Raw genomic sequence first — 144179 nt, 5'->3', positions numbered from 1 at the left:
TCTAAACCTCCCCTGGCGCAGCTTGAGCCCATTTCCTCTCGTCCCTTCGCTAACTACTTGGGAGAAGAGACCAACACCCACTTTACTACACCCTCCTGTCAGGGAGTTGTAGAGAGCGATAAGGTCTCCCCTCAGCCTCCTCTTCTCCAGACTAAACAACCCCAGTTCCCTCAGATGATCCTCATAAGACCTGTGCTCCAGACCCTTCACCAGCTTCCTTGCTCTTCTTTGGACACGCTATCCAAATGTCATTATATACAATGTGCATTGCATATAGTAAGTGTCCACATACAAGGCATAGCACAGTAACATGAAAAGCTTTTCCAAGATGGGGAAGTGATAATCACTAGTGATTCCTTGCATCATTTGTGCTCAGTGAAGGTCCTGTTCTGTATCTTCCCCTAACCAAAACATGCTGATAGGATGCTAATGAGCTCATGCTGATGGATTTTATTTCTTTAATATTTCCAAAGACGGGTATCGCTAATGCAGAACTGACTTATTTATTCAGAGACACATTTTTACTTGGCTTGTTCACATATTTAGAAGAAGAAATTTTGATAAATGTAAATAACTGTCCTTTCAGATGTAACAAGCAATAGGGAGTTAGCATTCTCAGTATTATGAATACTTACAGACATATCTACTGTCATTATCTACATCTCAGGATTATCAGTTACTGTCTCCAACTCAGAATGATTTCATTATCCATCTCATCCAAAGAGTATATTCAAGGCAAAAATATTATTCCAAACTGATCACTTACTGTTAAGAAAAAGAAAGTGGTACATATGGCTTTGGCAGTAACAGACTCAGGAAACTGACCCCAATAGTTAAGAGCAGAAAGAGAATGGATGCCTGAAGTAGTTACTCTACTGCAGTAATAGAATATACAAAAATACAGAGTTTCTTTTTATTGGAAGCCATTAATAGCAATCATTTTGGGGTTTGAATCCTTAATTCTCCCTGGCTTTATTTTATATATACATATTTGAAAATATGGTATTTGAAAGGCATTTTAGAAGTCCAGCAACCATAAATAACATCAATGTATTTTCAGAAGCAAAAAATCTCAAGGCCATGCCCAAAATAGCATTTACGAATCCCTATAGTGATATGAGAACAAGAATCAGTGCCACAAAACCACAACTCTGTTCCTCATTGCCATTTTACTACAGAATTTTAAACTATTACTTTCTGTTAAATATATGTTTAATATACTAAGAACAAGCATGTCAGTATGACAGTGGGAGTATGCATGTACAGACCTACAGAAGTAATCTTTCGAGTGGTGCAGAATATAACAGATTTTAGATTAGATACATAGATTTCTCCTCTGTAAAGTCAGAGGTAGAAAACTGATTGTTTAGTGCAATGTAGGGGCATACCAGAGACCCAAAAGCTCAATATATGTTGGGTTCTGTTGATTCTACACTGGACCACCCATTCCAAAGAATTTACTACTGTCCTGGTTTCGGCTGGGATAGAGTTAATTTTCTTCCTAGCAGCAGGCATAGTGCTGTGGTTTGGATTTAGGATGAGAAGAATGTTGATAACACACTGATGTTTTTAGTTGTTGCTCAGTACTGCTCATGCCAGTCAAGGACTTTTTCAGCTTCCCATGCTCTGCCAGGCGCACAAGAAACTGGGAGGGGGCACAGCCAGAATAGTTGATCCAAACTGCCCCAAGGGCTATTCCATACCATATGACGTCATGCTCAGTATATAAACTGGGGGGGGTTGGCCAGGGAGCAGCAATCGCTGCTCGGGAACTGGCTGGGTATCGGTCGGCGGGTGGTGAGCAATTGCATTGTGCATCACTTGCTTCGTGTATCATTATTATTATTATCATTATTATACTGTTACTATTAGCATTACTATTTTACTTTATTTCAATTATTAAACTGTTCTTATCTCACCCCAGGAGTGTTTCTCACTCTTACTCCTCCAATTCTCTCCCCCATCCCATTGGGGTAGGGGGAGTGAGCGAGCGGCTGCGTGGTGCTTAGTTGCTGGCTGGGGCTAAACCACGACACTGTTACACTGTCTTTATCTCAACCCATGAGTTTTCTCGCTTTTACCTTCCAATTCTCTCCCCCATCCCACTGGAGGGGGAGTGAGTGAGCGGCTGCGTGGTGCTTAGTTGCCGGCTGGAGTTAAACCATGACAAGTTTCTACAAGGTACAATATTTCTGAAATAAACAAATGAAGGGACAAATATTGAATCCACTAAAAGCATTACACTGGGACAAATTACTAAATAAATAAGATTAAACAAAGCACTCCAGCATCTTAACAACCCTAAGAGTCAGTGGAATTCAGGCATGTACTGTAAGTCAAGCACTGATTCATGTGGGGAAACTCCCATGTCTTTGTGAAACTAAAATTGCCAGTAGGATCACATCACTAGAGCAAGGTATTAAAACACAATCACCCCAGTCTTCAGAAGTGCTCAGTAACCTGCAGCTCCCACAGATATCAGCATAGCATCTTCAGCTCTTCCAGAAAAAAAGCATCCATCAGATTCTCTGTTGTTTTGACTTCAGGTAATCATACAGAAGAGTAATATTTGTTGGATGAAAGCCAGAGAAAGGCCAAAATGATACAACTGCATGAAATCTATCATTTCATGCTGTGTTGAACTCCCTGGCTACTCTTACTGCGCTTCTCTTTCTTAAAAAATATTTACTAGTGAATGTGGATTATTTTTTGTTGGATTGCAAGGGCATTTAGCATTGTTGTGGTTTAGCCCCAGCCAGCAACTAAGCACCACACAGCCGCTCGCTCACTCCCCCTACCCCGATGGGATGGGGGAGAGAATCGGAGGAGTAAGAGTGAGAAACACTCCTGGGCTGAGATAAGAACAGTTTAATAATTGAAATAAAGGAAAATACTAATGATAATAGTAACAATATAATAATGATAATAACAATAATAATATACAAAGCAAGTGATGCACAATGCATTTGCTCACCACCCGTCAACCGATACCCAGCCAGTTCCCAGCAGCGATCGCTGCTCGCCAGCCAACCCCCCCAGTTTCTATACTGCCCATGACGTCATATGGTATGGAATAGCCCTTGGGGCAGTTGGGATCAACTGTTCTGGCTGTGCCCCCTCCCAGCTTCTTGTGCCCCTGGCAGAGCATGGGAAGCTGAAAAAGTCCTTGACTGGCATAAGCAGTACTTAGCAACAACTAAAAACATCAGCGTGTTATCAGCATTCTTCTCATCCTAAATCCAAACCACAGCACTATGCCTGCTACTAGGAAGAAAATTAACTCTATCCCAGCCGAAACCAGGACAAGCATTTACAGAAAACATACAAAGTAGAATAAAAAGAAATAAAGGAGCTGATAAGCACCAAATAGACATCTTATTTTATAGAATTTATTTGATTATTTAAGAGATAGTATCAATAGTTTCTTTACAAACATTTAACTTAATGCCAGAAGTAGCAAGTTATTCACCAAATGAACAACGCAGTGTTATATGAACATTATCAGTGACTGACCTGAAATCAGTATTAAAACACTGAAGCACAGTGTGATGATTATTCAGTGAAAATACATTAAGACATTTCCATCAAAACAGCATTGTATACATATATTTTTTCTTAAATCAGTTTAAAACACTTCAACATTGTAGTTAATTTGCTCTCTATCCCTAATTAAAATATGCAGAGGTAGTTCTGATGTGTAGTAAACTTTTAGATTACATCCTGAACACTCCAAATTCTGCCTTCTTAATAGGTGCATTTAGCCCTGTGCTGAGACTGAGGCCCAAAATCAGTCTTGTGTCAGCTGGATCAATAATTCCATCATCCCATAATCTAGAAAAAAATAATCAAACAATAATAATTAAAGGAAATTAATGTATACAGTTTACAGCAGATAGGTTTTCAAGAACTCAGAAGGAACAAGCAAGGAAGGAGAGGCAGGGGGGTTGCCCTTTATGTAAAAAAAAAAAGGATTGACTGCACAGTGCTGTCTTTGAAAAACAGCGATGAACAGGTTGAGAGCTTATGGGTGAAAATTAGGGGTCAAGCCAACAAGGGAAACTTCATGATTGGTGTTTACTACAGGCTGCCCAATCAAGGGGAGCCTGTTGACGTAGCATGCTTCAACTACAGAAAGCATCATGCTCGTAAGCTCCGATCCTGCTGGGGGGACTTCAATCACCCTGACATCTGCTAGAAAAGTGGCACAGAAAGCTGTAAGCAGTCCAGGACACTCTTGGAGTGTGTTGAGGATAACTTCCTGTGGTGGTGCATCCCCCCCCCCCCCCCCTTCCTCTTTCTCTTCAACGGCTTTAGGATCTCAGGAATTCCAGGCCACCACTTCCTAATCCAGGTGATAGACAGCCCGACCAGGTGAAAAGTGTTACTAGACCTGTTGCTTACCAACATGTATGAACTAATTAGAGAGGTCAAGATTGGTGGCAGCCTGGGCTGCAGTGATCATGCCCTGGTGGAATTCACAATCTTGAGGGATATGGGCCAGGTGAAAAGTAAAGTCAGGACCCTGAATTTTAGGAGAGCGAAGTTTCAGTTGTTTAAGGAATTAGTGGGTGGGAACCCCTGGGAAACTGCCCTCAGGGATAAAGGAGCAGAACAGAGCTGGCAGATCATTAAGGACATTTTTCTTAGAGTGCAAGAGCTCTCAGTTCCCACATGTAAGAAACTGGGCAAGGAAGGCAGGAGACCAGCATGGCTGAGTAAGGACCTCCTGGTCAAACTAAAGTGTAAGAAGGAAATGCATAGGCAGCGGAAGCAAGGACACACATCCTGGGAAGAATAGAGGGGTGCTGCCTGGATGTGTAGGGATGGGCTCAGGAAAGTTAAGGCACAGCTGGAGCTGAATTTGGCAAGGAATGTGAAGAATAATAATAAGGGCTTCTACAGGTACGTTGGTCATAAAAGGAAGATTAAAGAAGATGTACCCCCCACGATAAATAAGACTGGAGAACTAGAGGACAACTGAAATGGAGAAGGCTGAGGTACTCAACAACTTATTTTGCCTCAGTCTTCACTGGCAATCACTGTTCCCACATCTCTCAGGTCCCTGAATCTCAAGGCAGGGACTGGAGGAATGAAGTCCCTCCCATCACAGAAGAAGATCAAGTTCAAGACCATTTAAGGCACCTGAACATACAGAAGTCCATGGGACCCAGTGAGATACATCCCAGGGCCCTGACGGAATTTGATGATGTAGTTGCCAAGCCACTCTCCACCATATTTGAAAAGTCATGGCAGTCAGGTGAAGTATCCAGTGACTGGAGAAAAGAAAACACCATACCTGTTTTTAAAAAAGGGTAAAAAGGAGGACCCTGGGAACTACCAACCAGTCATCCTCACCTCTGTGCCTGGTAAGATCATGGAACAGATCCTCCTGGAAGTTCTGTCAAAGCATATGGAAGTCAGGGAGGTGATGAGAGACAGCCAACATTGGTTAACCAAGTGCAAATCGTGCCTGACTAATGTAGTGGCCTTCTATGATGAAGTGACTGCATCAGTGGACAAGGGAAGAGCTAAGGATGTCATCTACCTGGAATTCTGTAAGGCCTTTGACATGGTCCCCCACAAGATTCTCGCCTCTAAATTGGAGAGATATGGATTTGATGGGTGGACTGTTCAGTGGATAAGGAATTGGCTGGATGGCTGCGTCCAAAGACTTACAATCAATGGCTCAATGTCCAAGTGGAAGCCAGTAACGAGTGGTGTCCCTCAAGGGTCCATACTGGGAACAACATTATTTAATATCTTCATCAGTGACATAGACAGTGGTGTCGAGTGCACCCTCAGCAAGTTTGCAGACGACACCAAGCTGAGTGGTGCGGTTGACACACCAGAAGGAGGAGATGTCATCCAAAGGGACCTGGACAACCTGGAGAGGTGGGCCTGTGTGCACCTCATGAGGTTCAACAAGGCCAAGGGCAAGGTCCTGCACCTGGGATGGGGCAACCCCCGATACCAGTACAGGCTGGGGGGATGAAGAGATTGAGAGCAGCCCTGCGGAGAAGGACTTGGGGGTACTGGTGGATGAAAAGCTGGACATGAGCTGGCAATGTGCACTTGCAGCCCAGAAAGCCAACCGTATCCTGGGCCCTGTAAAAAGAAGGTTGTTCAGCCTGGAGAAGAGAAGACTCCAGGGAGACCTTATTGCAGCCTTTCAATACTTAAAGGGGGCTTATAAGAAAGGCAGAGAGAGACTTTTTACCAAGGCCTGTAGTGACAGGACAAGGGACAATGGTTTTAAGCTGAAAGAGGGTAGATTCAGATTGGACATAAGGAAGAAATTTTTTATGATGAGGGTGGTGAGACACTGGAATAGATTGTCCAGTGAAGTTGTGGATGCCCCATCATTGGAAGCGTTCAAGGTCAGGTTGCACCAGGCTCTGAGCAACATGATCTAGTTGAAGATGTCCCTGCCCATGTGTGGAGTAATTGCTGGAGGTGACTTAGACATTAGACTTAGATTTATGATTTCAAGAAAGGCACAGCATTGAAGAAGCTTTCCGGGTGGAATGCAGCTGGATGCAAGGAATCTATCCCACAGGGAGTTCCTTAAGCCTGCAACCTTGGATGTCGGCAACATCAGGGGAGCCTGGTGCACTGGCTCTAAGGGGAGTTGCCCAGAGGGAGGAGTGGTGTGGAGACATCACGGCCAAGCTCTGTGATAAGGGACTCAGAAGAGCACCACGGCACTGATAAGCTGCATAATTGATGCCCTGAGTCAACAGTCATGATTTTGACAAAATGCTGTCCTTTTGGTAAACTTTGCTCATTATAATATCATTATAATACCAAAACACACCTCCATCCCAAAACCTACCTGCCTCTAAGGTGAGACCACTCCTCACTGAGCCTGCGCTCTGAATTTTTCTGAGCCTGTACCTTTAAAACAAAGCGAGAAAGTTTTACACCAATCGTAACAAATGTATGTATGACTAGAGTCCCTCAAGCTCCACCTGAAAGGTAAAAGTACTATAAATTAGCCTAAGAGAGAGGGGATGTTAGGGAAGATACCATCGTGTACTACTCTGACCTCTGGGATCAGTCGACGGGCTGAGCCTCTCTTCCCCCCCATCGGGACGCCTTTGGGTAAGAATCTAACACTTGGTTATACCAAGTGCCTCCCCGGGAAACTTAGAAACCTCTATAGAGTCGCTTTTATGTCTTTTGATGCATCTGTGTTATCCAAAGCTTTGGTGTTTGCATGTGCCTTGCAGTCAGTGAATTTATCGCCGGTAATCCAAAGAACCTGTGTGTCTGTTGCTTTAACAAATTGCTTTGATTTATTGGTCTAGCGTGATAGTGGTCATTGAACGCGAGCAGACGCTTTAAGTGTGGCCGTGGTAGTTCATGCAGCACGACTAGACGAAAGGTGCCTACGTTATTTGTGAATCCGTAATCGTGATAGTTCAGTGTACTGAACGCGACTGGACTTATAACGATAAATTGGGGACCTTCCAAAGCCTCTCTTGACGCAACACCATGGCAGGGGGGTTGGATAAGATGACCTTTAAAGGTCCCTTCCAACCCAAACCATTCTATGATTCACACAAAACTAAAAAAAGTTATACTAGAGAGGACTGAAGAGCTAAATTATGCCCGAAGCCATGGAATGAATTCACTGTAACATCAATGCAATAGATTGGTGTATATTATTTTGTGTAATTTCTCTTCTAGAACAAAGTATAAATTCTGGATAAATGGGCTATGTCCAATCTATAGACATTAAATGAGATTCTCATTCTTCTTTTTAGTATGAAGTCATCATCTTAGAGAAAACAGAACTTGTTTCTTTTTTAATATTCAAGTGGAAAATGACCTTTTGTCAAGGAACTATCTTCTTGTTTTAAGAATGCTGGTATTTTAAGGACTAAGTCTTATCATTATTTATGTTATTCAAGTTAGTTTAATTGCCAAATGAGGATGTGTGAAGTGTTTTTGCTTTCATCATTGAAGAGCTAGAGTAAATTTTATGTATTGCCAATATTTATTGTATTTATTTTTTCTGAAGTCCATTTCTAAACAAATATAAGCTAATACCTTCCTTTAGTACAGCCCTGAAGGCAATTAAGTCATGAAGGTGCACCATGTCAAAAACTCTGAGCAAATACCAAATTCACAAGTTCCCAAACCCACAGTCACTTATAAACAGTTTCTTCCACATGATCCAAAGATTAAATTTCTTCTGGTGGCAGTTCATAACAGCTCTATCCTACTCAAAATAAAATCCATGTCAAAACTCCCAGCAGGCCACAAAACTGTAAATATTGTACATCTATTACCTCCCCAGCAAGACATTTAAACAAGACACTACACTGCTTGCTGCTACTTAAGTCCTGATTAAACAAGCATGCATTTTAAACAGGGTCTGCAAAACAAAGATGCTATCTATATGTTAGAGCCTCAGTGGTTAACAGCAAAGCCTACAATGTAGTGATACTTTGTAATCCTGAGCTTACTCACCTGTATTATTTTGCAAAAACACACTGGGAATATTTCTTTAACAACACAACTGGATAAAATGTGTGCCCTTGGGGGAAAAAAAAAAGCTATCAAATATTGTATCAGTGAAGCTATCACTACCAGCACTCTGAACTCTGTGACAGACGCCTTGTGCTCCAGACCCTTCACCAGCCTTGTTGCTCTTCTTTGGACACGCTCCAGCACCTCAATGTCCTTCTTGTACTGAGGGGCCCAAAACTGGACACAATATTCCAGGTTTGGCCTCACCAGTGTGGAGTACAGGGGAACAATCACCTTCCTGCTCCTGCTGGCCACACTATTCCTGACACAAGCCAGGATGCTGTTGGCCTTCTTGGCCACCTGGGCACACTGCTGGCTCATGTTCAGCCGCTGTCGACCAACACCCCTAGGTCCTTTTCCGCCAGGCAGCTTTGCAGCCATTCTTCCCCAAGCCTGGAGTGCTGCATGGGGTTGTTGTGACCCAAGTGCAGGACCCGGCACTTATCCTTGCTGAATCATTTAAAAATATATCTTAATATTTGGCCCTTATAAGCCACTTTGTACTGGTTTTGGCTGGGATAGAGTTAATTTTCTTCACAATTGCTAGTATGGGGCCACATTTTGGATTTGTGCTGGAAACAGTGTTCATATGATAACACAGGGATGCTTTAGCTGTTGCTGAGCAGGGCTTACACAGCATCGAGGCCTTTTCTGCTTCTCACCCCACCCCACCAGCGAGCAGGCTGGGGGGCACAAGAAGCTGGGTGGGGACACAGCTGGGACAGCTGACCCCAACTGACCCAAGGGATGTCCCACACCATATGATGTCATGCTCAGCATATAAAGCTGGGGGAAGAAGGAGGAAGGGGGGACGTTCAGAGTGATGGTGTTTGTCTTCCTGTCCTGGTTTCGGCTGGGATAGAGTTAATTTTCTTCCTAGTAGCTGGCACAGTGCTGTGGTTTGGATTTAGTAGGAGAAGAATGTTGATAACACGCTGATGGTTTAGTTGTTGCTCAGTACTGCTTATGCCAGTCAAGGACTTTTCAGCTTCCCATGCTCTGCCAGGGGCACAAGAAACTGGGAGGGGGCACAGCCAGAATAGTTGATCCAAACTGCTCAAAGGGCTATTCCATACCATACGGTGTCATGCTCGGTATAGAAACTGGGGGGGGGGGGGGGGGGTGGTTGCCGGGGGGCAGCAGTCGCTGCTGTCTGGGTATCGGTTGACGGGTGGTGAGCAATTGCATTGTGCATCACTTGTTTTGCATATTATTATTATCATCATTATTATATTGTCATTATTATCATTACTATTTTACTTTATTTCAATTATTAAACTGTTCTTATCTCACCCCAGGAGTGTTTCTCACTCTTACTCCTCCGATTCTCTCCCCCATCCCATCGGGGTAGGGGGAGTGAGCGAGCGGCTGCGTGGTGCTGAGCTGCTGGCTGGGGCTAAACCACGGCAGAAATGATATCTATGTATAATAGCAAAGGCACACTTAGGCCTTAACCTCATATACTTTCTCTCTTCTAATAGAAAATGTTACAGCAAATCCCTTCCTATGCAACACTTTCCTTATCCCTGCAGAAAAGCAGTGCAAAGGTAATTGAGTCTATGTTTATCATCCGTACTGGTGAGGTATGCAAGGAGCTGTGCAGCTGCCTCTACCAAGGTAATATTCACATTGAGCCTACAGGGGGCTTGCTGTGAATAGGAATGGGGAGCTCCGCTGCCCCCAGACTTGGCTCAGTGCCTGCTGGACAGAGGTGCAAGGAACAGGGGTCTTAGCCCACAACACCTACCATTGGATAGATGTCCTTACCCTGTGCTGTGTCTCAGCATGCAACCTTTGATTTATGTTATTTGACACATGTTCTGGTGCCTCACATGCTGGTGCTGTCCACTTGTCCCAGAGGAGTTCACCATCTTTTCCCGGAAGTCCTTTAGCAGCATGACTCCAGGGATCTGCCACACTGGGCTGTTTTGAAGCTTTGCAGCTGGTGAGGAAGATGTTCACAGCAGAGCCTGTAGCTGTTTGTCTTTCAGAGGTTCCCACTGTGAGCCTGGCAGTTTCCTGATCAGATAGTTAAGAGAAAACGTAGTCTTTGGATTTCCCTCATTTTTGAAGCCTCAATGTATTTTATTAGCTGTCTGAGTCACTGCAGATCGATAAAATGTCAGCAATTGGTTTCAGGGGCCACAGTGTGCATTTGGCTCCCACGTCCTGTCTTTGGATCAATTGTTCCAATGTCAGGAAAGCCAGATGGTTGCCTTGAAGAGTTAAGCTTTTAGCAGGGATGTAATGCATGCTGCAGTGTTTCACTGTAAATAATTCATAAAATGTCAGCTGCTTCAATAATGGAAAGCTTTTGAACACAGCTGAGATGATCAACCATGTATTTGTTTCCAAAGCAAGGCTGGAATTATGCAGGAACAATGCAAGGTACGTTAAATATGCAAACCTTATAAACTGCTCATTCTCAGATGTAAAATTGAAGAACACTGCCCTTCTTCTTCCTTTTTCCTTCAAGCAAATCCTCTGGCAGAACTTCCTGCTTTGGTATCACACACTGTTTGCAAAATGTTGGTGCTGTAAAAATCTGATAGTGCAGAAAAAAAAATCAAATGCCATAAAAACACATAAAAGTGACTGTTTAAACCTTTCCAACTAGTTTTCAGAGCAATACTGCCAAGCACCCGCCTCCCACCTCCACCTTTCACCCATGTGAAAAATTCCTTTTTTTTTTTTAACCTGGGAGAAGAAATTAGCTTCCTTGTCACAGGCCTGTGCTTTCTCTCTTGGATGTCATGTAGCTGGGTGCTCCAGATGACTTGGGGCTGCAGCAGCAACAGGGCAGTGCGTCTTCCTACAGCCAGGGCTCAGTTGCCAAAAAACATGGGAATGTTTTTTGGCAACTGCAGAACTGATCTGTTTTGTAATATTGCCACTTAGACTTTCAGCATATTTTACCAACTGTGTCCACACCAATTACTAATTCTTAAGCTTCATCTTCCCTGTGCTTCTCTGCCCCTGAAAACTGTCAGCACTCCAAATGGCTGGTACTGTAGGGGCTGTGCAGCAGATTTCATTCTGCCTTTTGATATCCTTTAGATGCCAAAGTAAAAGTACATTTAAAAAATATATATTATTTTCTCCCTTTCAATATCAGGGGACAGTGGCAACCCTGTGAAGCAAGGGCCATAATGTAAGGGAATGTTGAAATACTGGAGAAAGGAGTAGTTTTAGTGAAGCCCCAGCAGTCCTAATGCAGAAGTGAGTTTTGTCAGATCTTTATTATGTGTCTGCCACCTGGTCTGATAGCCTGCTGCTGTACATTATTTATGCATTTAATTTCTGGGAATTCTTCAAAAGGCTTTCCTATAACCGGAGCCATGTGCTTATTGCCCAGAAGGGCAAAACTTGAACCTACTTGGGGGCTGAGTGCTGCCTCTGCTTCTGCAGTGCACTCTGTGCCAGCCACTGCAAGACCAGCCCGAGGCTGTGCCAGGCTTTGCCCCCAGTCCCCCAGTGACTGCCTTCACCCAGGAAGAGGGAGACTGCCATTGCCCTTCTCCCCTCAAAGGACAGGCATGCAGGGGCTCCATGGCTGGGTAGAGCAGCTTTGAGAGCCTATGCCCCACCTTGGCCCTTGTATCGTAAATAAATATTCGTAAATGAGCTGCTTGGGAGGAAAGAGGATAACTGACTTACTGACCTGGTCATACAGTGTTAGCAAACGCTTGCCATATGGATGTTGCATAGAGTGTTGCTTTGTGGTGAGAAAATGGGCCAATTCTGCTTGTCTGAAAAACAGAAAATACATTTGATGAAAGATTCCTCTATCTAAGCTCTGTTGTTAGCAGTCAGGAAGCTCTTGCAGCTTAGAGAGGCTATGTTTCCCTAGTCCTAACAGGCTGGAGATGGTGCAGGAAGGATCCACAAGGGGGGGAGGGCAGACCTGCAGCTTTTCCCAGGGGCCCTGGGGCAAACAGAGAGCAACCAAGGCAGAAACAAAACTCTTCTGATGGTTTCTAATGTGACTGGAAAGGTGCTATTTCTCAGGAGGAGGTGATTCCCAATATTCCTTGGAAGACATGTAACACCCTTCTTGTGCTGAGAGAGGGCAAGGATGGTGGCACTGGCAGCCTCAGGAGAAGTCAAGAGGTCAAAAAGGATATCTAGGGCTTGGAGTATTGCTGCCCTACCCCAGGCAGGGAGCAGGAGACACGCCATCCCCACATGCCCTCACAGCTTTTTAAGAAAGCGTTGTCTGGTGTGAGAGTGTGTGTGCTGCATCTGCAGCAGTAGCTGCAGGGCTAATTGAGTTATTGTACCAGAAGATGTTGCTCAACAATACACAGCATTATTTATAGGGTCTTTTTGTAAGGCCCAATACTACTCTGATCAATGGGTATCAAGCAAAATTGCAGAAACTCCTTCAGGGAAAAAAGAAGGATCTGCATAGAAGCATATAGGTGAGAACAATGGAGCTGGCAGTAATTTCAGTAGAGTTTCTGAGAAACTAAATTTTATTGAATTAAACTCATCCCAATTAATGTCTGGTAGGAACTGCCAGAGCCAAAGCTGATTTCAGAAGACAGTCGAAATGATAAAGGCATGTATGGATTTAATAGTAAAGAAAGAGTAGGGAGACAGTTTTTTATTATGCCTTTTGCTTCTAGTTATCAGAAAGTGTAGGGCGCAAGAAGACTTTGTCACAGTAACCCAGGATAGTTCACTTGCCCCCCCATCTGCACCTACTTTTGCACAGGCGCCAATGTGACAGCCAGCTGCAGATCTCAGAATTCGGACAACAGGACCTGCATTACATCAGCGAGTTTGCTAATGAGCAAAACAGGACATTGCATATATATGATATGTTAATGAGCGCACGTTTTATTATCCACCCCTGCGGTGCTTTCCCTTGAGCTTCACGCCCAAGCAGGGTTCCACTGCGTTGGGTCCCCATTTCATTAGTGTCGGTGTCCTGGGGCTCCCACCATGGTAACGCTATGCTTTCAGTAAAGCCAAAGACTTCACTTGGTGAGTGTTGTGCCTCGTCCCTGAGGGATCCGCACCTGCTTTTTGCGCATAACAAAAAGGCACCAAATCCCTAAGAGCTACAGTCTTTCTAAAATCAGTTGTGCTTCTGTATGTGTGTGATACATAACTGCCCATCTGGAAGAAAAATTACCTGCTACATAGGCACTGTCAAGGTAACTGAACAAAAATTAGACATGTAATTGTGTATTTTTTTGCAAATGACCCTTTGATTTCACTTGAAAATTTGGCTCATTATGTTGTCCTGGTTTCTGCTGGGATAGAGTTAATTTTCTTCCTAGTAGCAGGCACAGTGCTGTGGTTTGGATTTAGGATGAGAATAACGCTGATAACACACTGATGTTTTAGTTGTTGCTCAGTACTGCTTATGCCAGTCAAGGACTTTTTCAGCTTCCCATGCTCTGCCAGGTACACAAGAAGCTGGGAGGGGGCACAGCCAGAATAGTTGATCCAAACTGCCCCAAGGGCTATTCCATACCATATGACATCATGGGCAGTATAGAAACTGGGGGGGTTGGCCGGGGAGCAGCGATCGCTGCTCGGGAACTGGCTGGGTATCGGTCAGCGGGTGGTGAGCAATTGCATTGTGCATCACTTGCTTTGGATATTATTATTACTAGTATTATTATATTGTTATTATTATCATTACTATTTTACTTTATTTCAATTATTAAACTGTTCTTATCTCACCCCAGGAGTGTTTCTCACTCTTACTCCTCCAATTCTCTCCCCCATCCCATCGGGGCAGGGGGAGTGAGCGAGCGGCTGCGTGGTGCTTTAGTTGCTGGCTGGGGCTAAACCACGACATAATGCTGCTTTATTTCACAGCAGTATTCAATATACATGTCCACTGTATGCTGGTGTCAGTGGTGAGTTTTCCTGCTATTACATATGTCAGTGTTTGCTTTCAGAAGGCAAACAAAAAAATGCTGACAGTCCAATATGGGTCTGCTATCCTCTTTATTGGTGTGAATCCTGACTTCATGTAGTCCCTTACAGTTGGCAGTCAGAAAAAAGGGAAAGATGTGATAAATGGTTGAAGAATAAAAGACTATATTCTTTCTTTTAAAGCAGAAAACTGCATTGCCTGCTTTTCCCTGTAAATAACAAGATAATTACATGGAGATAGATAATAACTGTCTTATTACTAGGACCTCATAGAATCATAGAATCATAGAATCATAGAATCGTTTAGGTTGGAAAAGACCTTTAAGATCATCCAGGCCAACCATTAACCTACACTACCAAGTCTACTCTAAGCCAATCAAGGGTAGACCAGACTAAACCATGTCCCCAAGTGCCACCTCTGCCTGTTTTTTTGAACCCCCCCAGGGATGGGGACTCCCCCACCTCTCTGGGCAGCCTGTTCCAATGCTTGACTACCCTTTCCGTAAAGAAATTTTTCCTAATTTCCAACCTAACCTCCATTTCCAACCTCACATTGTGCCCTAGATGTTTTGATGGCAGGAGCCTCCCCTCAGGATCAGCTGCTGCTCCTTTGTCTTCACCCCCATGCAGCCTCGGCTCCTGCCAAGCAGCTGACGTCCCAGAGTGCAGTGGGGCCTGGGCTGCTCCCCACCTGACATCCCTGCTGAGCATCTGGGTGCCTTGGCCCACGGCCTAGCAGCAGTGCCGGCATGCAGCCGCTAGAGGAAAATTTCCAGATCTTCAAAGAGCAGATGAGGCATGATTCCGTTGCCCACTCCTCAGCTACCCCTTCCAGGCTGGGATGCGCCGGTGAACCAGGAGCACAACAGGTGACGGGAGTGCGCTGGAAGTGACTACATCCTTTCCCTTTTGTCCATTGCATGACAGGAACCTTTGGTAGCAGTAGTAAATCTCAGCAGAGCTTTGTTTTTGGCTTTGGGGTCTTTTATTTTTATATTTGCTCTGACATGTTTGGTATCTGAGCCAACTACCAGTCATTTTTGCCTCTGAAGGCTTGTAATGATTGAATTACATTAGATCTTCGAAAATCCCTGCAAAGGTATTCTCATTATTGTAGTAACTATAATTGTAGTAGTAACTATAATTGTAGTAGTAACTAGTTCATGCCCCAGTGGACAACAATACTGCATTTGCCAACTAATCAATCATCTGTTTTTTTTTACTCTGGTTACTACAGGATCTGTAATACAGTATCAATATTCGATGCTACAATGTCCTTGCTATTTGGTCTGTAAGTTTCTAATATGTAGTTAACTTTATCTGCAGCATCACTGTGATGTTTTATCTTTGAGTTGCCAATATGTACTTAAAGCCTACATGCAAACAAAGATAAGGTTATCTGTAGAAATAATTGCAAAGTAGGGAAAGGGAGGAAGAAGGACATAGTACTTGCAGAAGGAATTGATCTAAGAATGGTAAAATACTCGACTCATCTCTTAGGTCTATAGAAGATGCGTAGTTGTTGTTGCACTGCTAGTAGAATAGCCATCCCTGGCAAGAATATTGCATTACTGAAGACCCACTGTTACAAAAATTAAATTCAGTTTGTGTTTATTGCAGTTTTTCATTCCTATGATGGTCTATTTGTCTCCTATTAAAGCTCCAAACTGAAGCACTTAATGTAAACAGTCTCATCTGATGTCATCCATGCTCCAGACTTTCTTGCTTTATATCTTAAACTGACAACTTCTAGTGTGACAGTGGAAATCAGTTCTTCAGTAGTTTTGTATCTTTTGGGAGTTGTGCCAATCTTCTACGTGAAAGAAATCGAAGTAGAGTAAATAAAAGACTACAGAGATTCAGCAATGCAGTGGTTACACCGATTAATATTTGAGCAAATAAATGAAGAAATCCAAGGAACATTGTTAGGAGGTTAAGGCATTAAGGTACCAGTGGTACCCGTGTGTAAATGCCAGCCTGCTGGAACTGTAAAAGCTTCTGAAAACTGCCTTCTGCAAAGGTGAACACAGGAAACACTGTCTAGGAATGATCACACTTCTGCCCACATCTCTTGTTTCTAAACACTTTGATGCAGACATTCTGGGAGCAAATGAGTGAAGTTGAGCCTGGGAAGAAGGGAGGGGTGGGGGGAAGGTGTTTTTAGATTTGTTCTTATTTATCATTATCCTACTCTGATTTGATTGGCAATAAATTAAATTAATTTCCCTGAGTCGAGTCTGTTTTGCCCATGACGATTGATAATTGGTAAGTGATTGCCCTGTCCTTATCTTGATCCATGAGCTTTTCATATTTTTTCCCACTGTCCAGTTGAGGAGGGGGAGTGAGAGAGTGGCTTGGTGGGCACCTGGAGGCCAGCCAAGGTCAACCCACCACACAGGCAGCATCTCTCTTCTGCAGCACAAGATGTTATAGCTACTGCAGGGTAAGGTGAGTGATGGAAAACAGTTTTCAGAAGACCTCAAATTGTATGACAGCCAAAAAAAAAGATGTAACTGTTTTGCTGAACTACAATGTGTGTACTCACACTCTTATCATGGGAGTGCTGCGTACCCATGTGATTAACAGCAGAGTGTTACAGCTATCATGTAGATCACATACATCCCTTCTGTATTGCCATGTAAAAAGCAGTGACAGGCCTTTGGCACTGGCTTTGACCTGCTGCCTTGACAGCTGCTGAGTCTGACAGTCCTGAGTCATGCCTGGTTGTGCCCAGCCAGCAATACTGTGGTGTGCACAGCAGAGCTGCTGCGTCTTCTGGGGAGGCCAATGGCGTATCATTGCCATGTCACAGCACTGAATGTTTTGCCCCAGGCTGTATACATATATGTAAATATCTTGAGAACATCGTTTCAAAGATTACTACCTGCAGCAGCTCTTGCTCTGTCTGTTCTGGCACTGAGACTGAAAACTTGTCCATTAGAGAAAATGTGCAGTGACTTAGCATCTTGAATTGGTGAGGATTCCCTGTAGCTTGTTGTTGGCTGCTGGTACACATAACCGATCTGCCTATGTGTCAGAGTACATGGCTTTCAGTGCATGTAACACAATAGTGTGGTATTCCTGCTTATAACATATCACGCATTGTTCCTTATGCACCTTACACCCCGTGCTAGGGATTGTTGTATTTACCTGCACTCAACCTAGTTAGAGAATAGCCCTTTACTTTTAATGGTCTGAAAAATGAGTGTGGTGGGTTGACCTTGGCTGGATGCCAGGTGCCACCAAGCCGCTCTATCACTCCCCTCCTCAGCAGGACAGGTGGGGAGAAAATGAGATGGGAAAAAACCTCATGGGTCAAGATAAAGGCAGTTTAATAAAAAGCAAAAGCAAAGGCCACGCGCAGAAGCAAAAGGAAAACAAAGATTTTATTCTCTACTTCCCATCAGCAGGCAATGTCCAGCCACTTGCCGGGAAGCAGCACTTCAGTACGCGTAGCAGTTGCTCCAGAAGACAAATGTAAATAATGAATGCCCCCACTTCCTCCTCCTTTCTCTTAGCTTTTATTGCTGAGCCAATGTCTTATAGTATGGAAAATCCCTTTGGTCACTTTGGGTCAGCTGTCCTGGATGTGTCCCCTCCCAACCTCTTGCCCACCCCCAGCCTACTGGCATTTGGGGGTAAGGGGGGGAATGTTGGCAAGACAGCATTGATGCTGTGGGAGCACTGCTCAGCAGCAGCCCAAACACTGGTGCGTTATCAACACCTTTCCAGCTACCAATGCAAAGCACAGCACTATGAGGGCTGCTATGGGGAGAGTTAACTCCATCCCAGCCAGGCCCAATACAATGAGGAACTTAATTTAAGATACAGGAGCTCAATTCCGAGTGAGACTGCAAAGAGCTTGCATGTCATAGAATCCTAGAATAGAATCATAGAATTATTTAGGTTGGAAAAGACCCTTAAGATCATCGTGTCCAACCATAAACCTAACACTGCCAAGTCCACCACTAAACCATGTCCCTAAGCACCACATCTACACATCTTTTAAATACCTCCAGGAATGGTGACTCAACCAGTTCCCTGAGTAGCCTGTTCCAGTGCTTGACAACCCTTTCCGTGAAGAAATTGTTCCTAATATCCAATCTAAACCATGCCTGGCACAACCTGAGGCAGTTTCCTCTTGCCCTATCACTTGCTACTGTCCTGGTTTCAGCTGGGATAGAGTTAATTTTCTCCCTAGGAGCTGGCACAGTGCTGTGGTTTGGATTTAGGATGAGAAGAATGCTGATAACACACTGATGGTTTAGTTGTTGCTGAGTACTGCTTATGCTAGTCAAGGACTTTTCAGCTTCCCATGCTCTGCCAGGGGCACAAGAAGCTGGGAGGGGGCACAGCCAGAACAGTTGATCCAAACTGCCCCAAGGGCTATTCCACACCATATGACGTCATGCTCAGTATAGAAACTGGGGGGGGGGTTTGCCGGGGGGGGGGCCAGCGATCACTGTTCAGGGACTGGTTGGGCGTGGTGAGCAGTTGCAACACTTGTTTTTTTTTTTCTGGGTTTTGTTTCTCCCTCTCTCTCGTTGTTCTCCTTTTCACTAAATTTTTACTATTATTATTAATATTATTGTTGTTGTTGTAATTGTTGTTATTATTGTTATTGTTATTACTTTATTTCAATTATTGAACTGTTCTTATCTCAACCCACAAGTTTTCTTACTTTTGCCCTTCCAATTTTCTCCCCTTCCCTCCGGGAGGGGGGAAGGGTGAGCTAGTGGCTGTGTGGTGTTTGATTGCTGACAGGGGCTAAACCACGACAGCTACTTGGGAGAAGAGACCAACACCCACCTCACTACAACCTCCTTTCAGGCAGTTGTAGAGAGCGATAAGGTCTCCCCTCAGCCTCCTCTTCTCCAGGCTAAACACCCCCAGTTCCCTCAGCCGCTCCCCATCAGCCCTGTGCTCCAGACCCTTCCCCAGCTCCGTTGCCCTTCTCTGAACACGTTCCAGCACCCCAATGTCCTTCTTGTATTGAGGGGCCCAAAACTGGACACAGTATTTGAGGTGTGGCCTCACCAGTGCTGAGTACAGGGGGACAATCACCTCCCTGCTCCTGCTGGCCACACTATTCCTGACACAAGCCAGGATGCTGTTGGCCTTCTTGGCCACCTGGGCACACTGCTGGCTCATGTTCAGCCAGCTGTCTACCAACACCCCCAGGTCCTTTTCCGCCAGGCAGCTTCCCAGCCACTCTTCCCCAAGCCTGGAGCGCTGCATGGGGTTGTTGTGACCCAAGTGCAGGACCCGGCACTTGGCCTTGTTGAACCTCATACAGTTGGCCTCGGCCCATTGATCCAGCCTGTCCAGATCCCTCTGCAGGGCCAATCCAGATCGTTGATAAAGATATTAAACAAGACTGGCACCAAAACCGAGCCCTGGGGAACACCACTTGGACCGGCCACCAACTGGATTTAACTCCATTCACCACAACTCTTTGGGCCCAGTTTTTTACCCAGTGAAGAGTACGCCCGTCCAAGCCATGAGCCACCAGCTTCCTTAGGAGAATGCTGTGGGAGACGGTGTCAAAGGCTTTACTGAAGTCCAGGTAGACAACACCCACAGCCTTTCCCTCGTCCACTAAGTGGGTCACCTTGTCATAGAAGGAGATCAGGTTGGTCAAGCAGGACCTGCCTTTCATGAACCCATGCTGGCTGGGCTGTACAGGGTGTCCTGTACATGCCGCATGATGGCACTCAAGATGGGCTGCTCCATAGTCTTTCTTGGCACCAAGGTCAGGCTGACAGGCCTGTAGTTCCCCGCATCCTCCTTCTGGCCCTTCTTGTAGATGGGCGTCACATTTGCTAACCTCCAGTCATCAGGGACCTCCCCGGTCAGCCAGGACTGCTGATAAAGGATTGAAAGTGGCTTGGTGATCCCTTCCACCAGCTCCCTCAATACCCTTGGGTGGATCCCATCTGGCCCCATAGACTTGTGAGTGTCCAGGTGACATAGCAGGTCGCTAACCATTTCCCCTTGGATTATGGGGGCTTCATTCTGCTCCCCGTCCCTGTCTTCCAGCTCAGGGTGCTGGGTACCCTAAGAACAACTGTTCGTGCTATTAAAGGATGAGGCAAAGAAGGCATTAAGTACCTCAGCCTTTTCCTCATCCTTTGTCACTATATTTCCCCCCGCATCCAACAAAGGATGGAGATTCTGCTTGGCTCTCTTTTTGTTGTTAATGTATTTATAGAAACATGTTTGACTGTGTTTTACTGCAGTAGCCAGATTAAGTTCTAGTTGGGCTTTGGCCCTTCTAATTTTCTCCCTGCACAGCCTCACAACATCCTTGTAGTCCTCCTGAGTTGCCTGCCCCTTCTTCCAAAGGTCATAAACTCTCTTTTTTTTCCTGAGTTCCAGCCAAAGCTCTCTGTTCAGCCAGGCTTCTTCCCCACCAGCTTGTCTTTCGGCACGCGGGGACAGCCCACTCCTGCGCCTTTATGATTTCCTTCTTGAAGAAGGCCCAGCCTTCCTGGGCTCCTTTGCCCTTCAGGACTGCCTCCCAAGGGACTCTGTCAGCCAGGCTCCTAGACAGGTCAAAGTCTGCCCTCTGGAAATCCAAGGTAACAGTTCTGCTCACCCCCCCTCCTTACTTCTCTAGAAATCAAAAACTCTATCATGTCATGATCGCTGTGCCCAAGATGGCCTCCAACCACCACATCTCCCACCAGTCCTTCTCTGTTTGTGAACAGCAGGTCAAGCGAGGCACCTCCCCGGTAGGCTCGCTTACCAGCTGTGTCAGGAAGTTATCTTCCACACGCTCCAGGTACCTCCTAGACTGTGTCCTCTCTGCTGTATTGTATTTCCAGCAGACATCTGGTAAGTTGAAGTCCCCCATGAGAACAAGGGCTAGCGATCGTGAGACTTCTCCCAGCTGCTTATAGAATATTTCATCTGCCTCTTCATCCTGGTTAGGTGGTCTATAACAGACTCCCACCATGATATCTGCCTTGTTGGCCTTTCCCCTCGGGAGAGAGTCTCGCTCTCCTTTACTTCAGGGCTCTGTTTGCAAAGTGATGCCTAATATATTTCTATGCTCCAAGAGGGTTGTGAGGACGCAAGTGAGGTGCTTGGAAGCTATTGCCTTGGGAACCAGATAAAGAAATCTTCCAGCAGCGCACTTGAGACCCAAATGTGATGAATCTTGTCGCACAAAGATGTAGGATACATTAAGGGTGCAAGGAGTTCCTGGTGGGATCAGACTGGCAGCCCCCCTGCCCTGCAGCCTCTCTCCTGCCACAGCAGTGGGAGAGGTTTTTGGGGCGCAAATGTAAGCCCTAGCCCTCCCTGGGACCTCTTTTCCTCCTATGACTCTTCAGCCACAGCTCTTGCGTTAGATATGTTGGAGAATACATCTCTGAGCAGTCTTTCCAGATACATTTATAGACCTGTTTTCTATTACTTCATGTAAACCATTTCTGACCATGCTGATACCATCTGCCCCAGCCCCCTGTGGCAGCAAATTACAGAAGTTACTACTTGCTGGGTAAAGGAGGATTGTATTTTATCTGATTTAGGCTTATCTCCTACTGATTTAATTGCATGGCCCTTAATTGTTCAGCTGCAGGATTTAGTGAGCAGCAGTTCCCCATTCAGCGTATCCCCTTCACTATTTTGGAAACAGAGATCATATTCCCCTTCAGCATTCTCCTTGAAGGATTGCAGCTTTCCTGGTCTCCCCTCAGTAGACAGCTGCACTATCCCCTTACTCGCTGTATTGCCCCTTCTCTCTATTTCCCCCAACTGCAGTACCTCCTTGAGATGCAGAAAACAGAGCTGTGCAGAGCTGTCAAGTAGTGGGTGAACAAGCATTTCATATAGCAGCAAAACTGCACTTTCTCTCTGCATCTCAAGACACTTACTGTCATGGTTTAGCCCCAGCCAGCAACTCAGCACCACGCAGCCGCTCGCTCGCTCCCCCTACCCCAATGGGATGGGGGAGAGAATCGGAGGAGTAAGAGTGAGAAACACTCCTGGGGTGAGATAAGAACAGTTTAATAATTGAAATAAAGGAAAATAGTAATGCTAATAGTAACAGTATATTAATGATAATAATAATAATGACCTACGAGGCAAGTGATGCACAATGCAATTGCTCACCACCCACCGACCGATACCCAGCCAGTTCCCGAGCAGCGATCGCTGCTCCCCAGCCAACCCCCCCCAGTTTCTATATTGCCCATGACGTCATATGGTATGGAATAGCCCTTGGGGCAGTTGGGGTCAGCTCTCCTGGCTGTGCCCCCTCCCAGTTTCTTGTGCCCCTGGCAGAGCATGGGAAGCTGAAAAGTCCTTGACTGGCATAAGCAGTACTGAGCAACAACTAAACCATCAGTGTGTTATCAGCATTCTTCTCCTACTAAATCCAAACCACAGCACTGTGCCTGCTACTAGGGAGAAAATTAACTCTGTCCCAGCCGAAACCAGGACACTTACCTATGATGCCCAGCATTTGTTGACTCTTTTAGCTCCCCCTGAACACTGAGCCAAAGATTTCAAAGAGCTAACCATGGCGATTCCAGGACCTCTTGCCTAAATAGTAACTGCCAGTCCTAGGTTCAGTATCATGGTTCGGATCTACTACCTTACATTTATCCACGTCAGTGCCCATCTGCCCATGCATTCATTTGTCTGAAGTCATTCTGGAGCATCTCACCATCGGCACAGCTGGTGACTCACTGAAGGAGCTCAGCTGCCATCTGCAAACTTAAGTATTTCCCTGTTCAACCCATTCTGTAGGGCACTGACGAAGGCGTTGAATAAAAATTATTCCAGTGCCTACCTCCATGGGTTCCCACCACTGACTCTTCTCCATCCTGAGGTCTGACATTAGGCCCTGCTCTTTGTTTCTTATCCTTTAACCGGCTTTTAATCCTTAGAAGGACATTTCGTCCCATCCATGGCAACACAGCTTTTTTAATAACCTTTGCTGTGGAATCCTGTCAAAGGCTCCCATCTGCAGCAAGACGCTGTGCAGGCAGCCTGCCTGGCGCAAAGGCTGTTTGTAGGGAAAGGTCACGCTGCGGTGGGACCTGCACACCGTGAAACCTGGGGCCAGAAAGCAAGCACCTCCCAGCCAAACTGGCCTCTCTAGCAGCTCGAGCCGGGTTGAGGTCAAGCTGTGGACAAATCCTCTCTGCCCCCAATGCAGGTGGCCCCAGGCATCTTATAGGAGGGATGGAAGCTGTCTGGTCTTCTTGGTACTGCTCAGATGGTGTTTCTCAATGTGCTGGTTTTGGCTGAGACAGAGTTAATTTTCTTCCCAGTAGCTAGTATGGGGCCACATTTTGGATTTGTGCTGGAAGGGATGTTTTAGCTATTGCTGAGCAGGGCTTACACAGAGTCAAGGCCTTTTCTGCTCCTCACCCCACCCCACCAGCGAGCAGGCTGGGGGGCACAAGGAGTTGGGAGGGGACACAGCCGGGACAGCTGACCCCAACTGACCCAAGGGATATCCCACACCATATGACGTCATGCTCAGCACATAGAGCTGGGGGAAGAAGGAGGAAGGGGGGACATTCAGAGTGATGGCGTTTGTCTTCCCAAGTCACCGTTACGCGTGATGGAGCCTTGCTTTACCTATCAAACTGTCTTTACTCACAAGATTTCTCACTTTTACCCTTCTGATTCTCTCCCCCATCCCACTGGAGGGGGAGTGAGTGAGCAGCTGTATGGTGCTTAGTTGCTGGCCGTGGTTAAAGCACAACACTGCAAAAACACACGGGCTTCTCCTGAAGATGCCTATGCAAGCAGAAAGTGCAGGGTGGTGTTTCCCATGGGCATGTCAGTTGGGTTTTCTCATATCTGACTTGGAGGAACTGAGGTGGTTGGCGAGCACTCTGTGATTGAGACCCAGCCAGGAAATCCTGGTCAATGCTTTTGGTTTCAGACTTTTGCTTTGTCTGTCTTGCTACTTCACCCAGTATCTGTGGGCACTCCAATTCTTCTTTTTTTTCCCAGCAACTCATACTAATTGAAACAAGTAATGGAAGGGCTTTACAAGACTTTCTAGCCCGCTCATTCAGCATTTTAGCACAAGAAACACTGTTTCCTTAAAGCTCCAGAACATCCTTTGGGCGTAGGCCAAAGCTGTCTAAGGTGTCTGGGATGCTTTTCCTAGAAAGTTTTTTCTCTCTGACTCATGACATCTCGTTCATTTCTGAAAACACATCTCCTCTCCTAATCAAACCATTTTTCTAGTCACTAGTCTCCCCAATCAGGTAATTCTCTTTGTCAGGTGATCTGATCCTTACTTACTGCCTCCGGGGATTTGGAGTGGGGAAACTGCTTTGCACATCAATACCACAACAACCTGGAAGCCCACAACACTCAGCATGATGTAGTCATGAACGGTGGAGCAGGTCTGAAATTTGAAGAGGACAGCGTCTGTGCTCCCAGTGCTCAGCTAGGAGGTAGGCTAAGAATCATAGACTCATAGAATCATAGAATGCTTTGGGTTGGAAGGGACCTTTAGAGCCCATCCAGCCCAACCCCCCTGCAGTGAGCAGGGACAGCTTTAACCAGAGCAGGGTGCTCAGAGCCCCATCCAATCTGACCTGGAATGTTGGCAGGGATGGGGCCTCCACCACCTCTCTGGGCAACCTGTGCCAGTGCTTCACCACCCTCAGTGTAAAACATTTCTTTCTTATATCCAGTCTAAATCTATTCTTCTTTACTTTAAATCCATTATTCCTTGTCCTGTCACAACAGGCCTTGCTAAAAAGATTGCCCCCATCTTTCCTATAGGCCCCCTTTAAGTACTGGAAGGCCGCAATAAGGTCTCCCCGCAGCCTTCTCTTCTCCAGGCTGAACAACCCCAACTCTCTCAGCCTGTCCCCGTAGGAGAGGTGCTCCAGCCCTCGGATCATTTTTGTGGCCTCCTCTGGACCCGCTCCAGCAGGTCCATGTCCTCCTTGTGCTGAGGGCCCCAGAGCTGGACGCAGGGCTCCAGGTGAGGTCTCACCAGAGCAGAGTAGAGGGGCAGAATCACCTCCCTCGACCTGCTGGCTACGCTTCTTTTGATGCAGCCCAGGATACGGTTGGCTTTCTGGGCTGCAAGTGCACATTGCCGGCTCATGTCCAGCTTTTCATCCACCAGTATCCCCAAGTCCTTCTCCGCAGGGCTGCTCTCAATCCCTTCATCCCCCAGCCTGTGTTGATATCAGGGGTTGCCCCGGCCCAGGTGCAAGACCTTACCCTTGGCCTTGTTGAACCTCATGAGGTTCACACAGGCCCACCTCTCCAGCTTGTCCAGGTCCCTTTGGATGACATCTCCTCCTCCTGGTGTGTCAACCGCACCACTCAGCTTGTCATTGATGAAGATGTTAAATAGCACCGGTCCCAGTACGGACCCCTGAGGGACTCCACTTGTCACCGGTCTCCATGTGGACATCAAGCCACTGACCATGACCCTCTGGATGCGACCATCCAGCCAATTCCTTATCTACCGAACAGTCCACCCTTCAAATCCATATCTCCCCTATTTAGAGAGAAGGATGTTGTGGGGGACTGTGTTGAACGCTTTACAGAAATCCAAGTAGATGACATCCATTGCTTTTCCCTTGTCCACTGATGCAGTCACTCCTTCATAGAAAGCCACTAGGTTGGTCAGGCAGGACTTGCCCTTGGTGAAGCCGTGCTGGCTGTCTCAAATCACCTCCCTGTCCTCCATGTGCTTGAGCACAGCTTCTAGGAGGATCTGTTCCATGATCTTCCCAGGCACAGAGGTGAGGCTGACAGGTCGGTTGTTCCCAGGATCCTCCTTTCTTCTCTTTTTAAAAATGGGCACAACATTCCCCTTCTTCCAGTCAGCAGGGACTTCACCTGACTGCCATGACTTTTCAAATATCATGGAGAGTGGCTTGGCAGCTACATCAGCCAATTCCCTCAGGACTCTGGGGTGCATCTCATCAGGTCCCATAGACTTGTGTACATTGAGGTTCTTCAGGTGGTCTCGAACCTGATCTTCCCTTACAGTGGGAGGGGCTTTACCCCCCTGCTCCCCATCTTGCAGTCCATCGACTCTGGAGGGGTGAGGAGAGATGTCCAGTGGACCCTGAAAACTCTGCCTGCTCCTTGTAGAAGTGTGATTGCACCAGCAGCACCCAGTTCACATATTAATAGAAAGCAGAGTGCAGAAATCTTATCCCAAGAAGGCTATGGTTATTTTCAGCAGGTTAAGAAATGCACATGTGCATAATTGAAGGGCAATCTCTAGCTGGTTTAAAACATACTGAAATGCAATAGTTTTGTGAAAGGCCTGATACAAAGCAGATGAATGAGGCAGTCATAGTAGACAAGGAATGAATGAAACCACAGACAGCAGCAGCACCAGGGCTTTTGCAAAAAGCTGCAGTAGTTTCTTTAAAACAGTCTTCACTGGACTATAAGCAGAGAAATAACCCTAAAAATATATGGATATAAAAGTTGCAAGGAAATTTTCAACAAGCCATTGAATAACTGTACCATGTTGCAAATAGGTTGTTCACTTATGTTCAGACTGGTAGCTCTCCCACACAATCCTGAAGGTTACTGGGTGCCCAATGGGAGATGCCCCCGCACCCCTGTGTCTTGCTGGCAGGCAAATGGCAAAGGCCAGGGAAGGGTGTTGACTGCCAGGGTTACTCCTGGAGGCTGCCAGCATCTGATGCCACTTAGAGCAACTATTTGGGGGCTCTTGGTCATGGCCACGTCTGCACTGATGCACAGCAGGGCACATAGAGATGGCAGATGTGCCTTTGCCTCTGTCACCTCTGAACTTCAGCAAGCTGTAACCTTTCTACTCCAGCTCAGAAGCAGGTCCCATATCATAACACCTCCATCTGGGGTGATGTGGGAATAAACCAAGTTGGGACATCTGATTTCTGTCTATGTGGAGGGCATTGATACTGTGCCTGGGCTATAGACACAGACCTCTCAGCTTTAAAACCTGGTGACTGCCCATTCTTTCCCTTCAGAAATTTAAATAATAAAGAGTAATTCAAGACTGAATCCATAGATGACAAGTGAGATTTGGAAAATTAAAACTGTTTTTCATCAGCCTAAAAATTAGATCTGAGCCAGGACAAAAAGTATTCAAATAATGGAAAAAGATGTCCCCAAAGTCTTTTGGCAGATAAGAATGACAATTTGGCTCAACTGCTTCGTGTATGGTTACAATAAGCACAGTATGCTGTGATGCTGTATTCATGAGCACATCTGAAGAACTGAGAAATTTTACAAGCGACATCCATTTGACAATTCATACCCAAATGTTCCCTTTTTCCAGTTCCAGACTCATGATTAGTTAATAATCTGTTCTAAAGTTTACTGTTCAGGCAGGGGAAGGAAGCCAGACCCTGGCACCACAGTGATCAATCACATCCTGGGAAATGAACAGCTTGACATAGACTGACCTTGCACCACCAAATCAGAGCTGAATTTGCCTAGAGCCCTCAGAGACACAGAGCGTGATAGTCTCCCTCCCTTCACCCCAAATATGGACACCGTGCAGGCTGCAGGGGGTCACGCTCAGCATGGGTGGAAATGCCTCCTGAAATCAAACGGAAAGGAAGCTAGGGAAATGGATGAAGGAGATTTGCTGTTAAACAAGAGATGGGCACCCACTATGCTCCCCAACTAATGACTGTGCTGAAGGAAAACACATCCTGAGTTGCCAGAAGCTCAACTTGCAACTTGCTAGGAAGGTCTCAGCCAGCAAGAAGGTTTGCAATACAGCTCGCAGTACAGAAGCAGACCTTAAAAAGGAAACACTGCCCTACCTTTAATGAGAGGATTTGCAGTTGCAGGTTTGGCAGTATTATCACAGCATGCATCTGCTTTGACCTAATTTTATATATATGTTGCCTGTATATGTATAAAATCTGTAATATATAATTTCTTGCAGATTTGGGCAAGCCTTTACAGAGAGAGGGGAAGAATGAAAGGAGCTTTCCTTTTCTTCCTCTCTCTTGTGCAAAAGCTGCCTCAGGGGTGTGAACTGCTCACATCACTGCTGGAAGCATGGTTAAAAAGGAGCAGGCAGCATGAACGTAGGTGTGGATATGGACCCAGTCTCTGCACTGGTCTGCAGAGTTATCTCACCTTTGGGGTTACTGCTGAAGGAACAGTTTGCACTGCGAGCAGGTGGTGACTACAGGACCTCAGATTTTACTTCCTGGAAGAGGTGCAAAAATTGTGTGAAGACCAGAGCACTCTTTGTTCTACTAGCAGTTTTGCTTTGCATATGAAGATAATGAAAATAATTCCTTCTACACTAAAGTAGTCTCATTCCTGGGAAATTTCCACTCACAACAATTATAGTGGCCATCCTGGATGTTCCTAAATGGGTAGCCAACTAACTTACAGAGGGTCACCGTTTCACTCTCTTTTCTCTTTTCATCCTCCATCTTTCTTACCACAGCCAAGATATCTGATGGTGAGTCACTCTGTGTTACAACAGAGGTCCCTCTGATGCACCCGTTGCTTGAAACTTTGACCTGTGCTGTAGAATTGTAACTTTTTTTCCTCTGTTTTTTTTCTTTAAAACAAAAAACTAACAAAGAAAAAAACCCCAAACAAACAAAAACACTGGTCCTTGCAACAGTGAAGCCAAGCCGCAGCCAGACCTTCAGTCCCATGTTTGGTCTCAGGCCCCATCCCAGGCTTAGCCAAACACTGGGGAAATATGAATCTAGGAAGTGAACCTGTGGCCTGCGTACTCAGAGAACTGGGATTTAGTGGTGGTCAGGGGCCAGCCGTTCCTGCAGGACTGCAGAGCATTAGTGACCTTCACTGGTGCATCAGGGACAGAGCACAGGAAACAGACCTTTAGGCTGCTCTTTCCTTTAGAAACAGTGTCTAAGTCCTTCTCATTTCTAGCACTCACATCGTGGAATTTCCTGTGCTGGCATTAAAAGCTGTTCAGGAAATTTTGGACTAAATGCTTTTCATTGAAACTGATTTTTTTTTTTTTCTTTTCCTGGTGGGGAAGTGTTATTTTCACCCAGTACTTTTCTTTGGAATCTTCAAGTGAAAAAGAATATATGTTCTTTTTGTTTTGAAACATATTCTCGTTTGTACAGCAATGCTACTTGCAGTAAAAAAGGTAAAACATACAGAATGTCTGAAATACAAATGGAAAAGATGTTCAGTGATTGAAACAGAAAATGTTTCAGTTGACCTAGATCAAAATTGCTTCTGGCGTTCCACCTTCTGGAAATTTATGAGATTTTAATTTTTGGCTTGGAAAACTCTTCAGCATTGCAAAAGGTTTATGAGACTGGAGCAACTATTCCCTGTCCTGCTGACCTAGCATCTCATCCACCTAAGAGCAGATTTGATGCTGGAACCACATGGTGTGACATGTCTAGAGATTCCTCCTCCAGTGAACAGGATAGAGAAGCAGTGCAGCTTGCCCTGCAAGCATTCCCCTGTCACCCGACACTATGGGGACAGGTTCTTTTAGGGATTCTTGGCAGAATGATGACAACACTAAATCATAGTTACAATTAAAGCTTTATTTTCTTAACAGGATATTATGATTAGCATAGCACAGAATTTATGATTAGAATAGCACAGGATAAGCAGAATCAGTGTAGTACAATTTTATAAGTAGCATAGTACAGAATTTTATAGCACCGCTTAGCTTATGGTTTCTAATCACCTGGACCCTCTGCAGATTGGGTCAAATCTTAATACATGGTGTCGTGGTTTAGCCCCAGCCAGCAACTCAGCACCACGCAGCCGCTCGCTCACTCCCCCTACCCTGATGGGATGGGGGAGAGAATTGGAGGAGTAAGAGTGAGAAACACTCCTGCATTGAGATAAGAACAGTTTAATGATTGAAATAAAGTAAAATAGTAATGATAATAATTCTATTATTCTATGATAATAACAATATAATAATACTAGTAATAATAATATACAAAGCAAGTGATGCACAATGCAACTGCTCACCACCCACCGACCGATACCCAGCCAGTTCCCGAGCAGCGATCGCTGCCCCCCGGCCAACCCCCCCAGTTTCTATACTGCCCATGACGTCACATGGTATGGAATAGCCCTTGGGGCAGTTGGGATCAACTGTTCTGGCTGTGCCCCCTCCCAGCTTCTTGTGCCCCTGGCAGAGCATGGGAAGCTGAAAAGTCCTTGACTGGCATAAGCAGTACTGAGCAACAACTAAACCATCAGTGTGTTATCAGCATTCTTCTCATCCTAAATCCAAACCACAGCACTGTGCCTGCTACTAGGAAGAAAATTAACTCCACCCCAGCCAAAACCAGGACACATGGTTTGCTGTATCAACATAACAATCATAATCTAGACTCAAAATCATATAAAAGGATACATGTCACTCACTCAGTCCTTGGAGGAAGCAGACAATGGTGGAGGCATCCCTCACCATGGAGGGTCACAGGTCTCACTGTCCAGCAGCAGTTCCAGTCCAAGTTCCCCCTTTAGGACTTGTAACTGCTTGATTTGACAGACGGTGCTCTGGGTGCTGCTACACTTCCCTGTTCTGTGATGGTGTCATCAACAACACCTGGTTGGCCAGGTGCCTGGGACCTTCAAGGCCGGCAAAGGAAGGGAGTAATCAGCCTGGCACCCAGGAATCTTGAGGCCAGTAGGGAGGGGAAGAACGAATCTGTTTGGTTTTGTCTACTTGGTTCACAGGACCTTCAGGGCCTGAGAATGAGGGGAAAGGGAACAAATACGTGACCTGCTCGGTCACAGAGAATGGCTGCTTGCCTTATAAAATGGCGTTAGTTATGCTAACCACATTGTGAGGGGTCAGGAGTAGGGGGTACCGGTCACACCCCCTCATTTCTGGGGTGATCTGTTCAGTAACAATGCCAGCTTGCAGCCAGGGAAGAGAGTGTGTTGTCCTTACCTGTTCCCACAACACCTCAGAGCAAAATGTAACTAAGTAATATGAATCCTTCTCCCATTTTGATATATATAAAACTATATTTGATAGGAAGTAGACCCATGACTACCCTTTACAGGAGAGAAGATAAAGTGATTGCGATTCTGCCTTTTTCTTTCTGGTTTACCACAGCTGGCAAGATTTCACAGGACACCAGCCTGAATTATATTGCTCCTGATGGTTATATCAGAATGAGCAAATGCTGAGGTTGTCTAAAAGAAATGCTGCCAGCATGTTACAGCAGTCTTCAGTTTGTAGACCGATGCTTTCCCTGTCTTAAGAAAAAAACCTAAAGACAGCAGCCTTTCAGCTGCACGGTTTGATTTCATAAGCCTTTGCCTCTGGCTGCAAACAGGCAGGGCTCCCTGGACATGTGCCTGGGTGTGGGGCTGCCTCCTCCAGGCACCGGTGAAGGAGCCAGCTGCCTGTGGGGACAAGTGGCTGGGATGGGGGCAGCACACAGCCCCTGGCAAGGCTGTCCACAGCCCCGCTGCCTGCACTGCCTCTCCCTGAGCAGCCAAGCTCAGTCTGTGCCTTGGCCCTGGCACACTGCTGCAGCACTGTCTTTGCCAGCTGAGGCTGTGCTCATCCCAGGCTTTCCTCCTGATAGCTGTTGATTTCTTATGCCTGCAGGAATCTGACTCACAGTGACCTGCTTTGTTATTTTCTATATTTCCCACATATTCAGTTCTCCTGAATTTTAAAGAAATACCTGTTTGAATCATTCTGTTACATTAGGTCCAGCTCTGTAGCAGCCACTGATAAATGTAGTTTGCCATGTGGGACAGACCTTGGTGACTTCAAAATCTCCTCTCCACAGCACTGTACTCCATAAGGCACAACTGGTGGCAAATGACGAATGGAGAGAGAAGGATCGGTCATCCTTGTGGAAAGTAGATGGTAAACACTGCTGGCAGCTGCTAACTGCAGTGAAAATGCTCAGCATCTCCAATTGTCTTGCTTTGCATGTCTCAGATTACATGCCTCAAAACCTGGGGCATGGAAATTTCAACTGCCGACTCCAGTGAACCCAGTTATACTGTTTCAAATATTTTTTCAGAGGGTTTTTTTTTTATACTGGAGTGATCTTGTCCGCCTCCTATACTTCTTGGCTTTCCAGCCTCTCCAGCATTTCCCTGCTGCTTCCATAGTACTAGGGCCAAATTAATCCTTATTGCATCTAATATGAAGCTGGTCCCTGAGCATCCCTGTGTCTCTCCCTACTTCTGCTGCACAGTCCTGGGTAACAGCAGGGCGCTGCTATTTGCTGTAGAAGAAAGTTAAAGGCTTTGCCCTCCCTGGTGAGTCTAGCACTGCCTGCTATGAGTTTGAGACCTACCTAGGGATGCTCTGAAGGCAGAACTCCTCACATATGGCATTTACAAGTAATAAAAAAAAGCCTTTAGAGAAAATAATTGCAAAAATTCATAGAAGAAACCAGAGTGGATGCAATTCTAAGTTTGTGTGTAGTGCTATCAGAGGTGTGAGAGCAACACAGGTTTAGGGACCAAAGCCTGCTCTGGCCTGGTGAGATTGGGCATCTATAGCAGCAAAAGAGGAGCAGCACCTAGCTGAGGACAGGCTGTCTGCAGGACTTGACTCTGCAGTTGAGAAAGGGTTTTGCTACCCGCACTGAGCAGCACAGTGCTGTGACCACTCTGATAAAGACACAGTCTAAGCCGGTTGTGTGTGTGTCTACATGGGAGCAATCAATGTGCAGTGCTGGGACTTGCTTTTTCCGGAGCTGTAAACTGCTCTGCCACCAGTCGTCCCGTCTGCCAGAAGCCACTCACTGCCTTCATCCTCAGTTGGACTAACAGGCACAGGGATGGTAATATTCTGTTTTATATGGGGATTTTTTTTTTTTTTTGCTGCCTTTGACAAGACAATGTCACTACAGTATTGAATAACCTCTCTAAATTTAGTACAAGGACCTGGAGTACTAGTGCATTACAGCTCTTTGAACTGAGACCAGTCATGTAATAGCAATTTGTCATGTAATAGCAACTGAAGCTACTGTTGAGATAGAATTGAATGTAATAAATATACTGGAGAAGTCAAAGCCACTGTCTTCCATTCTTCATGTTAGAGGTAAATGCAGAAATTCAGAGAGAAACATGCTGGCCATGCATAGCTGATGTGCTGTGGAACTGTTTTGTATACTGTTTTGAATTTGTGAATGTAGAAGCATGTCTATGAGACTGGAGATAAACTCTATTTTTTTTTTCCTGTTCATAAGATACACCCTGCAGCTGTTTGTTCCTCAAAGCATAGGTCACCTGTGACCTTCAGCCAAGGTCAAGCTCTCTGTTTGCTACCTGCTGTACAAACACATAATAAGTAACAGTGTCTGTTCTGATAAATTTGCACTGTAAGTAAACAAGGTCAGTAAAGGATTTAGAATGAGAGCATAATTATATGGCGAGGGATCTGAGGCACAGAGGAATTAAGTTACTTGCCCAAGGTCACATCAGAAGTCATCTGGAAAGCAAGGACTAGCTGCAGCTCTCACAGGTACACATCCAGATTCTTTGGGGAGCTTCCCAAAGAGGGCAATTGGCTCGTTTTGCCACACCTGCAGTCCCTACTGCATTTTGTGATTGTATGTGTTTATCAAACACACCATTTTATAAGTGCTGTGAACCATATAGGTTGGCTTCGTTTTTTTGCAATTGCATTCTAAACTGTAGTGTTTGACTTGCTTTTGGTTTTCAAGCCCAGAGACCATTAGCAATGTAAAGTCAGATTTTATTTCTGTAGGTAACTGTGCCAAGTTAGTGCTGACTCTCAAGAACTCCCTACAGTGTTGGTGTTCACTGTTACCAGCCCACAACCAGGGCCTTGCAGGTTAGTAGAGGACTGACCTGTAGAGCCACTGCATTGCCTAAACCTGCAAAGTGTGCACAGCACTTCACAAGCCATCCAGCGCTTGCTGACACATTTGCCACCCTCTTCGAGTGGAGCAGTCTGTGTTCACTTGCTTGGGGATGAATGAAAGAGAGAAAAAAAGACTAAGTTTGCTGCTTTCTGCCAAGAAGGGTCAAAAAGTATGCTGGCAATCACAGAAACAGGTATCAAAACAGAGCACTTCCTTAGCATTATACTTACCAAGAAGGGTCTAAGGGTCTTCCCCGCTGCCCCATCTACAGGCAGCTCCTAGGAAATCGGGGGGGTGGGGGGGGGGTGGGGGGGGTGTGTGTCTAAATGTCTTTAGGTTTACACCTAAATGTCTTTAGGTTTGCTTAATGAACACATCTATTGCTTTGCTTATATCTCTTATTCCTCCCTGGCCTCTCCTAGCACTATCATCTGATGATGGAGATCTCATTTGTACATTTAATAATTTCTTTTATAAACTGTAGGATTCATTCTTATATAAATTTCACATAAAGATGTAATGTGAAATAACTGATGGTGATTTGGGGTAGCTGCTTCATGCATAGTGCTCATCTTACGGGGGGGCTTCTTCTGGGGCCCTGTCCCAGCACATTGGTTATACATGGTAGCAAACTTTTTCTGGAAACAATTTCTGTTCAGTATGGAAGATTATTTCTGAAGTATCTCAAAAGCACCCTGACTACAAACTGTACCACGTGTGAGGCTAATATTCCCCCCCCCCCCCCCAATCAAGCCTGCAGACCTGCCACCATAAATGGGCCTGTGCAGCAAAGTTTGGACTGATGATGGCACACTTTGGTAATCTTTTCCAAATTGGCATAAACTCAAAGCCAATGCTATCATAGAATCACAGAATGCTTTGGGTTGGAAGGGACCTTCAGAGCCCATCCAGCCCAATCCCCCTGCAGTGAGCAGGGACAGCTTTAACCAGAGCAGGGTGCTCAGAGCCCCATCCAATCTGACCTGGAATGTTGCCAGGGATGGGGCCTCTACCACCTCTCTGGGCAACCTGTTCCAGTGCTTCACCACCCTCAGTGTAAAACATTTCTTTCTTATGTCTAGTCTAAATCTATTCTTCTTTAGTTTAAATCCATTATTCCTTGTCTTGTCACAACAGGCCTTGCTAAAAAGATTCTCCCCATCTTTCCTGTAGGCCCCCTTTAAGTACTGGAAGGCCGCAATAAGGTCTCCTCGCAGCCTTCTCCTCCAGGCTGAACAACCCCAACTCTCTCAGCCTGTCCTCGTAGGAGAGGTGCTCCAGCCCTCGGATCATTTTGGTGGCCCTCTTCTGGACCTGCTCCAGCAGGTCCATGTCCTCCTTGTGCTGAGGGCCCCAGAGCTGGACGCAGTACTCCAGTTGGGGTCTCACCAGAGCAGAGTAGAGGGGCAGAATCACCTCCCTCGACCTGCTGGCCACGCTTCTTTTGATGCAGCCCAGGATACACTTGGCTTTCTGGGCTGCAAGCGCACGTTGCCGGCTCATGTCCAGCTTTTCATCCACCAGTACCCCCAAGTCCTTCTCCGCAGGGCTGCTCTCAATGCCTTCATCCCCCAGCCTGTGTTGATATCGGGGGTTGCCCCGTCCCAGGTGCAAGGCCTTGCACTTGGCCTTGTTGAACCTCATGAGGTTCACAGAGGCCCACCTCTCCAGCTTGTCCAGGTCCCTCTGGATGACATCTCCTCCTTCTGGTGTGTCAACTGCACCACTCAGCTTGGTGTTGTCTGCAAACTTGCTGAGGGTGCACTCGATCCCACTGTCTATGTCACTGATGAAGATGTTAAACAGCACCAGTCCCAGTACGGACCCCTGAGGGACTCCACTTGTCACCGGTCTCCATGTGGACATCGAGCCATTGACCACGACCCTCTGGATGCGACCATCCAGCCAATTCCTTATCCACCGAACAGTCCACCCATCAAATCCATATCTCCCCTATTTAGAGAGAAGGATGTTGTGGGGGACTGTGTTGAATGCTTTACAGAAATCCAAGTAGATGACATCCATTGCTTTTCCCTTGTCCACTGATGCAGTCACTCCTTCATAGAAAGCCACTGGGTTGGTCAGGCAGGACTTGCCCTTGGTGAAGCCATGCTGGCTGTCTCAAATCACCTCCCTGTCCTCCATGTGCTTGAGCACAGCTTCTAGGAGGATCTGTTCCATGATCTTCCCAGGCACAGAGGTGAGGCTGACAGGTCAGTAGTTCCCAGGGTCCTCCTTTCTTCCCTTTTCAAATATGGGCACAACATTCCCCTTCTTCCAGTCAGCAGGGACTTCACCTGACTGCCATGACTTTTCAAGTATCATGGAGAGTGGCTTGGCAGCTACATCAGCCAATTCCCTCAGGACTCTGGGGTGCATCTCATCAGGTCCCATAGACTTGTGTACATTGAGGTTCTTCAGGTGGTCTCGAACCTGATCTTCCCTTACAGTGGGAGGGGCTTTACCGCCCTGGTCCCTATCCTGCAGTCCATAGATTCGGGAGGGGTGAGGAGAGAGGTTGCCGGTGAAGACTGAGGCAAAGAAGTTGTTGAGTACCTCAGCCTTCTCCTCATCTGTTGATACAAGTTCGCCTTTCTTGTCCATCAGGGGGGTACGCTTTCTTTAACCTTCCTTTTCTGGCTGATATACCTGTAGAAGCCCTTCTTGTTATTCTTTACATCCCTTGCCAAGTTCAGATCCAGGCATGCCTTGGCCTTCCTGACCTCCTCCCTACACAACCGGGCCATTTCCCTGTATTCCCCCCAGGACACCTGTCCCTGCTTCCACTGCCTGTGCAGTTCCCTCTTACTCTTTAGTTTGACCAGCAGGTCTCGACTCAGCCATGCTGGTCTCTTCCCTTCCTTGCCTGATTTTTTACACTTGGGGACTGAGAGCTCTTGTGCTGTATGGAAGGTGTCCTTAAAGATCTGCCAGCTCTGTTCCGTTCCCCTGTCCCTGAGGACCGTCTCCCAGGGGGTCCTTCTGACTAACTCCTTGAAGAGCTGGAAGTTTGCTTTCCTAAAATTTAGGGTCCTGACTGTAGTCCTCACTTTTCCCATGTCCCTCAGGAGTGTGAACTCTACCAATGCGTGATCACTGCAGCCCAAGCTGCCTCCAGTCTTGACATCACCGATGAGCTCACTTGCATTGGTGACCATCAGATCCAGTATCGCGTCCCCTTGGGTAGGGGTGTCTATTACCTGGCTTAGGAAGTTGTCGTCTATGCATTCCAGGAATCTCCTGGATTGCCTACAGCTCGTCATGTTGCTTTTCCAGCAAATGTTGGGGCGGTTGAAGTCCCCCAGCAGGACAAGAGTCTGCAAGCGCGAAGCCTCCCGGAGCTGGAGGAAGAAGGCTTCGCCAGCAGGCTCCCCTTGATCAGGCGGCCTGTAGTAGACACCAACCACAAGGTTCCCTTTGTTGCCTCTGTCTCTGCTTCTTACCCATAAGCTTTCAACCTGTTCGTGGCTATTCTTCAGGGACAGCTCTTCACACTGTATTGATTTCTTTACGTAGAGGGCAATGCCTCCGCCCCTCCTTCCTCACCTGTCCCTTCTGAACAGCCTGTAGCCATCAGTAGCCGCATTCCAGTCGTGGGATTCGTCCCACCAGGTTTCGGTTATGGCAATCAGGTCATAGCTGTCTAGTAGCACAGCAGCTTCCAGCTCCTCCTGTTTGTTGCCCATGCTGTGTGCGTTCATGTAGAGGCATTTCATCTGGGCTGTTGGCCGTGTCGCCTTCTTAGTGGAAGATCCCTTGTTTCCCTCGGGGTGTTCCACAAAGGTTTCCTCGTGAGCTCTAACTATCTCAGGAGCCCCCGGCTCATCTCTGCAAGACTTCAACTGTGCTGCAGTGTCCCCATCATGCCTCTTGGCAACACATTGAGGGCTCACAGTAGCACCCCGTCCCTCTAACCATTGCGTACCATCCCACAGCTTGTCACAGGCAAGCCTGATATGTTCCCCCTCCCCCTTCACATCTAGTTTAAAGCCCTGTCAAGGAGCCCCGCAAGCTCCTGTGCAAAGACCCTCTTTCCCCTTTGAGAAAGGTGGCTCCCATTTGTTGCCAGGAAGCCTGGTGCCATGTAGGTCGTCCCATTGTTGAAGAACCCAAAGTTGTGACGGTGGCACCAGCCTCGGAGCCATGTGTTAAGAGATTGGATGTGCTTGTTCCTACCAATGTCACCTCCCACAACTGGAAGGAGGGAGGAAAAGATGACCTGTGCCCCCGATTCCCTCACTAAGCGTCCCAAGGCCCTGAAGTCTCTTTTAATCACCCTTGGGCTGTGCACTGCAACTTCGTCACCACCCACGTGGAAGAGCAGTACGGGGTAGTAGTCCGAGGGCCGTACCAGGCTGGGAAGTCTCCTGGTGATATCTCTGACCCGGGCTCCTGGCAGGGAGCAGACTTCCCTATGAGGAGGGTCCACCCGGCATATTGGACCCTCCGTTCCCCTCAGGAGGGAGTCTCCTACGACTAGGACCCGTCTTTTCTTCCTTGTTGAGGTGGTAGTAATATGGGGGGTAGGTCTTTGTGGTCTTGGCAACTCTTCTGGTGTAGATGGATCGACGCCCACATTGTCCACTGACTGGTCCTCCAGATCTAGAGCCTCATACCTATTGTGCAGAGGCACCTGGGGGGGGTCACGGTGGGCAAGGAAAGGGTTCGCTTGCCGCCCCGATTGTGGACTTGTTTCCACTCGCTGCTTCCCTCTAAGACCCTGCCTACATCCTGGTGGGGGAGGATACTGGCTCCCTTTGGTCACAGGCTTTCTCTGGAGGCTGTCCCTGGTCAGGTTTCCAGGAGCTCAGAGCGTGATTCCACCAGTCTCTCTCTTGCTCAGACTCCCTGATGCTCCACAGCCTGTCTACCTCCTCCCTTAGCTCTGCCACCAGGCCGAGTAGATAGTGTACTTGGTCACAGCGCACACAGCTGTTTGCTCCGCTGCCATCTGTTCCCAGAGCAAGCTGGTGGCACTCCCTGCAGCCGGAGACCTGGATGGCTGTGTGTTTCCCTGGGAGCTCAGTCTGGGTGGATACAGCCTTTCTGGGTAATGCAGAGGGTACAGCCTCCCACCGGGTGGGTACCATGGCCGTGCCTAGGCTCCCTCTCACCAGCTGAACTTACCGAACCTACCTCTTGAGCTAGGAGGGGGGGCACTCGGCCTTCCCCGCACGCCCTGGCCGCATGAACTGCCGCGCCACACCCTGTTTGCCCACCCTGGTCGCTGCGCTCCCTGGGGGCTGCTTTTATAGGTGAGGGTTTGGCCGCCGTCACTCCTGGCCCCGCCCACGCTGCGTCAGAGCTGCCCCACGTCAGCAGCTCGCCCTTTCCCGCTCTTTCCCGCTCGAGGCGGGGGGCTGGGCTGCCGGCTCTCGCCCTGCGCTTTTTGCTGCCTCAGCAAGGGTGCCCCGGCACGAGCGGCCGCTCCAGAGCCCTTCGCCTCCGTGACTGTAGACCCTAAGGACCTTAATCATCTGAGGAGTGGGGTGAATTGCTAGCACAGTTGCTTTCCTTCTCTCTCCTCTTGATGACTTCTCTTCAAAATTAACTGCTTTATTCTGGGTGTTCAATAGGTGACGCTGATAGCAATCTTTCTTGCTCATGTTATACTACCAGTCAATGTAATTGTCTACAAAAGGAACAGAATCAATAACTTCTCTCCCCTCCCCCATGTGTTGCTTAAAAAAAGGGGATAAAATATCTGACTCCATCTCGTGTGGATGTTGCTTTTGGTTTTGATTCAGGATCATGGTGGCTGTAAAACCAATACAAATCTTTCAGGTGAGTGCAAAAAAAATGTACCACTTCAAAGTTCTTGTTGCAGTTCATCTTAGCTCTGTAGAGGATTATATGATGTGTGAGCAAGCTCCTTTGGATCCCAGATGAAGCTATGTTTTACAAGTGTGTCCATGTCTCAGGTCCTATTTCAATGTTGACATGTACTGATTTTCTTCACCCTCATCGATTCATTATTACTGCTTTAGCATACCTGATTTTTTTGCACTGATGTATGTCAAGGAGTGTTTTACTTAGTGGAATTAGTAATATTCATTTATAATCATATTCCAGAAACAGTAGCATTTCCAGACATCTAACAGGGGCCACCTCTGATCTAGAAGAGCTGCCAGGTTAAGGGAAGAAAGTCAAGTCCATGACACCAGGCAGAGGCTCCAACACACACATGTAGCCTGGCAGGATGATGTTCCTTATGAGGGATGGCGCTATAACCAGGGAAGGAGTTTCCACATAAGAGGAGTTTGTATGGCAGAAGGTACAAAGCCAATTGACTAAGGAGCTGGCAGCCAGGATAGTGAGATAGAGAGAAAAAATGAAGTGCAGCAGGCAGAGATTTCAAAGCTCAGCAGAGGAGAGCTGGCAGGGCAGAGTGAGCTGGGGAAAACCTTACAGCCAGCAATGAGGTTTCTCTGATGCCGTCACATTTCTCCAGTGCCAGTCCACCAGTCTGCAGGGGTCGGCTCTGAGACACCAGAACTCTTCTCCCAGCTGGGGAGGTTTGCCCGCGAGGGTCATTTGTGCTGCCTTTAGTCCTTTCAAAGAGAAAGTGGCCTGTGGTGTCTGGCTGCACCATGAGTAAAGCTCAATTAGAAACTACCCAGTCAATGAGAAATTATAGAGTTTTTAGTCAGTCTGCACGAGATGCTCTCACTTAGCAGATCATATATGTAGTGTTTGAGCTGGCACATTTAATGAACATGTTCAGCCATATAGAAATGCCTGTGTGTGCTAAACGACACATACCCATTGGCATAGGTACAGCAGCTAACACTAGAACACACAGAACTTGCAAATTTAGAGTACATAGCAACATTTCACTTTCTGAATGATACTGTCAATTCTGGACAGTTTAACTGTTCCTCTGTCCAATCGTACATACCTTTAGAATAAGCATTTGAGATACAGCTGCAAATCCCTCCAATTAAGCTATCTAGGCAATAGAAATCTTGGGTGCTTATCAGGGATTTCCCTCCATCTTTGCTTCACTCCTAATCATCCATGGATATAAAAGACTTTGTAAGTGCTATTAATTAATGCTTGGCAATGCATGGGGGGCTGGATGCTATGCCTGTATGAGACACTATGCACCATCACTCTTTCATGAGTCCCTCAGCAAGTTGCTCCCTGGCCTGACAACATGATGCCTGTCATAGGAACTAAAAGACCATGATTATCCATATATATTGGTAGAACCATGATTTCTGAGAGGTAACCAGTGTGGTATGGAGTCCACACCTGATACATAAATGACACTGATGACAGCCCAACAACTTCCTTTGCACTAGCACATTGCATCTTCTAACATGAAAATCTTATGAATTCAGGATGAAGGTATGTATTCAGTTTATGTGGAAAGGTTTTAGTGGCAAGGTTTTAGAACTGGGGCAGGGGGGCTGCAGGGGAGGCTTCTATGAGAAGATGCCAGAAGCTGCCCCCAGGTCAGAAAGAGCCAGTGCCAGCCAGCTCCAAGATGGACCCGCCACTAGCCAAAGCTGAGCCCATCAGCGACAATGGTAGCACCTCTGGGATAACATAGTTAAGAAGGGGTAGAAATTGCTGCACAACAGCAGCTGGAGTGAGAATATGTGAGAGGAACGACCCTGCAGACACCAAGGCCAGTGCAGAGGAGGGGAGGAGGTGCTCCAAGTGCCGGAGCAAAGATTCCCCTGCAGCCCCTGGTGCAGCCCATGGTGAAGCAGCTGTGCCCCTGCACCCATGGAGGCCCCCGGGGAGCAGAGATCCACCTGCACCCGGGGAGGAGCCCACGCCAGAGCAGGGGATGGGCCCGAAGGAGGCTGTGACCCATGGGAAGCCCACGCTGGAGCAGGCTCCTGGCAGGGCCTGTGGCCCCGTGGAGAGAGAGGAGCCCACGCTGGAGCAGGCTCCTGGCAGGACTTGTGACCCCACGGGGGACCCACGCTTGAGCAGTCTGTGAAGAGCTGTAGCCTGTGGGAAGGACCCATGTCAGAGAGGTTCCTGGAGGACTGTCTCCTGTGGGAGGGACCCCACACTGGAGCAGGGGAAGAGTGTGAGGAGTCCTCCCCTGAGGAGGAAGGAGCGGCAGAGACGATGTGTGATGAACTGACCACAACCCCCATTCCCCGTCCCCCTGCACCACTTGAAGGGGAGGAGGTAGAGAAAATCGGGAGTGAAGTTGAGCCCGGGAGGAAGGGAGGGGCGGGGGGAAGGTGTTTTAAGATTTGGTTTTATTTCTCATTATCCTACACATGTTCTCACTCCTCTCTCCTACTCAGTTTTGATTGGCAATAAATTAAACTGATTTTCCCCAGGTTGAGTCTGTTTTGCCCGTGACGGTAATTGCTGAGTGATCTCCCTGTCCTTATCTTGACCCATGAGCTTTTCCATCATATTTTCTCCTCCTGTCCTGTTGAGGAGGGGGAGTGATAGAGCAGCTTGCTGGGCACCTGGCAGCCAGCCAAGGTCAACCCACCACAAGGTTTTACAAAAATACTGACTGCCTATGTAGAACTCTCTTTTAGAGAAAGTGGAAAGCTCTACAAATTTTTTCACCACACCACAATCACAAAATTTGAAATGCTCTTGCATATTTCCCTTGAGTCACAAAAACACCAGCCTAAAACTGTTTTGAAAGCCCCAAGACATTTTATTCTGTACTAAACGTACACTTCATTCAAGCAAATGATCCCTTTCTTCCATGCAGTGGAGAACAGGGATTCAGCCTGCTGGGCTTATCACCTTTTGAAAGCAGCTCCTGGTGTGCGACGCAGTGAAGCAAGCCCATGCAGGCATCAGATGTTTTCCTATTTCCCGTAACAGGCAACAGTGGAAGCCCCTGAGTGCTGGCTGTGACTTGTGGGTATCCCTTCCTCATTGCTGCCCCAATTTTCTTTTCTCTCGTGTTTTTCAGTGTCCTTTCCTTAGGAAGAAATAGATTTCTTTAATAAGCACTGATTTTAGGGAATATGTTGCAGCCTTGTCAAAGGGGCTGAAGCCCTGACTTATAGAAGCATTGATAAGACCTAGCTCATCCTCACTGTCTAAGGTACGTTGGTCTTTTAGAAAGGAAGTTACAATGCAAATTTAGCTGAGGTCAACAGGAAAAAAAATCTGAAGAGCCTGCTTAAATGGTGCAAACTCATTTTCCGAACTGTGTGAAATCTTACTGACATGTTGGTGGAAAAAGAAAGCACTGAGATGAGACTCTGAATGTGAAACATTCATCCTGAATATTACATTTAATTCAGAAAGTTGCAAACACTTGAAGATGAGGGTTTCAAGTGGAAACACCTTTCTTTCTGCCCTGAAAACATTTCTGGTGGACTGATAAACTTGACGTGCATGTATCTAGCGTGTGTTTGCATATGCATGTGCACACACACACACACACGCTTGCTCAAAGAATTACCCAAGAGCCTTTCATTTCAGACAGGTAATATCAAATTGAATACAGAGTATTCAATTGGGACATGCTCACATTCTGTTGGAATGAGGAATGAAGTGATTTTTTTTTTCTGTCTTTATGTATTGCTTTTTGATGAGGAGGTTTTTCTCCAGCAAGGGTGTGCACACAGCTCATAACACCTAGCACGAGTGCACACCTGAAAAATACTATCAAATATCTTATAACTTGCTGCGGATGCTGAAATACTCCATAAACACAAATAATGTGATTAAATCTCATTTCAATAGCATTTGTACATCAATCAGGGCTGCTGTTTCTATCAGGCAACCACAAAGGTCAATCAGCAACGCATCGGAATTGCACAATTATCATAAGAATCTTCATGAGCTCTTGCTGGAGATAATGAAATACCATGATCTTTTCCTATCACATGTACCATATTATATGGAGAGATGCTGAGATTTTGCAAAGTTGTAAGCATGTCTGTCGTGGTTTAGCCCCAGCCAGCAACTCAGCACCACGCAGCCGCTCGCTCACTCCCCCTACCCCAATGGGATGGGGGAGAGAATCGGAGGAGTAAGAGTAAGAAACACTCCTGGGGTGGGATAAGAACAGTTTAATAATTGAAATAAAGTAAAGCAGTAATGATAATAATAACAATATAATAATGATAATAACAATAACAATATCCAAAGCAAGTGATGCCCAATGCAATTGCTCACCACCCGCCAACCGATACCCAGCCAGTTCCCGAGCAGCAATCGCTGCTCCCCGGCCAACCCCCCCCAGTTTCTATACTGCCTATGACGCCGTATGGTATGGAATAGCCCTTGGGGCAGTTGGGATCAACTGTTCTGGCTGTGCCCCCTCCCAGTTTCTTGTGCACCTGGCAGAGCATGGGAAGCTGAAAAGTCCTTGACTGGCATGAGCAGTACTTAGCAACAACTAAAAACATCAGCGTGTTATCAACATTCTTCCCCTACTAAATCCAAACCACAGCACTGTGCCTGCTGCTAGGAAGAAAATTAACTCTATCCCAGCCGAAACCAGGACAACTTAAAAAGACAGGGAGTTTTTTCATACCTCTCAACTGAGGTATTCTTTGCATATATTGAAATTCCATCTTGAGAGCAGACACTATGCAGAAACTGCAGGTGTCTCATTTCAATCACATCCCTAGAAAAAGAATATGCCAATTCCTGCTCTGAAGGTATCTGTGGTCAAGAAGTGTAATCAAAAGTTGGAGAGAAAATTGTCTGATGAGTAAGAAGTAACTTAGGGTAAAAACAAAGTTAAACCTGAGGTGTCCTCATCGTCACATCTGGGATACTTCTTACTTTGCAATGTGATGTTGCAGTAAATTTTGTAGCAAAAGCCTGATGTTGTGAATCCACATGTGTCACCTCACGAAAGGTGATGGGATAATTTTTCCGAGAAAGGTGCGGGTTCTAAGCAGAAGTCTAAAATTTTCTAACACTTTGTGTCAGAGGTAATAACAAGGATCAAAAAGGAAAGAGAAATGGCTGAGATCAAGCATGGGAAAATTATTTTTTTCTTTCTTCTGGAGTTTCCTGCAGAATTGGCTAAAATTTGTGATCATAGGTGCTTAAATGCAGATAGAGCTGCAAAAGTTCACATGCATTATGCATATAAAAAATATCTTTGCAAAGTTTTAATCATGATAGGTTATTGTTACCTTCCATTGTGAGGTACTGTAGGTTTTAAGGTTAAGTCCTAGAGAAAAAATACTGGATTTGAATTTACTCCTACTGGAAAGGATGGAAGTGAATAGATTGCTTGGTTCTAATTTGAAACAGTTATGTTTATTAACAATTATCAAGAAAAAAATTTATGATAAAGAGGAGATAGACTGGAAACACTGGCAAACAAGGACAGCAACCAACCACATCAGTTTAGGAGGTAAATGAAAAGCAGCACCAAAAATAGAAGCTAAGATGGAAGATCCTCTTCACTAGTACAAATGAAGGATTCAGTCCTGCTTGAGAAACTCAGGCCTGTTTCCCTTGTCTCACAGCTGCATGAACTCTCAGATTGAAAAAGCAAAAGTAAAACCTTGAATTCTGCTGCCAAGACATCCCATCAAGGCACTGCAGATACATTATTACTCTGAAGCAAAAATTGTACCTAGTTTGTATCCATGATTTGTATTCGGCTGCATTCTAAGTGTAAAAATCCAACTCCACAACTACCACTTGGCAGATCAGAGAGAGGGTGAGCCTTGCAGGAACAGCAAACCTCACCCCTAGGAAGCCTCTCTATCAGGGACATCTATTTGAGCACACACAGTCCTGGGGAGGGGCAGAAGGATCAGTCTGCCATACATCTCCTGCACTGAGGACTGTAGAGCTGCGAGATATGCGAAAAGATTTCAGTCATCATCCAGGCGAGTACATCATCACCTGGCTGCTCTGATGCTGGGATAACGGGGCCAGTAGCCTGGATTTAGAGGGTAAGGAAGCCAAGCAGCTGGGATCCCTTTCTAGGGAAGGGGGCATTGACAAAGCAATTGGAAAAGGGGCAAAAACTCTCAGCCTCTGGAGGCGACTTCTGTCAAGCGTGAAGGAAAGGTATCCCTTCAAGGAGGATGTTATATATCGCCCAGGCAAATGGACCACCATAGAGAAGGGTGTCCAGTACCTGAGGGAATTAGGCGTGCTGGAGGTGATTTATAGTGACCTGGATGATGAGCAGTTACCCAAAGATCCAGATGAAGTCAGGTGCACACGACCCACATGGCGGAAGGTGGTACGGAGTGCACCAACATCGTATGCCAACTCGTTGGCAATACTGGCCTGGAAAGATGACGAGGCACCAATGGTGGATGACGTGGCTAGACTACTCCAGGAATAGGACGAAAGTCTCTCTCCCTCCCTACGGGCCTGTGTCTCGGCTGTGGAAAAACTGTCTGAAAAAATATGCCGAGAGTTCCAACAACTCAGAGAGGATCTGTCCTACTCCCCACCTGTACGGACCAGTGTCTCAGCCATTAGGAGTCAACGTCCTTATGCTCGAGAGAGGATGGAGAGGATACACACCACGGGGCACCCTGTGGTTTTACCTGCATGACCACGGAGAGGACATGAGGAAGTGGGATGGAAAATCCACCTCGACCCTAGAGGCACGGGGGCGTGAGTTGCAAGGAAAAACTATTACAAAAGGCAGTTCTCCCAGGAAAATTGCAGCTCCAGTTTCCAGTGAGCAGTTCCCCAGACGGAGGAAGAGGGCTAATTCTACTCCCGATCTTAATCAAGGGACTTTTGATTCACATTTACAGGAAGTGAACAGCGAATACTGTGACCAGTGTTAGAGGGGCCCTGCCTCCAGCCAGGTGGAGGAAAGGGACAATCGGGTTTACTGGACTGTGTGGATTCCATGGCCTGGCACATCAGACCCACAGGAGTAGAAGGCTCCAGTGGACACTGGTGCACAGTGTACCCTAATGCCATCAAGCTATAGAGGGGCAGAACCCCTCTGTATTTCTGGAGTGGCAGGGGGATCCCAACAGCTCACTGTACTGGAGGCCAAAGTGAGCCTAACTGGGAATGAGTGGCAGAAGCACCCCATTGTGACTGGCCCAGACGCTCCGTGCATCCTTGGCATAGACTACCTCAGGAGAGGGTATTTCAAGGACCCAAAAGGGTACCGGGGGGCTTTTGGTATAGCTGCCTTGGAGACGGAGGAAATTAAACAGCTGTCCACCTTGCCCGGTCTCTCGGAGGACCCTTCAATTGTGGGGTTGCTGAGGGTCGAAGAACAACAGGTGCCCATCGCTACCACAACAGTGCATCGGCGGCAATATCGCAGCAACCGAGACTCCCTGATTCCCATCCATAACCTGATTTGTCGCCTGGAGAGCAAGGGAGTGATCAGCAAGACTTGCTCACCCTTTAACAGTCCCATATGGCCAGTGCGAAAGTCTAATGGGGAGTGGAGACTAACAGTGGACTATCGCGGCCTGAACGAAGTTACACCGCCACTGAGTGCTGCCGTGCCAGACATGCTAGAACTTCAATACGAACTGGAGTCAAAGGCAGCCAAGTGGTGTGCCACAATTGACATTGCTAACGCATTTTTCTCCATCCCTTTAGCAGCAGAGTGCAGGCCCCAGTTTGCTTTTACCTGGAGGGGTGTTCAGTACACCTGGAACTGACTGCCCCAGGGGTGGAAGCACAGCCCCACCATTTGCCATGGACTGATCCAGACGGCACTGGAACAGGGTGAAGCTCCAGAACATCTGCAGTACATTGATGACATCATTGTGTGGGGCAATACAGCAGAAGAAGTTTTTGAGAAGGGAAAGAAAATAGTCCAAATCCTTCTGAAGGCTGGTTTTGCCATAAAACAGAGTAAGGTCAAGGGACCTGCACAGGAGATCCAGTTCTTAGGAATAAAATGGCAAGATGGACGCCGTCAGATCCCAATGGATGTGATCAACAAAATAACAGCTATGTCCCCACCAACTAGCAAAAAGGAAACGCAAGCTTTCTTAGGCATTGTGGGTTTTTGGAGAATGCATATTCCAAATTACAGCCAGATCGTAAGCCCTCTCTATCAAGTGACCCGGAAGAAGAACGATTTCAAATGGGGCCCTGAGCAACAACAAGCCTTTGAACAAATTAAACGGGAGATAGTTCATGCAGTAGCCCTTGGGCCAGTCCGGGCAGGGCAGGATATTAAAAATGTGCCCTACACCGCAGCCGGGGAGAATGGCCCTACCTGGAGCCTCTGGCAGAAAGCACCAGGGGAGACTCGAGGTCGACCCCGAGGGTTTTGGAGTCGGGGATACAGAGGATCCGAAGCCCGCTATCCTCCAACTGAGAAAGAGATATTGGCAGCATATGAAGGGGTTCGAGCTCCTTCAGAAGTGGTTGGTACTGAAGCACAGCTCCTGCTGGCACCCCGACTGCCGGTGTTGGGCTGGATGTTCAAAGGGAGGGTCCCCTCTGCACATCATGCAACTGATGCTACGTGGAGTAAGTGGGTCGCGCTGATCACACAACGGGCTCGAATAGGAAACCCCAGTCGCCCAGGAATCTTGGAAGTGATCATGGACTGGCCAGAAGGCAAAAACTTCAGAATATCACCAGAGGGGGAGGTGACACGTGCTGAAGAGGCCCCACTGTATAATAAGTTGCCAGAAAATGAGAAGCAATATGCCCTGTTCACTGATGGGCCCTGTCGTCTTGTGGGAAAGCATCGGAGGTGGAAAGCTGCTGTATGGAGTCCTATACGACAAGTGGCAGAAACTGCTGAAGGAGAAGGGGAGTCGAGTCAGTTTGCAGAGGTGAAAGCCATCCAGCTGGCTTTAGATATTGCTGAAAGAGAAAAGTGGCCAGGCCTTGATCTCTGTACTGACTCATGGATGGTGGCAAATGCCCTGTGGGGGTGGCTGCAGCAATGGAAGCAGAGCAACTGGCAGCGCAGAGGCAAACCCATCTGGGCTGCCGCATTGTGGCAAGATATTGCTGCCCGGGTAGAGAACCTGGTTGTAAAAGTTCGTCACGTAGGTGCTCATGTACCCAGGAGTCGGGCCACTGAAGAACATCAAAACAACCAGCAGGTGGATCAGGCTGCTAAGATGGAAGTGGCTCAGGTGGATCTGGACTGGCAACATAAGGGTGAATTATTTATAGCTCGGTGGTCCCATGATGCCGCAGGCCATCAAGGAAGAGATGCAACATATAGATGGGCTCGTGATCGAGGGGTGGACTTAACTATGGACAGTATTGCACAGGTTATTCATGAGTGTGAAACATGCGCTGCAATCAAGCAAACCAAGCGGTTCAAGCCCCTCGGGTATAGTGAACGATGGCTGAAATATAAATATGGGGAGGCCTGGCAGATTGATTACATCACACTCCCACAAACCCGCCAAGGTAAGCACCATGTGCTCACCATGGTGGAAGCAACCACCGGATGGCTGGAAACATATCCCGTGCCCCATGCCACCGCCCGGAACACCATCCTGGGCCTTGAAAAGCAAGTCCTGTGGCGACATGGCACCCCAGAAAGAATCGAGTCAGACAACGGGACTCATTTCCGAAAGAACCTCATAGACACCTGGGCCAAAGAGCACGGCACTGAGTGGGTGTATCACATCCCTTACCATGCACCAGCCTCCGGGAAAATCGAGCGACACAATGGACTGTTAAAGACTACCCTGAGAGCAATGGGTGCTGGGACATTCAAACATTGGGATACACATTTAGCAAAGGCCACCTGGTTAGTCAACACCAGGGGATCTGCCAATCGAGCTGGCCCTGCCCAATCAAAACTTCTACGTACTGTAGAAGGAGATAAAGTCCCTGTAGTGCACATAAAAAATATGCTGGGGAAGACAGTCTGGGTTATTTCCCCCTCTGGCAAAGGCAAACCCATTTGTGGGATTGCTTTTGGTCAAGGACCTGGGTGCACTTGTTGGGTGATGCGAAAGAATGGGGAAGTCCAATGTGTACCTCAAGGGGATTTGATTTTGGGTGAAAATAGTCAATGAACTGAATTGTATGATATTAATTGCTATATAATACTGTATGTTATCTCTTAACTGTATGTTATCTCTTAACTGCATGTTAATATAATAATATAGTATGTTAATGTTAAGTATATAGTACTGTATGTTATGGTTGCTATATGCCGCATCAATGGTATTACAGTGAGAATTGCCCAGCTTAAGGAAAATGAACTTTGATGAAACCGTGTTGGAATGAGAACTGGCTTCAGCATGCAACAATCCAACACTGCACACCACCTCTCCTGCTCTGAAAGACCGATGAAACCCAAAGTCATGGGCTAAATGAACTCAATGGACATTTTACAGGAATGGGCCATAGACGAAGGGAATGATATCTGTGTGTATATATCAAGACAGGATAGGGAAACCGGTGGTGATTAATTAGAATTGGAGAGGGAAGGGCCTGTGCATGACGTAGATGGTATAGAATAAGGGGTGGATACTGTCCTAGTTTCGGCTGGGATAGAGTTAATTTTCTTCCTAATAGCAGGCACAGTGCTGTGGGTAGCACCATTGGGGTAGGGGGAGTGAGTGAGCGGCTAAGTGGTGCTTAGTTGCTGGCTGGGGCTAAACCACGACATGGATAGCTATTTTAGCTCTGAGTGCTGTCACTAAAAGGACCTGGCAAATGTGCCTCTAAAAATACAGAGATTATTTTTCAGCTATAAATAGATGCTTTGAGAAATGAATATAAACCTCGTAGAGATTTTAGCAGTTGCAGGCACATGTAATGGCTTGCCCTGTGGTAGATGTAAGCCACCTTGCACTTAGAGCAAGAGGTAAGAATGATAACCACTGATGAGCTGCATGTTTAGCCCTTTGCTCTAAATTGTTTGTCTGGGTATCTGGCCTGAGTCTTTTGAATAAAATACAGCTACAAGCTTCTAGTCAAAGATGGCATGAAGGCAGGGGGCAAACTGAGATCCATCATGTCAGCCCAGCTGGTGAACTGGTGAGGGTTAAGTCCACCAAGACAAGAGTGTTCAGATCCATGGTCCACCCATCCTTGCAAAACCTACAGGAAAGCCTGGGACATGCACAAGAGCAGTGCTTGTCCCCTGCCCTTTGATATCTCCTTTACAGCAGAGGTCAAAAAAATCAACTAGTTACAACCTGAACTGTATTGGTCCTCTCTGCCGTGGTTTAGAAACATGTACCAATTTTCATAAGCATGCATCTGGCAAGGTAATGAGCAGTGTTATCTCTTGAGCAGGACACAGTCCCCAGATAATGAAATAATGACAGCTTAGTTTTATTTCTTTAATGGTTTAAAAAAAAAAAAAAAACAAAACCAAAAAAACACAACCTGACAAGGAACTAACAGTGTTCCTCATTACAAAACCTGAAATAATACAAATCCCCAAAATGCCCATCAAAATGGCCTGCTATTTTTACACAAAATGAAGATGCACCAAAAACTCCTGAAAGTGCATGAGGGACTTTGCTAATGTTGATTTATGTGGAAAGCACTGAAATGGCAGAGTCTTATAAATGCCTCAGACTGATACCAAGCTTGGCTTGCTGAAGCCTAAAAACGATACTGGGGCTGGAAATCAGGAGCTGCTGACTCCCCTGTCTATTGCTAAACTGCTAGCTCATGTCTTTCTATTAATGTTGGTAGTATTTTTATTCTTTTCAGTTACCCATTCAAATATATTTGTTTTTCTCTTGACCTATTGTCTGAACTGTAGTTGCTGGTTTCACCTTTTACAACAAAGGTGACCGACTCCTGGAGATACTGCAGCATTCCTCTTGATGTGTCCTGACTGTAAACTAAGGGCAGGCTACCATAAAAACAGCATCTGCTTTTTTGCTTTTGTTTATCACTTTTTTTTTAATCCTTAACTTTTACTAGGCAAATTAGTTTTCTGTGTCTTGTCTGGTGCAGTTTGTAGAGAGAGGATGTTTCGTGCTTATAAAGGTTTTAATTAAAGGTTAACTCTATAAGGGTTTAACAGCCTCTAGAACTCAATTTACAATATGCTGATCTTTCTGACCCAATTAATCACGCTGTGGGCTAATTAGCATCATGAATATCTGTTGGACGGGCACACTGCTACTGACGGCATGATGGGAGAGATAGGACCTGCTGTTTTACTTGGCAATGCTTGGAGGAGCACAGCTCTTTCACGCAGCTTTACTTGGGTGTACTGCTTTGGGCAGGGATAGAGTTAATTTTCTTCACAGTAGCTAGTACGGGGCTATTCCAGGCCAGGTTGGACGGGGCTCTGAGCAACCTGATCTGGTTAAAGCTGTCCCTGCTCACTGCAGGGGGGTTGGGCTGGGTGACCTCTAAAGGTCCCTTCCAACCCAAAGCATTGTATGATTCTATGATTCTATGTTTTGGATTTGTGCTGGAAACAGTGTTGGTAACACAGGGATGTTTTAGCTATTGCTGAGCAGGGCTTACACAGTCAAGGCCTTTTCTGCTCCTCACCCCACCCCACCAGCGAGCAGGCTGGGGGGCACAAGGAGTTGGGAGGGGACACAGCCGGGACAGCTGACCCCAACTGACCCAAGAGATGTCCCACACCATATGACGTCATGCTCAGCACATAGAGCTGGGGGAAGAAGGAGGAAAGGGGGACGTTTGGAGTGATGGCTTTTGTCTTCCCAAGTCACCGTTACGCGTGATGGAGCCCGGCTTTCCTGGAGATGGCTGAACACCTGCCTGCCCATGGGAAATAGTGAATGAATTCCTTGGTTTGGTTTGCTTTGCTTGCATGAGTGGCTTTTGCTTTCCCTATTAAACTGTTTTCATCTCAACCCATGAGTTTTCTTGCTTTTACCCTTCCTATTTTCTCCCCCATCCCACTGGAGGGGAGGGAGTGAGTGGCTGTGTGGTGCTTAGCTGCCTACCAAGGTTAAACGACGACATTGGGGTAGGAACTAGCATTGCGAAAGGTCAGATGAGAGAGCACCTGATGCCTGTGGAAGATAGGGGTGTCTTCCCCAAACCAGCTGGGAATTTTTTCAACAAAGCCTCCCCTTTTTTATGACCTTTTGATGAATTGTCACAACTGAAACTTTTCATGGGGAAGGGGCAGTTTCCGTTATTTTTTGGACTGAAGAAACTACTGCTATGTCCCCTTGGGAATGAGATCATGATGTAATAGATGTGTGAAAGCATAAGAAAGCAAGAGCAGTCCAGAAAGCATACTGTATTACTAGGAAAGGGGATAGGAAGAAGAAAACATTTGATGCTGTGCAAATCCCTGGTGTGCCCATGTGCTCGAGGATTTGTGTAACTCTGTTTCTGTGCCTCAGAGGAGCTAGAGCAGAAATCAGAAAAAAAAAGCCCAGCAAAGGGCCAGGGATGACCAGAGGCAAGGCACAGCCTCTTCCAAAGGAAGAAGACCTTGGAGAAGAGCTGTACTGAGGGTGGAGGTGAGAGGCCTCTGTTGAGTCCTGAGAGTCACGGGCATGTGGGGAGATGAACAACATCTCACTGCCTTCCAGCACATGCTGTGCTGCAGGGACATGGATCTTCACACGACCTGTAGCTGAGCCAGGGAACTCCTTGGCGCAGGATATGGTACGTGCTAAAATCCCAGAGTGATGTAAAAGGCACTGAGCTTCATTAAAGCAAAAGCCACGGAGTGCTACTAAATACGCACCCAGCTGCCCTGGTTGAGGAAGTCCCTGAGCTGCCAGCTGCTGGGGCAGTGTTCAGGGGCAGCTTCATCTGCTGGAGGGTAGGATGGCCCTGCAGAGGAACCTGGCCAGGCTGGACCGATGGGCCGAGGCCAACTGTATGAGGTTCGACAAGACCAAGTGCCGGGTCCTGCACTTGGGTCACAACAACCCCATGCAACGCTCCAGGCTTGGGGAGGAGTGGCTGCAAAGCTGCCTGGCCGAAAAGGACCTCGGGGTGTTGGTCGACAGCCAGCTGAACATGAGCCAGCAGTGTGCCCAGGTGGCCAAGAAGGCCAACAGCATCCTGGCTTGTATCAGGAATAGTGTGGCCAGCAGGAGCAGGGAGGTGATTGTCCCCCTGTACTCGGCACTGGTGAGGCCGCACCTGGAATCCTATGTCCAGTTTTGGGCCCCTCAATACAAGAAAGACATTGAGGTGCTGGAACGTGTTCAGAGAAGGGCAAGGAAGCTGGTGAAGGGTCTGGAGCACAGGGCTGATGGGGAGCGGCTGAGGGAACTGGGGTTGTTTAGCCTGGAGAAGAGGAGGCTGAGGGGAGACCTTATCGCTCTCTACAACTGCCTGAAAGGAGGTTGTAGTGAGGTGGGTGTTGGTCTCTTCTCCCATGTAGTCAGCGATAGGACGAGAGGAAATGGGCTCAAGCTTCGCCAGGGGAGGTTTAGGTTGGATATTAGGAAAAATTTCTTCACGGAAAGGGTGGTCAAGAATTGGAACAGGCTGCCCAGAGAGGTGGTGGAGTCCCCATCCCTGGAAGTGTTCAAAAAACGGGTAGATGTGGCACTTTGGGATATGGTTTAGTGGGCATGGTGGTGTTGGGTTGATCTTAGAGGTCCTTTCCAACCTTAATGATTCCTAGTTTTTACTTTCATTAAAAATAATCCAGCCACTAAGCCAGGAAACATGAAATTGCTACTCTCCCCTTAATTAGTTTAGTGGTGGACTTGGTAGTGTAGGTTAATGGTTGGACTGGATGATCTTAAAGGTCTTTTCCAACCTAAATGATTCTATGATTCTATGATTCATGACATACTTGCTCTACCCTTCCCCAAGCACTGGCTTTTGACAGCTGCTGGTGATGGGACACAAGGTGAGATGAAGATTTGGTCTAACCTGGTACAGCACTTCTTAACTTCTTATGCAATATCTTTTTAAAATTCCTTACCTGCTTTATTTTGATGCTTCCTCAACAGAAAGTGTAGGTGTCCTGGTTTTGGCTGGGATAGAGTTAATTTTCTTCCTAGTAGCAGGCACAGTGCTGTGGTTTGGATTTAGTAGGAGAAGAATGCTGATAACACGCTGGGAGCTGGGCCTGTGTCCAGCCTCATGTCAACAAAAGACCCAGGAAAGCACTGCCTGGAGGTGTTATTCAGACTTCCAAACTTCCACTGTCCCCCCAGGTGCACATTCAGGGAGCCCGTGATATACCACGTATCAGGCACCACCGAGGCTTTGCCTGATACTCTATTGTTGCCACTGGTGGAGCTTCAGCAGGGGTCATGGAGGGGGAAGAAAGGCTATTGTCCAGCCTGGCTGCAGCTGCGGGATGAATGCAAGGGGTATGGGCAGGGGTCTGAGCAGCCACCGGGGTCTCCCATGGTCCTTGACATATGCGGGGCTAGTGTACATGCATGTGGCAACACAGAGCACATTTCCATGCCTTTCCCTCCTCATCCTGTAGAACAAAGAACACGCCTGACTTCATGCATATAGCCATTCAGAGGGTGGGGAAAAAAGGGATATCCTTGGAAGGCTGCAGAATAAAATGTGTCTAATACAGGAGATTAATGTGCAGTGGGAAAAAAGTGTGTATAGGGCTGCTATTTTTCTCATCTTTAGAACCACACTGCAACTATCATAAGTTAGTATACTACATACAAGATCCAGGCAAAATGAGCTCAATTCTGATATTTTTTTTTTTTTTGTAAATGAGATGGTTTCTGTGCTATAGAAGCTGCTTTGAAGTTAATTGCTGGGGAATTTTTATGGTACCCCTTGAGGAGAATTAAACGCACGTTTGTGCTTAAATATATATATATATATATAAAAAAGAACACTACATTGGGCAGGGTCCTACCGCCATAAGCGGTTCTACAAGGAGTATGCAAAGATGCGTCACGAGCTGATGCCTTATATCCACTTGCACCAGCACCAATCCTGTGAGCAGTTGCATGGGGCACCTCAGCCTGGCCTTAGGTCCATCCCCCAGCCCAGCTCTGCTGCCCAAAGGTGGCCCCTGAGCTTGGGCCCCTGAGCGCTCCCATTCCAGGATGGCTACAAGACAGTGCTTCAGCTCTTCCTTATCTCATCACCAAGGGAAACTTCACTTCCTTGCAGGGAGTCCTGCTGTCTCTGGCATCCCTGCTTCCAGCCAGTTTAACCCCTTCTTGCAGTTGGGTCTTCTTGCCCTCTGTGCCAGATCATTCCTCGGCCACAAATTACCACTGCTGAGCAGTTACAATTTGAATTTCCCCTTCAAGATGGAGGGTCTGTTTTCATCCAAAATATGAACAATAAGTGACACTACTGAAATTGGGCAATCATTTAAGCACCCAGAGAGTGAAGGTATTTCAGATTTATTTTGGATGAAAGCACAAAGTGTCACTAATCCCAACTGAAACACAGTAGACACAACTACCATTCATTTGGAGAGATAAAATTGAAAATTTATCAATATTTTTGTACAAACCAAGGACAATTAATAATTCTACACTGAACTTTTGCAACTGAGTCCAAATACACACATCATAGTGCCTAACCCTTAATGAGCAGCAAAGAACTTCTAGAACAAACTTTAAATAAACTCTAAACTTGGCAAGTGAGCATCCCCAATCAAAATTGGGGCTGTTAACCAGGATCTCCACCAGGTGCTTTCAGCTGTCATCTGTGAGCTACTCCTGGGAAAGCTGAATAAGAAAAGCAAGGCCATAGTCAGATACACACACACGCATACATGTGACATTTCCCCAGGGAAATTTGCTACACCTTCCCTTCTGATTTGCCTCACTGTTCAAAATGTCCATTGAAAAAAATATGTGTGTGATGCCTTTCACTGTCCCTGGCAGCATTGGCACCTACACATTAGAGTTCTTTAGGATGAGCACTCTTTTAAAGGTATATTAAAAGAGCATATCCAAACATTCATGAGAAAGCGAGCAATAGAAATCCAAATTCAGGTTTCAATGCATTAGTTATTAATTAGTAATTAATTAGTTATTAATGGAGACCAGTGACAAGTGGAGTCCCTCAGGGGTCTGTACTGGGACTGGTGCTGTTTAACATCTTCATCAATGACATAGACAGTGAGATCGAGCGCACCCTCAGCAAGTTTGCAGACGACACCAAGCTGAGTGGTGCAGTTGACACACCAGAAGGACGAGATGTCATCCAGAGGGACCTGGACAAGCTGGAGAGGTGGGCCTGTCATGAGGTTCAACAAGGCCATGTTCAAGGTCTTGCACCTGGGACGGGGCAACCCCCGATATCAACACAGGCTGGGGGATGAAGGCATTGAGAGCAGCCCTGCGGAGAAGGACTTGGGGGTGCTGGGGGATGAAAAGCTGGACATGAGCTGGCAATGTGCGCTTGCAGCCCAGAAAGCCAACCGTATCCTGGGCTGCATCAAAAGAAGCGTGGCCAGCAGGTCGAGGGAGGTGATTCTGCCCCTCTACTCTGCTCTGGTGAGACCCCACCTGGAGTACTGCATCCAGCTCTGGGGCCTTCAGCACAAGAAGGACATGGACCTGCTGGAGCGGGTCCAGAAGAGGACCACCAAAATGATCCAAGGGCTGGAGCACCTCTCCTACGGGGACAGGCTGAGAGAGTTGGGGTTGTTCAGCCTGGAGAAGAGAAGGCTGCGAGGAGACCTTCTTGCGACCTTCCAGTACTTAAAGGGGGCCTACTGGAAGGATGGGGACAATCTTTTTAGCAAGGCCTGTTGTGACAAGACAAGGAATAATGGATTTAAACTAAAGAAGAATAGATTTAGACTAGACATAAGAAAGAAATGTTTTACACTGAGGGTGGTGAGGCACTGGCACAGGTTGCCCAGAGAGGTGGTGGAGGCCCCATCCCTGGCAACATTCCAGGCCAGGTTGGACGGGGCTCTGAGCACCCTGGTCTGGTTAAAGCAGTCCCTGCTCACTGCAGGGGGGTTGGGCTGGGTGGGCTCTGAAGGTCCCTTCCAACCCAAAGCATTCTATGATTCTATGGTTCTATGAATTAATATAATAAACATCTGGTCTATAGGGAAAATGCCCTTTTTGCAGAATCAGTGGAAAATTAACAAGTCTTGATATAGTTCTTGCATGAGTGGCTTATTCAGCTTTGTATCAGAAGAAAACAAACATAATGACTAACCCCTCTTAAAATTACATTTTCAAGTAACTGCTTAAAATAAAGCAGTGGTTAAAAATGTAACAGATGATAGAATTTTCACTTTTATGGCTACGGCTCCTTTTTGCTACCTTCTGACCTGGACTTAAAGTGCTCTTTCTGGAGGAGGTGAACCTATGGCTCCTTGGGCTGCCAGCTTCCAGAGGAAATGGCTTTTCCTACCCCGAAAAGCCTCTCTTACCCACATGTCTCAATCACCCCCCCGCCGAGATTTTATAAAGTTTATTCTCTTCCAAGCACAGAGAAGTATTCTCACAGCTCTGAAATATGAATGAGCAGGAAGAGTCATAGACATATTAGGGTCTCCCAGCCCTACAAATGACAAGTGCAGTAACCCAGGCTTGCTTCCAATCACATAGAATGATCGGCAGCGAAAGTGAATTGACTTCAAGAGCACATCATATCTCAGCTCTCCATTCCTGCTCTCACAGCTTTAGTTTTTTTGTAAGGAAACATGATGCTTTGCTATGATTTTTGAAGGCAAAACATACAGCTGAATAATTCAGGCCCCATATGTTTATTATTACATTTCAGAATTGGCCCCATCTATATTTTTGATTGCTGATTTACACTCCATAGCACCCCTTTGGCTTCACAAGGGTCCCACAAGTTATGAGGCCACAAACATGTTGCTTCCTTTTTTTTGTGTTAGCTATAAGCAATTAAGGATGTCCTGCCCCTGACACTGTTCTTTCCCCAAGGTATTCCTCCATGCTGTCCTGGTTTCGGCTGGGATAGAGTTAATTTTCTTCCTAGGAGCTGGCATAGTGCTGTGGTTTGGATTTAGGATGAGAAGAATGCTGATAACACGCTGATGGTTTAGTTGTTGCTCAGCACTGCTTATGCCAGTCAAGGACTTTTCAGCTTCCCATGCTCTGCCAGGGGCACAAGAAGCTGGGAGGGGGCACAGCCAGGATAGTTGATCCAAACTGCCCCAAGGGCTATTCCATACCATATGACGTCATGGGCAGTATAGAAACTGGGGGGGTTGGCCGGGGAGCAGCGATCGCTGCTCGGGGACTGGCTGGGTATCGGTCGGTGGGTGGTGAGCAATTGCATTGGGCATCACTTGCTTTCTATATTGTTATTATCATTATTATATTGTTATCATTATCATTACTATTTTCCTTTATTTCAATTATTAAACTGTTCTTATCTCACCCCAGGAGTGTTTCTCACTCTTACTCCTTCACTTCTCTCCCCATCCCATCGGGGCAGGGGCAGTGAGCGAGCAGCTGTGTGGTGCTGAGCTGGGGCTGGGGCTAAACCACGACACTCTCAGTGCTGTATTCCTCTCTCCCCCCTTTTCTTTTTCCTAATTAGACACTTCGGAGATGCATTTTTTAACAAACACATTTGTGTCGAATCAGAGACTTTCAAAATTGACCAAACCTCCCTCTCCCCATTTTTTAATGATTTACTCCTTAATTCTCAAATTCCCATTCTGCTAAATGAGCTTTTTAACTTACTTTTTGCTGTCTATGTGTTCTAATGACTTTCTAATTGCCAAAATCTGTAGAGGAAATTTTGTTTAATAAAGCTGATGTTTGCTTGCTCAACACAAGAGGACTTTTGCTAATAAGAGGATATTTAAATAATCATCAACACAGCCCTCAGGAGCAATACAAGGAAACAGGAAACTGCAAGTCACAGTGGATTTGTAATGAAATGTTACCCTCCATCCGAGTGCACCGTGCAAGAGGAGCACCTGAGCACTACAAAATCAACTAATCAGGGCAATGGAGGCCCTAGTCACATGAAATAAAATCAACAGATAAATAGCTTCTCAGGAAAAGCTGGGAAGACAAATTAATGAAAAGTTAAGATCTTAAGCCTGGTGCTGCAGCCTTTTCCAAGGTAAGGTCATTCATACTGTAGGGCTTAAGAGAAGATACTGCCCAGGCAGCTCTTCCACACTGTCTGGATGCAGTGACAAGAAGAGTCCTATTTCCTGCCCAGACCTGTAAAGTTTTCTCAGATCCACCCCCTCTCATTTCAAAAGCATTGTACTTAACTTTCCATGTTCTGGGCTCTTTTTCCATCAACGTATTTAGTGTCATCTACCAGAATCTTTGGAGACTCTTAGGTTTGCTTTCTTGTTGGCGAGTCGAAACTGAAGATGAAGTATCCTACAGTATCACTACAGTACATATCTCTACATATCCTACAGTATCTCCCACAAAGACTCATTAAACTATAGCAGCAGGATTTGAATCCCAACATGCCTAAAGTTGCTTGATAACAAAATTTTCTGATTTTCCATTTCTAATATTTTTTGGGACACTGCCACCTGCCTCAGAGTCCTTGGCCATTTGCCATGACCCTGAAAGGGGAACTGCCACAAAAATCAGTGGGAGATTAGCATAACACTCAGTGACAGATTTGGCACATTGCATCTCTAATACTGAATTTGCTTCAAGGGTTGCAAGATTTAATCACTGTTCATATCAACACCCTTTGGCCATGTAATAGTATATTCCATGACTGACACAGCATTAAAAACTTGAAATACATTACTTACTGAACCACCCATAGTAATTTTGCTATCACTCTGTTGTCCAAAACTGATACTGCTATAGATGTCCATTGTAAGGCCCTACCCTAACTACGCTTTTGTTTAGTGAACAGATTGTCCGGGAGCTGAAGTCTAGGTGATGTGTTACTGACTTGATCAGTAAACCATGAGAAGCTGCTTAAGACCTGCCAAGAAGGAAATTAGGGGAAAGGTAATTCTGGCAGGGGGAGATCGCGACCACTGACTCATGAGCCCCCTACCACAGTTACACCCCAGACTCAAATTGAAGGACAACTGAGCATGCTCACTAATTTAAATAGTAGGCAAAGAGATTTTAACCAGTCATAGCACTACATATGTATTAGGGAATTAAATATGGCAATGAATGTGTATAAATAGATGCTGACTTGATGATTTGGTGTGCTAGCTTTGTGGAAAGCCACCTAACACCCAAACTTGCGCAACTTTGTGAATAAACAATATCTCATCTCAGTGTGTGAAGACTGGCTTATTGCACACCGGGGAAACGAGCCCTATTTGGGACAACATCTCCCTTATGCAAGTCAGCTTTGGTACCATAGATGTTGTTTCATGACATCTCTGCACTTCTTTATAGTCATCACATCAAGTTGTCTCCAGCCTCTAGCCACCTCTGCCTACTTTAAGGTTTTATTTCTAGTACTAGTTTTTAAACTCCTGCCTCTAAAACTGTGTGTGAAACCGATGCAAGGCATGTATTTTTGCATGCAAACAGGTATTCATTCATTCATTCAAATTCATAGATTAATTGTTAGATATTTGTGGTGGTGCAGCCCCCCAGGCCACCCTGAGATCTCAGGATAAGCCCTATTGTGCTGTTATCTTGGTCACCAGTGCAGTGACTTGGGTGTCAGGCACTCCCTGGTCACACCTGGGCCATCTGCTCCCTGAATTGTGGCCAGAATGTAAAATACTGACCAAAGCCAATCATCTCCAGATCCTATAAATAACGATCCAAAAGGGAGACCTTTTGAGCTCTCAAGGACCTCAGCGGGCTGTGTGACCCAGTATCTCCCCCTGAGCTGGGACGCCTCTCAGGGTAGATTTCACGAGGATTGAAGGATTGTCCATCGATGATTTCGTGAGGGCTCAAAGGCCTGACTTCGTGAGGTTCACCGACCGTCCGTTGATGAATGCTGGCACATAAAAATGAGTAATTCATGCAACTCATGAAAAGGGAAATTTTAATCACAGGTTAACCTCGGGGTGTGTGCGATTTTATTTAGAGCTGTTTGTTGGTCTGTCTGTCTGTCTGTGTGTGTGTGTGTGTGTGTGTGATTTGATTTAAACCCCATCTGTGTGTGCAACCCTGCTGTAAGTTTCGGGTCACCCTTGCCATTCTCGAACCTTTAACTAAGTCACTATTTTGATTGTAACAAATGCCACTGAATCACTCTGTTAAATTGGCTGATGCCTAAGTGCTGTGAAGAATTATACAACCTAATTTTGTGATCTATCTCAAAAATACTAATAAATCCAAATTTCTGCTAAATCAAAGCCGTGTAAGAAAACCATATTCATGACAGTTGCTCCTCATAAGTCTTGCCCTCGAGACCTTTCACTATCTTGGTCACCCTCCTCTGGACACACTCCAATAGTTTCATGTCCTTGTTATATTGAGGCACCCAAAACTGCACACAGTACTCGAGGTGAGGCTGCACCAGTGCAGTGTAGAGTTGGGACAGTCACCTCCCTTGACCGGCTAGCTGTGCTGTGCTTGATGCACCCCAGGACCCGGTTGGCCCTTTTGGCTGCCAGGGCACACTGTTGACTCATATTCAACTTGCCATCAACCCAAACCCCCAGATCTCTTTCCAAGGGGCTGCTCTCCAGCCTCTCGTCCCCCAATTTGTACGTGTACCCAGGATTAACCCGTCCCAGGTGCAGAATACAGCACTTACTCCTGTTAAATTTCATGCCGTTGGTGATTGCCCAGCTCTCTAGTCTGTCCAGATCTCTCTGTAAGGCCTCTCTACCCTCGAAGGAATCCACAGCTCCTCCTAGTTTAGTATCATCAGCAAACTTAATGTACATTCGATTCCTGCATCCAGATTATTTATAAAAACATTAAAGAGCACTGGCCCTAAAATTGGTGACTGGCCGCCAGCCCGATGTAACCCCATTTACTATAACTCTTTGAGCCCGATCTGTCAGTCAATTGCTCACCCAACATATTATGGACTTGTCTAGCTGTGTGCTGGACATTTTGCCCAGAAGGATATTGTGAAAGACAGTATCAAAAGCTTTGCTAAAATCCAAAAAATCCCACATCTACTGGCTTCCCTTGGTCAACCAGTTGGGTGACCTTGTCATAAAAGGAAATTAAAGTGGTGTCTTGGTTTTGGCTGGGATAGAGTTAATTTTCTTCCTAGTAGCATCATAGAATCATAGAATGCTTTGGGTTGGAAGGGATCTTTAGAGCCCATCCAGCCCAACCCCCCTGCAGTGAGCAGGGACAGCTTTAACCAGAGCAGGGTGCTCAGAGCCCCGTCCAACCTGACCTGGAATGTTTCCAGGGATGGGGCCTCCACCGCCTCTCTGGGCAACCTGTGCCAGTGCTTCACCACCCTCATTGTAAAAAATTTCTTCTTTATATCCAGTCTAAATCTATTCTTCTTTAGTTTAAATCCATTATTCCTTGTCCTGTCACAACAGGCCTTGCTAAAAAGATTCTCCCCATCCTTCCTGTAGGCCCCCTTTAAGTACTGGAAGGCCGCAATAAGGTCTCCTCGCAGCCTTCTCTTCTCCAGGCTGAACAACCCCAACTCTCTCAGCCTGGCCTCATATGAGAGGTGCTCCAGCCCTCAGATCATTTTGGTGGCCCTCTTCTGGACCCACTCCAGCAGGTCCATGTCCTTCTTGTGCTGAGGGCCCCAGAGCTGGATGCAGGGCTCCAGATGGGGTCTCACCAGAGCAGAGTAGAGGGGCAGAATCACCTCCCTCGACCTGCTGGCCACGCTTCTTTTGATGCAGCCCAGGATTTGGTTGGCTTTCTGGGCTGCAAGCGCACATTGCCGGCTCATGTCCAGCTTTTTATCTACCAGTACCCCCAAGTCCTTCTCTGCAGGGCTGCTCTCAATCTCTTCATCCCCCAGCCTGTGTTGATATCGGGGGTCGCCCGTCCCAGGTGCAGGACCTTGCACTTGGCCTTGTTGAACCTCATGAGGGTCACACAGGCCCACCTCTCCAGCTTGTCCAGGTCCCTTTGGATGACATCTCCTCCTCCTGGTGTGTCAACCGCACCACTCAGCTTGGTGTCGTCTGCAAACTTGCTGAGGGTGCACTCGATCCCACTGCCTATGTCACTGATGAAGATGTTAAATAGCACCAGTCCCAGTACAGACCCCTGAGGGACTCCACTTGTCACCGGTCTCCATGTGCACATTGAGCCGTTGACCACAACCCTCTGGATGCGATCATCCAGCCAATTCCTTATCCACCGAACAGTCCACCCATCAAATCCATATCTGTCCAATTTAGAGAGAAGGATGTTGTGGGGGACTGTGTCGAACGCTTTACTTGTGTACATTGAGGTTCTTCAGGTGGTCTCGAACCTGATCTTCCCTTACAGTGGGAGGGGCTTTACCCCCTGCTCCCCATCTTGTGGTCCATCGACTCTGGAGGGGTGAGGAGAGAGGTTGCTGGTGAAGACTGAGGCAAAGAAGTTGTTGAGTACCTCAGCCTTCCCCTTATCTGTTGATACTAGGTTGCCATTCTTGTTCATCGGGGGGGTACGCTTTCTTTAACCTTCCTTTTCTGGCTGATATACCTGTAGAAGCCCCTCTTGTTATTCTTTACATCCCTTGCCAATTTCAGATCCAGCCACGCCTTGGCCTTCCTGACCCCCTCCCTACACAACCGGGCCGTTTCCCTGTATTCCCCCCAGGACACCTGTCCCTGCTTCCACTGCCTGTGCAGTTCCCTCTTACTCTTTAGTTTGACCAGCAGGTCTCGACTCAGCCATGCTGGTCTCTTCCCTTCCTTGCCTGATTTTTTACACTTGGGGACTGAGAGCTCTTGTGCTGTATGGAAGGTGTCCTTAAAGATCTGCCAACTCTGTTCCGTTCCCCTGTCCCTGAGGACCGTCTCCCAGGGGATCCTCCTGACTAACTCCTTGAAGAGCTGGAAGTTTGCTTTCCTAAAATTTAGGGTCCTGACTGTACTCCTCGCTTTTCCCATGTCCCTCAGGAGTGTGAACTCCACCAATGCGTGATCACTGCAGCCCAAGCTGCCTCCAGTCTTGACATCACCGATGAGCTCACTTGCATTGGTGACCATCAGATCCAGTATCGCGTCCACTCGGGTAGGGGTGTCTATTACCTGGCTTAGGAAGTTATCCTCAATGCATTCCAGGAATCTCCTGGATTGCCTACAGCTCGTCATGTTGCTTTTCCAGCAAATGTTGGGGCGGTTGAAGTCCCCCAGCAGGACAAGAGTCTGCAAGCACGAAGCCTCCCGGAGCTGGAGGAAGAAGGCTTCGCCAGCAGGCTCCCCTTGATCAGGCAGCCTGTAGTAGACACCAACCACCAGGTTCCCTTTGTTGCCTCTGTCTCTGCTTCTTACCCATAAGCTTTCAACCTGTTCGTGGCTATTCTTCAGGGACAGCTCTTCACACTGTATTGATTTCTTTACGTAGAGGGCAACGCCTCCGCCCCTCCTTCCTCACCTGTCCCTTCCGAACAGCCTGTAGCCATCGAGAGCCACATTCCAGTCGTGGGATTCGTCCCACTAGGTTTCAGTTATGGCAATCAGTAGCTGGCACAGTGCTGTGTTTTGGATTTAGGATGAGAATAACGCTGATAACACACTGATGGTTTAGTTGTTGCTCAGCACTGCTTACACTAGTCAAGGACTTTTCAGCTTCCCATGCTCTGCCAGGTGCACAAGAAGCTGGGAGGGGGCACAGCCAGAAGAGTTGATCCAAACTGCCCCAAGGGCTATTCCATACCATATGACGTCATGGGCAGTATAGAAACTGGGGGGGGTTGGCCCGGGAGCAGTGGTTGCTGCTCAGGAACTGGCTGGGCATCGGTCAGTGTGTGGTGAGCAATTGCCTTGTGCATCACTTGCTTTGTATATTATTATTATTATTATTATTATTATTATTATTATTATTATTATTATTATATTGTTATTATTACTACTACTATTTTACTTTATATCAATTATTAAACTGTTCTTATCTCACCCCAGGAGTGTTTCTCACTCTTACTCCTTCAATTCTCTCCCCCATCGCACCGGGGCAGGCGGAGTGAGCGAGTGGCTGCATAGTGCTTAGTTGCTGGCTGGGGTTAAACCACAACAGTTGGTCAAGCAGGACTTTCCCCTCATGAACCCGTGCTGGCTGTGAGCAATGACTGTGTTGTCTCTCAAGTGTTTTTCAATAACTCCCAGAATGACTTTCTCCATAATTTTACCTGGCACTGAAGTGAGACTGACAGGCCTGTAATTATCAGGGTCTTCCTTCTTACTCTTCTTGAAAATTGGGACAACATTTGCCAGCTTCCAGTCGACTGGGACCTCTCTAGACTCCCAAGACTGCTGAAAAATAATGGAGAGAGGTCCCGCGATGACATCAGCCGTGATTTGATATCATGGCATGATATCATGATTTGATATAAAACAACCCTTTTATAGAATGACCTGCATCACAAAATGGCTGTGACCTGTGTGTGTTGCTAGAGAACCAGGTAATATTCAGTGAGAACAAACCCAAATCAATACTATAGGATGAGGTTATGAGTCAGCATCTACCAATATGATATGGAGGCAGAGGAAAAAAGGCAAAGTAAATGAGCTTTCTTTCATCTAAAGTATACATCAATGTTTTTTCCCTCTGGGCAGCCTGGTGGTCAGTGAATATTTCAAGAAGCAAAATCAAGAGGTCCATCTCCGGTCATTTCGTTAGCTACCATTTTATTTGGGCATTTAAGTTGAAATGAAACTCAGGAATGAGTCCACTGAAGAAGTGACGAAGTGTTCACTTCAGCAGGGCTTCATACTCCACCTTTACACACCAACAACAGTGGATATTCAGCACCTTCTAAGAATCAATGCCCTTTTGACTTGTCATCAGCTGAGCACCCAAAACTACTTTAGCGTTCATTCAAAATTGGCAACTCAGTCACTTTCCATACACAATATAAAATATTAACATTATAAGCTTAAGTTACCACAGTTAGTTTTTTAGGCATCTAATCTAATGGCCTGAATTGAAAGGTTCATCTTCCTCAGTGCCCATTGCAACGAGCAGAGGAAAAGCAGCACTCCTGCAGAGTGCTGTTCACAACACCCCAGTTAGGCTCCTGCTCTGAACGCCATCTCATCCTCTCCTGACGATACAGGGAGCAGACAGAGATTTCCTTCCTAACCTGGAAACCCAAGTTTGGTGTCTTTCTTAGAGAGAATGACTGTTCCAAATATTCACAGTGCAGTTTTCAAACTTAGCTTGTAATTGTTATTGTTGGGAAATCCTAATGTGATCATTATCCAATGCACATGTATGCACTGTGGACAGTAGTAAGTAATAATGCACAAGGACAGACCATTACATCATTAAGGCTGCAATGAAGACAAGAGATGCAGTTATTGTGGTCTGGACTAGATAAATGCTACAAATTTTAATCTGCTAGTATCCTGAAGCTGTAAAACAACCAGGCCTCAATTCTCATCCCATTAAAACAAGTCAGATTTTTGCAGTGACTTCATTAGGCCCCAGATTAGACCCAGTGTGAGCTAAAGCTTAGAAAGGTGCACAAGCAAATTTGAAAATCGTGGAAATAATTGATATAAGAGGATTTAGTGTTCATATTAAGGATATCCCATTTTCTGGAAATGTAACCTTTTAGGACAGGTTAAATCAAATGAATGCAAATATATTATTTTAAACAAGAAGATTAGAAGCTATTCAGGGCAACTTACACATTATTACAACCCCTATGAAATGTTGAGCATGCATTTAAATCATGTGGCTCATACACACCTTGTTCCCTAGGCATACCCTATGCTTACCCAAGGATGTTGCCTTATTCTGGCCCTTCATCCAAACCTGAAATACTTGCAGTCAGTCTCAGTTTACAATAACACCCACAGCTGCATTTCAGGGCTCATCTTGGGGACTAATGGCCTATTGCTATGCCTTGGGCCATGTGTTTATCCCTGTCAGTCATTAAACGAGCAGCAATGTTCACTCCTGATCATTATTACTTAAGTCAATATCAGTCTAGTTACTAAGCAGATGAGCTCTTATCATGGTGGTTAACTGCATAGCTACAAGCAAATCAGATCATTCCCTACCAGTATTCATGTTATGTATAAAAATAATTCTTCCAGGTGGTTCAAAGCAGTTGTAGGTGTGCCTAACAACTCACCTAGGCATTCTGGGATTGCATAATAAAATACTACTTGTCATGTCTTATTGCTTAATTATTGTTATCAGCTTCCAGAATTTCAGTAAACTTGGTGTACTGCATAATGAGGTTATACTAAGCCAGAAGTATTGTATCACAAGTACAAAGAGAGCTATACTACTATATTGCACTGGATACACTATTACCCCAACATATTAAACTTTTCAGTCTCTCATATTTTTTCTAGGAAAAAAGAAAATCTGTTTACAGTAGACTCTTCTGCAGTGTGCCTGGATCTTAAATTCTCTGAGATACTATAAACTCCTTTTGTTAATATTATCACAGCATGCTTAAAATGTATCTGGAGAGTAGATGAGCAGACCCCTCAGGCTAGGAGACAGCAAAAGGGAAAGCAAAAGGAGAATGATCATCCTTTCATGTTATGAAATCTCGCCTTCACTCATTTGCTTTTTAAATCAATGACATCAAGAGCATAAATGCTTAAGGTAAAAAAACCCAACTGAGTAACATTAGGAGAAAATTCCTCAAAAGCAAAATATACATGTAGGAAACTGAGCAGAAGAAAACAAATGTAAACAAAAATCCAGAGAAGAAATACCTCTGGTTTTGCTGTTCTCTAAGAACTGAATATCTTCTGGCAGAACATGGTCAAATATGTCTTATAATTTGAAAAATGATTAATCCTTGTTATATCTACCTTTTCTCCCATGTATTTCAAACAGCTTTCCAAAGCTGAGCAAGTGCTACTAACTGCAGTTTATAAATGAGAAAACAGGAGAATAATGAAGGTCAAATACGTGATTTAATATGAATACATTTATGTGACAAATGTAAAATACATTGTTTCCCTTGGCAGATTGGCTCCTTTCATTCCTTCAGAATTACCTAAGCTTACTTTACTCACTAAAATAAGATTTTATTAATTTTTACTGCCATTAGCAGTAGAGAACAAATTCAGCTCTTGGAAGATGAGCTGGATTTTATTCTGGTTTATTTATCATCAAAAGAACTGTTAATTAAATTCTCAGTGCAAAATATTACTGTAGATGCATCAACCCAAAATAACCTAGCTTGCCTTTCAGTGTTTATTAGATTCTAGAGTATGTTTTCCTGCTCATGCTCAGGAAAAAAATAACAAAACAAAACTAAACCCTAAAAAAAGCTTTTAAATTGAAATTTGTCTAGAAGCCACTGGAAAACAATTCTTATGGAATGAAACTTCTAGTGGCTACCCCTAGTCAGACAGCAAGGCAACACCAAGTTGGAGATAGGTTAGATGCTCCTAATTAGTCCTTGTACACTTGTTGCTGGTGCCAAGCCAGCTTGGACATGCTTGGACTGGCCAAGCCATCAGTGACATGATGCAGAGAGAGAGGGAGGCAGGGGTCTGCAAGCAATCTTGAGAAATTTCTCCCCAAAGGAGTGGAGTTCAGAGAGATGACAGTACACTCAGTCTGGAAAATGCTTACTCATGAGAGCATCCCATTAGCTTTCAGACTTGGAGCCAGAGTATGTTGGCACTGCTTGAAAAGAAGTTGAAGAGCAGCACACTGTATAGCAATCCTGTGATGTGATGCTGTTCTCCTGCTTAGGAGAAACAGTTCCATTGATTACAGCAGGTTTTTTTTAGTGTGGTCTGTAGGTCCATAGAAATCTGTAGGTGCCCTCTCAGGGGCTGTGGAAGGCAACTCAGAAAATCTAGTCTGTCATCAATAGGTTTAAATTCTCAAATGCTCTGCTTGCTGCTCTCTCTGGGCAGCCCTGCTGCACGCCTTCTACTCAGGCCATTGACTAAATTCTGCAGTGTGACCCTTAGTCAGCAAATCCCAACCTACTGCAAAATAATGATGATTAGGAATGACTTATTAAATTAAAGAGCAGGTAAAGTAGAAAGAAAGAAAGAAAAGAGCAGAGGAAAAACATTCTTAAATCATCTTTACTTTGTATAAGGCTGTTGGAGTGCATGGAATAGACAGATAAATAGACAGAAACCAAAGGGAAGCCAAAACCAAGCCAAAATGATGCTGCAAAATTGTATTGATAGTAATGTTGCTATTAAGCTACAATAGAAAGTGCAAGAAGATGGAAAGGAAGCAGATGGTCAGTCTTGTAGGTGGTCTGAATGAACAACTCTGGTGTTTTGTTTTGAGACATGTAAAAGGAAGTTAACCATTCCTCCTCTTTATTCTGTAAGCGTATCAAGTTCTATGGAAAAAGTACAAGTTTTTTTTGTAGTTAAAATGGTTAAAGAACTGGATCATTGTGGTAGTAAGACTAAAGGGTACATTTGTAGAATGACTAAAACCTGTTTAGGCAATATCAGAGTCACAAATTATTCTCATAGGAATAGGCCACATTTCATTGTAACTTACTACACATCTTTAGGTGAAATCCAGAGTCACTGAAAGAGAACTAGAATGAAAGGCCACATCAAGACCCTTGCAGGAATGTAGTTTGCATGCATAAAAAGTCCTGGGCAAGGGTGCAGAATAATGCACTACCCTGGCTGCAGCTACAGATTGTGTGAAATCGCTGTGGCCTTGAAGAACTAGGATGTTCCCAGTGCAGGACCATGATCTGCTGGACCTTTGCAGTAGGCAGATCCAGCAATTGCCCAGTTTCCATGTTCACAAACCTGTCAGTGCACTCTATGAAATAATGCTTGCCTGGATTTCTTTCTTCCTATTCTCTGTGCAGTAGCAATATGGCATTTCTATTGTAGTGTGCTCAAGACAACATGAGAACAGACTCTTGTAAAATAGTTAGTTTTAAATCCTACAGAACTAGCAGACCTAGGCAACCTCTGCAAAGTATTTTAAGGCAGGTCTTAAAGCTAGATGAGAATATCATGTAAAATATCTACTTGCTGTTGGGTCCCCATAAGCAGCTTTAGATGATTCAGCCTGGGAGGAAAACCAAAAAAACACCCTTTGCTCTAGAGCACCTCCATGTGCTTTTGCCACCCAAGTAGCTAGGATACAGTAGTGTGTGACCGAGAGCTCATAGATATTTTTCTCCTCTGTGCCTGCAGCGAGTTACAAGACTAATACCTGACATGCAAGACAGCTGATGGTCTTCCATTGGGGCCACTGATAGGGCATGCTGCAAGGGCAGATGGGTTCCAAGCAGCCTGTGCCCAGGCTGAATGTAGGCTGTATGGTGGCCAACACCACCTTCCAGCCGCCCCCAAAATTAAGCAGATGATAGTGTAAATGTAGCCATTCAAAACCCATGGCTTGATTCGTCTCCCTCTTAAGTCAAGGGAGCTCTAAAACTGGGTTGAAAGGAAGCATATGTTGAGCCTCTGCACAGCAGTACTCCTCAGGCTGGTGTGATAGGACAGAAATTATATTTTGTCCCTAGAAGCCAAATATAATTCTTTAACTTGTAGTCCTTCGACAAGAATTAAAAACCAGCAGAACCCACTGCCTTAAATCCAAGCTATATCCCATATCAACAGACCATTATTCTCTCTCTTGTTCAGAAGGGTTCAAAACTGCTCAAAGGAAACTCAAAACTACTGCCTGATGCTGTTTCACACTCTCTTGCCATTAGTTTTGTTGATGATGTTTTAATTATACATCCAGCTTTGCAGTACAATGAATATCATTGCTTTCAATGTCTTTATTATCATTTATCTCTCATCCCAATTAGTAAACAGGATCAAATTACTTAAAACTGCTCTATTTTTTCTCCAACGGTGGAGAAGAAATAATTTTATTTTCATGTAAACTATGTGCTTTTCATAACAAATTTCAGGATAAATTTATTCAAAATCATTCATTTCTAATTTGTCTTTTTTTAATAGTCAAGAGAAAATTCTCTTTTTTTTTCATTTCATTCTCACTAACGTGAAATAAAGTATTTTTTCACTTTCCTCCTTTTTTACTTCTAACTTCTTTTTCCACTGAATAAAAGGGGGAAATTACTCTAAAAAAAATAACTTTTTCCATTGCAAATTAAAGCAAAATGTTACTTGGTGTTATTTTTATCTCACTTCAAAAGAGAAAGTTGAAAGTGAGAGAAAATGCTATTTTTAAAAGCAATAGTGTTGCTTTCCTCACTTTAAAAAAATACTGAACTCCCCCTTTTCTATGGGGAAAGTGGGAGGAGTGGGAAACAGCAGAAATACCAAATGAAATGGATATTTCACCACAAGCAAATAAAAACATTCTTGCTTTTGCTGTTTAAAAAATAGCCATTAAAATTGAAGTAATATAATTTAAAATACTTGAATGTCAGCCAAGTCATTTTTATTTAGCATGTAGTTAAACATAACGCTTGCCATCTTAAAAAGTAAAGTAAGTATTTCCCCTCTTAAAATGTCTTTCCCTGAGTCTGTGTCCCTCGCTGCTCACTCAGATACAGTGCTCTCATGCCCCTGGCTTTTGCTATATTGCTGCTGCAGGAGAAGTTAGGGATGAGGATGCCTCCCTGTCTAAAAAAATGGGGGAAGGCAAGAGGAGTTGTCTTTATGAACCACACATCCTGGTTCTTGCAGGGACACGCAGGACTCCTGACTAATCACATCATGGCCAATGGCTGCAGAATGACACATCTGCTCTGCTGGGGTTAGGGCAACATGCTGACTGTCCCTCTGTGCCTGCGCTGCTGCTGCATGTTCTGCTGAGTTGCCGTAAAGGAACAACACAAGGAGGTGACTCTGGAAGGTAAAGGCTGAACCATGTGGGGACAGTGGAGCTGCTGACTGCAGGAAATGAGGAGTGTAGGGTCACATATGAGGGAGCGGGAGTATTGAGAGTGACAATAAGGTCACACTGGGAAGACATCGGGTGAGGTACAAAATGTTATGGGTATTATTTGTTATAATATTGGTGGCATATTCTTGACTTCATCATGCATCAGGAAACACTTTTTCACTGTGAGGGTGATCAAGCACTGGCACAGGTTGCCCAGAGAGGTTGGGGAGTCTCTATCCTTGGAGATATTCAAAAGCCATCTGGTCATGGTCCAGGGCAACTGGCTCTAGGTGATCCTGCTTGAGCAGAGGGGTTGGACCAGATGACCTCCAGAGGTCCCTTCCAACCTCAACCATTCTGTGAATCTGTGATCTCTGGTGTAGGCTGGAAAAGCTTCATCTCTAAAATATGTCTTATTGCCTCTCTGTATGAAAACCTACCCACTTCATGAACCCATTTCATGACTCATTGTGCAGTCTTCAGATTAACATTTCACTCAGTGAAGACAGACTATGTAAGAGCCTTCTGAACCACTTTCATTAAAGTTCTTAAATTGGTCTGAAGTAATGCACATGGATATGTATTTTATGCTAGGAGTGACATCTTGCCTTGGACAAAGGGCCAGCCTAAAGGTTTGTACATCACTGAAACCTCATTTAAAACTGGAAGATAGTACTTGAACAAAACCTGAATATTAGTGGGTAATAAATGGCATGCACCATCAGTAAGTATGTTCTAGTTTTAGGCTTCAAGTGCTTTATTTAAAATTGCCTGTTTACTTTAAAAAAATACCAGATCCAGAAGAAAACTACAGCTCTATGTGTAATGTTTGACTATATTCAATTGTGGGATACCAATTTGGTATTAAACATACTAAAGGAACAAACCCAAACCAAAACAAAGCAAACAAAAAGCCAGACAGCAGTGGGTATCAATCATTGTCTCTTTAAAACAGCAAGACATATTCCATAGTCCACGTGTGTTTTGCTATTTTTTCTACTGAAGTGGCATATCTATGTGATTTAGCTGCAGCTAGGAAACTGGTATCACTTTCAAACACTGAAGGTCACATGACACTGAGTCAGCTTTATACAGCACATCTCCACATTTCACCCAGCAGTGGATCTGTTGATACGCTCCATATTGCAGAATAAAAATGGGTGTCCAGATACAGAAAGATGATGACAAACAAAACTACTGGAGTGAGACTCCAACAGGGCAAGTTATAGCGTGAACATTGACCATGGAGCTGGGAACCTGCAGCTTTCTCAGAGACACATCCATGAGGTTAAAGCATCTTTTCTTGTCTGACTTCCATCTCAGATGAAGCAGCATATGCTTGTGAATACATGAGGGCAGAGGTCTGTGTCCCTTAAAGAGTTTAGCACAAGACCATTTTCTTCCAAAGGCACCCTCTTGTCCTTAGGGTTTTAATGTGTGAAACATATCCCATCACAATACAGTTTGATTGTAACAGTTCACCTTTTATCATACTATGTTCTAGCTGCATATTCTTTTACAGAGCAATATAAAATAGAGGACTACCTCAGCAGGCTATTTCAAGTACATCTGTATTACCTACCTGTATGTAAGCATTTTCTTCTTTGACACAATACATTCATTTCACCTTTTACTTTTCAAATACACAGGCAATTTTCCAGTTATGTATGTATTCATTTTTTCTTAAAATAAGAAAGTGATAAAAAGCACATATAATGCATTTTGTATACTGGCATGCATTTCTCAGAGTAATGCATTTAACCTGCTGTACTTGTGAGGCAAGTAATTGTTTTACCTTTATGTCCAGGAACCACTACCAGTCTATTCTGCAACCAGTTAGCAAGTCCTCTTGGAAAGCCCCTTCCACACTCCAGAGACCAGATGCTCTTGTTGGTGACTGAAATAAAGGCATATCCCAAAGCTATGTATTGCAGCGGGAGAAGCCAGAAGCTGACTTCCTCCAGTGGGCACCATGTGGCAAGTCTTGAGGGTATCTATAATTAGAATACAGATGATTAGGACAGGGGTTGTATAGGGCATGGCCACAGAGGAGTGGACATTATTTCTAGGTACACATCTACACTACCTCATGGAAACTGCCAGGCTCAGCAAAGAAACACGAAAGTCATAGCTGAGCTCAAACAAATGGGGGTACCCCAAGAACAACATTGTACTCATGAATACCTCGCCAACTTTAGAACTGCTACTAGTTCTTCTGCATCTATGCCATTGCATTTGTTCTATTAGCAGCTCTAGTGAAGAATGAGCACCACTGCTCTTTATCACTGTGTCATCTCAGCCACCTGACCTGGCTATAAAAATGCTTGTCCACAGTCTACAACCTTCAGTGTAATGGCAGCTCAGAAAAATAGTCTACTTTGGATGCAACATCCAAACACATCACACCATACTAATCAAGGCTCTCAATGCTGTATTTATGCAGAGGAACTATTCATATTAAAAACACTAGGTGCTATAGGCAGATATAACATTATATAACATTATGTAACATTTACCAGCACCTACAACAGGGTTTCAATCTTTGTGGGTTCTTCTAGGCAAATAAGACATGTTAATTAGAATGAGTCCAGTGTGCCCTGAAACAAAGAACATATTCTAAGAAAACAGGACTGATGTACTGGTTCATCCAGGCAAGTACTCTGTGTTTCTGAGGAGCAGGCAGGGAATTTGAGCAGTCAGTAGTGGAAGAAGCTGCACACAGAAGACGTGTCTTCTCAGCCAGGGACCAGAGGTTATCTTAAAAACCAGGCTATAAAAGTTTATATCCTTTCCTAGGTCACAGTGAGATTTCTCCCACATCACTTTAGCCATATAAACAAGATGCTTAGTGTAAACCAGTGCCTGGCTTCTGCCAGTAAAGTGAGAGGAACATCTCAGAGAGACTGATTTATCTCAGACTGCTCTATCCCATTTTAGGGGAGGATAAAACACTTTTAGGAGGTGACTGAATTTATCTCTTGAGTGGGTCTCTGAGTATTGGGGAGCAGATATCTAACTTTTACGTGGTAATCAAGAGGAATCAAGCCTTTGTTTTGGTAACTGTAGATGTTTTCTGATACCATTGCTCCCTGGAGTTGCTTGACCCTGGTCAAAATTAGTTACCCAAAGCCCTTTGAACTTCTGGAGCCATCAGAGTATGGGTTTTAGCAGCTTGTCCAGAAACAGTGCTAAGTCATATATCCATGGGCCTTGAATATGTGCAGAAAGCCTATGTTTGAAGTATCTTATTAAGTGAACTGCTTTCAAACAAAAAAAAAAAGGTAACAAGAGTATTTAGATTGCCAGTTGGGAGGGGGGGAAATATGGCTCAAATTTTACTGCAGTGCTACAGTGAGATGCAGGAGACTGAACTCTTGGCCTTGGACAGTGGAGCTACTTTTTTCATCCAGCATCAGGGGTGCAGCTGGAGCCCTGATGCTGGCTTTCCCAGATGAGCTCACCAGGTCTGCCAGGGCATCACCTGCGGCTCCTCATGGCATGGCCACCATGCTTCAAGGCTGAGACACTGGGAGGTCCTCGGGGAGTGGGAGATGACCAAGCCAGCAGAGTGAGGTCCTGGGGGAACAAGGGACATGGGATGACTAAACCAGCAAGGTATGACAGCAGGAGGGCAGAGGGGAAGGGTGTATGTGAGTGAGGGACGCAGGACCTCACGGGCAGCACGGGCGGAGGGGTCACGCAGCGGGCCGCCCCACGTCCTTCCTGCTTCCGGGTGCCGCCGCGGGGAGGATTTGCCGCAGATGACATCAGCTGTGGATGCTGGAAAAGTGGCGGAGCGGGGATGCGCCGGCTCCCACCCCCCTTCTTCTTCTCCTCCTCCTCGCCAGGTCCCTGCCCTGCACCGTCTCTGTATAAAAGCGCCGCCGCCTCCCCGCCCGCCCTCACTCCCTGCCTCCTGCGGAGCCGCCGCCGAGCGGCCGTTCTCCCCCCAGCGCCCCGGAGCCGCGGAGCGGGGCGCCCGCGATGGCCGCCGTGGTGGTGGTGGAAGTGGACGTGGACTCGGAGCCCTCCTGTAGCATCCCCAACCCCAGCTCCCTCTCGCACCGCTTCCTGGACAGCAAATTTTACCTGCTGGTGGTCATCGGTGAGCTGGTGACCGAGGAGCACCTGCGGCGGGCTATCACCAACATCGAGCGAGGTGAGGAGGCAGGGAGCGGAGCCGCCGCAGGCAGCGCCGCAGCTCCCCGGAGCCCCCACGCCGCCGACGCCTTCCCCTCAGAAGCGGCCGCGGCCGGGGCGCCGCGGAGGGCAGGCAGCCACTCCCCGTTTTCTTCCCCTTCCGCGCGGGGCGAGCGGGGGCGCTGCCCGGGCTCGGCCGGTGGGGCGGGGGACCCGGCCGCCCCTTGCTCATGGTCGGGGCGACACACACACACGGCGCAGACACATGAGCTGCGAGGTCGTGGTCTCTGGTTTCTTCTTTTTACTTCACGAGGGGCTCGTCGTCCCGTCTGCGCGCACTCCCCTCCTGCCCCACCGGACTCGGAGCCCCCCCGTCGGGTGCGAGCGCCGGGGAGCCGCCCGCGGCGGTCAGCGGCTGCGGGCCGGGCCCCGTGCGGCGTCCGGCGGCGGTGGCTCCCTGCTGCCGCCCACACAAAGATCCGCAGTCGGCTCGGCGCGTACCGCGCCCCGCTGTCCATCCCCAGGAGCGTCTTTTCCGCCGCTAGCAGCGGGCGAAGGGGGCAAGCCTCCTCCTCACCACTGTTGGGGCGGAGGGGCTGGGGCTGCAGCAGGAACCGAGCGCCCGCAGTGCCGCCGAGCCCGTCTGCCCGGAGACAGCGGTGGGTGGGTGTGGCGCAGTCCGCACTGCGGTCCCTATGGCAGCTCGGAGCGGACAAAGGGCGTCCGCGCCGCCGAAAAAAACCCGCGTCAGGGGCAGCCGGGCTGTGGGGCGGCCGTTCGGCGTTTCCCTCGGTTCCCCAGCAAACCCCTGTCCCCCACCGCGAAACCAAACCAGCGGGATTCGGGGCGTTTTCCTTCTCAGTGGCAAAGACTCCCTGAGCAGGAATGCAGCTGTGCCTATTGTGTCTAACTTTCAGCAACCAGACTTTTCTCTTGGCTGGAGAATTTTTCAGGCCCTAAGCTTTATATGCACATATATATTTCAATAAAGAAAAAGATATGGGTAATAAGGCTAATACCTGAGTGCTCAGCCTCATTATTGTCCAGCTACGGGATGCTATGACTTTATTTGTCCTTTTCTTAAGACAGCAATACAGGAAGGTATTGCAAGTGAAATTACAGTTTTATAAGTTATCGATGTGGTTTCTGATACAATAGATTGCAGTGTACATGGAGAGGGGAAAAAAGCCCCATTGCCATAATAGTGGTATAAAGCACAGAGAAAATTATTGCTGGACCATATAGTTTGTTAAACTCAATTGATACATGATTTTGTAACATTTTTGTTCTGGGCTGGTGAAAGCAGAAATATCAGAAACCTGCCATTGTTAGAAGGGAGAAAGAGACCTTGGAAAGGGGAATTGGTAGCAGCCTTGCCATGTAGGTGTGGTTCAGCAGTCCATCTAGGACTTCTTTTGTCTCTGTTGTTGTTTTCTCAACTATCGTTGCTTTAGTTGGCTATTTCTCTTGATTCTTTTTTCATGACCGTTTGTGGTAGAGGGCTGCCTCATCACAGCTAACCAGCTTCACCATGACCTGTTCATCTTTATTGCTACCATTGTCTCCTAGGGAGAACTACTGAGGCAGATGCTTTGTCATTCAGAGCCTCTCCAGCATTGCACTTTCCTAATGCTATCTAATTTTTGGTCGTGTCAGAAGTAAATTGGCTGCATTTATTTAAATTATTAAAATTTATAGAGCAAATGGATAAAACTTATGCCCTCAAGACATTTGATGTCATCCCTCCCCTGAAGAAATGCTCTTCAGTCTCTTCTTGAAGCTTCTATTGTACAGTTGCTGCTGCATAGCTCTGTTGCTGCTACCTCTTGACACTAAGCATAACACCCACTTAGTTTTAGATGTTCAGAGGGAATGCTTTGGCCTTTTTATTCATCTTTTTGGATTAGAAGTCACCTCACTGCTCCTGGTGTGAGACGATCTGATTGGGATTTTGCCTGCTAGGAAAAAGCCTTGATCAAATTTTGAGATGCATTGTTCTGGATGAGTACGCTGGGAGTCTGAAGCTCTATCTGGATGAGGCAAATATGGGGTTGACTAATCTCTTTCTCATTGGAAAGTATGCTGTAGTCGGGGAAAAAAAGGCTTCTTTCAACCTTTATTCTCAACAGAGCCTTAAATGCACTTAGGGTTCTTGATAACTCTGCCTTACTGTCTTCTCTGGTAAGTACCATCACTGAAAAGTGTGGATTCATGTGCTGAACTGCAGCACAACGTGTCAAAGAAAATATCTGCTGATAACACATCAGTGGCGTGATGCTACGCAACCTGGTGGAATGCAGAGTCATTTCTTAATATATCATGAAGAGGGAATGGTGTAGCAAGCTGCATTTTCAATAATTACATTTAGGATGACACTTTGCTAAGAGGGAAATCCTCCAACCCACCATCCACCAAAAAAGGAGGGAGTGAAGAGAAAGCTTCAAGATTTTTCCACTGATTTGGCAGATGCCACTGGGTGTGCCCTGTCTGCTGACTGATAAGTCCTGTGTCTAGTGGCATTGCACTCCTAAGCCTGCAGAAAGAAATAGCTCCAGTTCAGTCATACTTCCAGTAGTTACTTCCATGCTGTTAATGATATACATCATTGGATTGACCTTGGATTTTAGTTCCAGAATTACCTCCATTCTACCCAAACCTGATTTGGTTATATAATACATTATACTACATTATAATGTATATGCATAATTTTTGTATCCAGAATGCTGAATCATGCAGCTGCAGATTTGGGATATTCTATCCAAATCCCAACTTCAGCTTCTAGGACTACTGTGTGCATGGTATGTCTAGGCTTTTCTTTTGTTTTGTTTTCTTGGGTTTTTTTTTTATTTATTTCACATTGAGTCCTGTATTTCGGACATTGCCTGGCTCAGCAGTCTGACTATGCCTAATCAGAATCTTATCCCTACTGCAAATTTGGATTCACAAAAAAAGCAGCTAGGGATGGATGGTGGACAGATCCTATCATTAGCAGCATTGCTGAATCATAGTCCATATTGCTTAATTGACCTCTGGAAAGCTTTGTAGTCTCCCCACACAAGCTTGCTGTCAGAGGCCAGCGAGCTGTTTATCTTTTAGCTTCTTGAAGTTCAGCACTCATTCATTCAATGTACTTCAGCTTTGTGATCAATGTCAGTTTACTAGTCATAGTTTTCATATGTGCTGTACATGCGTGGTATTATATCATCTTTACTTTCTTGCTCTCAAATATTCCAACACCTGCAAAATGTTAAAGCCTGCTGAGCTGTATTTGTCTGCCAAAACTACGCTCTGAAAATGTACCATATGGCCAAGAGATTTTTGAGAAATGAAAATAAGGAGACTTACAGAAGACACTCACTGCTTATGCCTCTGAACAATGATGCATAATTCAGGAAGTGGAGGTGGCTGGTTATAGTTCAGTTATTTTTCTCTTGAGTGGTTATGAAACACACAGGCAATACTGTATTTCCAAATTTATTTAGTTTCAAATGGCAGCTACTTGATAGCTGGTAGCATATCCCAGTAAGAAGTATGCTCCTACCTTGACTGGGATGCTGACAAGGAAAAGCCCTGGATGAATTCTCCCTGAAGAGGCTTCAGGCTCTTGAAATGTGGATGTTTATATTTGCATGGAGAACCTACCCAGAGCTGCAATGGGAGACCTGTAGCACAGATCTGGTTTCTCTGCTCTTCCCCCTCTTTCTCCTCCTCATCCTTCAGCCCTACAACATGGCTTCTGCCAGCGTGAGGCTTGACATTTCTGCTGCCTTGAAAGAGAATAAAGCATGAGAAGCAGCATTGACAGTAAAGGTTGCAGCCTGAAATCCTGACAGAGTTACCAGCAGAAGTGTTAGTGCTAGTCTCATGGTAAGGGGTTGGCCATGCACCTCTTCAGGCATCTCCTCCACCCCAAAGGTACCAAACCCCAAAGTGATTTAACTCAACAATTTCATGCAAAAACATGGTCAGGCATGTGGGGAGGGGCCACTAGACACTTCCTCACCTGCAGTCCCTTCTGTGTTTGCCAGCTAATTTGTGTAAGTCTAATGATATTCCTTTAGGAAAAAAACAAAAATCACTATAATGTTGGTGTTCAAAATTGCAGCAGTGCTTGGACTTACCAGTAGTGCAACTGCCTGCTCATTATTTTCAAAACAAAACAAGAAAATTATAGAAAAATATTAAAACATGTTCTGATAATTTGTTGTGGTTTTTTGTGGTTTTGTGTTGTTTTTTTTTTTTTTAATTTAGTCATCAAAATCTTATGGTAGGAAACTATAAATTTGTCTTTTGGCTGCAGTGATTGTTTTTTTTTCCTGGTCAAATTTTAATCCTTAAAAATATATTGTGGAATAATATATTTTATGATCATATATTTGTCAAGTGTCTCACTTTCTAAGTAGCTGGGGGGAAAAACGGTAGGAAATAGAGATAGGATGTTTATTTTTTAAGAGAAAAAAGATCAAGCATAGCATTTTAAAATCTCAAAACTAGAATTTTGATATTTCATAAATAAAAGATATTTTAAATTTTAATTTAAAATATGGGTTGCTTCAAAGCTTTTGAATGAAAAAGTCAGCTATTTAATACTTTGTACTTAAATATGAATTTGCAACATGCTAGGTGATGCTGTCTTTTTTTTCTTGGGGGGACAAATACAATGGTCTTGCAATAGGGCTAACATATCCCCTGAGTGATTCACTCTTTTCAGTTTTATAAATCAGTGTATTGCTATTTTAAAGTCAATTCTGGGACATCAGTAACTTCTCGTAATGTGGCTACTAGGACGTGGGAACCAGCAGTCCTAAAGCAGGAGCCTTAAAGTATTGTTACCTTTTGGAAAGGCAGATTTCCTCTTGCTTGGGACTGATCCCTGTCCAGAGTGCTGCTTCTGAGCACTCAGCACTTTGCAAAGGACAGCTGCGTGGCTTGAAAGGAAGAGAGGCTGGTTTTGGAATTTAGAAATATGCAGATAACATGAATGTAAATGGAGAAATAATCAATTAAAACTTCCAGTGCTCATATATCAAGCTAGATGTGTTTTGCATTTTGAATTTTAGGAATCCGATCATGGGACACAAACTTGACTGAATGCAACTTGGATCAAGAACTTAAACTTTTTGTGTCTCGCCATTCAGCTCGATTCTCTCCTGAAATTCGAGGTGAGTTTTTGGAAGTGTTTGACAAAGTTTTGCTTTGTATGTTTTTTTTAAGAGCAGAATTAATAAACACACTCAGGTATTGGATGGCCCACTGTCATTTGTGATTCTTTACAATGAATACTTTTTCTTTTAAAATATGGCTTGAAAATTATAATTTGTTTTAACTTTCTGACAACAGGAAATGTCTGAAACTTTAAAATAATCAGCCTTTTAGGTTAGCTTCATGTATCTCACTTTGGCAGTAGATGTTAGTTTTAGGGCCCCGTTAAAGTTAAGCGAAACCCACTTTTTGACTGAACAGTTTGTTCATGTAGCGCAAATCTAGTAGTCTTGGAGACTGAAGCTGTTCCTCACTGTGGTGGGTAGAGCATATACAGAAAACAACCTGAAAGGTTAGATTTACAGTTTGATAGAGCCAGAAATGGTGTCACGGCTATTGTATGCATGTGGCTCAAGCCCTGTGTTTGTCTCCAAAGGGCTTGGACTTTTCTCTTTCTTGGTATGAAAAAGCTGAGGGGTGGAGGGTCTACCTTGACTCACAGAAACTTTCTTTGGCTTGTATGAAGAAATTAGAATTTTACAGGGCTCATGAGACTAAATCTTCTTTTCTGCTGCCTTTTCTTCAAGCCTGTCCTTCCTTTAGAGGATTCATAAAATAAATAAAAAAACCCAACAATTTTGTGAAGTGTAAAATTTGATTTTATTCTGAGTGCATGGGAATCAAGTGTTTAGTAAGTTTTCTAACATCTCATTACTTTAACACAAATGCTGAGTGAGTATGTGTGAAATTAATCTTGGTTTTCGTATAAAAATATATAGCCTTCTCCAAGGAGTATTAGGTTGCTTTCATTGGTGAAATTATTGTGGCCATGTGCACATTGACTAGTACAACCTAGTATTCATGAATGTTATAAATTCTGGCTTCAGGAACATCTCTCAAGTATAGTGAAAAGGGCTATGAAATGTTGTATCATACTACTGCATCACATTCCTAGGGTCAGTTGCTATACACTGTTGACAAAGAGATTCTGACATCTTGCTAGCATGACAGCATTCACTTGATGGTCTTGAATAATGTACCAAAATGTCTTGTGTAACTAATTCATTCTCTTGCAGCATAGATTATAGCAGATTTTGCCATATCTCCCCATATCTATAGAGAGTAAGACATTGCCAGATTTAAGAAAAAAATATACCTCTATGATTCTTCCCCTGGTTTGTAAAACAACAGAACCAATACAAGAATACTCAGTGTGAAGATTTAGGGTCAAGGCATGTAGTTCCTGAATTACATAGAAGTAAACTCAGGCCTACAATATATATCTTTCATTTCAATTTAAATGTCATGAAGCCAATTCAACTTCTCAGTGACATCAGTTGCCTCATTTTACAGAGAGGGTATTCTAATAAGTGAAATTAGCAGAATTTATCTTTAAGGAATGCAATATGCAATGCACCTCATTTTTAACGTGTATGTGTTTTATTTTAAAACTTCTGGGAAAAAAAAGATCTTGTGCTTCTTGTTTAGCAAAAATATTCTAGTGTGTCTAGTTTTTTTCTTTCTGCTGTCTTGTTTAGATGATACCTCTTGATAGCATTGCATGAATTAAAATAAAGCAAATACTCTGCTTTCATATGATAAATGAAATAAGATTGTGCACCTCTTTTTTCAACAGAAGATTATAGAATCCTCTAGGAATTTTTCTCTAGGAATTGTATTTTTGGTTGTTTTTTTCTTGTTTGTCTAGACTTGCCTATTTAGTCTGTCTTTGTGTTGAATTGCAGCTTAATTACATGTGACTGGAATTCATCAACATCTCTGACAAGCAGTAATGAATGTGTTTTTCAGCACTGTTCAATCTTTAAACAATAAGCTGCCAAAACCTATGTTGAAAGAGCATTAAGGGAGCCTGAAACTGGGAAAGAGGGAACATCCAGGAATAAAGCTAGCCCTCTTGACCAATTTAATTTCTCAAATTTTGTGGAGAAGCCCCTTGACACCTTCAGAATCCCACTGCACAGATCAGAGGACAATATTTTAGTCTCTCTAGTCTCTCTGTGGGTTCTCTGATGTTGAATCTGCATGAGGCTCCTTTGGGTCTTCTTTACTGTTTGATAGGAAGGAGGGTTTTTTCTTGCCATTTGTTAATAAAATTTCAGAATGTTTGATTTATGTTCAACAAATGTTGAATTTTGAGTGTTTAACCAGGGAAACTGGCAACATTTATACTAAAGAGATGATTGTAAGTACATATTCTCTTATGGTCCCAAACTCAGAATTTTTCTGGAATTTGGGTAACTAGGTGACCTCTTGTCCAAGGAAAGTATTCATCCAAGATGATGGGATAGTCTGTAGGATTTAATTAAACAGCCTTTTTTTCAGTCTTTTGAGACTGAACTCTGTGTGTGACTCAAACGTAGGGACAGTTTACTCTTGAGGAAGGGTAGAGTCATTTAGTGTGTCTGCACAGCTCTTAGTATAGTGAGGTCTGACTACTGGCTGAAGCCTTTTTGATGATAATGTTTAATTATGGTAATTGCAGTGCCAATTCAGTACATGCTTGTATGCTTCTCAAAGCAGCTTGAAGATACACGCAGCAGCAATGTAAAGGGTAGGACTCTTTCTCCAAAAGGAAGCTTGGAGGAAACAAGGCCAACCCTGTCCCCATGCCATATGCCTGCACTGTCGAAGGAGAGACATGCAAGAGGATGTCTGTCAAGGCATTTGTGTGTTTTCACTTGAGGAATTTGAGGTCTAATCCTTCTCCATGTGTAGTGAATAGCAATGTACATATCGATATCGCAGGGAGCATGACCGGATCCCAACACTCTTTTTGTGCTCTTATCAAGGGAATGGATTGTCACAGTGGTATTTCTGCATTGTATATTCAGCTGCTGGGCAATTTATGGATGATTTATGATTCCCTGAAAAATAGGATTCAGAATGGAAATGCCAGCAGATCTTTTCTGATACCTTGTAAAGCAGCTGAGTTAGCAGACTCCTTAATAATACCAAATCTTGCAGAGATGATGTTGTCAGGTGCTGGTGAAAAATGAGTAACAGAGCTTATTAACTAGTTGCCAGGACAACAGGCAACATGACTTAAAATGGGTACTCCAGTGCTTGCCTCTGTTTTCTCTGTCATGTACTGATGATATCTTCCATCTTATGTTAACTTCACAAGGACAAAAAATTCAAACAATGAGTTGTAACATGTATGTGCTGGAAAAGGAACTGTGTATCTGGTAGTGAGGCAGAGCAAGTGGAGAGTCTTGGAAAGAGCTCTGTTGAAATTGCAGCTGTTGCTACCAATCTTAATTAAAAAAAAAGTTTCAGCTGCATAAAGCTGAATATCCTGCTTTACAAAAGACTGAGTAAAAGGATTTTGTGTGTGCATGAAGCCATTGAGGGCCCTTCTGCAAGACTTCCACACCTCCCATTTTGTCCCTCAGCTTCCACCTGGGGATACTTGACTGTTTCATTGGTGTGTATTCAAGTCCTTGTCTAGATTAAAATCTGTTTTATTTCAATAGCTGTGCAGTAGCTACTCACCCCAAATCTTCTAAGAACTACTGCTCAAGCAATGCACTGTGGCTACTTTGTATTTTGTCTTGTTGTTATGAAGAACATGTATCTGTGGAAGGCACGTTTCCTATCTGAGCAGTACCAGAAGGTCTCCTGTTGCCCATAAGTCTGGTGACTGCACTGGCTTAAGTGAGTCCTTCTTTACCTGTGCCCAAGACTTTATTTTCACCAGCCTGCATGTGGCCAGGGAGGACCTTGGTGAAGTGCAAGATGTGTTTGGTGTCCCCTCGGCAGCTGCTTGCCTCAGCAGCAGTAGTGGGCTTGCCTCCTTTGGGGCTTCCTAGAGAAGGTGGCTGTTCTTTGAATCATAGAATCATAGAATCGTTTAGGTTTGAAAAGACCTTTAAGATCATCCAGTCCAACCATTAACCTACACTACCAAGTCCACTCTAAACCAGTCAAGGGTAGACTAGACTAAACCATGTCCCGAAGTGCCACATCTACCCGTTTTTTGAACACTTCCAGGGATGGGGACTCCACCACCTCTCTGGGCAGCCTGTTCCAATTCTTGACCACCCTTTCCATAAAGAAATTTTTCCTAATTTCCAACCTAAACCTCCCCTGGCACAGCTTAAGCCCATTTCCTCTCGTCCTATCACTAACTACTTGGGAGAAGAGACCAACACCCACCTCACTACTACCTCCTTTCAGGCAGTTGTAGAGAGCGATAAGGTCTCCCCTCAGCCTCCTCTTCTCCAGGCTAAACAACCCCAGTTCCCTCAGCCGCTCCTCAGAAGGCCTGTGCTCCAGACACCAGCTTCGTTGCCCTTCTCTGGACACACTCCAGCACCTCAATGTCTTTCTTGTATTGAGGGGCCCAAAACTGGACACAGTATTCCAGGTGTGGCCTCACCAGCGCCGAGTACAGGGGCACAATCACCTCCCTGCTCCTGCTGGCCACACTATTCCTGATACAAGCCAGGATGCTGTTGGCCTTCTTGGCCACCTGGGCACACTGCTGGCTCATGTTCAGCCGCTGTCGACCAACACCCCCAGGTCCTTTTCGGCCAGGCATCTTTCCAGCCACTCTTCCCCAAGCCTGGAGCGTTGCATGGGGTTGTTGTGACCCAAGTGCAGGACCCGGCACTTGGCCTTGTTGAACCTCATACAGTTGGCCTCGGCCCATCGGTCCAGCCTGTCCAGGTCCCTCTGCAGGGCCATCCTACCCTCCAGCAGATCGACACTCCCACCCAGTTTGGTGTCATCTGCAAACTTACTGAGGGTGCACTCAATCCCCTCATCCAGATCTTTGATAAAGATATTAAACAAGGCTGGCCCCAAAACAGAGCCCTGGGGAACACCGCTCGTGACTGGCTGCAAACTGCACTTAATTCCATTCACTGCTACTCTCTGGGCTCGGCCACCCAACCAGTTTTTTACCCAGCGAAGACTACGCCCGTCCAAGCCATGAGCTGCCAGCTTCCCAAGGAGAATATTGTGGGAGACGGTTTGGATTTTTTGGATTTTAGCAAAGCTTTTGATACTGTCTTTCACAATATCCTTCTGGGCAAAATGTCCAGCACACAGCTAGACAAGTCCATAATATGTTGGGTGAGCAATTGACTGACAGATCGGGCTCAAAGAGTTATAGTAAATGGGGTTACATCGGGCTGGCGGCCAGTCACCAATTTTAGGGCCAGTGCTCTTTAATGTTTTTATAAATAATCTGGATGCAGGAATCGAATGTACATTAAGTTTGCTGATGATACTAAACTAGGAGGAGCTGTGGATTCCTTCGAGGGTAGAGAGGCCTTACAGAGAGATCTGGACAGACTAGAGAGCTGGGCAATCACCAACGGCATGAAATTTAACAGGAGTAAGTGCTGTATTCTGCACCTGGGACGGGTTAATCCTGGGTACACGTACAAATTGGGGGACGAGAGGCTGGAGAGCAGCCCCTTGGAAAGAGATCTGGGGGTTTGGGTTGATGGCAAGTTGAATATGAGTCAACAGTGTGCCCTGGCAGCCAAAAGGGCCAACCGGGTCCTGGGGTGCATCAAGCACAGCACAGCTAGCCGGTCAAGGGAGGTGACTGTCCCAACTCTACACTGCACTGGTGCAGCCTCACCTCGAGTACTGTGTGCAGTTTTGGGTGCCTCAATATAACAAGGACATGAAACTATTGGAGTGTGTCCAGAGGAGGGTGACCAAGATAGTGAAAGGTCTCGAGGGCAAGACTTATGAGGAGCAACTGTCATGAATATGGTTTTCTTACACGGCTTTGATTTAGCAGAAATTTGGATTTATTAGTATTTTTGAGATAGATCACAAAATTAGGTTGTATAATTCTTCACAGCACTTAGGCATCAGCCAATTTAACAGAGTGATTCAGTGGCATTTGTTACAATCAAAATAGTGACTTAGTTAAAGGTTCGAGAATGGCAAGGGTGACCCGAAACTTACAGCAGGGTTGCACACACAGATGGGGTTTAAATCAAATCACACACACACACACAAACACACAGACAGACAGACAGACAGACCAACAAACAGCTCTAAATAAAATCGCACACACCCCGAGGTTAACCTGTGATTAAAATTTCCCTTTTCATGAGTTGCATGAATTACTCATTTTTATGTGCCAGCATTCATCAACGGACGGTCGGTGAACCTCACGAAGTCAGGCCTTTGAGCCCTCACGAAATCATCGATGGACAATCCTTCAATCCTCGTGAAATCTACCCTGAGAGGCGTCCCAGCTCAGGGGGAGATACTGGGTCACACAGCCCGCTGAGGTCCTTGAGAGCTCAAAAGGTCTCCCTTTTGGATCGTTATTTATAGGATCTGGAGATGATTGGCTTTGGTCAGTATTTTACATTCTGGCCACAATTCAGGGAGCAGATGGCCCAAGTGTGACCAGGGAGTGCCTGACACCCAAGTCACTGCACTGGTGACCAAGATAACAGCACAATAGGGCTTATCCTGAGATCTCAGGGTGGCCTGGGGGGCTGCACCACCACACACCACTTGAAAAAAATGCCAGCAATTCTCTCATATGGTTTCCTTCCTAGTTTGGGTGGCGCTGGAGTTGGCTATAAATCAGTTGACTTCCATTAGACCTAAACCCCTGTAGGAAGCTGAGTGTTTGTGCACAGCATAAGTCAAGCTGGTGAAATGTTGTCTACCATCTCTAACAAAGCTTCATGTCAAGTGGGACTGAAATGCTTTTAAGCACTGCTGCTTGTCTGTGGAAATATGTGCTTTATGATTACTAAAACCTTTTTGCCACTCCTAAATCCAGAAATGCTTACAGGGTAAAAGTTAAAATGCCATGGGGAGATGAAATAAATGACATTTTGATTACCCCTCAGAGCTTGGCTTAGTGACTCACACAACCTTCAAATCCTGGGGGAAGAGAAATGGTAAGGAGTAGTGTTTCCCTTTGGCACCTCTGCTGTGCCATCCCTGCCTCTGCATGGCTGCTCATCTCATGGCGGAGGGTTAATTAGAAGACTTTAAGGATGAAGTTGTGGAAGAGAATTTAAATTCCATCTGTATGGGTTATGATCTGGTGGAGTTCATCAGCATGCAGACAGAGTTTGAGCGCCTCTCTTCCAAGAGGCCTGTGACTTACAGGCATTTTCACACTCTGGCAGATCTGTTGTGCCTTATGGGCTTGGCCTACGTTTTCATATTAGCACAGTTTAATTAGGCAAGGATTGATTGCTTTGTCTCCAGAATGATCTACTAATATGATAGATCAATATTTATTACAAAGATTCTTTTAAGTAAATGTCTGTTCTGTTAGACAGGTTTGCTCATTCAGAGGCCCTAGAGCCATTTAGGAAACAATTAAATCCTCTCTGGTGTGAAGCAAAATATTAAAAAGAATTAACACTGACAGACCATGTATTCTCACTAGTTTCCTCTATGTTCCTATGACTTGCTATTCTAATCTGATATGTAGGTTTGATAGAAGGAGTTGTGTTCAGAGACTGCTTCCCATTCCTTGTGACAGCATAAGCATAAGGGGGGAAGTAAAATGGGTCAAAACATTGGCTAAAAATGATCAAGCCCAAACAAAAATATGCAGCTGTAGAGGAATATACAACTGTTGTTCTGAGAAGAACTTTCAATAGCTTAATTCCATAAATTTATCCTGGTTATCCAAATTTGAAGTGAAAGGTGGGTGTAAAGCAGTCCAGCCTTCTAAACACTCATGTGAGTAGCCAGGTTTACAGTGACTGTCCAGTAAATGTCATATGAGGAGAACTTGCATGATCAGGTCATTATTGATCTTTTTTTTTCCCTGATTTTTTTTCCCCAAAATTAATTTTAGTGTTCTGTGCAAGGGAAGTGGTTTTCCTGTGAGGGAGCATGTTGGAACAGTATGCAAAATCTGCTCATTTGTGAGGATTCACAAAGGACCTAAAATAGAAGCCATAAATCAAAAACTTTTCAACAGAGAAAGGCAAGGTGAAAGACTTTCTGATGTCAACTAATAAGAAGAAATTATATAATTCGTATAGAAAAGAAACGTTTTCCTTTCTAGGTTTTGTACAGTTTGGATTCATTTACATGGCTGAGTTTGCTACTCATATTCTGTATATGCCTTATATATTACTTTATTTTATATATGTTTATAACACTATATATTATAGATATTCATATTTTAAAATTTGCACTTTTCAGGTTACGTGTCTTATGAACTACACAGTAATGTAACTTTGTAGAAATGTAGCCATCTGAAAAAATGCAGTAAGGACCACAATCACCAAAGTAAAAAGTACGCCCAAACTGGCAAATACGGCTGATTTGACTAGTCTGGCATACACAAACCTGCCTTTTCTTTGCTGGAGTCTTCAAATATAAACTGCATTTGTAGCAAGAAAAGTCTTGTATCTGAAATTGCTTCTGTTGGAAATCAGTTAGAATTTTGCTCTTGATCCCAGTGAAGGCAGGATCAGCCCCAACATTATTTATTATTCCTGTTCTCCATAGGTAAGTACTTTCTTCTTAAGTTAAGAAAGAATTTTTTTGTGCATTTGTACTACTTAGAACTATCATCAGGTGTAGGTCAGTTGGTTACCATCTAATAAGAGTTCTCCCTTTAGTGTAATTACCTTACAAAATTAAGTGTGCCAGACTTAAAATGTTTCGTGGTTCATATGAAAAAAAGAAAAAGAATGCAAATGTAAGGCAAGACAATGGAAGCTTCCAGTGGAAATCTAATGGCAACCTTTACATTTCTTTGTCAACAGAAAATATTAAAACTCACAGGATTTCTCTTCCCAAAGAAAATACTTTAAATACTGAGTTATTTTAATCTGTGGGGAAAAATAAAACTATATTATGTATTATATACCTTAAGCATCCCCCTGCGTTGTTTTTTCAACTGGTGATGATTCTAAAAGTGTACTTGAGTTATATTCATTTAATACTGGGTGGGTTAAATTTCTCACCAACACCGACACTTTGTCATGAAGTATAATTCATGAGTGACTATAATTACACAGTCTGTGTGTAATCAGCAAGATTTCTAAAGGGACTGTATCACATCTAAAATAACATTTTCTGCATTGCATAGTCTAATTTCACCTGACATGTTGCCAGCGAGGGCACTAGCTTTCTGCAAGCAGCACCAGAGTATCTCTGGTCTCCTTTAGTCAAAAGAAGGTGGAAAATTAAGTTGTTATAAATCTGCTTCTAATTATGTTAATGGAATACTACATCATGTAGATCGATCTGCTGTAGATCTTAGACACTTCTTTTATTTAGTAATTTATTCTATTTCTTATGCATGAAAAATACTTTTGATAACCCATATTGATCATATTTGCTAATGAATCAATGCCTACAATTATTGCCGTGTCATGGCTTAACCCCAGCCAGCAACTAAGCACCACGCAGCTGCTCACTCGCTCCCCCTGCCCCTGTGCGATGGGGGAGAGAATCAGAGGAGTAAGAGAAACACTTCTGGGTTGAGATAAGAACAGTTTAATATTTGAAATAAAGTAAAATGGTAATGATAATAACAACAAGATAATAATAACAATATAATAATAATAATATACAATGCAATTGCTCACCACCTGCCGACCGATACCCAGACAGTTCCCGAGCAGCAATAAATGCTCCCCGGCCAACCCCCCCAGTTTCTGTACTGCCCATGACGCCGTATGGTATGGAATGGCCCTTGGGGCAGTTGGGATCAACTGTTCTGGCTGTGCCCCCTCCCAGCTTCTTGTGCCCCTGGCAGAGCATGGGAAGCTGAAAAGTCCTTGACTGGCATAAGCAGTACTGAGCAACAAATAAACCATCAGTGTGTTATCAACATTCTTCTCATCCTAAATCCAAACCACAGCACTGTGCCTGCTACTAGGGAGAAAATTAACTCTATCCCAGCCGAAACCAGGACAGTATCCACCCCTTATTCTATACCATCTACATCATGCACAGGTCCTACCCTTTCCAATGCATTCTAATTGATCGCCACCGCTTTCCTTATCTTGATATATACACACAGATATCATTCCCTTCGTCTATGGCCCATTCCTGTAAAATGTCCATTGAGTTCATTTAGCCGATGTCTTTGGGTTTCATCGGTCTTTCAGAGCAGGAGAGGTGGTGTGCAGTGTTGGACTGTTGCATGCTGAAGCCAGTTCTCATTCCAACACGGTTTCATCAAAGTTCATTTTCATTGAGCTGGGCGATTCTTACTGTAATACCATTGATGTGGCATATAGCAACCATAAAAGAGATAACATACAGTATTATATAGCAATTAATATCATACAATTCAGTTCATTGGCTATTTTCACCCAAAATCAAATCCCCTTGAGGTACACATTGGACTTCCCCATTCTTTCGCATCACCCACCAAGTGCACCCAGGTCCTTGACCAAAAGCAATCCCACAAATGGGTTTGCCTTTGCCAGAGGGGGAAATAACCCAGACTGTCTTCCCCAGCATATTTTTTATGTGCACTACAGGGACTTTATCTCCTTCTACAGTACGTAGAAGTGTTGATTGGGCAGGGCCAGCTCGATTGGCAGATCCCCTGGTGTTGACTAACCAGGTGGCCTTTGCCAAATGTGTATCCCAATGTTTGAATGTCCCACCACCCATTGCTCTCAGGGTAGTCTTTAACAGTCCATTGTGTCGCTTGATTTTCCCGGAGGCTGGTGCATGGTAAGGGATGTGATATACCCACTCAATGCCGTGCTCTTTGGCCCAGGTGTCTATGAGGTTGTTTCGGAAATGAGTCCCGTTGTCTGACTCGATTCTTTCTGGGGTGCCATGTCGCCACAGGACTTGCTTTTCAAGGCCCAGGATGGTGTTCCGGGCGGTGGCATGGGGCACGGGATATGTTTCCAGCCATCCGGTGGTTGCTTCCACCATGGTGAGCACATGGCGCTTGCCTTGGCGGGTTTGTGGGAGTGTGATATAATCAACCTGCCAGGCCTCCCCATATTTATATTTCAGCCATCGTTCATTATACCCGAGGGGCTTGAACCGCTTGGCTTGCTTGATTGCAGCGCATGTTTCACACTCATGAATAACCTGTGCAATACTGTCCATAGTTAAGTCCACCCCTCAATCACGAGCCCATCTATATGTTGCATCTCTTCCTTGATGGCCTGAGGTGTCATGGGCCCACCAAGCTATAAATAATTCACCCTTATGTTGCCAGTCCAGATCCACCTGAGCCACTCCAATCTTAGCAGCCTGATCCACCTGCTGGTTGTTTTGATGTTCTTCAGTGGCCTGACTCTTGGGTACATGAGCATCTACATGACGTACTTTTACAACCAGGTTCTCTACCCGGGCAGCAATATCTTGCCACAATGGGGCAGCCCAGATGGGTTTGCCTCTGCGCTGCCAGTTGCTCTGCTTCCATTGCTGCAGCCACCCCCACAGGGCATTTGCCACCATCCATGAGTCAGTACAGAGATCAAGGCCTGGCCACTTTTCTCTTTCAGCAATATCTAAAGCCAGCTGGATGGCTTTCACCTCTGCAAACTGACTCAACTCCCCTTCTCCTTCAGCAGTTTCTGCCACTTGTCATATAGGACTCCACACAGCAGCTTTCCACCTCCGATGCTTTCTCACAAGACGACAGGGCCCATCAGTGAACAGGGCATATTGCTTCTCATTTTCTGGCAACTTATTATACAGTGGGGCCTCTTCAGCACGTGTCACCTCCTCCTCTGGTGATATTCTGAAGTTTTTGCCTTCTGGCCAGTCCATGATCACTTCCAAGATTCCTGGGCGACTGGGGTTTCCTATTCGAGCCCGTTGTGTGATCAGCGCGACCCACTTACTCCACGTAGCATCAGTTGCATGATGTGCAGAGGGGACCCTCCCTTTGAACATCCAGCCCAACACCGGCAGTCGGGGTGCCAGCAGGAGCTGTGCTTCAGTACCAACCACTTCTGAAGCAGCTCGAACCCCTTCATACGCTGCCAATATCTCTTTCTCAGTTGGAGGATAGCGGGCTTCGGATCCTCTGTATCCCCGACTCCAAAACCCTCGGGGTCGACCTCGAGTCTCCCCTGGTGCTTTCTGCCAGAGGCTCCAGGTAGGGCCATTCTCCCCGGCTGCGGTGTAGGGCACATTTTTAATATCCTGCCCTGCCCGGACTGGCCCAAGGGCTACTGCATGAACTATCTCCCGTTTAATTTGTTCAAAGGCTTGTTGTTGCTCAGGGCCCCATTTGAAATCGTTCTTCTTCCGGGTCACTTGATAGAGAGGGCTTACGATCTGGCTGTAATTTGGAATATGCATTCTCCAAAAACCCACAATGCCTAAGAAAGCTTGTGTTTCCTTTTTGCTAGTTGGTGGGGACATAGCTGTTATTTTGTTGATCACATCCATTGGGATCTGACGGCGTCCATCTTGCCATTTTATTCCTAAGAACTGGATCTCCTGTGCAGGTCCCTTGACCTTACTTTGTTTTATGGCAAAACCAGCCTTCAGAAGGATTTGGACTATTTTCTTTCCCTTCTCAAAAACTTCTTCTGCTGTATTGCCCCACACAATGATGTCATCAATGTACTGCAGATGTTCTGGAGCTTCACCCTGTTCCAGTGCCGTCTGGATCAGTCCATGGCAAATGGTGGGGCTGTGCTTCCACCCCTGGGGCAGTCGGTTCCAGGTGTACTGAACACCCCTCCAGGTAAAAGCAAACTGGGGCCTGCACTCTGCTGCTAAAGGGATGGAGAAAAATGCATTAGCAATGTCAATTGTGGCACACCACTTGGCTGCCTTTGTCTCCAGTTCGTATTGAAGTTCTAGCATGTCTGGCACGGCAGCACTCAGTGGCGGCGTAACTTCGTTCAGGCCGCGATAGTCCACTGTTAGTCTCCACTCCCCATTAGACTTTCGCACTGGCCATATGGGACTGTTAAAGGGTGAGCAAGTCTTGCTGATCACTCCCTGGCTCTCCAGGCGACGAATCAGTTTATGGATGGGAATCAGGGAGTCTCGGTTGCTGCGATATTGCCGCCGATGCACTGTTGTGGTAGCGATGGGCACCTGTTGTTCTTCGACCCTCAGCAACCCCACAACAGAAGGGTCCTCCGAGAGACCGGGCAAGGTGGACAGCTGCTTAATTTCCTCCGTCTTCAAGGCAGCTATACCAAAAGCCCCCCGGTACCCTTTTGGGTCCTTGAAATACCCTCTCCTGAGGCAGTCTATGCCAAGGATGCACGGAGCGTCTGGGCCAGTCACAATGGGGTGCTTCTGCCACTCATTCCCAGTTAGGCTCACTTTGGCCTCCAGTACAGTGAGCTGTTGGGATCCCCCTGCCACTCCAGAAATACAGAGGGGTTCTGCCCCTCTATAGCTTGATGGCATTAGGGTACACTGTGCACCAGTGTCCACTAGAGCCTTATACTCCTGTGGGTCTGATGTGCCAGGCCATGGAATCCACACAGTCCAGTAAACCCGATTGTCCCTTTCCTCCACCTGGCTGGAGGCAGGGCCCCTCTAACACTGGTCACAGTATTCGCTGTTCACTCCTTGTAAATGTGAATCAAAAGTCCCTTGATTAAGATCGGGAGTAGAATTAGCCCTCTTCCTCCGTCTGGGGAACTGCTCACTGGAAACTGGAGCTGCAATTTTCCTGGGAGAACCGCCTTTTGTAATAGTTTTTCCTTGCAACTCACGCCCCCGTGCCTCTAGGGTCGAGGTGGGTTTTCCATCCCACTTCCTCATGTCCTCTCCGTGGTCACGCAGGTAAAACCACAGGGTGCCCCATGGTGTGTATCCTCTCCATCCTCTCTCTTGAGCATAGGGACGTTGACTCCTAATGGCTGAGACACTGGTCCGTACAGGTGGGGAGTAGGACAGTTCCTCTCTGAGTTGTTGGAACTCTCGGCCTATTTTTTCAGACAGTTTTTCCACAGCCGAGACACAGGCCCGTAGGGAGGGAGAGAGACTTTCGTCCTATTCCTGGAGTAGTCTAGCCACGTCATCCACCGTTGGTGCCTCGTCATCTTTCCAGGCCAGTATTGCCAACGAGTTGGCATACGATGCTGGTGCGCTCCGTACCACCTTCCGCCATGTGGGTTGTGTGCACCTGACTTCATCTGGATCTTTGGGTAACTGCTCATTGTTCAGGTCACTATAAATCACCTCCAGCACGCCTAATTCCCTCTGGTACTGAATAGTGTTGACCATGGCTCGATAGGCATGGGCCAGCCCCCAGCATGTTGCAATGATTTGTGTCTCTCTGGAGTTGCCAGGGTGACAACATACTTTTTCCAAATACTTTGCTAGTTCTTCAGGATTCTGCACTTGTTCAGGGGTGAAGTTCCAAAACACTGGAGGTGCCCACTGCCCTAGGTACTTGCCCATATGATCCTACACACCCTGCCACTCATAACTATCCAGCCTTGGGGCAGATCTCTGGATGATATTCTTAAATTGCTTACTAACCTTTGTCAAAACCGAAACAATATTCCCAAGAAGTATCAATAGAAGTATCTTAACTGTCCAGGGATGTTCAAGATACTGAAAAGTTGTTGTAATGAAGGAGGAAACATCATAGAAGAAGGTAACAATGGTGCCTTCTGTATTTCCTCCACAACAAGTCTTTCAGAGTAAGAAGTATAATTGCTAACTCTCTCCATGAGGTAGTACCCGAAGTACAGCAATGACTTCTGTATGAAACCCAAATACCAAAGAATGCTCAAGGTCAGGATTTTGATAAGGAGCCTCCCAAGCAAAACATCCTTAATCACTGCAGAGCATAGCGCAATGCACAGACCAACACCAAGCTTTAACATGTACTGCATAAAAAAGAACATGGCACAGATCAGATGAACTAATATCGTGACTGGCAACTGTTAACAGATTCCTTAACACACTCTGGTTAATCTGTTATTATCTCAAACCCTTCGAGCCCCACGTTGGGCGCCAAAAAGGACTGTCGTGGTTTAGCCCCAGCCAGCGACTAAGCACCACGCAGCCGCTCGCTCACTGCCCCTACCCCGATGGGATGGGGGAGAGAATCGGAGGAGTAAGAGTGAGAAACACTCCTGGGTTGAGATAAGAACAGTTTAATAATTGAAATAAAATAAAGTAAAATAATAATAATAACAATATAATAATAATAGTAATAATAATATACAAACCAAGTGATGCACAATGCAATTGCTCACCACCCGCCGACCGATACCCAGCCAGTTCCCGAGCAGCGATCGCTGCTCCCCAGCCAACCCCCCCAGTTTCTATACTGCCCATGACGTCATGTGGTATGGAATAGCCCTTTGGTCAGTTTGGATCAACTCTCCTGGCTGTGCCCCCTCCCAGCTTCTTGTGCCCCTGGCAGAGCATGGGAAGCTGAAAAGTCCTTGACTGGCATAAGCAGTACTCAGCAACAACTAAACCATCAGTGTGTTATCAACATTCTTCTCATCCTAAATCCAAACCACAGCACTGTGCCAGCTACTAGGAAGAAAATTAACTCTATCCCACCCAAAACCAGGACAGGCACATGGAAAATAAGGAGGTGATTGGTGACAGACAACATGGCTTCACTAAGGGCAAATTGTGCCTGACATGTTTGGTGGCCTTCTACGACGGGGTTACAGCATTAGTGGATAAGAGAAGAGCAACTGATGTCATCTACATGGACTTGTGCAAAGCATTTGATACTGTCCCGCATGACATCCTTGTCTCTAAATTGGAGAGACATGGATTTGACGGATGGACCACTTGGTGGATAAGGAATTGGCTGGATGGTTGCACTCAAAGAGTTGTGGTCAATGGCTCAATGTCCAAGTGGAGACCAGTGACGAGTGGTGTTCCTCAGGGGTGGGTATTGGGACCAGCACTGTTTAACATCTTTGTTGGCGACATGGACAGTGGGATTGAGTGCACCCTCAGCAAGTTTGCCGATGACACCAAGCTGTGTGGTGTGGTCGCACGCTAGAGGGAAGGGATGCCATCCAGAGGGACCTTGACAGGCTTGAGAGGTGGGCCCCTTTCGAACCTCATGAAGTTCAACAAGGCCAAATGCAAGGTCCTGCACCTGGGTCGGGGCAATCCCAAGCACAAATACAGGCTGGGTGAAGAATGGATTGAGAGCAGCCCTGAAGAGAAGGACTTGGGGGTGTTGGTTGATGAGAAGCTCAGCATGACCTGGCAATGTGTGCTTGCAGCCCAGAAAGCCAACCGTATCCTGGGCTGCATCAAAAGAAGCGTGGCCAGCAGGTTGAGGGAGGGGTTTCTGCTGCTCTACTCCGCTCTGGTGAGACCCCACCTGGAGTACTGCATCCAACTCTGGAGTCCTCAGCACAGGAAAGACATGGACCTGTTGGAGCTGGTCCAGACGAGGGCCACAAAGATGATCAGAGGGATGGACACCTCTCATATGAAGAAAGGCTGAGAGAGTTGGGGTTGTTCAGCCTGGAGAAGAAAAGGCTCCTGGGACACCTTATAGCAGCCTTCCAGTACCTAAATGGGGCCTACAAGAAAGCTGGAGAGGGACTTTTTACAAGGGCATGTAGTGATGGGACAAGGGGTAATGGCTTTAAACTGAAAGAGGGTAGATTTAGATTAAATATAAGGAAGAAATTCTTCACTGTGAGGGTGGTGAGAGACTGGAACAGGTTGCCCAGAGAAGCTGTGGCTGCCCCCTCCCTGGAAATGTTCAAGGCCAGGTTGGATGGGGCTTTGAGCAACCTGGTCTAGTGGAAGGTGTCCCTGCCCATGGCAGGGGTGTTGGAACTATATGATCTTTAAGGTTCCTTCCAACCCAAACCATTCTATGATTCTATGATTAATAGAAATGAAGGCATACAGGGGAGTTGATTCCCCCCATGGAGAATCCAGGTGTGCCCTTGTCTTGATGCTGGAGTCTTGGACCCCAGCGGCCCACAGTGTGTGCTTGTCCTCTTGGAAACCCTTGATACTCCCAGACTGTTGAATCCTTCTGGCAGGTGCCAACCCAGTTCCTCTTCCATGGAGAAGGATCCCCAGTCTGCAGTGTGTCCTGTGTTACCCTTTTTCTGCACTTCCTTGGACTCTCTCATATGTTTCTTAATGTTGCTCCACCCGCTCCTTTGCGGGTTTCCCATCTAGTTAGACTCTAAGCCTGTCAGCATAGGAAATATATCATTTTCATAAAAGAAAAGACCAGCAGATTATAATAAAGGCCAGAACTAGATGATTCATAGGAAATTTTTAAGCTGAGGGAGATAATTTTAAATGAGTTTGGTTTTTTTCTTTATTTGTAGAAGAAACAAAAACAATTTGGGCACTAGAAATGTAACTACAACCCAATGTTTTTGTGAACTTTCCTTACTCATTTAAAAATAGTACAATAGACTTTTTTCTTCACATGCTTTTTCTAAGGGAAGCGAATTACAATAGTCAAATCATAAACCACTCATAACCAGCAGCTTATGAAAAAAATGCTGAAAATGTCTTATTTGTATCTACTTCTGGGCCATTCCTGTGACAGGTATACTACAAAGGATCTTATACTGTCAGATGTCTTCTGAGTAGAAATATACCTAGATCCCAGAAGGAAATGAAAGAAAACAATTTTTTTGTCAGAAAATTACATTATGCTTATATCTGGTTCTGTGAACTTCCTTTGCCAGATTAGATGACTTTTCATATATTGCCACAGATTCAGACATTGTCTTACACTCATTCTCTACTCCACACAGAAAGTAGCGATGGCAGCTCATGATAGGTCTACATGCAAGTCTTACTAAAACTGTTTGATGTATTTTATAAAAGGTAGCCAGGATTTTTTAGAAGAATCATGCCATGCAATAATATGATACAGAGTGAACACAAGATAACAGCACAAGAAACTCAAGCCTTGTTTCAAGAGAACACTTAAATGAATGCTACTTTGAATAGGTGATTAAAAACTATATTAATGGAAAGGGAAACTTTTACATTGTAATATATTTCAGATCTTCCAATTCAAAAATGTTTGCACAGTCCCTAATTTTGGAGGGCATTGTTTTTACATGTCTTCAAACAGGATGGAAGATCAGATTTCTATTCCTTTTCAAAGTACTTGTACTCTGATGTACTAAAATGTTATTCCCTTGTAACTTAAAAACCCTTTTCAGAGGTAGTGAAAGATCCATGATTAGGAGCTCAAGGCTTTGGAGGCCTTGTGTCTTACTAACTGTAAGGTCCTTTCCGCTCCTCCTCAGACTCACAAGTGGCAGTGGCATGAGTAGAGTGGTCATCCTTGATCTTCTGCTGACAGCTGCCCATGTGAGGCATTGACTGCGTGGAAAATGTGCACTCCAGCTGGAGGCTCTGTTGCCTCCTTCACATATTGTCCCCAGGGTCTGGTTGGGACCAGGAGCAACATGTCCTCGCACATCCCTGAACCCATCCAGAACTATGCTAGACTTCAAATAGTGGCATGTGGTATCCTACAGAGCTGACCAGTACTCTCTTCTCTACAAGAAGATATTTCATGCCCCGGAGGGTCTTTTTTTCTGGCTAAACTCATGGTGACAATCAGGACCATGTTGCTGATGGTAAATTATGGTTTATTTATGCTACAGATAAAATATGCTTGCATTTCTGAAGTCCATTGCAGTGTTGGTATCTTGGACTTTGTAGCCCTACTTTAGTACATAAAAGAACAGATACTGATGATAAGTACGAGACAAAATTATATATTTAATCGTCCAAAAGCACATGAAAAGTACAGAAACAGTGAGAAGTATTTTTAACTATCTCCAGTCTTAAATGTTGTCCAAGGTCTTTTCTTAAGTGCCTTTTTGGGAAAGCTAATCAGCTGTGCAGATAACTTTCTCACAGTAATGGTAATAGCAAAGATACATAATGTAGGAAAACAGCAGAATGAAAACTGAAGTTTTGTTTCCTTAAAAATTACTAACATTTCCAGTGATTTCATCCCACTTATTTTATTCTCCATCAGAATAATACTTATGAATATATTCTTAATCCAAGATATGATTTCTATGAGAAATTTAAATCTCACTTGTTTAACTTTAGAAGTAATAGTCATGTCAATGTATGATCTCACAATCCAAATACATGCTAATGGGTGAAAATGTGTTTCCATTTGAAACAATTATTTGGAAAATGCTACCTTCGGAAATATAGAAATATAACAGATATCACTGTCCGAGGATTTGATTCATTGTGTGCTCCATTGCAAGGTGCAAGTATATAAACTGAAAGGAAAGCTTAAACTGTCAGAAGGATATTGGATCTCTCTTTCTTATCTCTTTTTGTTATGTTGACAGTAGGCTCAACAGGAGTCAGCAGTGTGCCCTGGCAGCCAGGAGGGCAAGCCGCATCCTGGGGTGCATCAAACACAGCATAACCAGCCGGTTAAAAGAGGTGATGATCCTGCTGTATTCAGCATTGGCACGGCCTCACCTTGAGTACTGCGTGCAGTTCTGGGCCCCACAATTTAAGAAGGATGTGAAGGTCCTTGAATGCATCCAGAGGAGGGCAACAGAGCTGGTGACAGGGCTGGAAGGCATGTCCTATGAGGAGTGGCTGAGGACTCTGGGCTTGTCTAGAGTGGAGAAAAGGAGGCTGAGGGGCGACCTCATTGCTCTCTCCAGCTTCCTGAGGAGGGGAAGTGGAGAGGGAGGTGCTGAGCTCTTCTCCCTGGGATCCAGTGCCAGGACGCGGGGGAATGGTTCAAAGCTGTGCCAGGGGAGGTTCAGACTGGACGTTAGGAAGCTTTTCTTTATGGAGAGGGTGGTCAAACACTGGAACAGGCTTCCTAGAGAGGTGGTGGATGCCCCAAGCCTGTCAGTGTTTGAGGCCTTTGGACAATGCCCTTAACAACATGCTTTAGCTTTTGGTCAGCCCTGAAGTGCTCAGGCAGTTGGACTAGATGATCGCTGTAGGTTCCTTACAACTGAACTATTCTATTCTTTTCTGTTCTATCTCAACCCTGTGCAAAATATGTTAAATGCGCCTGTTTCATTAAATCAGATTTCACCTATTAGTAACAGCCAGACAGAAGAGAGCCTCTTCTCTTCACATTTGTTAAGGTCAGATGGAAAAAGAAAGCAAGAAATGCCTTTAATTAAATAAAAAAATAAGACCTTCTGGGTTGTTTTTTAAGCATTATACTGAAATACTGATTTTTCTTCATACTATTTGCTACAGCTCTTAGTCCTCTGGTAGACGAACCAGAGAGTTTATGCTGGGATTGCTGCTGCACACATATTTTGCAAAACACTGTCCACAGGAGCTGCTCAGTTACTAAAGACATTCTTGAGTAGAGTTTCTATTGCTAAGTGCATGCTAAACACAGAATAACTGTAAATTCACTGTTGCTGTGCTAATCTACATTAGGTGGAATCTGAGCCAGGGGGTAATTTCCATGTAACTTGCAGATGGGATCAAAAGAGACTTCAGGGCCTTGGGATGACTGGTTAAGGGGTCAGAAGCACAAGTAGTGTTCTCCTCTATCCTTCCAGTTGCAGGGAATGATGAGTGAAGAAACAGGAAGAGCCAGCAGATCAATACCTGGCTCCGAGCCTGGTGTCACCAGCAGAATTTTGGGTTTTTTGATCATGGGTCGGTCAACACGACACCAGGCCTGCTGGCAACAGACTGGGTACACCTGTCTCAAAGGGGGGAAAGGGATCTTTGCACAAGAGTTAGCAGGGCTCATTGAAAGAGCTTTAAACTAGCTTTGAAGGGGCAAAGGGAGAAAACCAGGCTCGCTAGAGATAAGCCTGAGGGTGGCACGCCAATGTTTGAGGGATGGTGTGCTAGCGAGGTTCTTCGATCTGCTCCACGATGTGCTGAGTATACTGGAGTACATTTGAAATGTTTTTATACTAATGTGCGCAGCATGAGGAATAAGCAAGAGGAGCTAGAAGCTTTGGCCCAGTCCCAGAGCTATGACATCATTGGCACAAGTGAAACCTGGAGGGATGAGTCCTGTGACTGGTATGTTGTGATGGACGGTTATAGGCTCTTCAGGAGGGATAGGCAGGGCAGGTGAGGCAGGGGGGTGGTGCTGTATGTAAGGGAGGGGTTGGATTGTATGGCGCTTACAGTTGGTGCCGACACAGTTGAGAGCCTCTGGGTGAGGATGACGAGGAAAGCAAATAAAGCAGATGTTGTGGGAGCCTACTATTGACCACCCAACCAGGACGACAACACCGATGAATTATTCTACAAGGAATTAAGGGATATCTCTAGATCAGCTGCCCTTGTCCTTATGGGTTATTTTAACTTCCCAGACATCAACTGGGAACATCATACAGCAGACACAAACAGGTCCAGGAAATCCCTGAAGCACGTCAAAGATAACTTCTTGGTGCAGGTACTAAGGAAGCCAACTAGGAAAGGTGCCCTCCTGGATTTGTTATTTGTAAACAGTGAGGGACTTGTGGGCAAAGTGGTGATTGGTGGCTGCCTTGGTCACAGTGACCACAAAGTAGTTGAGTTTCAAATCATTGACGATGATAGGAGAAAAACTGCCAGCAAAAGTTTGACCCCGGATATGGGGAGAGCAGACTTCGGGCAGCTGAAGGAGCTAGTTAGTAAGGTCCCCTGGGAATCTGCTTTTGAAGGTATTGGGGTCCATGAATGCTGGTCACTTTTTAAGAGCCATCTCTTAAGAGCACAGGAGCAGGCAATTCCAAAGTGTCGGAAGTCAAGCAAGCAGGGCAGAAGGCCGGCTTCGATGAGCAGGGATCTTCTAGAACTTCGGTGGAAAAGGAAAGTGTATGGACATTGGAAGCAAGGACAGATGACATGGGAGGACTACAGAAATGCTGTTCACCACTGTAGGGAGAAAATTTGTGCGGCCCAATCTCAATTAGAATTCAAGCTGGCTAGCTCTGTGAAGGACAACAAAAAGGGCTTTTTAAAATATGTTCACAGCAAAAGGAGGATCAGAGATAACATTGGTCTGTTGCTTGATGAGGTTGGTCACCTCACAAATAAGGACGTAGACAAATTGGAGACGTTTAATGCCTTCTTTGCCTCCATCTTTAACGCCACTGATGGGCCCTGGGAGCCCCAGAGCCCTGTGTTGGAAGACCATGACTGGGGGGGTGACAAACTCCCAGACAACTCTGAAGCTGTTCGAGACTTGCTGCTCCAGCTGAATGCACATAAATCTATGGGCCCATTGGGATTCATCCCAGGGTACTAAAACAGCTGGCTGATGTCATCGCAGGACCTCTCTCCATTATTTTTCAGTGGTCTTGGGAGTCTAGAGAGGTCCCAGTTGACTAGAAGCTGGCAAAAGTTGTCCCAATTTTCAAGAATGGTAAGAAGGAAGACCCTGATAATTACAGGCCTGTCAGTCTCACTTCAGTGCCAGGTAAAATTATGGAGAAAGTCATTCTGGGAGTTATTGAAAAACACTTGAGAGACAATGCAGTCACTGGTCATAGCCAGCACGGGTTCATGAGGGGAAAGTCCTGCTTAACCAACTTCATTTCATAGAATCATAGAATCATTTAGGTCGGAAAAGACCTTTAAGATCATCCAGTCCAACCATTAACCTAACACTACCAAGTCCACCACTAAACCAATTAAGGGTAGAGTAGCAAGCCCACACCTCCTGGCTTGGTGGCTGGATCATTTATAATGAAAGTAAAAACTAGGAATCATTAAGGTTGGAAAGGACCTCTAAGATCATCAGTCCAACCATCAACCCAACACCCCCATGCCCACTAAACCATGTCCCAAAGTGCCACATCTACCTGTTTTTTGAATGCCTCCAGGGATGGTGACTCCACCACCTCTCTGGGCAGCCTGTTCCAATGCTTGACAACCCTTTCCATGAAGAAATTTTTCCTAATATCCAATCTAAATCTCCCCTGATGCAGCTTGAGCCCATTTCCTCTTGTCCTATCGCTAACTACTTGGGAGAAGAGACCAACACCCACCTCACTACAGCCTCCTGTCAGGGAGCTGTAGAGAGCGATAAGGTCACCCCTCAGCCTCCTCTTCTCCAGACTAAACAACCCCAGTTCCCTCAGCCGCTCCCCACCAGCCCTGTGCTCCAGACCCTTCACCAGCTTCCTTGCCCTTCTCTGGACACGCTCCAGCACCTCAATGTCCTTCTTGTACTGAGGGGCCCAAAACTGGACACAGGATTCCAGGTGCGGCCTCACCAGCACCGAATACAGGGGCACAATCACCTCCCTGCTCCTGCTGGCCACACTATTCCTGACACAAGCCAGGATGCTGTTGGCCTTCTTGGCCACCTGGGCACACTGCTGGCTCATGTTCAGCCGGCTGTCAATCAGCACCCCCAGGTCCTTTTCGGCCAGGCAGCTTTGCAGCCACTCTTCCCCAAGCCTGGAGTGTTGCATGGGGTTGTTGTGACCCAAGTGCAGGACCCGGCACTTGGCCTTGTTGAACCTCATACAGTTGGCCTCGGCCCATCGGTCCAGCCTGTCCAGGTCCCTCTGCAGGGCCATCCTACCCTCCAGCAGATCGACACTCCCACCCAGTTTGGTGTCATCTGCAAACTTACTGAGGGCACACTCATTTCCCTCATCCAGATCATTGATAAAGATATTGAACAAGGCTGGCCCCAAAACAGAGCCCTGGGGAACACCACTCGTGACCGGCTGCCAACTGGACTTAACTCCATTCACCACTACTCTCTGGGCTCGGCCACCCAACCAGTTTTTTACCCAGCAAAGAGTACGCCCGTCCAAGCCATGAGCTGCCAGCTTCCTAAGGAGAATGCCATGGGAGACTGTGTCAAAGGCTTTGCCTAAGTCCAGGTAGATGACATCCACAGCCTTTCCCTCATCCATCAGGCGGGTCACCAGGTCATAGAAGGAGATCAGGTTGGTCAAGCAGGACCTGCCTTTCATGAACCCATGCTGGCTGGGTCTGATCCCCTGGTTGACCTGCACTTGCCTCTTGAGTTCACTCAAGATGAACCTCTCCATAATCTTCCCTGGCACCGAGGTCAGGCTGACAGGCCTGTAGTTCCCCGGATCCTCCTTCCAGCCCTTCTTGTAGATGGGCATCACATTGGCAAGCCTCCAGTCATCAGGGACCTCCCCTGTTAACCAGGACTGCTGATAGATGATGGAGAGTGGCTTGGCAAGCTCCTCCGCCAGCTCCCTCAGTACTCTTGGAGGGATCCGATCTGGCCCCATAGACTTGTGAGCGTCCAGGTGGCATAGCAGGTCATTAACTGCTTCCTCCTGGACTATGAGGGCTCCATTCTGCTCGCCGTCCTTGTCTTGCAGCTCAGGGGGCTGAATACCCTGGGGATGACTGGTCTGGCTATTAAACACAGAGGCAAAGAAGGCATTAAGTACCTCAGCCTTTTCCTTGTCCTCGGTGACAATGTTCCCCCCCACATCCAGCAAAGGATGGAGATCCTCCTTGGCTCTCCTTTTATTGTTGATGTACTTATAAAAACATTTTTTATTATCTTTTACAGAATTGGCCAGATTGAGTTCTAGCTGGGCTTTTGCCTTTCTAATTTCCTCCCTGCATGACCTAACAAGATCCCTGGACTCTTCCTGATTTGCCCGCCCCTTCTTCCAAAGGCAGTAGCCTCTCCTTTTTTCCTGCAAAAGCTCCCTGTTCAGCCAGGCCGGTCGTCTTCCCTGCTGGTTCATCTTACGGCACACGGGGACGTCCTGCTCCGGGACCTTTAAGACTTCCTTCTTGAAGAAGGCCCAGCATTCCTGGACCACTTTGCCCTTCAGGACTGCCTCCCAAGGGACTTTCCCAACCAGCGTCCTGAACAGGCCAAAGTCTGCCCTCCAGAAGTCCATGGTAACAGTTTTGCTGCCCCTCCTCTTTACATCGCCCAGAATCGAGAACTCTATCATATTGTGGTCACTAAGCCCAAGACGGCCTCCCACCACGACATCTCCCACAAGCCCTTCTCTATTAGTAAACAGCAGGTCAAGCGAGGCACCTCCCCTGGTAGGCTCGCTTACCAGCTGCGTCACAAAGTTATCCTCCACACGCTCTAGGAATTTCCGAGACTGTTGCCTCTCTGCTGTGTTGCATTCCCAGCAGATGTCTGGCAAGTTGAAGTCCCCCACAAGAACAAGGGCTAGCGATTGCAAGACTTCTGCCAGCCGCTTGTAGAACGCTTCATCTATCTCTACATCCTGGCTGGGTGGTCTATAGCAGACTCCCAACAGGATATCCGCCTTGCTGGCCTCCCCCTCATCCTTACCCAGAAGCACTCGACCTTATCATCACCACTGTCGAGCTCTATGCAGTCAAAACACTCCCTAAACATACAGAGCCACCCCACTGCCTCTCCTTCCCTGCCTATCCCTTCTGAAGAGCTGACAGCCATCCAGTGCAGCACTCCAGTCATGAGAGTCGTCCCACCACATTTCTGTGATGGCGACTATGTCATAGCCATCCTGCTGCACAAGGGCTTCCAGCTCCTCCTGTTTGTTGCCCATGCTACGTGCATTGGTGTACATGCACTTGAGCCGGGCTATCGATTTCACCCCCAATGTTGCCATGCTGCCCCTGGGCTCCTCACTAGCGGGCCCATTTATATCCCCTTCCCCCTTCAAACCTAGTTTAAAGCCCTCTCAACGAGTCCCACCAACTCATGGGTGAGAATCCTTTTCCCCTTTGGAGACAGCTGATCTCCATCAGCCGCCAGCAGGCCCGGTGCTGTGTAAACCTCCCCATGATCGAGAAACCCAAAATTCCACCAATGGCACCAGCCTCTGAGCCACCTGTTAATCAGGTGAGTTTTCCCAGTCCTTTCAGCACTCTTAACTGCCACTGATGGGATTGAGGAAAATACTACTTGCGCTCCTGATGCTGCGACCAATCGCCCCAGTGCCCTGAAGTCCCTCCTGATTGCTTTAGGACTTCTCTCTGTAATGTCATCACTGCCAACCCGTACAACCAGCAGCGGGTAATAATGGGAGGGCCTTACCAGATCGGGGAGTTTCCTAGTAACGTCCCTAAGCCGGGCCCCAGGAAGGCAGCAGACTTCCCTGTGGGATGGGTCCGGATGGCAGATCGGGCCCTCAGTTCCCCGCAGGAGGGAATCACCCACCACAATTACCCTCCTTTTTTTCTTAACAGGGGCAGTCGTAATCCGTGAGGTTGCCTGACTGGCCCTCGGCAACCCCCTGGCTGGACCTTCGCCTTCACCTCCCTCCCCGCTTGCCTGGCCCTCAACTCCCAGAGCCCCGTATCTGTTGTGTAGGGGCAGCTGGGAAGGTGGGGGAGGCCAGGAGGGGATTTGCCTGCCACCCCGGGCAGGGACCTGTTTCCATTCCCCCGCGTCTCTTGGATCCCCTCCTTCTGCTTGCCGGCAAGATGGTAGGGGATCCTCCGCTCCTTGTGGGGCCTCCGCCTGCTGCCCTGGCCCCAGGGACAGTTGGGTGCGGCTCCACCAGTCTATCTCCCTCTCACACTCCCTGATACTCCTCAGCCTTTCCACCTCCTCCTTCAGCTCTGCCACCAGGCTGAGGAGATCATCTCCCTGGTCACAGCCAAGACATTTGCCGTCTCTGCTGCGCTCCGGTATGAGCAACAGGCTCAGGCACTCCCCGCAGCCGGCAACCTGGACGGCTGCATGTTTGTGTGGGAGCTCCGGCTGGGTCGCCGCATTCCTTCTGGCAGAGGCTTTCGGGCGGGTGGTGACCACAGCTGCCAGGTGTTCTCCTGGGCGGACGATGAGCACTGCCTGAGTTTCCCTTTGGAACTGGGAGCGGGGGCACTCGGCCTTCCCCGCGCAAACTGACACACCACACTCATGCTCGCTCGCGTTCCCTGGGGGCTGCTTTTATAGGTGAGGGTTTGGCCGCCGTCACTCCTGGCCCCGCCCACGCTGCGTCAGAGCTGCCCCACGTCAGCAGCTTGCCCTTTCCCGCTCTTCCCCGCTCGAGGCGGGGGGCTGGGCTGCCCGCTCTCGCCCTGCACTTTTTGCTGCCTCAGCAAGGGTGCCCCGGCACGAGCGGCCGCTCCGGAGCCCTTCGCCTCGGCCGCTCCGGAGCCCTTCGCCTCGGAGACTGAGATCAGGTGGCAGTTACACCGGGTTTTAAACTGCCGCCGTCTTTTCCTTAGATAAAGGCTTTTTCAGATATAAGCAAAATGTGTCAAATCTTATCTTCCTTTCGCTGCCCCCACAGTTTCCAAATTGAACATGGTGTAAAAGTTCAATTCCATTTAAAAAATATTACCAGAAAAGCATGTCTGGTTTAAGATTGGCATTATCGGGGACATTTGTACAAAGTCTTCCTCTCCCCCAGTCTATTCAGGGAGGGACTTGAAGGAGGGCTCAGGTGTGCACAGCTGAGGTATGGGCACTTATCTAGGTCGTAAGTAATAGTGAGAGCTAGGGCCTGATGTGCTGATACTGCCCATGTCCACTGCCCTGGGGCACCTGCAATCAGAGGATGTCCTGGATGTCTACATTGCCTCGACTCACCTAATACACGCTGGGTTCATGGGCAGCATGTGCTGCTCTTGTGTTTCTCATTTATATTGCACATCTGTGTTGGTTCACATACTCAGGAGACAGAAAGGAGACAAGGGATGAGTGGAGAAGGATGAAAATTTTGGTAACTGATTAGCACAAAAGTTTTCAACATTTTGCGATGCCGGTGGTGCAAAGGAAACGAAATTCCATGGTGTAAAGTGAGGGACCCACTTCAGCCTCGTAGTAAGGTAAGAGAGCCAAACCTTCCCGGAGAATCTGGTTTCTTACTGTTTTCCTATTTCCTTCCGAGTCACCAGGAGCTGCAGGTAGCCAGTCCTGCTGTGGATTTGGCCAGTGAAGACAGATCCTTGCAAGCCACCAGACTCTGCCTGAGTGTTGGCAATTCCTCTGACGGGTGTTCAGACCTTGGGGAACCAGTTTACAAACAGGAAAGAGGCAAACACTACAATACCTTGTTCAGAGCCAGAATTAAGACCTTTCATGATTCAGAAAGGTCTAGAATTTATTGCTGTAAAAATTTTGTAGATGTACTGCAGTTCGTAATTGAAATGAACATATTGGTTAATATATTATCTGATGTTAAGATGGGCAATTAATATTTTGGAGATTAAAATAACATAAAGGAGGGCACTATAGGGACTGTGATTATGTACATGGATATAGAATGTCATGTATATCAAGTCTGACAATGGTGGTGTGATAAGTGTTCAGATATTTGGAGTGGATAGGGAAAATGTGGGCATATTAATGTTGGCATAGATCAATTTTCAGAGAAATGAGAATGAAGCACCATCTCATAGTTATGTTAATATATAGGAATGTTAGTACATAGGAGAAGTCAAGTGGGGGAAAAGAAGTTCTTATGTACAATGCACAGAACTGTATCAGTGTAATTAAAACTTCAATTCAGACCTACTAATTGATTTTATGCTCATGAATACATCCTTCCCCAAACATAGTTTGCATACACAACTCATGTGGCTTGAAAAATGACCCATACTCTGAAGATATAAATGAGCCCTTAATATTTTTAAGGACTATCTGGTCTCACATAGTTGAATGTTATAAAGTGTTTCTGAGAGTTTCAGGCATTAAATGAAATATTACAATGCCAACTGAATTCTCAGTATCCCATAGCAAATAATGAAAGCAATTTATAGCATTCAAGGGAGAGTGGCAGGGGACATTTTATAAATATATTAAAATAACAGCAAACATGCTGTGGTTTGATGATACATCTATAAAATATAAGTCCACATGCTAATTTCCTTGTGGATTCCCGGTGTGAACTACCCAGAGGTTGTGACAAGGCCTTCTTGTGTCTGGGTGATATCTGCTCTCCTTGAAGGTGACCTTGGTTTGTTTCTAAAACCCTCAAGCCTAGCAGATCAGTAAATGGGTCGTCTTTTGGTTCTCTCCTTGAACTGGATGGATACGAGCAGCTTTAGGATAACTGCTGAACATTCCCAACAGTGCAGTCCCGGTTGGTAGGGATAACTACAAACATATATGTTTTTCTTTTTATCTTTCTTAGCTATATGAAAAGAATAAGTAACCTCTGTATGTAAAGATACAATCACTTACCCCATGCCTACGAGCAGTCATATCCAGTTCTTTCTTAAGCATTCATAAAAAATGAATGAAATTTTGCCCAATGACCTATTAAAAATTGAATAGCAGCACTACTAGGTTTGTGTGGGGAACCAACAGCTGTTTTTATAATCACTGGGTATTTATTTTTTCCAGGTGCTTATAAAACAGTCTCAAAGGTTATTTCAGTGTTGAGCCATGCCAGTTCTGTTTTAAATGAGGAAGGTACACATTTCTTAGGATTGGGTGAGGTTTTCATCAGTCTAGATTGGACTGTGTGGTATACAGAGCACATCCTGCATCACTGTGTGGGCTACAAGTTGAATAAGAGAGTCATTTTATGTATCAGCTGAAAAAAAAAAAAACCCAGCAAACTGGCTGTTCATTGAAGAGGAGGTCTTCGGAAGTTGCCTTTAGTTAATAAATGCAAGTAATATAGAATGCTTTTTTTCTTATGAGAACAATATCTTTAATATATGATAAAGATATGTTTAATATCTTAATCAACGATCTGGATGAGGGGGTTCTTCACAGAAAGAATAGTCAAGCATTGGAACAGGCTGCCCAGAGAGGTGTCCAGAGAGGTGATGGAGTCCCCATCCCTGGAAGTGTTCAAAAAACGGGTAGACGTGGCACTCTGGGACATGGTTTAGTGGGCATGGGGGTGTTGGGTTGATGGTTGGACTGATGATCTTAGAGGTCCTTTCCAACCTTAATGATTCCTAGTTTTACTTTCATTAAAAATAATCCAGCCACCAAGCCAGGAAACATGAAATTATTACTCTACCCTTAACTGGTTTAGTGGTGGACTTGGTAGTGTTAGGTTAATGGTTGGACTGGATGATCTTAAAGGTCTTTTCCAACCTAAACGATTCTATGATTCTTTAAAATGAAATCTTGCCCTTTGTGCAAAGGTGATGTTGCCTTGCTTTGTGCTGCATGTGCATATCTAGTGCATACTGTTCGCTGTAAGGCAGATGTGGCTTAAGAGGCAGATTTAGTCTGAATTTGTACAGCATTTGACTGTCTTAATACTACTGACCTTTTGGACTTGACTTTCTTCATTTACTCTGTACATACCTGTTCTTAGACAACACACAGCATTACACCATCATGTCTGAATCAGGAAAGATTTTCTCTTGATTTTTCCAGTGGTTTTCTTCAAGCCATCTTGGAATGGGTCTCCTTTTGTGTGTGCACCTGTCCAAGGGCACACTTATGAATATCCTCAGGGAGTCTTGCCAAATGCTATAAAATTCCCATTTTTGCAGCTCTAGATTCTGCAGAACTTTTTTGGGGAAACCCTCCAGGATTTTTTGAGACTCGCTATGTTACCTATAATTTAAAATAACTCCCGAAACACACGAAGTATGTTTAGAGAGGAGACATTGCTTTATTCTGCGCAGGGTGCAAGGTGGAATACTTCCACAAATCAAGCACACTTACTGAAGTTCATTTTGACATGTATAGACGACAGTTAACACACCACACCTATCTAATACATAATCACTGAACCGACTGAGCATCCTCTGCTTCCATTGGTCTGTATCTTTTCCGCTTAATTTTAAAGCTACAGTGTGATTTGAATTCCCTGCGCATGCTCAGGGGGAGTCGGGGGGGGTAGTCCTTTCGCCCCTCAATTGAGTCAGTGGTCCCAATCTCCCCCTGCCAGAATTACCTTTCCCCCAGTTCCCCTGCTTCGGCAATCGCCCAATTTCTCAGCATCTTCTGGGGCAAGACAGTCCCTTTTATCACTGCTGACCTCACATTTGTGGCCTTCCCTTATCTTTACAACCTTCTTTGTAGCAGGATGTTCCCACTGTCAGTCCTTGAAGTTCTACAGATTCTTATTCTTCTGAGGAGGCACTCGTTAGTGAGGCATGCATTGCTAATACCCTCTTAATCTGGCCTAAGCATTATTTACTACCTTGATTATTCTAAAATTCTCATGTGTTAGTTTCCACTCCTAACTGTGATCCTTTCTTAACTACTAATAACTCCTGCACTATTTCCATTTCATCCAAGAAAAATATATACGTTTGAGGTAACACCAGCACTGTTGCCAGTTTGTTTTCATTACCTTGAATTTTCTGGAGTGGTGTTTCTGGCCCATAGGACCACATGCCATGGGTATTTCTGAAGACATGAGTCAGCACATTAGTTGCTGTGGCTGGTGTGCACTGTCCTGAGTAACCATAGGGCTGTTGCACAGTGGAACATATAACTAGCTCAGGGAAAGCACTGGTTTAAACCATGCTGGTTGAATTTAATGTCTTTTTTTTTTTTTTTCTCTCTGTGCTTGCAGGTCAGAAGATTCTTCACCACAGAAGTGATGTCTTAGAAACTGTAGTCCTGATCAATCCCTCAGATGAAGCAGTTAGTACTGAGGTAAGTCAGTCAGAAATACTTCACTGGATGTGTCATAAAAGCTCCATTAAGTGGACAGGTTGAGAGCAGCTCCTAACTGTGGACGAAAGGACATGTTAGGAGCAAATATCATCAAAAACATCAGCCATCCCTTGATTTTCTTCCTGGTTTCCTGGACTCCTGATAAAGTGTCAAAGGCATAGGACAGAAATGCACCACTTATCCCAGCACTCATTTCCTCAGAACACACCAAATTCCTTTCTTGATGAAGTGAAGGCAGCTGTGGTGAAACTGCATCTGCTTTTCTTCTGCTCTTCCATTGTTTGGTAGCTCTGGATGCCTGTTTTACATATGAAAAAGAGCCTGAAAAGAAACCAGGTGCCCTGAGATTAAATTTAGGTCTTTGAGAAGAATTACCATCTATGTGGTGGTGACTCTAGGTTGATCTATGTGATCTGTCCTTCAAAAAGCACATGACATGATCAATGGATTCTGGGGAGTGCCCCAGAAGAGGACTGTCAATTCCTCATGAACTTGCTAGAGTAGAGTCAAAGAACTGAGCATGTAGCTCAAAGACAAAAATTGACAAATTTAGCTAGTGAGACTGAAGGTTGTAAAAAATAGGGATAATTACATTGCTAGCCAGTGCTGGGAAGCACTGACATAGTACAAGTTCTTTTGGGAAATGAAATGGCTCTGCTTGCAGTACTTTGTGAAAAATCTATTTTGTTACCAACCTTAAGTGATATTAAACACAAACAGGAGGAAACACACCAAAACAAATGAAATTTCTGAAGTTTTAAAAGTTTAAAAAAGTAACCTTAGCTAATGGCAGCTCATGCACTAAAAAATTATGTGTGAAAATCTCTTACATTGCGTTAGAGGTACTTGGTAAGGAACAAAGGTATCAGCTGGGTAGCAGCTCTTAGGGTTGTCTTTAATACACTCAGGCTTTCAGAGTAAAATGCTATAAAGGATGGGGAAGAGATGAAGGAACTGCCAAAAGTAGGGAAATGCTGCTTCTGTCACTGTTGCTTGTCATTCCTTTGATGGATGACCACATGGAAGAACATGGTCTGAGGCCGATTAATGCCTTCTGACCCCTGGCTTTACTCCTTTGGCTCTGGAAGATGTTTGGCTAGGTTACTGTTAATTTCCTCTCGCTAGACTGTGAGGTGGACATGTTAACCTTGTGTTCAGCATGGTTGTTCATAGGGGTATTTGGAGTTCTGGATGACTGGTCATCTGATGGTTGCAGCCAGCCAAGGTCAACCCACCACATTTGCAAAAAATTTACTCAATGGTACAGAATCTTACAAAGGTTTTGTTTAGTTTTGCTATTCAATTTAAGTTGAATTCAGCCAATAGAAGTATACTGAATATATGGATTTTTCTTAGCATGCAAGTAAATCTCCCCCTGGGGGGCAAACAAGAATTATTACTAGCTGTAGTAAGGGTCAAGTAAAGTAACAAGGATCTAGTTTAAAATAGTTAACAGTTATTTCAAAATGCAGAAGTTTATTACTCAGTAGCAAGCTCCTTTGAGCCATCAGGCATCTACATAATTTATTGCTGTGTATTGAAAAAGGTCTTGGGCTGGCACACTTTAAAAAGTTGTAGTGTCCATAGTTAGTGACATCATGAGATGTAAATGGTGCATGTGACTATCTGAGTGCTTGATTATGATTATGGTGAAAAGTAATGCTGTACACTGGGAAAAGAAGATCGGCCTTCCAAAAACAGTCTGATGCATGTAGTTATCCCTCATTAGCATGTAGGACACAGTTTGCCAAGGCTGTCCTGATACAGTACTATTAAAATTCAACAAGAGTTATACAAGAAATGTATTTGTTCATTGAAAATATTATTTTTTCATTCAAATTTTGTTCTCTTCTGCTCCTTGCTCTTTTTTACCCCATGTCATTAGTTTGGTTTATTCATCAGACTTTCTCTTTAATTGCTTCTTGTGCCTCCTTTTTTTCCCTTTTGCTCCTTTCTTGTTGTCTTTTATAAACAGCATTATAACTTGAAAATGTTTCAACAGTCTTGGGAGACTCTGGTGCAAAATATATTTTAAATTAGACGAGGTAAACTGTATGTTCTGAGAGGAATGTACAAACACGTGGTAACTCCCATTATTGACGTGTTTCTCTCCTTCACTCTAGGTGCGCTTAATGATCACAGATGCTGCAAGACATAAGCTCCTTGTACTAACTGGACAGTGCTTTGAAAACACAGGAGAACTCATTCTTCAGTCAGGGACCTTCTCCTTCCAGAACTTCATTGAGATCTTCACAGATCAAGAGGTGTGTTCAGAAAAGTGTCTTCCATACATTGTCATGTGATGGCACAGGTTTTTAGAAGACTAAAAATGGCCCTCTGTGTTGTTAGAGTTAGCATTGGCTAACTAATGCTGATGCTCTTTACTCTTCATTATAGGCTTGCTTTCAAGATATTTAATTTACTTTAGTTTTGATGTAAATTGCTTAACAAAGGAATTACATTTTAATTTGGGGAATTAAACTGTAACTTTGAGAAACAGAAAACCAAGGAACATTTTGACAATGGAAGGAGATAGTGTTGTGTTTAAAATATACAGCTTATTTATCTGAGGTGCACATACAAAGCAGTCAAATTGAATTTGACACCAGGTTTTTGCCTGGTGGCAGCTAAGTAATAGGTGACATTAAATAAGACAGAGGCTATCTGTTGGAATGGCTGTAGATTTTGCACCACCTACCTGCTTGGATTCTTTACTGTAGTGTTTAAAATTTTGCTAGTGAAATCTGTAAATCTTGTGATTTTTACATACCAAAAATATAAGTATGAAGTATACCAATATTTAATTCTGTTCCTTTCATGACTTGTTGTTTTGCTGTCTTGCTTAATGTACTGTGTCTGAAAGCTCCCATAGGGCAGGAACCCATAGTAAACAAGCTGTCACACTTAATTTGTCTGCTGTGTAAAATATATATTTAAATAAACTATATGGCTGCATCCCTAGGTATTTAGTTTCCAAAATTAATTAGGAGCATTTCAGTGGAGTGAGATTTGAAAGTTCAGCACTGAAAAAGCAAAGTTTGCATGAGCTCCAGTGTGACCTTATTGTATCCATTTGATCCTTTTCTCAAAGCCTCTTTGTTCAACATATGGTTGTAGGGTTGGGGAAAGAACTGGATTCCTGCTCTCTGAAATGTGCGTGACGCCTAAAAGTCACTGTCTGTTCGCAGTTACTTTTCTGTGAAATTGCAAACCTGAGCTCCTTGCATCACTAGCTAATTAGCGACACATAATTACTTTATGACTACATGCAAAACCAGGGGCAAATCCTACCATTACAGTTAGGAAGCCAAACCTTTGGCTGGAAAGCAAAGCAGTGGTGGTTGGCTATGAGCTGCTGAGGGATTGCTGCAGTGGTGGGCATGCAGGATGTACTCCCATGGTCTCCAAGTAAAGCCCACTTGGCTTGTCTCTGCTGCTGGCAGCATGCTCACCAGCCAGCCAACATGGCTGTTTTAAAGGGTTGGCTTCCAGCTTATGATCACTGAAACCTTGGGCTCCCACTGCTTCTAAAAGATTTCACAAAAGCGAAGAAAGATCATATTTGCCATACTGCAGCCTGTGTATGTGACATTTTTTAGAGTCCCATTAATGGGAAATTTTTAGGTGGTCTACAAATCGGAAAAAAGGTTAGAAAAAATTTCAGTCTTTAATAATACTGACAGACCTCGGGCTGCCCGGTCCTCTGAGTCAGAGGACCACAAGTGTGGGAACAGTGACTTTCCATTTGTGGACACTGAAATTGTGAGGGACCAGCTGTATCAGCTGAATTTTCACAAGTCCATGGGGCCTGATGGGATTCATCCCAGGGTACTGAAGGAGCTAGCGGATGTTACGGCAGGACCCCTCTCGATCATCTACCAAAGGTCTTGGGAGTCTGGGGAGGTCCCCGCTGACTGGAAGCTAGCCAATGTTATTCCAATTTACAAGAAGGGCATGAGGGAAGACCCAGGGAACTACAGACCTGTGAGTCTAACCTCAGTTCCTGGAAACATTATGGAGAGGATCATACTGGGTGCTATTGAAAGGCATTTAAAGAACAATGCAATCATCAGGCACAGTTCACAAAGGGAAAGTCCTGTCTAACTAATTTGATCTCCTTCTCTGGTAAGGTCACCCGCCTAGTGGATGAAGAGAAGGTGGTGGATGTACTTTTTCTGGATTTTCGTAAGGCTTTTGATGCTGTTCCTCACAGCATCCTTCTGGACAAGTTGTCCAGCTGTGGGAAGAGCAGGTTCACGTGGCTCTGAGTGAAGAAGTGGCTGAAGGGCAGGGCTCAGAGGGTTGTAGTGAACGGGGCTGCATCTGGCTGGTGACCGGTCACCAGCGATGTTCCTCAGGGCTCAGTTCTAGGGCCAGTCCTGTTCAATATTTTTATCAGTGATCTGGATGCAGGAGTTGAATGCACCATTAGCAAGTTTGCTGATGATACCAAACTGGGAGGTGCTGTTGACTTTCTCCAGGGACAGGAGGCCTTGCGGAGGGATCTGGATAGATTGGAGCATTGGGCAATGATTAATGGGATGAAATTTAACAAGTCCAAATGCTGGATTCTGCACCTGGGACAGAGTAACGCTGGTCACAGGTATGGATTGGGAGAGCAGTGGCTGGAGAGCAGCCCTGCAGAAAGGGGTCTGGGGGTGCTGGGTGACAGCAGGCTCAACAGGAGTCAGCAGTGTGCCCTGGCAGCCAGGAGGGCAAACTGCATCCTGGGGTGCATCAAACACAGCATAACCAGCCGGTTAAAAGAGGTGATGATCCTGCTGTATTCAGCATTGGCACAGCCTCACCTTGAGTACTGCGTGCAGTTCTGGGCCCCACAATTTAAGAAGGATGTGAAGGTCCTTGAATGCATCCAGAGGAGGGCAACAGAGCTGGTGACAGGGCTGGAAGGCATGTCCTGTGAGGAGTGGCTGAGGACTCTGGGCTTGTCTAGAGTGGAGAAAAGGAGTCTGAGGGGCGACCTCATTGCTCTCTCCAGCTTCCTGAGGAGGGGAAGTGGAGAGGGAGGTGCTGAGCTCTTCTCCCTGGGATCCAGTGCCAGGACGCGGGGGAATGGTTCAAGGCTGTGCCAGGGGAGGTTCAGACTGGACGTTAAGAAGCTTTTCTTTATGGAGAGGGTGGTCAAACACTGGAACAGGCTTCCTAGAGATGTGGTGGATGCCCCAAGCCTGTCAGTGTTTGAGGCCTTTGGACAATGCCCTTAACAACATGCTTTAGCTTTTGGTCAGCCCTGAAGTGCTCAGGCAGTTGGACTAGATGATGGCTGTAGGTCCCTGCCAACTGAAACAGTCTAGTCTAGTCTAGTTTATTCTAAGAAAGGGCTAGAAAAAAGTGGTTAGTGGTTTGTTAACTAGTGATTAGAAGAAATAATTCCCGTGCTGTCCTGACCCATAAACATGTACCATTTGATGAATATTATAGTAAAGTTGGTATTTCTGGTCTCTGTCCATTTTTATTTCACTGGACCAAACCTGAACTATGGTCATGGGATGTGCTTACAAATAAGTAAATACTCTTTGAGGTATAATCTTATGAAGTCTTATTCAGAAATCCATCTCTAGCTTGCAGAACTCCCTGCAGGCAAGGCCTAAAAGTGTTGTTTTCAACTTCTCCCATGCCAGAAGATTGAAGATGTCCCATTCCACTGCCTCTGCAACAACAGCTAGCAGAGGAAAACCTTTCTTTTTTACCTTTGTGGTCCAGGGTATGAAACAATCTTGTATTTTCTCTGAGCAGCCAACTTCTTGTTTACCTTCACCAGCTGTAACATCTTTAAAATTTGAGGATTCCTCAACAGATGTATCTCAGTGCTTGAAAAGTTGATCAGGTTCACGGATACATTTCTTTGCTCCCAGATTGACTTTGAATCCAGAGAATAGAATGAGCGGTTACATCTCTGTGTTATCAAATAACGTAAGCAACGGAACTGTTGATAAGCCAGGAAACATGGAATTGCTACTCTCCCCTTAACTGGTTTAGTGGTGGACTTGGTAATGTTAGGTTAATTGGTTGGACTGGATGATCTTAAAGGTCTTTTCCAACCTAAACGATTCTATGATATCCTTTGTGTCACCATTTGAAATGGAAATCCATTAAAGCCTTTACTAAGGCATTCCTGAATTCGCTATTCCTAACAAATATGATATATGTCTCGAATAATTTTTCTCCAGTGTTTCATTTGCCTGCGCTACCAGTGGCTTAACATTGTCTGCATTATGTGTGCCAACTTTTAGGAGCAAAGAAAGTCAGAATTTAGGAGTATGAAACAGCAATCCAAATATGGTATAATATAAACTGGATAGGACTAACCCCAAACCTTGGCCCAGTATATTCATTAGCCCATGTCGTGGTTTAACCCCAGCCAGCAACCAAGCACCACAAAGCCGCTCGCTCACCTGCCCCCCCCGCAGTGGGATGGGGGAGAGAATCAGAAGGGTAAAAGTGAGAAAACTCCCCCAGCTGTGGAACTGGGAGAAGGTATAAAATATATCATACTTTTTCCATGTTTCTTTGTGTACTAATCTGGAACCACCAAATATTTGCTCTTCATACTATGGCACAGAACCTTTTGTTTTCTGTGTCTGTCTTTCAGTAGCTGGTTTTGGTACTAACATGTTATCAAACACTGTCAAAAATGAATGGAGTTATTCCAGATTTTCACTTTTGTGGTCCATGAGTTTAAAATCAAAATAATGACAAGAGCATTTTTAACCTTAACACTTTTTTCTGGCTCTTTCTTTATTCCTGAGTTTATATTTTTATTTATAAAACTATATATATAAAAAGCATTATAAATATATCATATATTGAATAATATGATATAATAGGTATTTTTATATATATTTGTGATGGTTTAACCCCAGCTGGCAACTAAGCACCACACAGATGCTCGCTCACACCCCCTCCAGTGGGATGGGGGAGAAAATCAGAAGGGTAAAAGTGAGAAAACTCGTGGGTTGAGATAAAGACAGTGTAACAGGGAAAGCAAAAGCCGCACACACAAGCAAAGCAAAGCAAGGAATTCATTCACTGCTTCCCATGGGCAGGCAGGTGTTCAGCCACCTCCAGGAAAGCCGGGCTCCATCACGCGTAACGGTGACTTGGGAAGACAAACGCCATCACTCTGAATGTCCCCCCTTCCTCCTTCTTCCCCCAGCTCTATGTGCTGAGCATGACGTCATACGGTGTGGGACATCCCTTTGGTCAGTTGGGGTCAGCTGTCCCGGCTGTGTCCCCTCCCAGCTCCTTGTGCCCCCCAGCCTGCTCGCTGGTGGGGTGGGGTGAGGAGCAGAAAAGGCCTTGACTGTGTAAGCCCTGCTCAGCAATAGCTAAAACATCCCTGTGTTACCAACACTGTTTCCAGCACAAATCCAAAACACAGCCACATACTAGCTACTGGGAAGAAAATTAACTCTGTCCCAGCCAAATCCAGCACAATGTAACATATAAAAATATATGTACCTCACAATCTCACAAATACAAAACTTGCAACTGTTTGGATTTTTCATGCAATAAACCATTTCTTACTGTTCTGGAAAACTGTCCTGCAGTCAGTCATGCTAATCTGGGAGTCAGGAGCCAGCCTGCAGAAAGAAGTGTAGTAATGATGGTGTCGTGGAATACATCTTGTATGAGGAGGGGGTGAGGAAGGCAGCTGCCCTGGGAGGATGTTGGCCTCCTCTGAGCTGCAGTTATTCTCTGCTTATTAAGAGGATATGCTGTTTCCCTTAGATATTTGGCTGGGTCTTCTGGATTGGCAGGGGCAGCAGGGAGACTCATGAGCCAATGGCCAAGATAGTGGCAGCTCTGGCAGCATTAGCCTCATAGTCCTCATCCCCTCTAAATATAAAAGCTTGTACTGTCCTCCTATAAAGGGTGGATATCCTGATTTAACCCCAGCCAGCAACTAAGCACCACGCAGCCGCTCGCTCACTCCCCCTACCCCGATGGGATGGGGGAGAGAATCGGAGGAGTAAGAGTGAGAAACACTCCTGGGTTGAGATAAGAACAGTTTAATCATTGAAATAAAGTAAAGCAGTAATGATAATAATAACAATATAATAATGATAATAATTATAATAATAACCAAAGCAAGTGATGCACAATGCAATTGCTCACCACCCGTCAACCGATACCCAGACAGTTCCCGAGCAGCAATCGCTGCTCCCCAGCCAACCCCCCCCAGTTTCTATACTGCCCATGATGCCGTATGGTATGGAATAGCCCTTGGGGCAGTTGGGATCAACTGTTCTGGCTGTGCCCCCTCCCAGCTTCTTGTGCCCCTGGCAGAGCATGGGAAGCTGAAAAGTCCTTGACTGGCATAAGCAGTACTGAGCAACAACTAAACCATCAGGGTGTTATCAACATTCTTCTCATCCTAAATCCAAACCACAGCACTATGCCAGCTCCTAGGAAGAAAATTAACTCTATCCCAGCCAAAACCAGGACAGTGGAGGAGGGAAGGGGGAACCTTGGGGTACTTTCCTCCTTTGGGCAATGAGGAAGGGACCTTTCCTCATAAGCTGCTCCTTTGTATTTAAAAAAATACAGTAGTAAACTATTTTTGCTAACAGGTTCCTTTAGCTCCTGGGACAGGTACTCAACAGTACAGAAGGGAATGAAAAAGGTTTTATCTATCAGATCAGGAAATATGTTCTGACATTAATTATTAAAAAAATGAATTTACATGCATCTTCTTGTGTTTTTGTTTCACAACCCTAGATTGGTGAATTATTGAGCACCACACACCCTGCCAACAAAGCCAGCTTAACTCTTTTCTGCCCTGAGGAAGGAGACTGGAAAAATTCCAACCTTGACAGACACAACCTTCAAGACTTTATTAACATTAAACTCAACTCAGCTTCCATATTGCCCGAAATGGAAGGACTCTCTGAATTCACAGAGTATCTGTCAGAATCAGTAGAAGTGCCATCACCCTTTGACATTTTGGAACCTCCAACTTCAGGAGGCTTCTTGAAACTCTCCAAACCCTGCTGTTATATTTTCCCAGGTGGAAGAGGGGACTCTGCGTTGTTTGCAGTGAATGGATTCAACATGCTTATCAATGGAGGATCTGAAAGAAAATCTTGTTTTTGGAAACTTATCCGTCACTTGGACAGGGTAGATTCCATTCTACTCACTCACATTGGAGATGATAACCTGCCAGGAATCAATAGCATGTTTCAGCGAAAGATAGCTGAATTAGAAGAGGAACAGTCCCAAGGGTCTACTACCAACAGCGAATGGATGAAGAATCTGATCTCACCCGATTTAGGAGTTGTATTCCTTAATGTACCTGAGAACCTGAAGAACCTGGATCCTAACTTTAGAGTAAAAAGGAGTGTAGAAGAAGCTTGTTTTACTCTCCAGTATTTACATAAATTGTCTATGAAACCAGAACCTCTTTTCAGAAATGTAGGAAATACCATTGACCCCATCATTTTATTTCAGAAAATGGGAGTTGGAAAACTTGAGATGTATGTGCTTAATCCTGTCAAAAATAGCAGAGAGATGCAATATTTTATGCAACAGTGGAGTGGTACTAGCAAAGATAAAGCTGAATTCCTGCTACCAAATGTCCAAGAACTAGACATTCCATTATCCTATTTCACCTCTGTCTCATCCCTGATTGTGTGGCATCCAGCTAATCCTGCAGAAAAAATAATCCGAGTTCTGTTTCCTGGAAACAGCACCCAATATAATATTCTAGAAGGACTAGAAAAACTCAAACACTTAGACTTCCTTAAACAACCAATGGTTACACAAAAAGACCTAACTGGGAACATTGCTAGTCCAGCTGTGAAACAAGCAAAGTTGAAACAACGAACAGACAGCAAGGAGAGTCTGAAGCCTGCTGCAAAGACACCACCAAGCAAGCCTGTCAGAAAGGAATCTAAAGAAGAAACACCAGAGCCTGCAAAGCCTAGTCCAGCACCAGAAAAGCTTCAAAAATTGGAAAGTAAAGAAAAAGTTCCAGTTAAAAAAGAGAAACCAGCAAAAGTCGAGATGAAACCTATAGTGGCAGAAAAAGACATAACAAATAAAGAAGAGCAATTAGTAAAATCCGAAACTCCTGAAAAACAAGCTACAGATGTAAAACCAAAAGTAGCAAAGGAGAAGCCAGTGAAAAAGGAAGTCAAAGCAAAACCTGAAGAAAAGAAAGAGGAAAAAGAAAAACCAAAGAAAGAGGTTTCTAAAAAAGAGGAGAAAACACCCATCAAGAAAGAGGAAAAACCCAAAAAAGAAGAGATCAAGCAAGAAGTTAAAAAAGAGGTGAAAAAGGAAGAGAAGAAGGAAACTAAGAAGGAAGTAAAGAAAGAAGCTCTAAAGGAAGCTAAAAAAGAAGGTAAAAAAGAAGATAAGAAGGAAATTAAGAAGGAAGAAAAAGAAGCCAAAAAGGACATAAAAAAGGTTCCTAAAGAAACAAAGAAGACAGCTGCTCCTTTGACTGAAGTCAAAAAGCCAGCAGCAAAGCCTAAACCACGAAAGAAGGAGGAACCTGCTAAAAAAGAAGCAGTACCTGCTGGAAAGCCAAAGGAAAAAGGAAAAATTAAGACTGTGAAGAAGGAGATCAAAGTCAGTGGAGTGCAAGCTGCTCTTGCAGCAGTTGGAGCCACCGCCCCAACTGTAGCAGCTGAAGAAATTACAGCTAGTGGAAAAGAACTTGAAGTGGAGAGATCCCTTATGTCTTCACCAGAGGATTTAACAAAGGATTTTGAGGAATTAAAAGCTGAAGAAGTAGAAACAATAAAAGAAACAAAACCTCAAGTTGCACTTATAGAAGATGAACTGAAACTCACTGGCACAGAACAAAAAGAGGCCTTTGAAGTCCAAAAAGAAAAATCAGATAATGAAGGACCTGCCGAGTCCTCTGATGAAGGCATAACTACCACAGAGGCTGAGGGTGAGTGTGAACAAACACCCGAAGAATTGGAACCTGTGGAAAAGCACAGGGTTGATGACAATGAAAAGTTTGAAGATGAGGGAACTGGCTTGGAAGAATCCTATGAAGCAGGAGATTATGAGGAAAAGGCAGAGACAGAAGAAGCTGAAGAACAAGGTGAAGATGAGGAAGAAAAGACACCACTGGACACCACAAAACCATATATGGAGGAAGCAAGAAAAATGGAAGAGACTTCAGAAGAAATAATGGCTGAAGCAGATGCTAACATTAAAGCCAAAAATTATATTGAAAAGGCAGATGATGAGGCATCAGATGAACGGGCTGAGGAAGACAGGGAAGAAGCAGTAGAAAAGGCAGAAACTGAAGAGACTGAAGAAGAGGAGGAAGACAAAGCAGAAGACATCAGAGATGAAGAGGAGACTGAAAAAATAGAAGCTGAAGAAGATTACGTGATGGCTGTGGTAGACAAAGCTGCAGAAGCTGGTGAAGTTGAAGATAAATATGGCCTACTCATAATTACACCAACAAAACGCTCAGAGCCTCAGTCTCCAGCAGTTGAACCGGCCTCTTCTATCCATGATGAAACATTACCTGGTGGTTCAGAAAGTGAAGCCACTGTTTCTGATGAAGAAGATAGAGAAGATCAACCTGAGGAATTCACTGCTACTTCAGGTTATACACAGTCTACCATTGAAATATCCAGTGAACCAACTCCAATGGATGAAATGTCTACACCCCGGGATGTCATGAGTGATGAAATTAACAATGAGGAAAGTGAGTCACCTTCTCAAGAGTATATGAACATTACCAAATATGAGACATCACTGTACTCTCAAGAATTTTCTAGACCTAAACTTTCTCCACTTCCGGATGCTTTTAATGGATTATCAGAAGGATCCAAAACAGAGGCCACAGAAGGTAAAGACTATAATGCCTCAGCTTCTACTATCTCACCACCTTCTTCATTAGAGGAAGACAAATTCTGCAAATCTGCATTCCAAGATGTATATTGGCAAAAAGGAAGTGAAATCCAAGGCACTGCCAAATTAGAAATGAAAGAACCCTATCCAGAAGATGGTGGAAAACATAGTCCAATCAAGAGTCCAGCTGAGAGTTTGTCCCCTCCATCACCTGTTGCCAAAACACCACTGAGTGAACGTAGTGTGAACTTTTCACTCACTCCCAATGAGATCAAGGTCTCAGCTGAGCCTGTCCCCATTGCTACATTGCCTGATGTATATCAAGAAGTTGCCAAAGAGCACTGTGCAAGCCCTGAAGATAAAACGTTAGAAGTAGCATCTCCCTCACAGTCTGCTGCTGGTAGTGCTGGCCACACACCTTATTATCAGTCTCCCACTGATGAAAAATCCAGTCAGCTTCCCTCTGAAACCAGTGAAAAGTCAACAGAAGCTCCTGTTAGCTTTGAACTCAGTGAAGTCAAAGATGAATCTGCAAAACCCAGAATAAGCCCTATGGATGAGCCTGTGCCAGATTCAGAATCTCCTATTGAAAAGGTTCTCTCGCCTCTGCGGAGTCCACCACTGATAGGTTCAGAGACCACTTATGATACATTTTTGAGTGCTGATGTAAAGTTTCCCAACAGAGATCATGGAAGTCCTTCTGAGGGGAAACCTGAAAAAGAAAAATCACCTGTTCAGATGAGCCCAGCTTCTGAAGCCAGCTCTGTGGGCCTTTTCCAAGAAAAACAAGATGAAAAAAGCATGGACTTTATGGTAATTAAGGAAGGCTTCAGCTTAGAAAGGAAAATGGAGGATACAGAACCCAGCATTTCCCAGTCTTCACTGGTCTTGGATGAGCGGAAGTTAGCAGGTGATCTCTCACCTACTCAAATAGATATCAGTCAGTTCGGTTCCTTAAAAGAAGACACCAAAATGTCAATTTCTGAAGGCACTGTTTCTGACAAGTCTGCAACTCCAGTTGATGAGGTAGTAGCAGAAGACACCTATTCCCATATAGAAGGAGTAGCTTCTGTTTCTACAGCATCTGTTGCTACTAGTTCATTTCCAGAACCAACTACTGATGATGTATCTCCTTCTTTGCATGCTGAGGTTGGATCTCCCCACTCTACTGAAGTTGATGATTCCCTTTCAGTGTCAGTTGTACAAACACCAACAACTTTTCAGGAAACAGACATGTCTCCATCTAAAGAAGAGTGTCCAAGGCCCATGTCAATTTCTCCACCAGATTTCTCACCCAAAACCACAAAATCAAGAACCCTGGTGCATGATCACAGATCTCCTGAGCAGTCAACTATGTCAGTAGAATTTGGTCAGGAGTCCCCTGAGCAGTCTTTAGCAATGGACTTTAGTAGGCAATCTCCAGACTATCCTACTGTAGGCACTAGTATATACCATATATCTGAAAATGGACCAACAGAAGTAGATTATAGCCCTTCAGATATACAGGAGCCTACTTTTGCACAGAAGATTTCCCCTATGGAGCAGTCATCTTACTCTCAGGAGAAGGATATTTCAGAAATTATTTCAGTTTCTCAAATTGAAGCTTCATCCTCAACTTCATCAGCTCATACACCTTCCCAGTTAACTTCACCACTACCAGAAGAAACTTTTTCAGGTGCTGTTCCACCCAGAGATATGTCACTACATTCTTCTTTTACCTCAGAAAAGGTGCAGAGCCTAGGAGAAAAGCTGTCACCAAAGTCTGACCTGTCTCCACTAACTCCAAGGGAATCTTCTCCTCTGTACTCTCCTAGTTTTCCAAATTCACCTCCTGCAATCACAGAAGCGGTGTCAGCTAGTCACACATCTTCATTGTCGCTGCAAGTGTCCTCTGTCGAAGCATTTGGTTACCAGGTACCCCTAACAAAGCACAGTTCAGAACCTTTAATCAGCCCAGAAAAAGAAGATTCAGAGAAAAGCAACAGGTCACCAGAAGAACTTAGTTATTCTTACAAGGCCACAGAGAAAACTACTAGGTCACCAGAGGATATTAGCTACTCCTGTGAGGCAGTTGCAAAATCTAGATCACCTCAGGCCACAGATTATTCCTATGAGATAACAGGGAAAGCTACTAGGTCACCTGAGGCCACAGATAATTCTTATGAGATGACAGGGAAAACCACAAGGTCACCTGAGGCCACAGATTATTCTTATGAGATGACAGGGAAAACCACAAGGTCACCAGGAGTCACAGATTATTCCTATGAGAGAATTGGGAAAGCTACCAGATCACTTGATGCTATGGATTACTCCTATGAGACAACAGGGAAAGTCACCAGCACACCTGAAGCCACTGATTACTCATTTGAGACAACTGGGAAAACCACCAGGTCATCCAAAGCTACTAGCTATTTCTATGAAGCAAGTGCACATTTTACTCCAGGAAAATCGTTAGCAGAATTCCATCAAGATGTTGACTTATGCCTTGTGTCCTCCTGTGAATATAAACATCCTAAAACTGAACTTTCACCCTCATTTATCAACCCAAATCCCCTTGAGTGGTTTGCAAGTGAAGAACAGTCTCAAAATCAAGAGAAGCCATTAACTCAATCTGGGGGAGCCCAGCCACCTTCTGGGGGAAAGCAGCAAGGGCAGCAGTGTGATGAAACCCCTCCCACATCCGTGAGTGAATCTGCCCCATCTCAGACTGATTCAGATGTTCCCCCCGAGACTGAGGAATGCCCTTCCATCACTGCAGATGCTAACATTGACTCAGAAGATGAGTCAGAAACCATTCCGACGGACAAGACAATTATGTACAAACAAATTGACCCGCCACCCTTCCCGATGCAGGATCACAGCCCTTCCCCTAGGCACCCTGATGTTTCCATGGTTGATCCAGAGACTTTGCCCATCGATCAGAATTTGGGTAAGCCTTTGAAGAAGGACCTCAAAGAAAAGACAAAGACAAAAAAGCAGGGTACTAAGACCAAGTCATCGTCTCCTGTTAAAAAAAGTGATGCTAAATCAAAACAAGTGGCTTCACCAAAAACAGCTGTAAAAGAATCTTTAGACAAAATTTCCAAAACAACTTCTCCAAAAAAGAAGGAGTCTGTGGAAAAGGCAACCAAAAATATCTCTAATCCAGAAGTGAAGTCTCGAGTGGAAGAGAAAGATAAGGACACCAAGAATGCAGCAAATACAACAACATCCAAGTCAACAAAGACTGCAACCACAGGTAAAGACACATAGGAGTTCCCTAATGTTAAGATTTTCTTAGTTATTGCAGTGAAGTTAGGTTACCTTTATATCAGCTGAGAATGTGGTTTGTAGCAAACCCCCAAAGAAAGTCTATGTTTTAAATATAAATCTGGTGTGTTAAGGCCAGATTTAAATGAATGAAATTCACTGAATTAACTTTTGCAGTCTGAGAAACTTGATGTGTCAGTTTGCTCAGACGTAAAGAACTAGAGACAGTACATCAAATATAGAATCATAGAATTGTTTAGATTGGAAAAGCCCTTTAAGATCATCCAGTCCAACCATTAACCTACACTACCAAGTCCACACTAAACCAATCAAGGGTAGAGTAGACTAAACCACGTCCCAGAGTGCCACATCTACCCGTTTTTTGAACACCTGCAGGGATGGTGACTCCACCACCTCTCTGGGCAGCCTGTTCCAATGCTTGACCACCCTTTCCGTGAAGAAATTTTTCCTAATATCCAACGTAAACCTCCCCGGCGAAGCTTGAGCCCATTTCCTCTCGTCCTATCGCTGACTACTTGGGAGAAGAGACCAACACCCACCTCACTACAACCTCCTTTCAGGCAGTTGTAGAGAGCGATAAGGTCTCCCCTCAGCCTCCTCTTCTCCACACTAAACAATCCCAGTTCCCTCAGCCCTGTGCTCCAGACCCTTCACCACCAGCTTCGTTGCCCTTCTCTGGACACGCTCCAGCACCTCAATGTCCTTCTTGTATTGAGGGGCCCAAAACTGGACACAGTATTCCAGGTGCGGCCTCAGCAGCACCGAGTACAGGGGCACAATCACCTCCGTGCTCCTGCTGGCCACACTATCCCTGATACAAGCCAGGATGCTGTTGGCCTTCTTGGCCACCTGGGCACACTGCTGGCTCATGGTCAGCCAGCTGTCAACCAACACCCCCAGGTCCTTTTCAGCCAGGCAGCCTTTCCAGCCACTCTTCCCCAAGCCTGTAGCACTGCATGGGGTTGTTGTGACCCAAGTGCAGGACCCGGCACTTGGCCTTGTTGAACCTCATACAGTTGGCCTCGGCCCATCGGTCCAGCCTGTCCAGGTCCCTCTGCAGGGCCATCCTACCCTCCAGCAGATCGACACTCCCACCCAGCTTGGTGTCATCTGCAAACTTACTGAGGGCGCACTCAATCCCCTCATCCAGATCATTGATAAAGATATTAAACAAGGCTGGCCCCAAAACAGAGCCCTGGGGAACACCACTCGTGACCGGCTGCCAACTGGACTTAACTCCATTCACCACTACTCTCTGGGCTCGGCCACCCAACCAGTTTTTTACCCAGCAAAGAGTACGCCTGTCCAAGCCATGAGCTGCCAGCTTCCCAAGGAGAATATTGTGGGAGACGGTGTCAAAGGCTTTGCTGCAGTCCAGGTAGATGACATCCACAGCCTTTCCATCATCTACCAGGCGGGTCACCAGGTCATAGAAGGAGATGAGGTTGGTCAAGCAGGACCTGCCTTTCATGAACCCATGCTGGCTGGGCCTGATCCCCTGGTTGACCTGCACTTGCCTGTTGAGTTCACTCAAGATGAACCGCTCCATAATCTTCCCTGGCACCGAGGTCAGGCTGACAGGCCTGTAGTTCCCCGGATCCTCCTTCCAGCCCTTCTTGTAGATGGGCATCACATTGGCAAGCCTCCAGTCATCAGGGACCTCCCCTGTTAACCAGGACTGCTGATAGATCATAGAATCATAGAATCATCTAGGTTGGAAAAGACCTTTAAGATCATCCAGTCCAACCATTAACCTACACTACCAAGCCCACTCTAGACTAATCAAGGGTAGACCAGACTAAACCATATCCCGAAGTGCCACATCTACCCGTTTTTTAAACGCCTCCAGGGATGGTGACTCCACCACCTCTCTGGGCAGCCTGTTCCAATGCCTGACCACCCTTTCCGTAAAGAAATTTTTCCTAATTTCCAGTCTAAACCTCCCCTGGCGCAGCTTAAGCCCATTTCCTCTCGTCCTATCGCTAGCTACTTGGGAGAAGAGACCAACACCCACCTCACTACAACCTCCTTTCAGGTAGTTGTAGAGAGCGATAAGGTCTCCCCTCAGCCTCCTCTTTTCCAGGCTAAACAACCCCAGTTCCCTCAGCCGCTCCTCATAAGACTTGTTCTCCAGACCCTTCACCAGCTTCGTTGCCCGCCTCTGAACACGCTCCAGCACCTCAATGTCTTTCTTGTAGTGAGGGGCCCAAAACTGAACACAGTATTCCAGGTGCGGCCTCACCAGTGCTGAGTACAGGGGCACAATCACCTCCCTGCTCCTGCTGGCCACACTATTCCTGATACAAGCCAGGATGCTGTTGGCCTTCTTGGCCACCTGGGCACACTGCTGGCTCATGTTCAGCCGGCTATCTACTAACACCCCCAGGTCCTTTTCGGCCAGGCAGCTTTCCAGCCACTCCTCCCCAAGCCTGTAGCGTTGCATGGGGTTGTTGTGACCCAAGTGCAGGACCCGGCACTTGGCCTTGTTGAACCTCATACAGTTGGCCACGGCCCATCGATCCAGTCTGTCCAGGTCCCTCTGCAGGGCCATCCTACCCTCGAGCAGATCGACACTCCCACCCAATTTGGTGTCGTCTGCAAACTTACTGAGGGTGCACTCGATCCCCTCATCCAGATCATTGATAAAGATATTGAACAAGACTGGCCCTAAAACAGAGCCCTGGGGAACACCGCTCGTGACCGGCCGCCAGCTGGACTTAACACCATTTATCGCTACTCTCTGGGCTCGGCCACCCAACCAGTTCTTTACCCAGCGAAGAGTATGCCTGTCTAAGCCGTGAGCTGCCAGCTTCCCGAGGAGGATATTATGCGAGACGGTGTCAAAAGCTTTGCTAAAGTCGAGGTAGATGACATCCACAGCCTTTCCATCATCTACCAGGCGGGTCACCAGGTCATAGAAGGAGATCAGGTTGGTCAAGCAGGACCTGCCTTTCATGAACCCATGCTGGCTGGGTCTGATCCCCTGGTTGACCTGCACTTGCCTCTTGAGTTCACTCAAGATGAACCTCTCCATAATCTTCCCCGGCACCGAGGTCAGGCTGACAGGCCTGTAGTTCCCCGGGTCCTCCTTCCGGCCCTTCTTGTAGATGGGCGTCACATTGGCAAGCCTCCAGTCATCAGGGACCTCCCCTGTTAACCAGGACTGTTGATAGATGATGGAAAGTGGCTTGGCAAGCTCCTCTGCCAGCTCCCTCAGTACTCTTGGGTGGATCCCATCCGGCCCCATAGACTTGTGAGCGTCCAGGTGGCATAGCAGGTCATTAACTGCTTCCTCCTGGACTATGAGGGCTCCATTCTGGTCCCTATCCCTATCCTCTTGCTCAAGGGCCTGAGTACCCTGGGGATGACCGGTCTGGCTGTTGAACACAGAGGCAAAGAAGGCGTTAAGTACTTCAGCCTTTTCCTTGTCCTCGGTGACAATGTTCCCCCCCACATCCAGCAAAGAATGGAGATCCTCCTTGGCTCTCCTTTTATTGCTGATGTACTTATAAAAGCATTTTTTATTGTCTTTTACAGCACTGGCCAGATTGAGTTCTAGCTGGGCTTTTGCCTTTCTAATTTCCTCCCTGCAGGACCTAACAAGATCCCTGTACTCCTCCTGAGCTGCCCGCCCCTTCTGCCAAAGGCGGTAGACTCTCCTTTTTTCCCTGAGTCCCCGCAAAAGCTCCCTATTCAGCCAGGCCGGTCGATTTCCCCTCCGGTTGGTCTTACGACACACGGGGACAGCCCGCTCCTGCGCCCTTAAGACTTCCTTCTTGAAGAGGGCCCAGCCTTCCTGGACCCCTTTGCCCTTCAGGACCGCCTCCCAAGGGACTTTCCCAACCAGGGTCCTGAAGAGGGCAAAGTCTGCCCTCCGGAAGTCCATGGTAATAGTTTTGGTGCCCCTCCGCTTAGCATCACCCAAAATTGAGAACTTTATCATGTCGTGGTCGCTAAGCCCGAGACGGCCTCCGACCTCGACATTTCCCACAAGTCCTTCTGTGTTTGTGAACAGCAGGTCAAGCGAGGCACCTCCCCTGGTAGGCTCGCTTACCAGCTGCGTCACAAAGTTATCCTCCACACGCTCCAGGAGCTTCCGAGACTGTTGCCTCTCTGCTGTGTTGTATTTCCAGCAGATGTCCGGAAAGTTCAAGTCCCCCACAAATACAAGGGCTGCCGATTGCAAGACTTCTGCCAGCTGCTTGTAGAACACTTCATGTACCTCTTCATCCTGGTTGGGTGGTCTGTAACAGGCTCCCAACAGGACATCCGCCTTGTTGGCCTTCCCCCTCATCCTTACCCAGAAGCACTCGACCTTATCATCACCACTGTCGAGCTCGATACAGTCAAAACACTCCCTAACATACAGAGCCACCCCACCGCCTCTCCTTCCCTGCCTATCCCTTCTGAAGAGCTGACAGCCATCCAGTGCAGCACTCCAGTCATGAGAGTTGTCCCACCACGTTTCTGTGATGGCGACTATGTCATAGCCATCCTGCTGCACAAGGGCTTCCAGCTCCTCCTGTTTGTTGCCCATGCTACGTGCATTGGTGTACATGCACTTGAGCCGGGCTATCGATTTCACCCCCAATGTTGCCATGCTGCCCCAGGGCTCCTCACTAGCGGGCCCATTTATATCCCCTTCCCCCTTCAAACCTAGTTTAAAGCCCTCTCAACGAGTCCCACCAACTCATGGGTGAGAATCCTTTTCCCCTTTGGAGACAGCTGATCTCCATCAGCCGCCAGCAGGCCCGGTGCTGTGTAAACCTCCCCATGATCGAGAAACCCAAAATTCCACCAATGGCACCAGCCTCTGAGCCACCTGTTAATCAGGTGAGTTTTCCCAGTCCTTTCAGCACTCTTAACTGCCACTGATGGGATTGAGGAAAATACTACTTGCGCTCCTGATGCTGCGACCAATCGCCCCAGTGCCCTGAAGTCCCTCCTGATTGCTTTAGGACTTCTCTCTGTAATGTCATCACTGCCAACCCGTACAACCAGCAGCGGGTAATAATGGGAGGGCCTTACCAGATCGGGGAGTTTCCTAGTAACGTCCCTAAGCCGGGCCCCAGGAAGGCAGCAGACTTCCCTGTGGGATGGGTCCGGATGGCAGATCGGGCCCTCAGTTCCCCGCAGGAGGGAATCACCCACCACAATTACCCTCCTTTTTTTCTTAACAGGGGCAGTCGTAATCCGTGAGGTTGCCTGACTGGCCCTCGGCAACCCCCTGGCTGGACCTTCGCCTTCACCTCCCTCCCCGCTTGCCTGGCCCTCAACTCCCAGAGCCCCGTATCTGTTGTGTAGGGGCAGCTGGGAAGGTGGGGGAGGCCAGGAGGGGATTTGCCTGCCACCCCGGGCAGGGACCTGTTTCCATTCCCCCGCGTCTCTTGGATCCCCTCCTTCTGCTTGCCGGCAAGATGGTAGGGGATCCTCCGCTCCTTGTGGGGCCTCCGCCTGCTGCCCTGGCCCCAGGGACAGTTGGGTGCAGCTCCACCAGTCTATCTCCCTCTCACACTCCCTGATACTCCTCAGCCTTTCCACCTCCTCCTTCAGCTCTGCCACCAGGCTGAGGAGATCATCTCCCTGGTCACAGCCAAGACATTTGCCGTCTCTGCTGCGCTCCGGTATGAGCAACAGGCTCAGGCACTCCCCGCAGCCGGCAACCTGGACGGCTGCATGTTTGTGCGGGAGCTCCGGCTGGGTCGCCGCATTCCTTCTGGCAGAGGCTTTCGGGCGGGTGGTGACCACAGCTGCCAGGTGTTCTCCTGGGCGGACGATGAGCACTGCCTGAGTTTCCCTTTGGAACTGGGAGCAGGGGCACTCGGCCTTCCCCACACAAACTGACACACCACACTCATGCTCACTCACGTTCCCTGGGGGCTGCTTTTATAGGTGAGGGTTTGGCCGCCGTCACTCCTGGCCCCGCCCACGCTGCGTCAGAGCTGCCCCACGTCAGCAGCTCGCCCTTTCCCGCTCTTCCCCGCTCGAGGCGGGGGGCTGGGCTGCCCGCTCTCGCCCTGCGCTTTTTGCTGCCTCAGCAAGGGTGCCCCGGCACGAGCCCTTCGCCTCGGAGACTGAGATCAGGTGGCAGTTACACTGGGTTTTAAACTGCCGCCGTCACTCCTGTCGGCAAGACAGGCGAAAGAATTTAATACTAGCTGTCTGAATTGTTAACCAATTAATCGAATTAAAAGTACCACTTTTGTAGGTGAAGTGAAATCAGTAGTAAAGTGAACCACTTTATTCATTGTAAGAATCATGTAGGCACAATGCTCTTAACATAAAATAATGCAATTTAATATTGTGAGAGGCAAAGGTACTATCAGACATTGGATGCTTTTATTACTTTGCTGGATCAATTTTAAAAATAGTATTTTAAAGAAATGATAACAGTAGTAAGAGCACTTTCAGTGAGCTGAGCATGCATATCACATAATCCACTTAAGGTCTTATGCCATCAGTGATGACTAAACATACAGAAAAATAATGACATTTTGAATGACTGTTGTGTATTCTAAGTAGTAATAAAATATGAATTAGATTACTGAAGGAGGCATTGTGCTAATATGTTGTTTCTGGCAGATCTTGTTAGAGAGTGTTTTGGGGATACTTTGATTTTGCTGTTGTCAGGACTGATGTTCTATTGAAAGCTTTTTACAAGGAGCAGGTCTAGGATTCAGTACAAGCAAACCAGCATTCAGCTATCTGTAGCTTCCCCATTTTAAGTGGTCCACTGTTCCTTTGTTACACCATTGTTTGCATGTCTCTGTTAGTAGATGCTTTTCAAAGCAGCAGTACAGTTTCTCGTGCTGTACATTTCTCCAGTACTTTAGCTTTATATTAGATTCTTCTTCTTTGAAGCATACTTCTCAGGTATATGCTAGAGCTGAAGACAAGGCTTTATTTGATAATGACATTTTAGTGTAAAATGTAATGTCTAATATTTTATCCAATGTTGGTATCCACAATTCAGAAAGATGTATCACAGATTTTTAATGACAAAAGAAGATAAAAGATTTTATAACATACCCAATAGTTAAAAACTCTAATTCAGGAAATCTTATCATATTATGATGCTTATTTGGCATATTGCCCTATGATGAATGGCAGGTCACACTAGACAATTGTATTGGACTTTCCTGTCTTTACAATATGTGATCTTAAATAGAGTGTATTGCTCAGATAATTTAGTTTACCAAACTTAATCCTCTGTAACACCATGAGAAGGCCAATAAAACATAAATGATGATCATCTGGATACAATTACTGGTTGAATCCTGATTGTCAGTTCACACTGTGATCCAGTGTGTAGCAAAAGCAGCTTTTTTTTGGTAGTATTTTTAATGTGAGTGTTTAAACTTTGAGCTTCCTTTTGACTGAACCTCTTCTTGGAACAGATACTACACTATATATAGCAGCAAAAACATGCTTCCCTCTACTTTTTGTGATAAGTGGCTAGTTTGTGTATGCAAATAAGAATCCAGCAGGCAAACAAACACTTGTTCTCAGTTTCCTGAAGTAATTGCTTTAGGAAATTTCTCTGTTCTCCCAAGTTCCTCTTTGCCCCTGTTTCTGCTCACATGTAGTAGCTTCCTGATGCACCTGTAAGACAGTCTGAGCATATCAACAGCTACTACGTCTTGGTATGTGCTGATACCACAGATCTTAGGACCACTTCTGCATGGCTCTCTGTGTGACCCTAGCTTTTATAATCACGCATACCGGAGACTTTCAAAAAGCTGTACTTCTTAACTTGGAAAATAAAACTGCCATTTATTTAATGGTAATTCAGTAATCACAGCCCTGCATAGTAATTGTTGGATAATAATAGTATATTACTGGGAAAGGTTAAGTCAAATGTTGGTTATGTGGTAGTGAGTTTTTATTGTATTATTGTCCTGGTTTCGGCTGGGATAGAGTTAATTTTCTTCCTAGCAGCAGGCATAGTGCTGTGTTTTGGATTTAGTAGGAGAAGAATGTTGATAACACGCTGATGTTTTTAGTTGTTGCTGAGTACTGCTTATGCTAGTCAAGGACTTTTTCAGCTTCCCATGCTCTGCCAGGCGCACAAGAAACTGGGAGGGGGCACAGCCAGAATAGTTGATCCAAACTGACCAAAGGGCTATTCCATACCATATGACGTCATGCTCAGTATATAAACTGGGGGGGGGTGGCCGGGGAGCAGCGATCGCTGCTCGGGAACTGTCTGGGTATCGGTCGGCGGGTGGTGAGCAATTGCATTGTGCATCACTTGCTTCGTGTATCATTATTATTATTATCATTATTATACTGTTATTATTAGCATTACTATTTTACTTTATTTCAATTATTAAACTGTTCTTATCTCAACCCAGGAGTGTTTCTCACTCTTACTCCTCCGATTCTCTCCCCCATCCCATCGGGGTAGGGGGAGTGAGCGAGCGGCTGCGTGGTGCTTAGTTGCTGGCTGGGGCTAAACCACGACAATTATATAGTTAGTTACTTTTATTCCATTTTTTTTACTCCCAATACAATCGTAATTGGCATACAACAAAGCTGGAACGTGTCATTAGATGTAGGAGGGTAATGCCATAATTGTTTCAGGGGACACAGGAGTACAATTGTAGCTATGTAATGCTTAACCAACGCTAGTAATTTTAAGAATATCATCTCAGCGGTTATAATGGTAATTAATAAATGCATGTGTTTAACCAGCCTGTGATATATTCTTTTGTTGTTTGATTTCCAAAGGACCTGGGAATAGTAAGTCAGCAAAATCTACAGTGGTGCCTCCAGGACCTCCAGTGTATTTGGATCTGGTGTATATTCCCAACCACAGCAATAGCAAGAATGTTGATGTTGAGTTTTTCAAGAGGGTGCGGTCATCCTACTACGTGGTGAGCGGGAATGATTCTGCAGCCGAGGAGCCAAGCAGGGCTGTTCTGGACTCCCTGCTGGAGGGCAAGGCCCAGTGGGAGAGTAACATGCAGGTAGGCTCTTCACTAGTATTTCTACCTGGAAATTTAATCTTCTCTGGGAAGCAACTACAGGAAACCAGAGTGCCTCTGGAGTGGGCGGCAGCTGCTGGGGACAGGAGTTCCCAGCCTGGGCACCTTGTTTCACCAGTGATGTGAGAGGACACCCAAGTGAAGCACAGAGCTGCACCATACTCAGCTGCTCCCCCATTTCTGGCCCTTCTGGCCTGTCTCTGGAGGATAAAACAGTTGGGAACTGGTTTACAGGGCCATTTGGCTATTTCATCTTGTTGCTATACAATATATGATCCAAGTTTGGAAACCTTGCAGTTTGTAAGTAGGAAAGAAAAGTGAATGTTTCATGGTTTATATGGTAATCACATACACTTGGAAACTTCATGTGCCTTTCCAACATGATAAATAAGTAAACAAAATATTTGGCCATAATCTGAAGAGCTATCAGTGCAGAGTACAGGCTGCTACTTCTCTGGAAAGTTGCATCTCAGCACCTTAGAGAACCAAGGTTTTATTTTTATAAACTGCTTCTTTACAGTCATTTTATCTTATCTACATGTTTGTTTTTTTCCTTTTATCCATCCATTTATTTAGGTATTTATTACATAAAGATTCACTCTTTCCAAAAGGGAATCATACTTGTTGGCCAGGACTTCTTCAAAGACATTTTTCTTATCAGTTGTTTCTGTTGTCCATTCCTCAGGAGTTCTCCCATTTTGTATTGCAGGTGACCTTAATCCCAACCCATGACTCAGAAGTGATGAGACAATGGTACCAAGAGACCCATGAGAAACAGCAGGACCTCAACATCATGGTTTTGGCAAGCAGCAGCACTGTTGTTATGCAAGATGAATCTTTTCCTGCATGCAAGATTGAACTGTAAGAACGAGACCATGCGCCACAAGATTTAACTTTGTTTCCAGAAATTCTTCAGTTTGAAAACACCTTTTCTAAAAATTCAACCCATCTAATTCAACTGCTGGACTGCGTACCTGCAAAATGCTATACTGTATCACAGTGATGCAAGTCACTAATATTTTTCGGTCTTTGCTGATTGCTAAGGGAAATAACAGTATTCCCATAGTAGGGTTCAAATTACTGCGAAAATACAGATCCAGTTTCAACTCCGCTGAACGTTTGGAAACCATGTACTAGCAACCCCAACTGACTTCTGCCAGGTAGAGGCACTTGCCCTTGTAAGAAACACAAAGAGAGAGAAGGAGAGGGGTAGGAGGAGAAAGTAATAAATAATTAGATCTTCAGTAGTCTCATGGCAATAGCTGTATCGCTTACTGCAGTCTGTTTATGCACTCACATGAAAAGGCAGCTTTAAATTTGTATCAATCTGAGCTATTGCAAAGGAGGTCCTTACTTTATTCTGTAAAGTTAGCTGGAAAATACGAAGCAGCAGAATGTGGCTAGAAAGGGACATACAACCTAAACACTCATTAGCAGTTTTCCACTTTAATTTGAACTCTGCATACTGACATACCATAACAATCATAGGCCAAATATGCATGTAGTCTGAACCCCATTCAGAATTCTAAAACCTTTCTTTCAACATGCAGAATTGCTCCCAGTAAAAATCCACTCACTCCAGTCAGAACTGACCAGTCCACATGCTTAAACACCCATGCCCACTGTCAATTAACTGAAGCAAAATACCAAACATTTGGGAGTAAATACAGTAGACAATTTGCCTTAGAAAGTGACTTGAATGTACAAAGAAACTTGATGCACTTATTTTTTAATGTTGAGACAGCAAATTTATAAAACATCTGTATAGGATCATAGTTACACCAGTAAAGAAGCGTGAGTGTGCATGTGAGGTACCAGAAACCTATCTGACTGGTCAAACGGCTTGGTGCTATGAATTACGTATGTTAGTTCTGTGAACAATTCATTGATGCACCAGGACAGCTGAACAAGGCAAGATGAGCACTTTTTTTGAAAGCTTCTTTTGTACTGTGGAAGCAAGATTGAAGTGGTGTCCAGTATCAGAGTTGCAAAACTTAGTGAAACATTCAGGATGATGAAAAAGGTTACCTGTGAGTCTGCACAGTATTCAACCTTCCTTTGTTTTACCATATTTTATTTAATTTAAGAGTAAATATGGGAACAAATGTACAGAAACTTTTTTTTTAGTGCTGTGTGAACTTTTAATAGATTTTTAACAAAAGTTTTCATTTACAGGAAAATGCAAAGAAAAATTTTTCAGGTGAAGGCAATTTTTTTAGCAGTTTTGTAAGATAAATTAATAATGTTGTTTAAGGTTCTAGTGAGAATGGCTACTGAGATAAGATTTATTGAAAATAGTCAACTGCCAATACCTTTTTTTGGGGGAGGGGCACCCTGGTGCTAAAATTAGCCTATTGATGATGACAGAAAATGGGATTTGAAATGCTGATTGCCTAATATTTACAAGGGTGTAACCTACATTCTCAATCCTCACAAGATCTTGAAAAAAGATAGAATAAGCAATAAGCTAAAATAAGTCCCTTTCCTTTCCTTTCCTTTCCTTTCCTTTCCTTTCCTTTCCTTTCCTTTCCTTTCCTTTCCTTTCCTTTCCTTTCCTTTCCTTTCCTTTCCTTTCCTTTCCTTTCCTTTCCTTTCCTTTCCTTTCCTTTCCTTTCCTTTCCTTTCCCCTTTCCTTTCCCCTTTCCTTTCCCCTTTCCTTTCCCCTTTCCTTTCCTTTCCCCTTTCCTTTCCTTTCCTTTCCCCCTTCCTTTCCTTCTCTAGACTGCTTGCAGTGGAACACCATGTAGAACAGTTCCATCATTTAAGACAGTTTGGATTTTTTAGTCTCAGAAGTTTTATCCCAATTAAAAAAATCCTGTTACATTGTAGAAGGTTTGCAAATCTGAATTTAAAGAATGTGTAAAGGCCTCCAAAATTAATATATGTGCTGCTCTGTATGATTCACCATTATGGCTGGTATTAAGTTTCACAATGTAGTGAACTATGACCTCATTTTATTTTCTTTACTTATAATTTATTTCAATTTTACATTGTTAGGGTATTTTTGTTTAATAGGTATATGTTTGCACTCCTAATTTTTATGATTTTTTTTTTAATACTGCTTTAGGGCCCTTTAAATGTGGGCTACTGAGGCCTATTTAATGCTGTGAATTACTATTTGTCAATTGTTGAGATTTTTTATTAATTTTTAATTTCTTCTTTTTTTAGGTATCTCTAGCAATGCTGTTTTATTTATTACTATACCTTTTAAGTTGTTAAGAATAACTCGGAATGACTGGCAAAAAAGGCAGATGGAAATGTATTGTGAAAACAAATATGTTTGCTGGGCTCATAATCATTCACTTAAAATTGCTTTTGTAATACATAGTCTTCAAAGTTATAGGCAAAATGTTTGGCAGAATAATTGTACTATTTCCACAATTCTGCTTTGTCTACTTTCTTATATAGGTCAGATTTCAAACTGAGTGGGTGGGAACAGATTTTCTGACAATATCTGAAATGATTTGTACCTCTGCTTTGGTAGAAAATCTAAGTACAGCAGTGATCCTGAGACTAATCTCACTTATGCCACTTAGTCTTGTGAATCAGGAGCAATTTCACTACAATCAGGGAAGTTACAGTCATTTGATTTTACTGTAAATGAAATTAGAATCAAGCCTTAAATCTCCCCAAGTAAGTTTGTGATGGCTCAAGCATTTGTTTTACTTTAAAAATAATAATAATTAGGCAGTTACAGCCAATCTTAAAATGTTCATTCATTTTTTGCTGCTACAAGAATATTAAAAACCCAGTCTGGCTATTCTGAAGTACTGTAATGCCTGTTCCATCCATTCCCTTTTAAATGGTAATCACGCCTGGGTGTAACACAACAATGAACTCCTCCATTAGCTCTTCTTGCCCTTAATGTCTTTCCTGCCAGTGGAACTAACCTAACTGTGCTAATCATAATACTACACAACTAGCTTAGTAACAGTCATCAAAATGTACTATGTACATTACCGATGAGTGCTGTTGATCAGCATAGATTTCTAGGAGCATGGTTTGTTATTGATTAATTATAAAGATTCAATATCTGAGTGTAAAGGACACTCACTCCATTTAAATGATGGTATTATCCATAACAGCATCCCCAGTCACGATCTTTATGCTATTACTGTACTGCTTCATAAAATTCAATGAAGAATTAACTTTAGAGATCACACCCCACTCTTGAACTTGGACAGGGCCTCTCTTGCATGCCTTTTCCAAGTCCTGTGGTGGGCCTGACTTCACTGACCTCTACTTTTCACCCCATCTTTCATAGAATTCACTTTTGATTTTTTTATTATTATCTTACATACTGTGGTGAATGGAGCTAACTGTGTACATGAATGGGTTTTTTAAATTGTCTACAATAGCTTATGCATTTTAGGAGAGTTCTGGTACTCATTTACTAAGATTTAATCAATTAAGTGAATTTTCAATCCCTCTCACCACAAGCAAGTCAGCTCCAAGGAGCACTTACTGTGCATTTAGGACATTTCTGTCATATGCTTCTCTCTGTTCATCTGTCGCAAAGGGTTCTTGCTCAGTAACAATGCTTTGAGAGAAATAGTAATTTTGTTGGTCTGGATTTATTAGAAAAGGAAAAAGTATAATGTTTACACTTGTAAGAAACTGTAAGCTTTCATCTTTTCACTTAATTGAACAAAACACTAAAAGCAACTAGGAGTAAGCATTTCTTAGAATGCAATGATATTATTCATCTGGTTTAAAAATGCTATCTAAAATAAAGAAAAAAAAAGTCTGTTTGTTGTGACTTTACAAAAAATCTAAAAAAAAAAACCTGACTAAAAAAAAATGGCATAAAAATATTGAAAGAAAAAAAGAAGAAAAAAAAAAGCTTCTCTGCACTACACTAGCTAGGAGCTCCAGATAGCAGAGCTACTTCTTCAAGACTGGGCTGTAATCACAACTGTAAAAGAGGAAATCTGAAATATGCTTTCATGCATTTGCATGCAGCCATCATCTTCCAAACTATGGAAAGAAACAGTCTTGTTGGTGGCCGAGAAGCACGTCACACACCTCCTCTCTCTTGTTCTGAATGGTGTTTGTGTCAGTCTGCAGCTGTGTATGGTATTATGTCTTATAATCCTGCATCACTTCTATCCAGTCATATCTAATGTAGAAAATTAGTTTCCAGTGAAAGTAATATGTAGTGCTTTTATGATATTTGTGTGCAGTGTCCCCTCTTGCATTGAGGATATTTGATGTAAAGGAAACAAACTCAGTTCCACAATAAAATACAAAAGTGGTAAAGTGGTGTTGACATTTCTTGTCTTTGTCTATGTATGTATTTGTATGTTTTCCCTTTCTTTCAGTCATGATTACCTACTATATGGACTTTTTCTCAAAAGATCAATGACTATTTAAATACTAGATAAGAACCCTTCTTTATTTAGAAATTGAAAAATAAATGCTGAAGATTACTTTTATCTCTTGTAGTGTAAAACATTACCATGATGTACCATGATGTGGCTTCTTTTTGTTGTTCTCATTTCTGTAACCCTCAGCAGCATGAGAAAACACCTCATTTTCAGTAAGTACACGTTCAAGGGGCTGTGTCAGAAATGATACCCAATAAAGCTACATCGCCGAGGCGAGCAGCTCCGGTGCCAGCACGATCCGCAGCGGAGCGCTTTAGCGCGGTGCACAGGGAGGTTTCCTGAACCAGAGGAGCTTCAGGGGGAACCGAGAGAGCCGCCAGGAGCCCGCAGCTCCCGCCACAGCGGCTGACGAGACCTGGGCGGGGCCAGGAGCAACGGCGGCCAAGCCCCCCCGCCCCTCCACGTATAAAAGAAGCCCCTGGGGAGCGCTAGCGACTACTAGGAGCGTCGTGAACAGGGCGGGCAAATAGGGCGTGGCGCGGCAGTTTGCCTGCCGGCGCGCGCAGGAGGGGCACTAAAGCTCTGCCCGGCAGAAGGCCATGGCCTCTCTAAGCTCTGCACCTGCCACGATTGATGCAGCTTCCCAGACAGAGCTCCGATGGGAACATGCTGCCACCCAGGTGTCAGGCTGCAGGGTGTGCCCTACTCTTATGCCAGTATCGGATGGCAGTAGTGAGCACACCTGTGGGAGGTGTGCCCAGGTAGAGGAACTCCTTCACTTAGTGACAGAGTTCTGGGAGAATGCGAGTAGGCTGAAGAGTATCAGGGAGTCTGAGAGAGAGATAGACTACTGGAACCACACCCTTAACCGACATTAAGTCAGCCTGTGCCTTGCATCAAAACTACTTCCATAAAAAAAAAAAAAAAAAAAAGATGGGTCGTTGTCATAGGAAACTCTCTCCTGAGGGGAACAGAAGGCCCAATATGCAGACCAGACCCACTTCTTAGGGAAGTCTGCTGCCTCCCTGGGGCCCGGGCTAAAGATGTGAAGAGAAAACTCCCTACCCTCATATGGCCCTCAGATTATTATCTATTATTGATTTTTCATGTAGGCAGTGATGAAGTTGAAACAAGAAGTCCAAGAGCAATCAGGAGAGACTTCAGGGCCTTGG

At 45.3% G+C, this 144179-nt stretch overlaps 1 protein-coding gene across 1 annotated transcript; it reads left to right on the top strand.

The window, feature by feature from the left end:
- The first annotated feature begins 76822 nt into the window (after positions 1-76822).
- Positions 76823-138545, top strand: LOC104026719 (microtubule-associated protein 1B). The gene is made up of 7 exons (XM_075725609.1): positions 76823-76997; positions 82039-82140; positions 113476-113558; positions 115703-115843; positions 122322-128661; positions 137424-137662; positions 138390-138545. The coding sequence occupies exons 1-7, from the start codon at positions 76823-76825 to the stop codon at positions 138543-138545; spliced, it is 7236 nt and encodes a 2411-aa protein (XP_075581724.1).
- The last annotated feature ends 5634 nt before the right edge of the window (positions 138546-144179 follow it).

Source organism: Pelecanus crispus, chromosome W (assembly GCF_030463565.1).
Source record: "Pelecanus crispus isolate bPelCri1 chromosome W, bPelCri1.pri, whole genome shotgun sequence".
NCBI lineage: Eukaryota > Metazoa > Chordata > Aves > Pelecaniformes > Pelecanidae > Pelecanus > Pelecanus crispus.
Note: the sequence above shows the minus strand (reverse complement) of the source record. Positions and strands in the feature narration are given on the sequence as shown.

What these genes read in the sequence shown, in the direction of transcription:
- LOC104026719 (XM_075725609.1), top strand. Translation starts at nt 76,823, where the DNA reads ATGGCCGCCGTGGTGGTGGTGGAAGTGGACGTGGACTCGGAGCCCTCC. An exon ending in TATCACCAACATCGAGCGAG is followed by an intron (nt 76,998 to 82,038) that starts GTGAGGAGGCAG and finishes TTTGAATTTTAG; the next exon opens with GAATCCGATCATGGGACACA. An exon ending in AGATCTTCACAGATCAAGAG is followed by an intron (nt 115,844 to 122,321) that starts GTGTGTTCAGAA and finishes TCACAACCCTAG; the next exon opens with ATTGGTGAATTATTGAGCAC.